Source organism: Triturus cristatus, chromosome 4_1 (assembly GCF_964204655.1).
Source record: "Triturus cristatus chromosome 4_1, aTriCri1.1, whole genome shotgun sequence".
NCBI classification, from domain to species: domain Eukaryota; kingdom Metazoa; phylum Chordata; class Amphibia; order Caudata; family Salamandridae; genus Triturus; species Triturus cristatus.
The window spans coordinates 614,827,069-614,971,247 of NC_140585.1; positions in this window are offsets into that span (position 1 = coordinate 614,827,069).

The window sequence follows — 144,179 nt, forward strand, 5'->3', positions numbered from 1 at the left end:
CACAAAATACGTTTTTAAATCAAGCCTGTGGTCACCAAATAGGATCATGACCGAAGAAAATATAAAAATGGTTTAATTATAAATGTTATTATAACTATTACATGAAAATAGTCGTCTAGCTCTGGTCTATAGCTCTATCTGCTAAAATACAATTTCAATTAAAAGAAGAAAAAGAGGAAATGTATGTCAGAAGGTTTCATATTAATTTTAATGAGGAGAGCTTATAATAGGTGTAAACTGATGACTTTGTGGAAGTAGTGACGGGTCAGGTAAGCTGTGTGGTTGTCTGTCACAAGATATGCAACTTGTATTGTTTATTTGTTCAGGAGTGCTTGCAAGCGATATTTGCTACCACTGATCAAAAAAGGTAAAAGATGTAATCACTATATTGAATAAGGCTGACGCTATCAACAATTGTTTAAGATTATATATATATTTTTTTTACATCAGCAAATGTTTTTCTGACTATGCTCATAGAGAATTATTTTGTACATTGATAAATTATATTTCTGTAATGCATTTTAATTTAAACCTTACTCGAGAAAAATAGTGTATAATAATAAATAAATAAACAAACAAATAAAAATCCAGAGGGCTTTGCCATGATCAAGACCTGGAACCTGCAGACTATACGGGGATCTGTGTAGCAGGACTTCTGCCCGTTGCACTGCCATAGTGATAAATATTGCGCCCATCACCCAGCCCTAATTGCCCAACCTTGTAAGTGGACGTGCTGTGACCTCTGAAAGGCGGAAGAGGGATGTGGATGAGAGAGACATTAGTACCCAGCAGGGCTGATCGGTAGCACCGGGTGGGATCAAACTGGGTGATAAGGCAGAGGAGTCAGGGCTGAGGACAGCCAATCACTCAGCGGTGACAGATAACACACACCGGATCACACCATTCACTAACGCCAGCGAGGTCTTTTGACGTGGATTCAGTGGTGCTGAATTCTACTTAAATGGTCAAAAGTACTGATAATCACATTGAGCAAAGAAGGGATACTAAAGAGATATATACGTACATCGGTATTTAAAGGTTACTGTGTAGGTCTGCTTCTTGAAAACGGTTGTTTGCATTGTTTGCAAATAAAACGTCAAGATGAACTGAGTGCTAAACGTTCCTTGGCTATATATTTGCGAAGGGAATATCTCTTCTTGAAACTTAGAATTGCAATCTTTTGAAGACACGAGGTAGCTGCGCTTGGCCACTGAACATTTACCAGAGTAAGAGTTTAGGCTGTTTTTGAGTCATTTAGCTAGTTATAGAAAATGCCTTGATGTTAAAGCATTGAATGATGCCCTTGTATCTATCTACAGTGGGGTTCATGATGTGAAAGCATTGAATGATGCCCTTGTATCTATCCACAGTGGGGTTCAATGTGTTATTATTATTCTGCTTTTATTTATTTATAGAGCGCACAGTCACTTCAATGCCAATAATGGAGCAACAGACCGAAAACCTTAAGGATTCTGCCCCAATTAATCCCTCTGGTTAGCACTTTTAATAAATTAGTGATCATGATCTGCCTATTACAAACAGGGCAGTGGCATTCCGGAGGTCCAGCATTCCGCCTGGTAGTAGTGTTGCTGGACAACAGGCACATGGCGCTTGTGCGATCTAATCTAGAGACAATAAGTCCATTTCTTACCACTTTGTCATGGAAAGTATTTTATGAACTTTCTAATTATATGCAGTTGACAGAGGCCATTTTTTGCTGACTGCCATCATATGGGACTGTAGTGACAGTGTTTTATGTTGGTAGATGGCCTCTTCACTCCTCAACTACTTTTGCCACTAAAAGCATCACATTTGATCTCTTACTGCCTGCTGAGTTGTCGATAATTGCTTGTCATCCATGATGAAATATTTTGGACCTGTGTCTGGTATGCTGCTAGGAATCACCTGGGTACATGGATTCTGACCTATCATTGAAAGAGTGCTTTTTACACAATGAAAACACTGCATCACATCTTATTATACCATACACACCAATATAAACTGCTGCCATCCTCACACTCATAATCTCCAAGCTTGACTATGCCAACAGCCTAAACCTTGTAGTTAGTATTCATTACATGCTAACTACAACTCTTCCAAAATGCTTCTGCAAGCTTTCTTCTCAGCCTTCACACAAGCGAACACATAACTCCAGTCTGCAATCGCTCCATTGGCTACCTATAGCTAGAAGGACAATGTTCAGGGCACTCTGCATTGTCCACCGAGCCTCCTACGGAAAAGGACCCCTTTTCCTTGCAAGTCAGATTCAAGCAATATGAACCAAACAGAACACTACACTCCAGGCTTGCACCACTTCTCACCATACCACTTTACCATAAGAAATCCGTATGAAGCACTGATTTCTCAGTACAAGCTGCCTAGCTCTGAAACACACTATCAGCCACCATAAGAAGCACCCAGGAGCATATAAACTTTTGAAGACAGTTGAAAACATGACTATTCCCTAGATTATTGCACTACCCAAATCTCAGCAACAGAGCTCAGAAAACAGTCACACCGTCAAGCGCAATCTTCAGCTTACAACCCTCGAATTGCAAACAACTCAACCAGCAAACCACTTTTGATATGCAGGTAAGCTAAGGACTGGCCTACGGTTCGCAGTGGCATTATATAATTATGTACTTTTAGTTATGGCCCACAATAAGTCTAAACCCATAATACACAGCAGTCAACAACAAACTATAACTTATACCTATTAAATTCACATAACATAGATCTGCTATGAGGGTTTTCCATCACCAGCACTGTACAGTCAAACCAGCCATCACGAGATGAACAGGCATGGAATAACTGAATATATCTGTCACACATTGCTGGGCAATTTGAAGGATCTAATATAGTCCACCACTGCGGGGTCCCGAATATCTATACAATCCGACTGCTTCTTTAGATCTCACAAAGACACTTGGATATGGGCTAATAAAAAATGCCCATCCCACAGATCTCTCCATTTCAATTTCCCTCCAGTCATGGACCATAAATACACCCAAAATCTTAGATTGGACAACCTAGTGAAGTAACCATCCAAGCAGACTATACCATATGAAAAATTACAAAGGGACCTTCAAAAAGCTGTTCAGAACTACAAGTGTACTGAAAACCATAAAGCTGTGCATTTGTCTAGCACACATCTTCATTCAAAATATGCGCTGCACTCTATAACATGATACCCGCACCTCGGTGGTCATCAAGCATGACATGGAAACACTTCCCACACAGGATCATTATAAAGACATCCTTCCAACAACATACCCTAAATGGTGTAGCATGCTACTCATGTAAGCAAGTGCTTAAGCTCCCTACTTAGGGGTAGTAAGCTCTATATAAATGCTACAGTACAATGCAACACATTTCAAACAATATCTGGTAGCTGAAATTGACATCTGCAGTGCTTCTCACAGATACCATGAACAGAACTACTGGGTAGCCCCTGCAGTGCAGCCAAAGGGCAAGGCAAGGCGTTTGTCAACATAAGGTTTTGTGATCTGGGGCGGGCCAAATGGAGTTAATCATTCTACATCCCAGTTCTAAGCACAAATGCTAGCCCTTTTGAAGATGAAACCAACAACTACTCAAAAAGTAGAGGTTAAATCAGAGAAAGGAGTACCAGTTCATGCTCATGCAGTGTGAGCTAGATGACTAAGTTAGCCCAAAGTGAGTTCTTTAATTTAATTCTGTGTTTTGCCATAATTGTCTAGTCTTGCTGGATGGGGTAAAGAGGGATGTATGACGTTACAACGCATGCTATTACAACGCATACCTTTACAACGCATTTTTTACAACGCTAGTACTACTACAACGCATTACTTTACAACGAATTCTCTTACAACGCAAAACCTATTAAAATACTGAAAAGTGCTGTTACAACGAAATATATTACAACGCATACCATTACAACGCGATTTTTTTGTTTTTTTAATTAAAAGTACAATAAAATCTGGCACGGGATGCAGGGAAATTAGGGGTTTTAGGGTGGGGCAGTGTATTAAAACGTGGAGAAAAACTGTACGTAAATCAACTGAAATGCATTACCAAATTAATACTCGAGTATTAAAATTAATACTCGAGTATTAAAATTAATACTCAAAATTCCCCATAAAATTCCGTTTTCACACATTTCTAAGTTTTTAAAAAATAACGAAAATATAAATAACAGTAGATACACATTTTTAACATGATTACATCGCAAAGTAAGTAAACCAACTAAAACATAACACACATACACATAGGCGCCATTTTACCCGTCTCACTTGTAAAACTTGTCCTACCACAGTTTCTATGTAAACAATACCAAAAGACATGTTCCAAAATGGATGCCAAAACGGAGCAAATGAATAAAACAATATTTTTTAAAAAGCATTTTTAAATTATCATTTTCCACAGTAAAACAAAGCATTAAAAAAAACACAACGAACGCAGTTTTTTAAAAAATTAATAGTGACACAGAGTCAAACTTATAAATACATGGAAGACACCATTTTGCACTCAGTTGATTATCAACTAGCAGAGAGACCAGACGTGATAAGCTGACCCTCTGTCACCTGCACTGCGACCTCCTCAGAGAGAGCACGGAATTCACTCGTGAAAGCATAACAACAGAACAACTACTAGTAAGTCATTATTATATTTTTAAACGTTGGTTTTGAGGAAAATATATTTTCATAACCCAAAAAAAAATTAAATTAAAATAAATAATAATAACTTTACAAATGTACTGTTTCCAATGTATTATCACTAAAATTAAACACAAACTTAAAACAAGTATTTTATTTTCCAAAAGCAGAAAATCGGAAGATTTTGAGATTCCACAATAGCTGAACCTATTTGGGCATCCCCACCACTTTAACGACTGACAAACACAATTGATAAGGTAAATGTTATTTATGTGTAATGATTTTACTTGTAAAATTTATTTGTAAAAATTACCTACAATCATGTATGGCAGAGGTGTTTTTTTTTTAAAAATCAATCTCACCACATAATAAACGAAAAATTACCATGATGCTGGAGTAACAATTACTAATAAGACTTCAGTTAGGTGCCACATCTGAAAAAGCGTTCATATTACTAGGGCAACTATTTTTATTCTAAGTCCATGAATGTTCAGCATTTTAGTATTTTAGTAATAGTATCGAAATTACCTTTTATGTTTTTTTTGAAAAATGCTTCAAATGTGTAGTATGTTTACTTTCACCAATTGTTACTCATACTCCTTTTTCATATCTCAAATGGATTATATATTGTATTTTTTTTCTAACCAACGTTGGCAAAGGAACAATAATTTTTTATTTTTTTTTTCCTCCAGTGAACATCTGTTCCCCAAAAAAACTTTAACCACCTGCAAGCATTAGCTTAAAGGCACGAAAACAAAAAACAACTGGAAAAGGTATGTTACCTTTTCCGTATTTTTATTACTATACATTATTAATCCTTCCTTTTGCAATTATTCTTCCTCTAACGTACCTAATTAGAAAAGTAATGGATAGTTTAGAGAAACAATATACTATTTCTACTCTAGGAAGGTGCAACATTAGTGATATTGTTGTGTAGTGTAGGGGAACATATCTCTATTTCAACTGCAGTAAGGTGCATTGATTAGGACAGTCTCATGTAGTAATAGTTATATTGTATGTCAGTATTATTTTAAAGATACTCAGATTTAACATTTCAATCCACCGTTAATTTTTTTTATCCTCTTTTTTTTTCAAAAGATAACAATTTTGAATCGCAACTAAAATCTTGAGCCAACAAAGCAAATCATCTTCAGCCACCTCATCCATAAAAGCAAGTTCTACAAAACAAGGTATTTATTTACAGCATGGTTTCTTAACCTTCAATATATTAGACTAACTATCACATTGCTAAAGTTTTCCCAAAAAAACCAATACAATTATGGTTACATTTCCACATTACAGAATTTTTTTTCATGACTAAAGGATGGTGTAGCATTACGGAAAGTGTTATGTGCTGCAACTTATATCAAATGTGCAATTTTTGTAGAAAAATTTCTAAAAACGCATTTCTCAACATCGTTCTGTTTTCTCATTTTTTTCTTTTATCACTTTTCCAGACACTTATTTTTCCATTCGACAACAAATCACCTCTTAAGTGTCTACTGCAGCCTACACACCAATCCCACTGAACAAGAGTCAGCAAGAAAAGCAAATTTGAAAGAAAAAGGTATTTTTAACCAACATTCTAAGGTGCAGCAGTTTTAAAAATGTACCATGCTGTAGGGGTAACAATTTACTATTGTAACTCCAGGAAGGTGCATCAGTAGGGAATGTGTTGGATAGTGTAGGGGTAAACATTTTCTATTCTAACTCCAGGAAGGTGCATAAGTAGGGAAAGTGTTGGATAGTGTTGGGGTAACAATTTACTATTCTAACTCCAGGAAGGTGCATCAGTAGGGAAAGTGTTGGATAGTGTTGGGGTAACAATTTACTATTCTAACTCCAGGAAGGTGCAGCAGTAGGGAAGGTGTTGGATAGTGAAGGGGTAAAAATTTACTATTCTAACTCCAGGAAGGTGCATCAGTAGGGAAAGTGTTGGATAGTGTTGGGGTAACAATTTACTATTCTAACTCCTGGAAGGTGCAGCAGTAGGGAAAGTGTTGCATGGTGAAGGGGTGCAATTTACTATTCTAACTCCAGGAAGGTGCATCAATAGGAAAAGTGTTGGATAGTGTTGGGGTAACAATTTACTATTCTAACTCCAGGAAGGTGCAGCAGTAGGGAATGTGTTGGATAGTGTAGGGGTAACAATTTACTATTCTAACTCCAGGAAGGTGCATCAGTAGGGAAAGTGTTGGATAGTGTAGGGGTAACAATTTACTATTCTAACTCCAGGAAGGTGCATCAGTAGGGAAAGTGTTGGATAATGTAGGGGTAACAATTTACTATTCTAACTCCAGGAAGGTGCATCAGTAGGGAAAGTGTTGGATAATGTAGGGGTAACAATTTACTATTCTAACTCCAGGAAGGTGCAGCAGTAGGGAATGTGTTGGATAGTGTAGGGGTAACAATTTACTATTCTAACTCCAGGAAGGTGCATCAGTAGGGAAAGTGTTGGATAGTGTAGGGGTAACAATTTACTATTCTAACTCCAGGAAGGTGCATCAGTAGGGAAAGTGTTGGATAATGTAGGGGTAACAATTTACTATTCTAACTCCAGGAAGGTGCATCAGTAGGGAAAGTGTTGGATAATGTAGGGGTAACAATTTACTATTCTAACTCCAGGAAGGTGCAGCAGTAGGGAAAGTGTTGGATGGTGAAGGGGTGCAATTTACTATTCTAACACCAGGAAGGTGCAGCAGTAGGGAAAGTGTTGGATGGTGAAGGGGTGCAATTTACTATTCTAACTCCAGGAAGGTGCATCAGTAGGGAAAGTGTTGGATAGTGTAGGGGTATCAATTTACTATTCTAACTCCAGGAAGGTGCAGCAGTAGGGAATGTGTTGGATAGTGTAGGGGTAACAATTTACTATTCTAACTCCAGGAAGGTGCATCAGTAGGGAAAGTGTTGGATAGTGTTGGGGTAACATTTTACTATTCTAACTCCATGAAGGTGCAGCAGTAGGGAAAGTGTTGGATGGTGAAGGGGTGCAATTTACTATTCTAACTCCAGGAAGGTGCAGCAGTAGGGAAAGTGTTGGATGGTGAAGGGGTGCAATTTACTATTCTAACTCCAGGAAGATGCATCAGTAGGGAAAGAGTTGGATAGTGTAGGGGTATGAATTTACTATTGTAACTCCAGGAAGGTGCAGCAGTAGGGAATGTGTTGGATAGTGTAGGGGTAAAAATTTACTATTCTAACTCCTGGAAGGTGCAGCAGTATGGAAATTGTTGGATAGTGTTGGGGTAACAATTTACTATTCTAACTCTAGGAAGGTGCAGCAGTAGGGAAATTAATGGATGGTGTAAATGTTATGTTTTAAGAAAATTTTTAAATTTTGTAAGGCTAATTTTTTTGTCTTTTCTCCTTTTTTCAGATAATGTCTAGCCTGGGAGCTGCCAACTTTATTAAATCCAGGAAGGGCAAAAATTTGTTAAACCATGGTGGATACATATATAGTAAGGAAAGAATAAGTTTAACTAGAAATCATTGGAGGTGCGTGCAATACTACACTACCCATTGCAGTGGCAGAGCGGTTACTGTTGATAATTTGGTTGTGAAAACCACAGAACATAACCACTCTGCCTCTGCAATGGATGTAGAAATCAGAGAGACAATAAATGAGATGAAAGTTATTGCAAGCACCTCCAATGATTCTACAGGATCAATTTTAAGAGAGGTTGCACAGCATGTCCCCAGTCATGTTGCTAGTAACATGCCTATAATACCCAATTTGAGAAGAATTATTCAGAGACAAAAGCAGGCAAGTAACATTCAATTGTCTGCACCACATACTTTCTCTGACATTAGAATTCCTCATGATCTTTCTATTTCTTTTTCTGATGAACCTTTCCTTCTGCATGACAACGAAAACCCTCAGAAACGTATTCTAATTTTTAGTACCCCACGTAACCTTGCTAAGTTAGAAAGTAGTGAAATTTGGATGATGGATGGGACGTTTAAAAGTACACCCCATCCTTTCACTCAAATTTACACTATACATGCTAAAATTAACAATAGTGTAATTCCCTTAGTGTATAGTTTGCTACCTGATAAGACTTCTGCAACATACACTGAACTTTTAACAGTGATTAAAAGTAAAACATCTGCAAGTCCTCGAAAAATAATTATTGATTTCGAATTGAGCATGATCAATGTGATCACTAAAACGTACACGGATACCCAAATTCAGGGATGTTTTTTCCATTTTTCACAGGCATTTTGGCGTAAATTACAGAAAACATCCCTAGTTGCAGAATATTCTCGGGATAGCAAACTACAATTTGAACTTAAAAAATTAACAGCACTTTGTTTTGTTCCTCCCGATAGTGTGGACGAGTACTACACTGCAATTATAGAATCTGTTTATTATACGAGTAACGAAGAAAAATTGGCACCCATTCTAAATTATTTTGAGGACACATGGATTGGACACCTAAGCAGATCGGGTCGCAGGAGGAAGCCACGATTCCATGTGGAGTGGTGGAACTGCTACACGAGTTGTTTAGAGGGAGAAGCCAAAACAAACAATGCCATTGAGGGATGGCATAACTCCTTCAATCATACAATTGGTAAACCACATCCTAACTTCTACTCATTTTTGGAAACTTTGAAGAAGGAGCAAAGTTTCCAAGAAATGAGAATAGCACAAACACTCGCAGGTAGTCTAAACCCACGAGTAACAGTCAAAACAAGGGAAATGTCTGAGAGACTATTGGCAATTCTACAACAATTTTCGTTGTGTGTGGCTATAGACTACCTGGAAAATCTTTCTAACATTCTTTCTTTTTAAAACAATGAATTTACTTACTTTCCTGCTTTGCTTTAAATTTTACTAATTTTAAAAATTCATTTAGCATACCAAGATATTTTCCAAAAAATTTTTCAAACAAACAAGTCGGGTTATTTTTTTTTTAAAACAAATCTTCATTTCCACCAAAAAATACCAATGTTTACAAATTTACTATCCCATAGTATTTGAACAATTTTTCTAAATCAGAACTCCATTAATAAAATTTCCGAAAAATTTCAATTTAATTACCGTCAAAACCAATCACCAAATCTCAAACAGATGTAGAATATACAAATCAAACCATATTCCGAAATGCACTTTGCAGCTGAATCCTCATTTGTATGACAATCTTGAATTTTCAAAATTTGAAAGTACGCACATTTTTTGAACTTTGAAATGAAGATCGACAGTACGTTTTTTACTTCGTAAATAAACAAATCAACTGTCTGAACAGTAACTTTTAATTTTTAAAGAGTTACATACTTTTTATAACTAAATAAATAACTTTTTGCGACCCGACATAGGCATGCATTAATGACATTAATGTGGACATGTTTAACAACATTTAAGACATCAATTAGTTTTCCCGCAACCTCCCCTTATTCTTTCCTGACTATATATGTATCCCTTTTAAAGGTTTAATCTATAATTTCAACTGAAAATATTTCCTACCTGGACGCAGATCAGCTTCCTGCTGCTTCCTCCTCCGATGCTCTGCAAAATGGCGTATTACGTCGACGCTCACGTCCTTACGTCATCGCGTGCATCTCAATTTATAGCGGACTACTTTCTTTAAATAATCTGTAAATAAATGTTTATATATGTAAATAAAATATTTATATTTTGTTATAAAAATGTTACTTACATTGCAAAATTTAAGAAAAATATGCTTATTTTTTTCATGATTTTTCAATAAATTAAAAATGTGAAAACAATAATTGTTTGCTGTCATTATTTTTAAAATAGTTATTTAAACTCCAAAATTGTAATTAAATAAATGTAAATTTACTAAATATGTTCCTTACCTCGACTCTATTTTCTTTTCCCTTCAAAACTTTCTCTTTCTTCACTTTCTGAACCTTCTTTTCTTGTTCCGCGGGTTGTATATTCTGAGGCTGCCAAAATAAATAAAGGACAAAGACGCTCATAGACTTCAATGGAAAAGCGTGGGATTTTTTTTTTAAAAGTAAGTAATTATTGTTTTTTCAATTTTCAAACTATTATTATTTTTAAATTGATTAATTTATTACTCTTTTAATATTTAAATTTTTTTTTTTGATTTAAAAAAAAATTATTTTATCTTATTTTTATAATAATTAAACCAAAAATACTCTTCCATTTCTTTTAAAATAAAGTTCACTTTTTTTGGAACTTATAAATACTCTAGTATTTTCATATGTGATGACTTAAATTTTAGATAAACACTCTTGTAATATTTTATAAAATACTCTAGTATTAAAATGTAGTTACTCACTCATATTTTTTTAAAATAAAATATTAAATACTCTTTAAATTTAGAATACTTCTAAATGATTTATTTATTTAAAAAAATACTCACTAATCACTGTAATATATTTAAAATTAAAGTTAAAGAAACTCATTCAATTTAGAGAAATACTCAAGTATTAAATTTAGTAATTATTAAGTATCAAGTTTAAATATTTAAAAACTCTAATAGTAATTTAACTATCCAACAAAAACATTCCTACTAGACAAAATAGCCAAGTATAAATATTAAAATACTCAAGTATTAATTTAACTGCTATCCTACCAAACATTTCTACTAGACAAAATACTCAAGTATTAATATTTTGATAAACTACTCACTTTTTTCAAATTTCAATTGCTTTATTAAAAATATTTAAACTAGATAAATATTTATTTTAAAGGAAAAACCAAGAAAAAAAAATGCGTTGTAATAGTATATGCGTTGTAAAAGTACTTACCATATAACATCTTGCGTTGTAAATGCATGCATTGTAAATGCATGCGTTGTGAAGGCATTTTCAAATAATGCGTTGTAAAGGTATATGCGTTGTAAAAGTACTTACCATATAATGGCACGCGTTGTAAAAGCATGCGTTGTAAAAGTTTTTGCGTTGTAAAAAATGCGTTGTAATAGCATAGCGTTGTAAAAGTTGCGTTGTAAAGGTAGTTCCCCGGTAAAGAGAGATCATAAGTAAACAATTGGCTACTCTATGATAGATTTTGGTAATGGTTTCATAGTAAAACTTCCGGAAATATGTCACGTTTTATGATCATTTCTTCACTCTTCGGCATATGTCTTTCAATGCATAAAATAAGTATAAACATGCATGTGTTAATCTCTAGATAGATAAGGTTGGGAAAATATAGAGAGTGTAATGCTATATTTTGAAAGAAACACACTCTCTGTTTACTAGATAATTAAGAAGCGATAATAATGATTTCACAGCAGTCATTGCCTAAAGGTGCTTACTTTCTTCCCATTCTATTTGTGAATACTGGAGTTTTTTCCCCTTTAATTAGACCATAGAATTGGAACTGTTTTTCGAATAATCAATATCTGAAAAGAATACGTTTGATCTATTGTATTTGCTTAATTTATTTAAAAACTGAAAGACCCATTGGTAAATTGTCCGGATTAAATGACTCTCTTGATTTTCCTACCTCATTGATCCCACGTCAAAAGTGATGCTATGCAGTGAAAATATGATGGTGCTCATTTAGGGCGCATCACTACACCCTAAGGTAAAATACAACAGAAGAGATGATGTGTCTGCTCAGACTGACTTCCAAATTTAGCACTCTAAATCTAAACATGAGACACAGGGGCTTATTTTGATTTCATTCCTCCTGACATAGACTCGGTCCTGGGACCAACCGACATCCAGTCGGCGGTCCCAACCGACTCATTTCGCATGCTCCCTTTCTGCAATGGGAGCTTGTGTTACTGCCGTAAACCGGCCATAACACAAGCTCCTATTGAGGAAACGGAGGTGCAGTTCATCCCTGCTGGTGCCTGCCACAAGGTGCAGGGATCAAGAGGGGGCACCATAGTGCCCTCTCGGCCTCCAACCGGTGGCTGTGCACCAAAGTGGGCCCTGCTGAGGGCCCTCAAACACACTTTCCAACATGGTTTCCATGTCTGACAGGCCGGCATGGAATCCATGTCGGAAACGAGCATCATAATCTCAAGGGCGGAAAGGCACACCCTTGAGATTACTGGCCAGCTTCTGACTGGCCGACGGGCTCTCCAAGCCTGTTGGAAGCCAGCCGGAATGACAGCTGGTTTCTTTTCCAACTGCCTCCATCATAATGAGGTGGTTGGAAAGGAAACCGCGCCGCCCATTACGATGCGCCCTTCGTCAGAGCCATTACGGGCCGAATCGTAATCGGCTCCATAATGTTTGATAACACTTTATCACACAGTTTTGCTCATTATTAATTCTAGCTACAGCAACTTTAGATGTTGGGGACTCCACATCACAAATTCTTCAAAAAGTTACATCAGAAAGAACAGGGAGAAATTTTGCATCCAATCAGCTCCATTCAGACTTTAGCTTCTATTGTTTGCGCCGTTAGGGCAATGGCATTTTGTGAAGGGGTACATTGTCCCAATTGTGTTCCCATTAGTTTTTGATAATGATCTTCAAGTAGTCCTTCTTAAGTGGAACCTACAACACAGCCCATGCTGTCTGGTTGTAATAGACCTATTGTGTAATTACAAAGAACTTACAGGAGCTTACACCCCGTCCACTGCTTACCATTGGCTGGCTTTATTGTCAATCTTATTTTTCAGTGGCTTTCCTTATCCCAATTTGTTCCTACCCTGCAGCATATCCTCTTTACCATCTCTTTGATTAGTTTGGCTGTGTCCTTCCACTTCTAACTTTTAGTGAACAACTTTTTTGCTTTTTGCTTTAGCAAGCATGAGAGTGCATGCGTTTTCCAGCTCTCTCCTTCTCTCCCCATGCGATTCCCCCAAATGCCTAATGCCCTGCGTTATGTTTCTCTCATGTACTTCTTCCCGCCAGCCTTGCACTTTATGTTGTTCTCACCATAGTGTGCTTCTTCCTCGCTCTCAGTGTTGTTGTCACTTTTGTGTGCTTATCTCTCTCTTGTGTGTTTCCGCTCTCGGTGCTTTTCTCTCCTCCGCCCTTGTGCTCTGTTCTTCCATGTGTGCTTCTCTCGCCACCCCCTGTGTTGCTGTCTCCCTCATGCCGTGATTTTCCTCTTCTGATCTCCACCTGCTCCTTCCATTCGACACTCTATTTTTACCTCACCACTACATTTTTTTTTTAATTTGCACTTTTGCACCAAAAAGTCTTTATTTTTTGCACGATCTGTAAATAGAAAATTAAAACAAATGGTGACTGTGTTATTCTGCTAGTGTGGCCATATGTTCTGATGCAGTTGCACATACGTCATCATTAATGCGCTTACATACATCATCATGCATGTGTGTGCAAGTGAAATGACACAGCCTGCCCACGGTCACATCATCATGCCTTTTTTTATAGATTGGCAAGCCGATAGGTCCCAAAGGAGAGGCTATTGCCTTTGCCAATGTTTGCTTTAAATTTCAGCTATGGCATGACTTGTAGCTTGTGAGGCCAGTTTGTGCTCTTTGATGTGTTTACAATGCTAAAAAATATGAAATCATAACTGCTGATTTATGGCATTGTTGTTTGGATGTCAGAAAGACCCATTTCTTTTCATTAATCACCCATGCACATTTATTTGTTTCACTTTACCATCATGATGAGGGGCGTTATATAGTTTATTGCTCAAGAAGAAAACAAATGCTAGTCCATGTGTTTTCTTAAAGATGCAGCAAAAATGTTGCTGTCAAAGTATTTGCTATCCAATATTTTTCTGTGCGCCCTTTTTAAATCACCCACTTGCAATGCAGAATTGATCCTCTGACGTTTCTATAAGACGCTGTTCTTTGAGGGTAAGTTTCAACTCTGCTAAAGCAGACTGTTCAGCAAAGGATCCTACTTCCAACGTCCATATTGTAGTGCAACATGTTTCTTCATAATTTTCTAACTTGGACAGCTTGGGACTTCAAACGGAAACACTTCCCCAACAAAAGTCATTCCTATGGGCGTTCCTAATTTGTTTGTATCCATGCTTTTTCTACTAGCCTTTTACTGTTGGTAATGGGGCTTGCTTTTACAATCTGTGACTAAAAGTTAACCTGTCATGATTACTTCTGCAATTTTACTCCTAAAGTCCCAATGCAAACAGTAATATCAGTAGACATTTGAGCACCTGTATAAAATCAGTTTTTGCACCGTGATTAATGTATTTCTTGATTTTTCCGATAAACGTATACTTTTTGCAATAGTTAATTCAGACCGTGAGCCCCTTGCTACTCATCACCACATCTTTTCCAACAAACGTATTGTTAGTATGGCGCGTCAGCCATTCCAATCTAGGGCTGTTATTGTCGGATGAATTTGGATAAAGTTGCATGTCTTTGCCCGATTTCGTTTGAGGTAAAGATGCCCTCCTTCACTGCAAGACAATATATCTTGCTGAGGGATGTCCTGTGAGTGGGACATCCTGTGCCAGGAAATACTGTACCTGCTCAACACCATCCAATCTGAGCTCCAGTGTTATGAAGCTAGGGTCATATTTTACATTTCTATTCCTCTCATTAGTGCATGTGAGATGATGGAAAGGAATTTAGATGGGGCAGCTTGGGAGTTCGAGAGGCTTGGGGTGCCCATAAGTGCCCTCAATGGACAATTAAGATGGCAGGCATGGAGGCTCCGAAGAGGCAGGGAAAGTGGCTCACGACTGGTCAGCTTGGGGCCGGAAGCAGGGACAGCTGACATGCTGAGCCAGTCCACTCACTGTCACTTGCACCCCGAGCAGCAGTTCCCAAGACCACAAAGGGGCACTAATGTGGCTAATTTTATTTATCAACACTTTATGAGCTTTGCACTTCCTGGAGCTCATAGTTTATTTACAAAAACATTTGTGAAGCTGCAGCTTCACAACTTCATGCAACTTTATTCCAGCCCAAGCATACTTAGCAAAGGGGAGAAGAGGACACAGTACAGACCCCAACAGAGAGCAAATAAAACATGTCCAGACTTGCCTCAACCCACAATATTTATGTATTTAATGATTTGTGGTTTTGTATAGTGCTTTAAAAGAGTAACATGTTCGCCTTTCTCAGAAAGAAGGGAACACTTATCATAAACATGGATGGGATATATTAAGCTTTTCGAGAAATATGAAAAGCCATGCAGTGTTGAAGAGCAAATTGAAGCCATTTGTGGTAGGATAAATATTGAACACAGTGACGAAATAGTGCGCTCCAGTTATAATATATCAGTGGTTCTTAACCTTTGGTCCGTGGACCCCTGGGGGTCCACACTGCCTACTCAGATGTAACAATTTCATTACTGATGATTTTAAATAACTAGACTTTCTGTTGTAACATTCATATTATCATTATTTGTGAAGGAGACAAGAACAAACCACCACCTTACAAAACACTCACATTACAGGCAGACACAGTGCTACAATGCCACTTAAACATTATTTAACAGCGGCTTTAACAATGAGATGGTTGTAAATCGCCATCTAACTTGGAGGCAGGAAGTGCAAACAAAATAAACGTATTTAACGTTAATATTTATAAAATGAAATAGAAAGATCTCACTTTGAACCAACTATGTCACTGAAGAGAAAGAAGCTATTTTAGGCAAATGTGAAAAAGTGCACATGCTTGTACAGTTAATCAAAGACAAGGAATCCAGTGTGTAAAGTAGGCTGCCCTTTTCCCTATTTTGTATGGTGTGGTGGGTGGAATGAAAGCACGTATGACAATTAAACAGACCAATGGATGAAGTCCACTAACAACAGCCTCTCTTTACGTAATATATATATATATATATTCACTGAAAAAACCATAGGTTTCAGGGGCGTTATAGTTAGCTGGACTTTTCACTTGTACAAAACCATTAAAATTCCCCCGTTATAGTTAGTTCAGCTAACTATAACTCACGCGCCCACAATGCACTGCTGATGACGTCACATATTACATCACTCATGACATGGTCAGTGACATCACTCATGACATCACTGATGACATCTCAAATGACATCACTGATGACATCATCCAGTGAATGTGTGTTTTTCTGAAAATTACCATATGTTTTATATATGTATATCTCAAGGTCGATGGAAGAATAAATGGGTATATAAGTGTCTAAATGGATGATTTGTTTTTGAAAAATTGATTGCATAACTGACTGATTAAGTGTATCTTAGTGAATACATGGCTTAGTGAGTAATGTTTAAATGTGTAAATATCTGTATCAGTCTCTCACTTTGTGTATAAGTGGCTGCATGGGTTGGTGAGTAGCTACATGAGTGTCTATATAGGTTATTAGTTGGTTTTTTGAGTATCAGTATGAGTGTCTGAGTGTCTGTATGGTTCGGTGGGGGGTATTACGTAGTGCATAGGTGCATGAATGAGTGACTCACTCTTTGTATGTGTTGAAGACAGCATGTGTGCAGGACTGTATGGGTGGATGAGTGTGTGCATGGGTGTGTTAGTGAGTGATAGACTGTCTCAATAGTGTCTTTATGAGTAACTACATATGTTTTAAACTAGTATATGTGACTATTGGTGTATATAAGTGAGTATATGTGAGAGTGAGAGATTGAAAGAGTTCCTGTATGAATAAGTATGTGTTTCTATAAGTGATTGTTTAAAAGACTTGGGTGCCGATCACGATCCGGTAAAAACCGCGTACGAACCGTCGGTCGGAGCGAATTCCCCGTCCGACTCGTACCCGGTTGTAAAACTTTACAAACATGGAATTACGATTCGCACGGAAACACCATTTCCGTACGAATCGTAAAAAACACCGACCGACGAAAATATACATACGAATGTGATCCGGGAATGCTGCGACGTGACGTCGGGACGCTTTCAGGCAGCGTTTCACGAACCAGGAATTACGATTCGAACCGACAGCAGTCCGGACGGCAATATTTTCACGGCACCCAAAAAGTGCCGCAAAAGCGAAGTACGGCGTGAATCGACCAGAGTAGGTGGCCCGGTACGCGCCGACCCCCCCCCAGCCCCCGTAGGTACGCGCCGACCCCCCCCCAGCCCCCGTAGGTACGCGCCGACCCCCCCCAGCCCCCGTAGGTACGCGCCGACCCCCCCCAGCCCCCGTAGGTACGCGCCGACCCCCCCCAGCCCCCGTAGGTACGCGCCGACCCCCCCAGCCCCCGTAGGTACGCGCCGACCCCCCCCCCAGCCCCCGTAGGTACACGCCGACCCCCCCCCAGCCCCCGTAGGTACGCGCCGACCCCCCCCCAGCCCCCGTAGGTACGCGCCGACCCCCCCCCAGCCCCCGTAGGTACGCGCCGACCCCCCCCAGCCCCCGTAGGTACGCGCCGACCCCCCCCCAGCCCCCGTAGGTACGCGCCGACCCCCCCCCAGCCCCCGTAGGTACGCGCCGACCCCCCCCCCAGCCCCCGTAGGTACGCGCCGACCCCCCCCAGCCCCCGTAGGTACGCGCCGACCCCCCCCAGCCCCCGTAGGTACGCGCCGACCCCCCCCCAGCCCCCGTAGGTACGCGCCGACCCCCCCCAGCCCCCGTAGGTACGCGCCGACCCCCCCCCAGCCCCCGTAGGTACGTGCCGACCCCCCCTGTGTGTACACCCGTGTACGGTGCGTACCCCCCCGTGTACGCTCGAGTCGAACCCCCCGTGTACGCTCGAGTCGAACCCCCCCGTGTACGCTCGAGTCGGACCCCCCCGTGTACGCTCGAGTCGGACCCCCCCATGTACGTTCGAGTCATACCCCCACCCGTGTATGTACGGTGCGTACCCCCCCGTGTACGCTCGAGTCAAACCCCCCGTGTACGCTCGAGTCGTACCCCCACCCGTGTATGTACGGTGCGTACCCCCCCGTGTACGCTCGAGTCGTACCCCCACCCGTGTATGTACGGTGCGTACCCCCCGTGTACGCTCGAGTCGTACCCCCACCCGTGTATGTACGGTGCGTACCCCCCCGTGTACGCTCGAGTCGAACCCCCCGTGTACGCTCGAGTCGAACCCCCCCGTGTACGCTCGAGTCAAACCCCCCCGTGTACGCTCGAGTCGAACCCCCCCGTGTACGCTCGAGTCGGACCCCCACCCGTGTATGTACGGTGCGTACCCCCCCGTGTACGCTCGAGTCGAACCCCCCCGTGGGGGTATGCACCGTACATACACAGGTGGGGGTATGACTCGAACGTACACGGGGGGTCCGACTCGAGCGTACACGGGGGGGTTCGACTCGAGCGTACACGGGGGAGTTCGACTCGAGCGTACACGGGGGGGTACGCACCGTACACGGGTGTACACACAGGGGGGGTTGGCACGTACCTACGGGGGCTGGGGGGGGTCGGCGCGTACCTACGGGGGCTGGGGGGGGGTCGGCGCGTACCTACGGGGGCTGGGGGGGGGGTCGGCGCGTACCTACGGGGGCTGGGGGGGGGTCGGCACGTACCTACGGGGGCTGGGGGGGGGGTCGGCGCGTACCTACGGGGGCTGGGGGGGGGTACGGCACGTACCGGGCACCTGTTTGGACGTCTCCATGGTTGTTATGGGAGTTCGGTGCGGACGGTCTTTTCACCATACGGTTGTACATTCGGACGCCCGGGATGGATCGTGATTCCCCGGTCGGAGTTCACCTTTCACGTTTGTACGGTGAATCGTACGAGGACGTGTCGGACACATTTTCCGACCCGAGGACGTGTGGGGAAATATTCCCAGTGCGGTTCGTATGGACTTTTTACCATGCGAATCGTGATTGCCAGTTCGTACGGCACTTGTACGATTCGTACGGTAAAAAGACCCGATACGAGTCGTACGGGGACATTTTTTACCGGATCGTGATCGGCACCTAAGTATGTGTAAGTTTCTGTAGAAGTAAGTGTGGTGGTGTGTGTATAACTGTATATGCAAGTAAATGGATGTTTGATTCTTTATTAGCATGAGTGACTATGTGTGTGAGTAACTCTATGGATGAGTGGCGTTGTGTAACAGGATGTATAGGTATGTGAGTACATATGATGAGTGAGTACATGTATGAGTGACTGTATAGGACTGTTGGTGAATGAGTGGATGTGTATGTGGATCTTAGAATTACTGAATAGGTTGTTGTAACTGGTATTGGTATGTCCATTGTTTTGAACATTGTAGTTTCTATTTTTGAATGTGTGTATCAAAGGTTATATTAGGGGAAGAGGAGGTCTGCCACTCTATCACAAGGATGATGTCATCAGTGATGTCATTTGAGATGTCATCAGTGATGTCATGAGTGATGTCACTGACCATGTCATGAGTGATGCAATATGTGACGTCATCAGCAGTGCATTGCGGGCACGCGAGTTATAGTTAGCTGAACTAACTATAACGGGGGAATTTCAATGGTTTTGTACGAGTGAAAAGTCCAGCTAACTATAACGCCCCTGAAACCTATGTTTTTTACAGTGAATTTCTAAGGTTTTTTAAATGCTAATTCCTAACTATAACGTGCCTGAAACCTATGGTTTTTTCAGTGAATTTCAAAGGTTTTTTAAATGCTAATTTCTAACTATGCCTACAGAGATAGGACATGTGAAGAAAGAAGAAAAAACGCACAGAAAGAAAAAAAAAGAAATGCAGAAAGAAGCAACAGAAGTCCTCAAAGACGAAGAAAAGTGCAGGAAGAAGGATAACGTCCAGAAAGAACAAAAAGAAGAGCAGAAAAAAGCCTTGTTGCAAATCATCCTGTACCCTCAACTTTTTCAGACGGATACGGGTGGTAACTGAGTCTGACTAACCAGTCCTAGAGCCAGTGCTATGTTAAAAGACACTCAGAATACAGTGAAAACACCTACATACACTAGGGAACACTATGCGTTGGGGTCCCCCTGTGATCAGCATGAACTCCTCTGTAAGCCCCTAGTATATAATAGGGCAGGGGATTAAAACTACCTCTTAAAACGCGCCACAGGGCGTGTTTGCACACGTCACCTCAGGCCCCGTCCCCTCACTTCCCCACTGTGTAAACACGCCCTGTGGCCGTTTTAAGTTGGGAGATTAAGTCCCCTTGAATCCTGAGGGTCCCTAGGGTCCAACTAGACCACTAGGTATCTCCAGTAAGCGCCACGGAGCTGCGTTGCAGAGAGATGTAAAAAGGGGCACGGCCTAGACCACCTCTCTGCAACGCAGCGCAGTGGTTTGAGTTTGAGTTTAAAAGTATTTGTAGAGCGCACTTTCACCAGCGGTTTCATGGCGCTGTTTACAGACAGGTCTCCAGAGTAAAAAGCAGCAGAGGTAAAAAGGGAACAGAAATATAGCAGGAGGATTTAGAAAGATTTAGAGAATAGATGGGCTTTGAGCTTTTTCCGGAATTGGGGATAGATAGTTAGGGATCTGAGCTCTAAAGGAAGAGAATTCCATAGAGCTGGGGCAAGGGTCGCAAATTTCGATCCTCCCCACTTCTTCCTCCGGAAGCGGGGGACTGTCAGTAGGAATAGCGAGGATGAGCGTAATTCCCTGGTAGGAACATAGGGAACGATTTCAGTTGAAACAAAGGCCGGTGCTGCGCCCAGTCGAGATTGAAAAATGATGGAAGCAAGTTTAAACTGGACGCGTTCACGGACAGGAAGCCAGTGTAAGGATTTAAGTAGGGGCGTTACATGGTGGGATTTAGGAAGGTTGAACACCAACCGTGCCGCCTGGTTCTGGATCAGTTGCAGACGCCTTAAACTATAAGCGGGAATACCTGCATACAGGGCGTTGCCATAATCATTCTGGTGGTGCTTACTGGAAGCACCTGGTGGGCGAGTTGACCCCCAGGGTCCCTCAGTATTGAAGGGGAATTAATTCCCCAACTTAAAACGTGCCACAGGGCTTGTTTGCACACGTTAACTCAGGCCCCGTCCCCTCCCTTCACCACTGTGTAAACGCGCCCTGTGGCCATTCTAAGTTGGGAGATTAAGTTCATTAGAATCCTGAGGGTCCCTGGGGTCAAACTAGCCCACTAGGTACCTCCAGTAAGCGCCACAGAGCGGCGTTGCATAGAGGTGTAAAAAGGGGCGTGGCCTCAGAACACCTGTCTGCAACGCAGCTCCCTGGCGCACACTGGAGATACCTGTTGGGCTAGTTGGCCCTCAGGGACCCTCAGTATTGAAGGGGAATTAATTCCCCAACTTACAACTGGCCAGGGGGCGCGTTTGCAGAGTGCTGCAAGGAGGGGGCGTGGCCTCCAGCGCGATGCCGGTCTTTTATTTATTTTATTTTTTTAAGAAGGAGGGCTGTGTGGCCCCCCTTCTTTTTCTAATTTACTGGCCCTGGGGACCCCATCCCCCAGGGCCTGCACCCTAATTTGTTTTGTTGAAAAAAATTAATTTGGCCCTCCCAAGGCCTTAATCGGCCCCGGGGACCCCAACCCCCGGGTCATGGCCTTTTTTTATTTAAATTCTTTAGGAGGGGGCTGCGTTGCCCCCCTCCTCAGGCCACTTATGGCTCCGGGGACCCCATCCCCCAGGGCCGGCCTTTGTTTTTTTGTTTTTTATTATTTTTAAAATATATATATTTATAGAAACACTTAGGACATGCTGGACAAACCGTATATACCTATCACCATGACGATTTGCGTGATATTCATTAAAAGGCGACTATGCATACAATGAATCCACGTGGAATGTATTTACACCGCTAGTGAAGCTCTGACATGTCCAGACCCTCCCTTCTATCCTCCATGGTCCTTTGTGCATGCCCCTGCACCCTCCTTCTTGCCCATCATAGCCATTGTGCTGCACTAACCCTCCCGCTTGCCATGCATGGTCTTCTGTGCTGCCATGGCCCCTCCCACCTTCCCTGTGTGGTCAGATAGCTGCGCCTGACCCCCTCCCACCTTCCCTCCATGGTCTGTGTGTATGCCATCTTAGTCTCACTGTTGCTCTCCATGGTGTGTCTTGTTTCTAGTGCCCATCCTGCCTGACCTCCATGGTCATCTTGCTGCTCCTGCCCTGCCCCTTTGCCCCCAGCCCTCTCTTTCCATGTGCAGACCCCTATTCCCTCCCTCCTGGCTTGTCTGTTCCATTGTAATGCCCCTGATCCGTCCCTCCTGCCCTTTATGGTCTGTTATGCTGCAGCTTTCTCTCCTGTCTGTCCATTATGGTCAGCTAGCTACCATTGCCTCTTTCCCATCTGTACTCTGTTGTCCATGTGCATGGTCCTGTCCCCTCCCTATTGCTTTCTATGGATTGTTGTGCTCCACTCCCGTCCAGCATGCGCTGTGTGGTGTATTGTGCTGCTGCAAACCCTGATGCCTGCCCTGTAGGGTCAGTTTGGTGCACCTCTCCATGTCCCTCCTGTCCTCTGTTATCCGAGTCCATGTCTCTACCCCAATTCCTCCTGCCTACCATGATCCAATGTACCATACTTGGGAACATTTTGAACTTGGTAAGAGGGAGATTTTGAAAAAAAACTGGGGTATTGATTTTCCCCTTTGTGTTACATTGAAAAAGAGGAGATTGTAGACAGGAGACAGATCAAATAAAGCCCATTTGAGCTTAAAAACATTGGACGTTTCCTGGCTGAAACGGGTCTGTTGGCATGTATGGTTGTACTACCACTGCCTCTTCCTTCTGCCCACAATGGTCTATTATATTGCCACAGCCTGTCTTGCCAGTCCTGCATTGTTGGTTTGTTGCCCCTGCCCCCCTTTCCACTGCCCTCCATAGTCTGCTGTGCTGCCACTGCCCTTCCTGCCTGCCCAGTGTGGTCAAATTGTTGCCTCTGCACTCTCCTACCTGCCTTCAATTTTCAGAGTCCATGCCCCTGGCCTCTGCCTCTCTACAGTATCCCAATGAACAACTAGATTGCTAACATTCTATATTTATTACAAAAGTGTGGAACGCCTGACGTCATCTTGATGTAATCAAAACTTTAATACCTAGAGTATTTCCTTTAGAAATGACATACATGAGAGGGTCTTATTTGCATCAAAATTATGGTTAGTGCTCTAAAAAACTAAAATGAGGACATATTTTCTGAGTTTTCAAATAGCGACAAAGAACTTTTAAATTATTTGTAATCTTTATGTTTTTTTATCCAGTTGACCACTTGATTAAATGTTGCACCTTGGCGAGAGGATGTGGTGTTACTTCCAGAGCTGTAGACTTTGCAACTGGGGAACCAGGTTGGAGTTTCTGCTTCAGCTCAACATTCTGTGATTGTGGTCAAATCACTTAATCTCCCCATGTCTACAACCAAAATGAATTTGATCTTGTGTGATGTGACCAATGCTCATGTAAAGCATTCCAATACCTGGCAAGTCTGCACTATATAAAACTGCAAATACACAAAAAGTAAGTGTTTTCCACACTTCTGTCATTGGGCTACATTTGGGTGATATTTGGGCTACATTTTAGCTCTTTTGTCTCTGGTGGCCATTTTAGGAGATTTATTTGTTATGAAGTTTCCTAATTTACTCATTTACTGCAGTCTCCTCAGTAGGAAATGCTTTCAGTTTTTTACTTTGATTCCATCAAGAAGGTATTCAGATATGTCACACATTTGCCATACATTCTGAATGTTAGCACTCTAGTTGCTCATTAGATCACTGTGGTAAAGCTACTGCTCACCACGGAAGTCTGCTGCTGGTATTAAAAGTGCATGTTTCAGTCTGCATATCAGAATTTTTTAATGAAATAGAAGAGGATTTGAGAAGTCACTCAAAATGTGCCCTAAGTTTTCTTTCTTCAGCACTAATCATAATTTCTATGGCAAAATGAACCCCCTCATTGTGTTCCTTTTTAAATTAAATGTTTTAAGTGTTACCAGTTTATTCCAATCAAGATGGCTTCAGGTGTGCCATACTTTTGTCATAAGTAAGACTGTTAGCGCTCTAGTTGTTCGTTAGAACACTCTGGGACATTCTGTCATTGGGCTATACTTGGGCTACATCTGGGTGATATTTGGGCTACATTTGGGCTCTTTTGTCTCTGGTGGCCATCTTGCGAGATTTATTTGTTATGAAGTTTCCTAATTTCCTCATTTACTGCAGTCTCCTCAGTAGGAAATACTTTCAGTTTTTTACTTGGTTCCATCAAGAAGGCATTCAGATGTGTCACACATTTGCTATAAATTCTGAATGTTAGCACTCTAGTTGCTCATTAGATCACTGTAGTAAAGCTACTGCTCACCAGGGAAGTCTGCTGCTGGTATTCAAAGTGCATGTTTCAGTCTGCATGTCAGAATTTTTTTATGACATAGAAGAGGATTTGAGAAGTCAAAATGTGCCCTAATTTTTCTTTCTGCAGCACTTATCATAATTTCTATGGCAAAATGAATCCCCTCATTGTGTTCCTTTGTAAATTAAATGTTTTAAGTGTTACCACTTTATTCCATTCAAGATGGCTTCAGGTGTGCCATACTTTTGTCATAAGTAAGACTGTTAGCGCTCTAGTTGTTCGTTAGAACACTCTGGGACATTCTGTCATTGGGCTATACTTGGGCTACATCTGGGTGATATTTGGGCTACATTTGGGCTCTTTTGTCTCTGGTGGCCATTTTGGGAGACTTATTTGTTATGATGTTTCCTAATTTCCTCATTTACTACAGTCTCCTCAGTAGGAAATACTTTCAGTTTTTTACTTTGATTCCATCAAGAAGGCATTCAGATGTGTCACAAATTTGCCATACATTCAGAATGTTAGCACTCTAGTTGCTTATTAGATCACTGTAGTAAAGCTACTGCTCACCAGGGAAGTCTGCTGCTGGTATTGAAAGTGCATGTTTCAGTCGGCATGTCAGAATTTTTTAATGAAATAGAAGAGGATTTGAGAAGTCACTCAAAATGTGCCCTAATTTTTCTTTCTGCAGCACTAATCATACTTTCTATGGCAAAATGAACCCCCTCATTTTGTTCCTTTTTAAATTAAATGTTTTAAGAATTACCACTTTATTCCAACCAATATGGCTTCAGGTGTGCCATACGTTTGTCATAAGTAGGACTGTTAGCGCTCTAGTTGTTCTTTAGAACACTCCGGGAAGCTGCAGTAGAACACAAAGGAATCAACTGACAGTCTCTGCCCTTGTTGGATGTACATGTTTTACTGAGAATGTCAGACTTCATTCTCACATGACTGAGAAAGATAATGTGAATTTACAGAAAATATGCTCTCAGTTAGCTTATAGATCACCTTCCAAACCTCTGTGGGAAAAGCATGAGAAAATAGTTTTCTCTCAAACATGATTCATGATATCACAGCAGAAGGCTTTTTCACATGGTAAAATCACCTTAGAACACACCACAATTCCTAAAATGAGTATGGTACCATCAACAAATGATTTATAATGTAACTAAAGTCTTAAAACCTTCTATTAACTGCAATGCTTTTTAATGAGGTGCTATCATGTATATTGGTCCCAAGATGGCTGCCAACACTTCTTGGATGAAGTGCTGACAGCCAATCAGATCTCACGATGAGATGTGTGGTTAGGCTCCGCCCAGATATATATATGTGATTTTACTTTTGATTTTCTCAGGAACTACTGAACGGATTTACACCATTTAAGCAAAAGGCACATGCCTGACCTGAGGACTACCTCTTTGCCAAATTTCAAGTAATTCTGTTCAGCCGTTCGGGCTGTACCTTCGACTAAAGGTCCTATGGGAAAATGCATGGGGAAAACGCGTTTTGGGACCCCCCTTTTTTCTCAGCCCCCGCTTGACGAATCACCCCGAGACTGTCAGGGTAGGAGCTGAGCAGAGCGCCCCATTAGTTTTGAAAATTTCATGAAGATAAGTCAACCGGCGCCAAAGTTATTCAAAATAGAATTTTCAGATTTCCTATGGGAACTCGGTCCCAACTATTACTGTCTACTGGCGACTGCCAGTAGATAATATATATATATATATATTCACTGAAAAAACCATAGGTTTCACACATGTTATAGTTAGCGGAAATTTTACTGATAAAAAACCAATGAAATTCCCCCGTTATAGTTAGTGCAGGCAACTATAACTCACGCGACCGCAATCCTCTGCTGATGCTAATACTGTATTTAGACACTTATTTGCCCATGTCTTCTTCCATACATTTTTAGCTATACATATATTACAAATATTTTTTTTTCATAAAGACACATATGTCATCAGCAGAAGATTGCGGTCGCGTGAGTTATAGTTGCCTGCACTAACTATAACGGGGGAATTTCATTGGTTTTTTATCAGTAAAATTTCCGCTAACTATAACATGTGTGAAACCTATGGTTTTTTCAGTGAATTTGCAAGGTTTTTTAAATGCTAATTCCTAACTATAACGTGTGTGAAACCTATGGTTTTTTCAGTGAATTTGTACGTTTTTTTAAATGCTAAGTTACTTTACGCCATTCGTGGCGTGCGCGCCCACTTAACGCAGTTCGTTCCGTGCGCGCACGGTGCGCTTCGCGCACCGTGCGCGCACAGTGCGCTTCGCGCACCGTGCGCGCACAGTGAGCACGCGGTGCGCTTCGCGCACCGCGCGCCCACTTTACGCAGTTAGTGCCGTGCACGCACGGTGGGCACGCGGTGCGATGACAAAGCAAGAAAGCACGTCAACAAATCTGTTTCTGCTTTCCTCCGTGACTATGGTATGGGTGCCATTTACCACAACAACTTGCGTTATGACATGCAAGACATTTATAGAGGAGATGGTGTGCACTTCAATGATGAAGGGAACAGAGTCTTCCTCTTGAACCTTAGACTCTGCATCGGTACTTACTTGTAGGTACCACTAAAAAATCATTTCATAAACACAACGGCTCTTTTTAGAGCCCCCTAATATCTAAACACTTAAATCTGATTTTCATTTTTTTTTTTTTTTTTTTTCTACCGTACGCTTACCGTAAGCTTACCGTACGCGTACCCCGTGATTTTTTTTAAAATCAATAAATGTTTTCTTTGTACTTTACAGTCCTTCTTTGACCCCCTCACAAATGTAAGGGGGTCTGTAACTCTCCTCATTGCCCCCTTTTCTTGTTTTCACTCTTTTTTTTCTGAGTGAAATACACAAAATGGCGGCCGCCGCTTCCTGGTTTCGGCCGATTCGAATGTTTACTAAGATCTAAGAGCCAATCAGAATCGCGCTCGCGCACGCCACCGTAAGCGTACCGTAAGCGGGCTCAGATATATATATTGATTTAAAGGCTATTTTCTCAGAATCTACTGAACAGATTTACACCAAACCTACAAAAGGCACTTCCTTGACCTGGGGACTACCTCTCTGCCAAATTTCGAGTAATTCTGTTCAGCCGTTCGGGCTGTAGCTCGTTCTAAAGGTCCTATGGAAAAATGCATGGGGAAAACGCGTTTTGGGACTCCCCTTTTATCTCAGCCCCCGCTTGACGGATCCCCCCGAGACTTTCAGGGTAGGAGCGGAGCGTAGCGCCCCACCTATTTTGAGAAATTCGCGAGGATTCATCGACCGGCGCCAAAGTTATTCAAAATAGAATGTTGAGGTTTTCCTATGGAAAAGGGGTCCTAACTATAACTACCTACTGGCGACCGCCAGTAGGTAATATATATATATATATATATATATATATATATATATATATATATATATATATATATATATATATATATATATATATATATATATATATTTCTTACTCCAAACGGGTTTGTTGGGAACCGAGCCCGTAGTCAGGTGGTGCTTGATGCCGGTAAACCAGAAAGCCGGCAAATCTTGATAAATCCAATTAGACCGTTGAAAGCACACTCGGAGTCACGGGTATTACATAAACGGCAGTAGTTTATTCTTCGTGACGCGTTTCGACACACAAAGTGTCTTGTTCACACGAATACACAGACGTTTTTGCATTGGTTTAAATAAAGTTCATTGAGGTGCTTCTTCCAAAACATAGTGTAAACAAAAAAAGGACTTGATCTATAGGTAGTCGCTTAGGATGTTCTAATGCAGCAGACATGTTGGAAAGTGCAAATCAACATTTTTTCAGTGTAAAAATTAATTACATTCTTAAGTACAAGAGAAATCACAGTGTTTATCCCTCGGTGGGATTCAACCTCAAATAATTAGTTTCTTTAAATTTCATTTTTATATAAAGAAACAAAATCATATATGCATCGCCAAACATTGGGCATGATCACTTTTAGTTGCTAAAGTCACTTATTTGTCACTTATTTATATTTGATACATAGTAGTTATAAATATTCGTTATAGCCCATGTTTTGGAAAAACGCACATTGTATTTGTACACGCTCTAGTGGCTTAAGGTATGTACAAAGGGTCTCTTCTTTATTTCTATGTATCGGTCTAGTGCCTGAAGAGAGCCTATATGTTCATACTATATATTGATTAGACATAACTTAATGTTAATTGCGACATCCCTTCTGATTGACACCTATATATACGTTACAGTCCTCACCACACCTGTGATATAATTGAAAGTGCAAAAATCAAAAACAAAAACAAAAAAACATAATATATATTGAGAAAAAGATATAACATATCCTTATAAAATTCTCTTATCGGTGTTATAGAGTAGTCCCGAGCCCGGGGAAGAAAAAAGGTTAAGGAACCCGTGTAGCCATCCTACATATAGTGGGCCCTTTCCTTTCCTCCTGTAAAAAAACACAAATAAGAGATATACAGCCATTAGTATCTCAGAGAGAAGGAAAACAAAGAATCCAAATCCAACAACACATTCATTAGTTATCGCAGAAATACAGTCATTATTCCAGATAATATCTATAGCTATTTATTCATTATGGAGATGTGAAGCTAATTCCTCATCAAGGTTATGCCCGCCCGGGAACCTAGTTTCCAACTCGAGTATCCATTTTGATTCCCGTTGTCGTAATCTAAGGTCTCTATTGCCACCTCTTAAGTTAGAAACTATTTGTTCAATGGCAAAGTACCGTAGCAGGGAATTATTGGATTGGTGAAAATCCAAAAAATGTCTTGCAATGGGGTATTGTGCATTTACATTGGTGATAGCTCTAAGATGTTCCATCACTCTCTTCTTAACCATGCAGATCGTACTCCCTACATATCTACGGTTGCAAGGACACTCAAGTACATACACAATATAGTTACTGCTACATGTTAGGAATTGGTTGATTCTCCACTTTTTGCTCCTTCCTGGAATAGAGAATTCCTTTACAGAGTGGCTAAATTTACAAGCTCGACAATGCCCGCAGGGGAAAAACCCTTTGAGATCGTGAAAATTGTGACTTTTTAGCTCAGTGATGTCTCCTCTCATCAGTATGTCCCTAAGGCTTCTGCCTTTTTTATAGGTGATCAGGGGCCTTTCTCCTATTTCCTTACCTACAATGGCATCAGTCTGGAGAATCTTCCAGTTTTCCGTTAGCATCTTACTTACTTTTTGTGATCTATTGTTGTATGTAGTCACTAGTCTGATGTTACTATCTACATCTTCCTGCTCCTGGGCTTTTTGTTCTAGTGCTTTTGTCCTACTCACATTCTTGATTTTTTCCACTGCATTACTGAGGACCCATTCAGGGTAACCTCTTTGGCGAAACCTTTCCAGCATGTTATGTTGTTCTTCCAAAAATTTGTCATCGGTACTACAATTTCTCCTTGCCCTCAGTAGTTCCCCGTAAGGAATGCTCCATTTCAAGGAGTCTGGATGGCCACTGAGGGCATGGAGCAAACTGTTCCCAGCTGTATCTTTTCTGTACAGACTGGTTGTAAGTGTCCCATCTATGATTTCTATACAGGTATCCAGAAACTCTACCTTACTCTTGCTGATATTAAATGTGAGTTTAATATTGTAGGGGTTGATGTTTAGTTCATTGATGAACTTGACAGCTTCATCTTTAGTGTCCCTCCATACAATAAACAGGTCGTCAATATACCTGAGCCACACCACCACTGACTCAAAGTATTTAGCAAGAGATGGCTTAGAATGTATTTCCTCCTCCCATTTTCCTAAAAAAAGGTTTGCAAATCCAGGTGCGAAGCACGTTCCCATAGCCGTGCCTCGCACCTGTCTGTAGAGTACCCCATCAAACATAAAAATATTGTTTTTAAGACACACCATCATCATATCCGCTAGCATGCGTGTATGTTCAAGATAGGCAATGGGTCTCGTGCCTAAGAAATGCATGCAGGCTTCCACTCCCTGGACGTGATCTATTATAGTATATAATGAGTTCACGTCCAGGGTAATCAGATGGTAATTTTCCTCCCATACAAGACCGTCTAATTTGTTTAGGAAGTCCTTAGTATCTTTGACAAAAGATGGTAGATTCATGACATGCTCTTTTAGGAACTGATCCACGTATTTAGATATATTTTCATTTACACTACCCATGGAAGACACAATGGGTCTCCCTGGTGGAATAGTGGGGTGTTTATGAAGTTTTGGAAGAAGATATAGAATGGGTAGCTTCGGGAAATCACGTTTTAAAAAACAATATTCATTCCAAGAAATGATTCCCAATTCTTGCCACTCTGACAGTTTTCTCCATGTTGTTATTATACTGGCATTATATGCTGGAGTATCACAAATACAATAATATTTGTTATTATTAAGTTGTTCTTTGGCTTCATTGATGTACATTTCTTTACTCCAAAGAACAATGTTCCCCCCTTTGTCTGATGGTCGTACGACCAAACTTTTATCCTTCGATAGTGACAGAATAAACTCGCACTGTTTGTATGACAAGTTTGGCATTCCCTTAGGATTGTTATGTTTATGTTTTTGTTTTATAAGTTCCTTAGTCACCACCTCATGGAATGTATCGATGGCATCATGAGGCAAATTGGGGTAGAAAACTGAGCGGGGTTTAAATTGTGTGCATGCTGCTTTACTCGTTATTACATCTTCTGCATCCGCAGAGTAGGGTGCTCCTAAATCAATTATTGCATCCAATGTATCAGCATCTCCTACTGTCAATCCAGGTTGTGTGGAGATATCGTAAACTTGGGCCATATTGTATTGTCCTTTACTGTTATTTAGTATATGCCATTTTTTTAATTTAACCTTTCTGACAAATTTAAAAATGTCAATGCGGGTATTGGCATAGTTAAAAAGTTCCGTTGGACAAAAAGTTAGCCCTAGACAGAGGGTTGTTTTTTCAAAGTGGGACAGTGTGCGTGCAGAGAGATTAACTATGGTTTTATTTACCATTTGGGCATCCATTATTGTGTTGATTTTGAGCCTTTCTTTCTTGTTCCCATGGGCTCCATTCTTCTTTCTGTGTTTCCTCCTGAGGCGTCTTTGTTTGCTGCGCCCCTGCCTCTGCCTCTTCCTCTTCCTCTGCCTCTTCCTCGTCCCCTCAATGGTGGAGTAGGTGTTCCCGTTGTTCTCACCGATTGGCGGCTTCTCTTCATCACCCTGAACTCGTCTAAAAAAGTCGCCTGGTGTGTAATGACATCAACATCAGACAGGGAACTTGCTGTGTGTGCTGACACATCGGTATCAGAGTCCGTTAAATCCAAACTAGTTTCCACATTCGTTTCCGCAGTCACTTGCTCTTTTGTTGTCGTAGTTTGGTTGTACAAATGGTCGTACTTATGACTATAAGTCAAGATACGTCCTGTTTCATAGTCAACACAGTCTCTGTGTAATTTCCTCTGTTTCCTTAGTTTTATGTCATCTTCGTACTTTGTTAGTCTTCCCTTCAATTCATCCTTAAATTTTTGAATACATGATTGGTCCGCGTGTTTTTTCAGATTTTCTTCAATCTCTGCTATTTCTTTAATGATTTTTTCCCGATCTTCCCAGGCATATTTGATAAGTATTAGCATCATATTCTTTGAACTTTCAGCAGAATTTTTTGACCATTCGTCAAGCATTCGGGGATTTGGGGATTCACGTCCAGGGAGTGGAAGCCTGCATGCATTTCTTAGGCACGAGACCCATTGCCTATCTTGAACATACACGCATGCTAGCGGATATGATGATGGTGTGTCTTAAAAACAATATTTTTATGTTTGATGGGGTACTCTACAGACAGGTGCGAGGCACGGCTATGGGAACGTGCTTCGCACCTGGATTTGCAAACCTTTTTTTAGGAAAATGGGAGGAGGAAATACATTCTAAGCCATCTCTTGCTAAATACTTTGAGTCAGTGGTGGTGTGGCTCAGGTATATTGACGACCTGTTTATTGTATGGAGGGACACTAAAGATGAAGCTGTCAAGTTCATCAATGAACTAAACATCAACCCCTACAATATTAAACTCACATTTAATATCAGCAAGAGTAAGGTAGAGTTTCTGGATACCTGTATAGAAATCATAGATGGGACACTTACAACCAGTCTGTACAGAAAAGATACAGCTGGGAACAGTTTGCTCCATGCCCTCAGTGGCCATCCAGACTCCTTGAAATGGAGCATTCCTTACGGGGAACTACTGAGGGCAAGGAGAAATTGTAGTACCGATGACAAATTTTTGGAAGAACAACATAACATGCTGGAAAGGTTTCGCCAAAGAGGTTACCCTGAATGGGTCCTCAGTAATGCAGTGGAAAAAATCAAGAATGTGAGTAGGACAAAAGCACTAGAACAAAAAGCCCAGGAGCAGGAAGATGTAGATAGTAACATCAGACTAGTGACTACATACAACAATAGATCACAAAAAGTAAGTAAGATGCTAACGGAAAACTGGAAGATTCTCCAGACTGATGCCATTGTAGGTAAGGAAATAGGAGAAAGGCCCCTGATCACCTATAAAAAAGGCAGAAGCCTTAGGGACATACTGATGAGAGGAGACATCACTGAGCTAAAAAGTCACAATTTTCACGATCTCAAAGGGTTTTTCCCCTGCGGGCATTGTCGAGCTTGTAAATTTAGCCACTCTGTAAAGGAATTCTCTATTCCAGGAAGGAGCAAAAAGTGGAGAATCAACCAATTCCTAACATGTAGCAGTAACTATATTGTGTATGTACTTGAGTGTCCTTGCAACCGTAGATATGTAGGGAGTACGATCTGCATGGTTAAGAAGAGAGTGATGGAACATCTTAGAGCTATCACCAATGTAAATGCACAATACCCCATTGCAAGACATTTTTTGGATTTTCACCAATCCAATAATTCCCTGCTACGGTACTTTGCCATTGAACAAATAGTTTCTAACTTAAGAGGTGGCAATAGAGACCTTAGATTACGACAACGGGAATCAAAATGGATACTCGAGTTGGAAACTAGGTTCCCGGGCGGGCATAACCTTGATGAGGAATTAGCTTCACATCTCCATAATGAATAAATAGCTATAGATATTATCTGGAATAATGACTGTATTTCTGCGATAACTAATGAATGTGTTGTTGGATTTGGATTCTTTGTTTTCCTTCTCTCTGAGATACTAATGGCTGTATATCTCTTATTTGTGTTTTTTTACAGGAGGAAAGGAAAGGGCCCACTATATGTAGGATGGCTACACGGGTTCCTTAACCTTTTTTCTTCCCCGGGCTCGGGACTACTCTATAACACCGATAAGAGAATTTTATAAGGATATGTTATATCTTTTTCTCAATATATATTATGTTTTTTTGTTTTTGTTTTTGATTTTTGCACTTTCAATTATATCACAGGTGTGGTGAGGACTGTAACGTATATATAGGTGTCAATCAGAAGGGATGTCGCAATTAACATTAAGTTATGTCTAATCAATATATAGTATGAACATATAGGCTCTCTTCAGGCACTAGACCGATACATAGAAATAAAGAAGAGACCCTTTGTACATACCTTAAGCCACTAGAGCGTGTACAAATACAATGTGCGTTTTTCCAAAACATGGGCTATAACGAATATTTATAACTACTATGTATCAAATATAAATAAGTGACAAATAAGTGACTTTAGCAACTAAAAGTGATCATGCCCAATGTTTGGCGATGCATATATGATTTTGTTTCTTTATATAAAAATGAAATTTAAAGAAACTAATTATTTGAGGTTGAATCCCACCGAGGGATAAACACTGTGATTTCTCTTGTACTTAAGAATGTAATTAATTTTTACACTGAAAAAATGTTGATTTGCACTTTCCAACATGTCTGCTGCATTAGAACATCCTAAGCGACTACCTATAGATCAAGTCCTTTTTTTGTTTACACTATGTTTTGGAAGAAGCACCTCAATGAACTTTATTTAAACCAATGCAAAAACGTCTGTGTATTCGTGTGAACAAGACACTTTGTGTGTCGAAACGCGTCACGAAGAATAAACTACTGCCGTTTATGTAATACCCGTGACTCCGAGTGTGCTTTCAACGGTCTAATTGGATTTATATATATATATATGGATGACTTTTTCCTAATTGTAAATAACTACATGAGAGCAGCGGTAAAGTTTTATTCACCTGACTGTTTGGCAAAATAATTCCACCACAATAGTGCGCTTGTGCGAAGAGATTGATTATACCACCAAGGATGAGTACCGGCGTGATTTTCACCAAGCAGAACAACATCACGCAGAAAGCACTATGGGATTGGTAGTCTTGAAAACAACAGTCACGTGTTGCACCAATTTAAAAGCAGGCTCAAGCGCACCCGGGCGATTGTAATCCAGTCCGTGAACAAGGCAACACGCCGAAACGTTGGACTAATGGAAACAGGCGCTTGTAAATTTCGAATAAAATCATTCCCATCTGTATTGTGCCTCACCTTGTGTGTCTTGCGAAGAGAATGTAATGGGCTGTCCCGTGCCCATCTGTGAGGCCGCCCAGAAGGGCCAGGAGCTCCGGTAACAGGGGAACGCCTTGTGCTTCTTTGGAATATATATATATATATATATATATATATATATATATATATATATATATATATATTTATATTTATTTATTTATTTATTTTTATTTCACATTTTTGCTCGCAATGTGAAAGAAGCAGTGGGCATTCCAGACAATGCAAGTGATTTCACTGTTACTTTATTGTAGCAAGTCCATACTGACGCACTTCGGCTGATCCCAACCTTTCTCAAAGTATACATGATCCATAAGCCAGTACGAGTTTTAACCATCCACATCATAGATATAGACAACATACTGATACAAACTAATTTTTCTCTCTTTTTTCCTTTTCAAAGGATAAAATCTATGATCTATGAAAATCCTATAGATTTTCTGGTGCTAGTTTACCTTATATATTTTTTACATTTTCCCGTTTTTGCTCATTTTCTTTTATATCAAAACTTTTTCTTAAATGTAAACTTTATTCACTGTACATGCTACTTAATCACAGGAGGATGGCAGTTGGCAAAGCAATCTCAGGCCAGTGCCCATATTTCTTCATCAAACTCAGATACTACCATAAATTGTCCACAAAAAGGCCGCAATGATGACTCTCCGTCCGTATCTCATTCTGAACGACTTATCCACAAAAGAAAGTCAAACATACTCATTCTAAAAATGCATTAATATATATATATAAAAAATATACGTTTTTGCTGCTTGATACCTAACAAGTTGCACTAAATATTAGCACTATAATTGCACATTTTGCACATTATTAGACTTGCACATATACAAGGGGAAAAGGGAGGTACATTTCGCACTTAGTCACTTTACTATAGCAATAGCAGGACAAGGGACAAAACTATTAATAGGATGTAAACAAAGGTGATAAATAGTGAATTTTATGTATTTATACATTTATTTTATCACAACAAATATGGATTTTAGCCAAGATGAATTTATAATTGTTTTACCCCAGTATTTAATGTTTTTAGATATTAAGGTGCCGATTCCGATCCTGTAAAACCCGGGTACGAACCGTCGGACGGAGCGTTTTCTCCGTCCGACTCGTACCCGGGAAAAACACCTTACAAACCCGCAAGTATGATTCGTACAGAAACACCATATCCGTACGAATCGTAAAAAACACCGGCCGTCAAAAAATACATACAAATCGGACCCGGGACACCTCGTACGCGACATTCGCACGGAGTCAGGCAGCGTTTTACGGATCAGCAAGTACGATTCGTACCCACAGCACTTCGCACGGCAAAAGTTTTACGGGACCCAAAAAGTGCCGGAAAAGCTAAGTACGCCGCTATGCACGACGAAAAGGGGGCCCGGTACGCACCGTACCCCCATCCCTACACGTCCGCACCGTACCCACAGCCCCACCATGTACGCACCGTACCCCCACCCCACCCCTGTAGGTACGGAGAGTACCCACACCCCCGTAGGTATGGAGCGTACCCCCACCCCACCCCCGTAGGTACGGAGCATACCCACACCCCTGTAGGTACGGAGTGTACCCCCACCCCCGTAGGTACAGAGCGTACCCACACCCCCGTAGGTACGGTGCAGACCCCCAGCGCGTAGGGGGTGTGGGTACGCTCCGTACCTACGGGGGTGGGGTGGGGGTACGGTGCGTACATGGGGGGCTGGGGGTACGGCGCGTACATGGGGGGTGGGCTGGGGGGGTGTTCGGCGCGTGTGCGGGCACATGATTGGATGTCTCCATGGTTGACATGGGAGTTCGCTCCGTACGGTGTTTTTTCCATACGGTTGTGCATTCGGACGGACGGGACGGATCGTACTTGCGCGCTCGGACTTCAGTTTACCGATTCATACGTAAAACTGTCCGGGGACGTGTCGGACACTTTTTCCGACCCGAGGACGTGTCGGGGAATTTTCCCAATGCGATTCGTATGGATTGTTTTACATACGAATCGTACTTGCCAGTTTGTACGGGACTTGTACGATTCGTACGTAAAAAAATCCGGATACGATTCGTACGGGGAATATTTTTTAACGGATCGGAATCGGCACCTAAATCTGTAATAATACGCATTTAAACATTAATAATGAAAACAATGATGTATGTTTTCTATGTCTATTGCTGCTAAATATCTGCACAGGCACTTTAAAAGGGGAGTCTCCCCCCCAAGGCGCTGACATGTGATCAAGGCCGTTGTTCGGCTGAAACGCATCATGGCGACATGGTGATTGCTGAATAACAACTACTGGCACGTAATTTGGGTCTGCTCGTGTCCTTTCAAGCAAAAACAAAACGTCGGGCAAGTTTCCAGAAATATTTTATCGGATTGAACTCCTCCGGATTTGTGGACCCCCTCTCCTCAAGTTGGCTCTGTGGTTGGCGGTCATATCTCCTGGGGATATCAGACAACCGGCGTCGCTATTCCAGGCAGCGTCGACTTTGCTGCTGAACCCGGAAGTGCATGGAAGGTGTTCTGAGTCAGGAATCCACTGCAGCCCCCTGTGTATATGCGAAGAAACAGGAAAACCAGTCGGAAGGTGAAAATACAGTGGATATAGATCTCAGACACGACGGGAAGCTCGGATGAGCCCAGCCACGTTAGAGACCACCACTAGAGTTACCGCACGACACACAAAAAGGTACTCTCAATAGTGTAATTTATATTACTACAGGAGGGCAGGTGCATGCTTAAATCTTTCTCCCTCTTAAAGATTACTATAGAGGGTTGATAGCATAAGCAGCAATACATAATACAGCATCAATCCCCATGTCTGCCGCAGCGCTCAGAGACCGCGAGTCAGCAGTGGAGGAAATGTTCTCGGACAATCCTCCACAAGGAAAGCAGCCTAATAAATCTAGTGTTACTGAAATGGCAACTGGAGTTAAAAGCCTCAAAGAAAATTATCGTATCCTTGAAAAATATATGCGTCAGGAAACAGCCAAGTGGTGGGAGGCCAAATCCCTCCAGAAGTACCTGGACGTTGGTAGGATACCGAGGGGGCTGCGGATCATGCCAGGCCCCAGCTACGACACGCCCAATTCTCGTATGATGGCAGAGTGGGCAGGATGCAACCTTGACTCCTCCCACAGGCTAGTCCAAATCTTGGTGAAGTATGCAGAGGTAGATTGTGTCAAGCTCCAGGCTAAAATAGATACCCTAACCGAGGAAATTGAACTTCAGGGTGACCCACAACAGAGGAAGAAATTCCAGGATGAAATGATGACAAGACTTAATAAAGAAGAAGAAAAAATAAAACAACGGAAGACATATAAATTCAAAAGGGATAAAGACGACTATGCTAACGGACACATTTTTACGTTTGCTCGGAAATTCGACTCTTTCAGGAACATAACAACAAGGGGTACAAGGTTCTCACAAGAATGCAATGAAGAGCAAAGTGGCACAACTTCACCATCAGCGTCTGACCTTAGCTCGGCCCTGGAGAGTGAATCAGAGGCAGATATAACAAGGGGTAGACCAGCATTGGGAATAATAAAACCATAGTTGGGAGAGGAATTGGACTACCTAAGGAAATGTCGAAGAGAAACTCCCAGGCCATGCACTGTAAAAACAGCAAAAAACGAAGGACAGAGAGTAGGCGGCAGCAAGGGCAGGCAGCCAGAAAAAGGAGGCAGCAGTGGCAATCAGAAGCCAATGAGAGGACGAGGACAATGGAGAAGCAAATAGAAACATGCTCCACCTCCCCCTCAATCACAAGTACAGACAATTTCATCATCAATTTAACGGAAATAAATCTAGATGCAGCAGAACAACAGCTGTTAGCACTGGGACTGTCATACTGCCTTGAAACGAACTTCGACTATACAAACACATGTGCTGATATTTATAAGTTTATCAGGAAATTAAAACTCCAAAAATTCTATAAACTTAGGGCCAAACCTCAGGGGCCCACAGAAAATATGGACACTCAAGATTCAATATTGGCCGGTGGAGACGAACATAACCTAGCAGTATCTGATCTGGGTGTTTTAAAAGATCTCTACAATCTGGGAGATGAAGCTTTATTGGGAGACGACCCTAGCATGATCCAGGGAGAACATTCGGAATTAGGTACTCAAGATCTCCTGTCTCCAATATATGCAATGTGTGTAAAACCCCTGACCTCATTTAAAGAAAAATCTAAGTTTATACCTATTATGCCACGTGATTCCCTGGATTTACTCAATGAGCATGTGGTGGCAGAAATTAAACAAGCATTGGCATAGCCAATAGGTCTCGGCTTTGGGACCTTATAAGTGTTTAGCCATGCAACAGTTGCATAACTAAACACTTATAAGGTCCCAAAAGCGAGACCTATTGGCTATGCCAATGCTTGTTTTAACTGCTGCAATCTATTGAAGCCTCACGGAGAACATCAAAGCGGCCGTGTGGCCGCGAAAGAGATCGCGATCGCTATCAAACACCAAAGTGGCCGCGAAAGTGGAAGTAATTGCGGTAAAACGCGACGCGCGCGCCCGCGCTCATGCACTGTAGCTCTAGGCTGGCCTGGTAGCACTTTTTGGAGCCCTCACAAAATGTCTCGCCAGACCAGCGCATGCGCTGGGTCAGGCGAGACCTAAAAACTACATATGGATACTAATAAGATCAAACGCAAAATTATGAACTAAGAGAGACATTACCAACAAATGATGAAAAAATTGAACAAGGAGAAGCAGATTGTTGTGAGAAACGCGGACAAAGCGGGCAAAGTAGTGTTATGGCCCCTAAAAGATTACATGGAAGAGACAGCAAAACAACTAAGCGACCTTTGACCCTGTCTTCAGGCAGGTCGCCCCCCCAGCCGCCACACGGTCCTCCTGTGTCGCCGCCCCGCCTGTGCTGTCGCCTTGCTCCTGCCGCTGATTGCTGTTACGTGGGTCCCCTCTGCCCCTGTTCTTGTCCCTCGTTCACTTGTTGCCTCTCTGCAGTCTGTTTTGCTGATTTTGTACTCCCCTTTGCCTTCTGTGCCCCCTTGTTGCCTTGTTGCATTCTGTTTTGGTGTATTTTGTACTCCCTCTTGCCTTCAGTGCCCCCTTCCCCCCGTATTTCCTCCGTGTCCTTTCCCCGTGTCCCTCTGCTCCTCCTCTCCCGCTGCTGGGTCCCTGCGGCCCTGCCCCCCGCTGTTCCCATTTGCCACCCCGCTCCCGCCTCCCAGCTGCTCCTACCTCCCACAGCCCTTAATATGGAGGCCGCACAGCGGTGAAGGGAGCAACCTTTGACCCTGTCTTCAGGCAGGTCGCCCCCCCACCTGCCACACAGTCCTCCTGTGTCGCCGCCCCCGCCTGTGCTGTCGCCTTGCTCCTGCCGCTGATTGCTGTTACGTGAGTCCCCTCTGCCCCTGTTCTTGTCCCTCGTTCACTTGTTGCCTCTCTGCATTCTGTTTTGCTGATTTTGTACTCCCCTTTGCCTTCAGTGCCCCCTTGTTGCCTTGTTGCATTCTGTTTTGGTGTATTTTGCACTCCCTTTGCCTTCTGTGCCCCCTTCCCCCCGTATTGCCTCAGTGTCCTTTCCCCGTGTCCCTCTGCTCCTCCTCTCCCGCCGCTGCGTCCCTGCGGCCCTGTGGCCCCGCCCCCGCTGTTCCCATTCGCCGCCCCGCTCCCGCCTCCCAGCTGCTCCTCCCTCCCACAGCCCTTCATATGGAGGCCGCTCAGCGGTGAAGGGAGCGACCTTTGACCCTGTCTTCAGGCAGGTCACCCCCCCAGCCGCCACACGGTCCTCCTGTGTCGCCGCCCCCGCCTGTGCTGTCGCCTTGCTCCTGCCGCTGATTGCTGTTACGTGAGTGCCCTCTGCCCCTGTTCTTGTCCCTCGTTCACTTGTTGCCTCTCTGCATTCTGTTCTGCTGATTTTGTACTCCTCTTTGCCTTCTGTGCCCTCTTGTTGCCTTGTTGCATTCTGTTTTGGTTTATTTTGTACTCCCTTTTGCCTTCAGTGCCCCCTTCTCCCCGTATTGCCTCTGTGTCCTTTCCCCGTGTCCCTCTGCTCCTCTTCTCCCGCCGCTGCATCCCTGCGGCCCCGCCCCCCGCTGTTCCCATTCGCCCCCCCGCTCCCGCCTCCCAGCTGCTCCTCCCTCCCACAGCCCTTCATATGGAGACCGCGCAGCGGCCATGCGTGTGCCGCTGGCGCGCCAAAGGGAAGCCCATCTGCGCCCGTCCGAGCCTGGACCGCGCCCAGCACCAGAACCCCTGGCTCCCGCTGGAGCCAGGGAACTCGACTGAGATATGACTCCTCCGTCCGCAACGCACTCAACACCGGACGACAACCCGCCTGCTACAGAGCGACCCCGAAGCAAACCCAGGGACCCTTCACCTGTCAAGCCTGCAAATTCACCTGCCTCCGAACCAGCAGACCACCCACCGGACCTAACATCAACAACAACCACCTCAAGTGCATCCTCCTCAACACACGCTCCATCCACAAGCACGCCGTCGAACTCTGGGACCTCCTCGACACAACAGCACCAGACATCGCCTTCCTCACAGAGACATGGATGAACGCTTCCTCAGCCCCCGACATCGCCATAGCCATCCCGGATGGCTACAAGATCACACGGAAGGACCGCATCAACCAAACTGGAGGAGGAATCGCCATCATCTACAGGGACACCATAACCATCAACATCACGACCAACGCCGAAGACACACTCTCCACTGCTGAACACCTACACTTTTAGATTCACACCGACCCCAAGACCACCCTCAGAGGAACGCTCATCAACAGACCCCCGGGCCCGCGCACACAATTCAGCGAAACCATCGCCGACTTCATCAGCCGACACGCCCTGGCCTCACCAGAATACATCCTCCTAGGGGACCTGAACTTCCACCTGGAGAAAAACAACGACAACAACACCACCACCCTGCCTGACAACCTCGCCAACCTCGGACTCAAACAACTGGTGAACACCCCCACCCACCTCGCTGGCCACACGCTCGACCCCATCTTCTCCGCCAGCAACCATGTCTCCTTCAGCCACTCCACCGGACTACACTGGACCGACCACAGATGCATCCACTTCACCTTCAAAAAGAATACATCACACCACCGCACGCAACAAATTGCCCATAGATGCTGAAGCAAAATCACCACAGACCAGCTTCTCTCATCACTAAGCCAGAACCCGCCAGCCGACACCGCTGACACCAATGACGCAGCCCACAACCTCGCACAGTGGATCACCAACTGCGCCAACGACCTCGCTCCACTGAAGAACCCCCCAGGCAAGACCGGCAACAGGAAAACCTCATGGTTCACAGACACCCTCAAAGACTCAAAGAAATCCTGCCGAACCCTCAAAAAAACCTGGCGCCACGAACGGACAACAGAAAACCTGACAGCCCTCAAGAACGCCACTCGCGAACACCACCAGCTGATCCGCACCACCAAAAGGGCATCGTTCAAAGAGCGGCTAGACAACAACACCCACAACAGCAAGGAACTCTTCAGCATCGTCAAAGAGCTCTCCAACCCCAGCGCCAGCAACAACGACATCACACCATCGCAAGACCTCTGCAACTCCCTCACCACGTTCTTCCACCGCAAGATCGCAGATATACACGACAGCTTCGGACCCCAGACTCCGCCTCCAGCCACCGAAGCAACGACCCCCACCACCACCCTCAGCGCCTGGACCCCCTTCAGCACTGAAGACACCACCCACGTCATGAACACCATCCACTCTGGCTCCCCCTCTGACCCTTGCCCCATCATATCTTCAACAAAGCCGACATCATCATCGCACCCCACCTCCGGAACGTCATAAACAACTCCCTCACGTCAGCCACCTTCCCAGAGAGCTGGAAGCACGCAGAAATCAACGCCCTTCTGAAGAAACCCACAGCGGACCCCAAAGACCTCAAGAACTTCCACCCTATCTCTCTCCTTCCCTTCCCGGCTAAAGTCATCGAGAAGACTGTCAATAAACAGATGACTGCTTTCCTCGGGGCAAACAACTCGCTCGACCCGTCCCAGTCCGGATTTCGAGCCAACCACAGCACCGAGACCGCCCTCATCGCAGGCACCGACAACATCAGGACCCTGATGGGCAACGGAGAAACAACCGCTCTCATCCTCCTAGACCTCTCAGCAGCCTTTGACACCGTATGCCACTGCACCCTAACAACCCGCCTCCTCAACACTGGGATCCAAGGAAAGGCCCTGGACTGGATCACCTCGTTCCTCTTCGACAGAACCCAGAGAGTCCGCCTCCCTCCCTTCCGCTCAGCGGCCACCGAGATCATCTGCGGAGTACCCCAAGGCTTCTCGCTCAGCCTTACCCTCTTCAATATCTACATGAGCCCCCTCGCCGCCATCGCACGCAAACACAACATCAACATCATCTCCTACGCCGACGACACCCAACTGATACTCTCCCTCACCAAAGACCCAGACACCGCCAAAACCAACCTCCAGGAAGGAATGAAAGACGTCGCAGAATGGAGGAAGCTCAGTCGCCTGAAGCTGAACTCAGACAAAACGGAGGTCCTCATCCTCGGACAATCCCCATCTGCCTGGGACGACTCCTGGTGGCCCACAGCACTGGGCTCCGCGCCGACACCCACAGACAACGCACGCAACCTGGGATTCATCCTGGACTCCTCCCTCACGATGACCAAGCAAGTCAACGCCGTCTCGCCATCTTGCTTCAACACCCTGCGCATGGGAACTCGGTCCCAACTATTACTGTCTACTGGCGACTGCCAGTAGATAATATATATATATATATATTCACTGAAAAAACCATAGGTTTCACACATGTTATAGTTAGCGGAAATTTTACTGATAAAAAACCAATGAAATTCCCCCGTTATAGTTAGTGCAGGCAACTATAACTCACGCGACCGCAATCCTCTGCTGATGCTAATACTGTATTTAGACACTTATTTGCCCATGTCTTCTTCCATACATTTTTAGCTATACATATATTACAAATATTTTTTTTTCATAAAGACACATATGTCATCAGCAGAAGATTGCGGTCGCGTGAGTTATAGTTGCCTGCACTAACTATAACGGGGGAATTTCATTGGTTTTTTATCAGTAAAATTTCCGCTAACTATAACATGTGTGAAACCTATGGTTTTTTCAGTGAATTTGCAAGGTTTTTTAAATGCTAATTCCTAACTATAACGTGTGTGAAACCTATGGTTTTTTCAGTGAATTTGTACGTTTTTTTAAATGCTAAGTTACTTTACGCCATTCGTGGCGTGCGCGCCCACTTAACGCAGTTCGTTCCGTGCGCGCACGGTGCGCTTCGCGCACCGTGCGCGCACAGTGAGCACGCGGTGCGCTTCGCGCACCGCGCGCCCACTTTACGCAGTTAGTGCCGTGCACGCACGGTGGGCACGCGGTGCGATGACAAAGCAAGAAAGCACGTCAACAAATCTGTTTCTGCTTTCCTCCGTGACTATGGTATGGGTGCCATTTACCACAACAACTTGCGTTATGACATGCAAGACATTTATAGAGGAGATGGTGTGCACTTCAATGATGAAGGGAACAGAGTCTTCCTCTTGAACCTTAGACTCTGCATCGGTACTTACTTGTAGGTACCACTAAAAAATCATTTCATAAACACAACGGCTCTTTTTAGAGCCCCCTAATATCTAAACACTTAAATCTGATTTTCATTTTTTTTTTTTTTTTTTTCTACCGTACGCTTACCGTAAGCTTACCGTACGCGTACCCCGTGATTTTTTTTAAAATCAATAAATGTTTTCTTTGTACTTTACAGTCCTTCTTTGACCCCCTCACAAATGTAAGGGGGTCTGTAACTCTCCTCATTGCCCCCTTTTCTTGTTTTCACTCTTTTTTTTCTGAGTGAAATACACAAAATGGCGGCCGCCGCTTCCTGGTTTCGGCCGATTCGAATGTTTACTAAGATCTAAGAGCCAATCAGAATCGCGCTCGCGCACGCCACCGTAAGCGTACCGTAAGCGGGCTCAGATATATATATTGATTTAAAGGCTATTTTCTCAGAATCTACTGAACAGATTTACACCAAACCTACAAAAGGCACTTCCTTGACCTGGGGACTACCTCTCTGCCAAATTTCGAGTAATTCTGTTCAGCCGTTCGGGCTGTAGCTCGTTCTAAAGGTCCTATGGAAAAATGCATGGGGAAAACGCGTTTTGGGACTCCCCTTTTATCTCAGCCCCCGCTTGACGGATCCCCCCGAGACTTTCAGGGTAGGAGCGGAGCGTAGCGCCCCACCTATTTTGAGAAATTCGCGAGGATTCATCGACCGGCGCCAAAGTTATTCAAAATAGAATGTTGAGGTTTTCCTATGGAAAAGGGGTCCTAACTATAACTACCTACTGGCGACCGCCAGTAGGTAATATATATATATATATATATATATATATATATATATATATATATATATATATATATATATATATATATATATATATATATATATATATATATATATATATATATTTCTTACTCCAAACGGGTTTGTTGGGAACCGAGCCCGTAGTCAGGTGGTGCTTGATGCCGGTAAACCAGAAAGCCGGCAAATCTTGATAAATCCAATTAGACCGTTGAAAGCACACTCGGAGTCACGGGTATTACATAAACGGCAGTAGTTTATTCTTCGTGACGCGTTTCGACACACAAAGTGTCTTGTTCACACGAATACACAGACGTTTTTGCATTGGTTTAAATAAAGTTCATTGAGGTGCTTCTTCCAAAACATAGTGTAAACAAAAAAAGGACTTGATCTATAGGTAGTCGCTTAGGATGTTCTAATGCAGCAGACATGTTGGAAAGTGCAAATCAACATTTTTTCAGTGTAAAAATTAATTACATTCTTAAGTACAAGAGAAATCACAGTGTTTATCCCTCGGTGGGATTCAACCTCAAATAATTAGTTTCTTTAAATTTCATTTTTATATAAAGAAACAAAATCATATATGCATCGCCAAACATTGGGCATGATCACTTTTAGTTGCTAAAGTCACTTATTTGTCACTTATTTATATTTGATACATAGTAGTTATAAATATTCGTTATAGCCCATGTTTTGGAAAAACGCACATTGTATTTGTACACGCTCTAGTGGCTTAAGGTATGTACAAAGGGTCTCTTCTTTATTTCTATGTATCGGTCTAGTGCCTGAAGAGAGCCTATATGTTCATACTATATATTGATTAGACATAACTTAATGTTAATTGCGACATCCCTTCTGATTGACACCTATATATACGTTACAGTCCTCACCACACCTGTGATATAATTGAAAGTGCAAAAATCAAAAACAAAAACAAAAAAACATAATATATATTGAGAAAAAGATATAACATATCCTTATAAAATTCTCTTATCGGTGTTATAGAGTAGTCCCGAGCCCGGGGAAGAAAAAAGGTTAAGGAACCCGTGTAGCCATCCTACATATAGTGGGCCCTTTCCTTTCCTCCTGTAAAAAAACACAAATAAGAGATATACAGCCATTAGTATCTCAGAGAGAAGGAAAACAAAGAATCCAAATCCAACAACACATTCATTAGTTATCGCAGAAATACAGTCATTATTCCAGATAATATCTATAGCTATTTATTCATTATGGAGATGTGAAGCTAATTCCTCATCAAGGTTATGCCCGCCCGGGAACCTAGTTTCCAACTCGAGTATCCATTTTGATTCCCGTTGTTGTAATCTAAGGTCTCTATTGCCACCTCTTAAGTTAGAAACTATTTGTTCAATGGCAAAGTACCGTAGCAGGGAATTATTGGATTGGTGAAAATCCAAAAAATGTCTTGCAATGGGGTATTGTGCATTTACATTGGTGATAGCTCTAAGATGTTCCATCACTCTCTTCTTAACCATGCAGATCGTACTCCCTACATATCTACGGTTGCAAGGACACTCAAGTACATACACAATATAGTTACTGCTACATGTTAGGAATTGGTTGATTCTCCACTTTTTGCTCCTTCCTGGAATAGAGAATTCCTTTACAGAGTGGCTAAATTTACAAGCTCGACAATGCCCGCAGGGGAAAAACCCTTTGAGATCGTGAAAATTGTGACTTTTTAGCTCAGTGATGTCTCCTCTCATCAGTATGTCCCTAAGGCTTCTGCCTTTTTTATAGGTGATCAGGGGCCTTTCTCCTATTTCCTTACCTACAATGGCATCAGTCTGGAGAATCTTCCAGTTTTCCGTTAGCATCTTACTTACTTTTTGTGATCTATTGTTGTATGTAGTCACTAGTCTGATGTTACTATCTACATCTTCCTGCTCCTGGGCTTTTTGTTCTAGTGCTTTTGTCCTACTCACATTCTTGATTTTTTCCACTGCATTACTGAGGACCCATTCAGGGTAACCTCTTTGGCGAAACCTTTCCAGCATGTTATGTTGTTCTTCCAAAAATTTGTCATCGGTACTACAATTTCTCCTTGCCCTCAGTAGTTCCCCGTAAGGAATGCTCCATTTCAAGGAGTCTGGATGGCCACTGAGGGCATGGAGCAAACTGTTCCCAGCTGTATCTTTTCTGTACAGACTGGTTGTAAGTGTCCCATCTATGATTTCTATACAGGTATCCAGAAACTCTACCTTACTCTTGCTGATATTAAATGTGAGTTTAATATTGTAGGGGTTGATGTTTAGTTCATTGATGAACTTGACAGCTTCATCTTTAGTGTCCCTCCATACAATAAACAGGTCGTCAATATACCTGAGCCACACCACCACTGACTCAAAGTATTTAGCAAGAGATGGCTTAGAATGTATTTCCTCCTCCCATTTTCCTAAAAAAAGGTTTGCAAATCCAGGTGCGAAGCACGTTCCCATAGCCGTGCCTCGCACCTGTCTGTAGAGTACCCCATCAAACATAAAAATATTGTTTTTAAGACACACCATCATCATATCCGCTAGCATGCGTGTATGTTCAAGATAGGCAATGGGTCTCGTGCCTAAGAAATGCATGCAGGCTTCCACTCCCTGGACGTGATCTATTATAGTATATAATGAGTTCACGTCCAGGGTAATCAGATGGTAATTTTCCTCCCATACAAGACCGTCTAATTTGTTTAGGAAGTCCTTAGTATCTTTGACAAAAGATGGTAGATTCATGACATGCTCTTTTAGGAACTGATCCACGTATTTAGATATATTTTCATTTACACTACCCATGGAAGACACAATGGGTCTCCCTGGTGGAATAGTGGGGTGTTTATGAAGTTTTGGAAGAAGATATAGAATGGGTAGCTTCGGGAAATCACGTTTTAAAAAACAATATTCATTCCAAGAAATGATTCCCAATTCTTGCCACTCTGACAGTTTTCTCCATGTTGTTATTATACTGGCATTATATGCTGGAGTATCACAAATACAATAATATTTGTTATTATTAAGTTGTTCTTTGGCTTCATTGATGTACATTTCTTTACTCCAAAGAACAATGTTCCCCCCTTTGTCTGATGGTCGTACGACCAAACTTTTATCCTTCGATAGTGACAGAATAAACTCGCACTGTTTGTATGACAAGTTTGGCATTCCCTTAGGATTGTTATGTTTATGTTTTTGTTTTATAAGTTCCTTAGTCACCACCTCATGGAATGTATCGATGGCATCATGAGGCAAATTGGGGTAGAAAACTGAGCGGGGTTTAAATTGTGTGCATGCTGCTTTACTCGTTATTACATCTTCTGCATCCGCAGAGTAGGGTGCTCCTAAATCAATTATTGCATCCAATGTATCAGCATCTCCTACTGTCAATCCAGGTTGTGTGGAGATATCGTAAACTTGGGCCATATTGTATTGTCCTTTACTGTTATTTAGTATATGCCATTTTTTTAATTTAACCTTTCTGACAAATTTAAAAATGTCAATGCGGGTATTGGCATAGTTAAAAAGTTCCGTTGGACAAAAAGTTAGCCCTAGACAGAGGGTTGTTTTTTCAAAGTGGGACAGTGTGCGTGCAGAGAGATTAACTATGGTTTTATTTACCATTTGGGCATCCATTATTGTGTTGATTTTGAGCCTTTCTTTCTTGTTCCCATGGGCTCCATTCTTCTTTCTGTGTTTCCTCCTGAGGCGTCTTTGTTTGCTGCGCCCCTGCCTCTGCCTCTTCCTCTTCCTCTGCCTCTTCCTCGTCCCCTCAATGGTGGAGTAGGTGTTCCCGTTGTTCTCACCGATTGGCGGCTTCTCTTCATCACCCTGAACTCGTCTAAAAAAGTCGCCTGGTGTGTAATGACATCAACATCAGACAGGGAACTTGCTGTGTGTGCTGACACATCGGTATCAGAGTCCGTTAAATCCAAACTAGTTTCCACATTCGTTTCCGCAGTCACTTGCTCTTTTGTTGTCGTAGTTTGGTTGTACAAATGGTCGTACTTATGACTATAAGTCAAGATACGTCCTGTTTCATAGTCAACACAGTCTCTGTGTAATTTCCTCTGTTTCCTTAGTTTTATGTCATCTTCGTACTTTGTTAGTCTTCCCTTCAATTCATCCTTAAATTTTTGAATACATGATTGGTCCGCGTGTTTTTTCAGATTTTCTTCAATCTCTGCTATTTCTTTAATGATTTTTTCCCGATCTTCCCAGGCATATTTGATAAGTATTAGCATCATATTCTTTGAACTTTCAGCAGAATTTTTTGACCATTCGTCAAGCATTCGGGGATTTGGGGATTCACGTCCAGGGAGTGGAAGCCTGCATGCATTTCTTAGGCACGAGACCCATTGCCTATCTTGAACATACACGCATGCTAGCGGATATGATGATGGTGTGTCTTAAAAACAATATTTTTATGTTTGATGGGGTACTCTACAGACAGGTGCGAGGCACGGCTATGGGAACGTGCTTCGCACCTGGATTTGCAAACCTTTTTTTAGGAAAATGGGAGGAGGAAATACATTCTAAGCCATCTCTTGCTAAATACTTTGAGTCAGTGGTGGTGTGGCTCAGGTATATTGACGACCTGTTTATTGTATGGAGGGACACTAAAGATGAAGCTGTCAAGTTCATCAATGAACTAAACATCAACCCCTACAATATTAAACTCACATTTAATATCAGCAAGAGTAAGGTAGAGTTTCTGGATACCTGTATAGAAATCATAGATGGGACACTTACAACCAGTCTGTACAGAAAAGATACAGCTGGGAACAGTTTGCTCCATGCCCTCAGTGGCCATCCAGACTCCTTGAAATGGAGCATTCCTTACGGGGAACTACTGAGGGCAAGGAGAAATTGTAGTACCGATGACAAATTTTTGGAAGAACAACATAACATGCTGGAAAGGTTTCGCCAAAGAGGTTACCCTGAATGGGTCCTCAGTAATGCAGTGGAAAAAATCAAGAATGTGAGTAGGACAAAAGCACTAGAACAAAAAGCCCAGGAGCAGGAAGATGTAGATAGTAACATCAGACTAGTGACTACATACAACAATAGATCACAAAAAGTAAGTAAGATGCTAACGGAAAACTGGAAGATTCTCCAGACTGATGCCATTGTAGGTAAGGAAATAGGAGAAAGGCCCCTGATCACCTATAAAAAAGGCAGAAGCCTTAGGGACATACTGATGAGAGGAGACATCACTGAGCTAAAAAGTCACAATTTTCACGATCTCAAAGGGTTTTTCCCCTGCGGGCATTGTCGAGCTTGTAAATTTAGCCACTCTGTAAAGGAATTCTCTATTCCAGGAAGGAGCAAAAAGTGGAGAATCAACCAATTCCTAACATGTAGCAGTAACTATATTGTGTATGTACTTGAGTGTCCTTGCAACCGTAGATATGTAGGGAGTACGATCTGCATGGTTAAGAAGAGAGTGATGGAACATCTTAGAGCTATCACCAATGTAAATGCACAATACCCCATTGCAAGACATTTTTTGGATTTTCACCAATCCAATAATTCCCTGCTACGGTACTTTGCCATTGAACAAATAGTTTCTAACTTAAGAGGTGGCAATAGAGACCTTAGATTACGACAACGGGAATCAAAATGGATACTCGAGTTGGAAACTAGGTTCCCGGGCGGGCATAACCTTGATGAGGAATTAGCTTCACATCTCCATAATGAATAAATAGCTATAGATATTATCTGGAATAATGACTGTATTTCTGCGATAACTAATGAATGTGTTGTTGGATTTGGATTCTTTGTTTTCCTTCTCTCTGAGATACTAATGGCTGTATATCTCTTATTTGTGTTTTTTTACAGGAGGAAAGGAAAGGGCCCACTATATGTAGGATGGCTACACGGGTTCCTTAACCTTTTTTCTTCCCCGGGCTCGGGACTACTCTATAACACCGATAAGAGAATTTTATAAGGATATGTTATATCTTTTTCTCAATATATATTATGTTTTTTTGTTTTTGTTTTTGATTTTTGCACTTTCAATTATATCACAGGTGTGGTGAGGACTGTAACGTATATATAGGTGTCAATCAGAAGGGATGTCGCAATTAACATTAAGTTATGTCTAATCAATATATAGTATGAACATATAGGCTCTCTTCAGGCACTAGACCGATACATAGAAATAAAGAAGAGACCCTTTGTACATACCTTAAGCCACTAGAGCGTGTACAAATACAATGTGCGTTTTTCCAAAACATGGGCTATAACGAATATTTATAACTACTATGTATCAAATATAAATAAGTGACAAATAAGTGACTTTAGCAACTAAAAGTGATCATGCCCAATGTTTGGCGATGCATATATGATTTTGTTTCTTTATATAAAAATGAAATTTAAAGAAACTAATTATTTGAGGTTGAATCCCACCGAGGGATAAACACTGTGATTTCTCTTGTACTTAAGAATGTAATTAATTTTTACACTGAAAAAATGTTGATTTGCACTTTCCAACATGTCTGCTGCATTAGAACATCCTAAGCGACTACCTATAGATCAAGTCCTTTTTTTGTTTACACTATGTTTTGGAAGAAGCACCTCAATGAACTTTATTTAAACCAATGCAAAAACGTCTGTGTATTCGTGTGAACAAGACACTTTGTGTGTCGAAACGCGTCACGAAGAATAAACTACTGCCGTTTATGTAATACCCGTGACTCCGAGTGTGCTTTCAACGGTCTAATTGGATTTATATATATATATATGGATGACTTTTTCCTAATTGTAAATAACTACATGAGAGCAGCGGTAAAGTTTTATTCACCTGACTGTTTGGCAAAATAATTCCACCACAATAGTGCGCTTGTGCGAAGAGATTGATTATACCACCAAGGATGAGTACCGGCGTGATTTTCACCAAGCAGAACAACATCACGCAGAAAGCACTATGGGATTGGTAGTCTTGAAAACAACAGTCACGTGTTGCACCAATTTAAAAGCAGGCTCAAGCGCACCCGGGCGATTGTAATCCAGTCCGTGAACAAGGCAACACGCCGAAACGTTGGACTAATGGAAACAGGCGCTTGTAAATTTCGAATAAAATCATTCCCATCTGTATTGTGCCTCACCTTGTGTGTCTTGCGAAGAGAATGTAATGGGCTGTCCCGTGCCCATCTGTGAGGCCGCCCAGAAGGGCCAGGAGCTCCGGTAACAGGGGAACGCCTTGTGCTTCTTTGGAATATATATATATATATATATATATATATATATATATATATATATATATATATATATATTTATATTTATTTATTTATTTATTTTTATTTCACATTTTTGCTCGCAATGTGAAAGAAGCAGTGGGCATTCCAGACAATGCAAGTGATTTCACTGTTACTTTATTGTAGCAAGTCCATACTGACGCACTTCGGCTGATCCCAACCTTTCTCAAAGTATACATGATCCATAAGCCAGTACGAGTTTTAACCATCCACATCATAGATATAGACAACATACTGATACAAACTAATTTTTCTCTCTTTTTTCCTTTTCAAAGGATAAAATCTATGATCTATGAAAATCCTATAGATTTTCTGGTGCTAGTTTACCTTATATATTTTTTACATTTTCCCGTTTTTGCTCATTTTCTTTTATATCAAAACTTTTTCTTAAATGTAAACTTTATTCACTGTACATGCTACTTAATCACAGGAGGATGGCAGTTGGCAAAGCAATCTCAGGCCAGTGCCCATATTTCTTCATCAAACTCAGATACTACCATAAATTGTCCACAAAAAGGCCGCAATGATGACTCTCCGTCCGTATCTCATTCTGAACGACTTATCCACAAAAGAAAGTCAAACATACTCATTCTAAAAATGCATTAATATATATATATAAAAAATATACGTTTTTGCTGCTTGATACCTAACAAGTTGCACTAAATATTAGCACTATAATTGCACATTTTGCACATTATTAGACTTGCACATATACAAGGGGAAAAGGGAGGTACATTTCGCACTTAGTCACTTTACTATAGCAATAGCAGGACAAGGGACAAAACTATTAATAGGATGTAAACAAAGGTGATAAATAGTGAATTTTATGTATTTATACATTTATTTTATCACAACAAATATGGATTTTAGCCAAGATGAATTTATAATTGTTTTACCCCAGTATTTAATGTTTTTAGATATTAAGGTGCCGATTCCGATCCTGTAAAACCCGGGTACGAACCGTCGGACGGAGCGTTTTCTCCGTCCGACTCGTACCCGGGAAAAACACCTTACAAACCCGCAAGTATGATTCGTACAGAAACACCATATCCGTACGAATCGTAAAAAACACCGGCCGTCAAAAAATACATACAAATCGGACCCGGGACACCTCGTACGCGACATTCGCACGGAGTCAGGCAGCGTTTTACGGATCAGCAAGTACGATTCGTACCCACAGCACTTCGCACGGCAAAAGTTTTACGGGACCCAAAAAGTGCCGGAAAAGCTAAGTACGCCGCTATGCACGACGAAAAGGGGGCCCGGTACGCACCGTACCCCCATCCCTACACGTCCGCACCGTACCCACAGCCCCACCATGTACGCACCGTACCCCCACCCCACCCCTGTAGGTACGGAGAGTACCCACACCCCCGTAGGTATGGAGCGTACCCCCACCCCACCCCCGTAGGTACGGAGCATACCCACACCCCTGTAGGTACGGAGTGTACCCCCACCCCCGTAGGTACAGAGCGTACCCACACCCCCGTAGGTACGGTGCAGACCCCCAGCGCGTAGGGGGTGTGGGTACGCTCCGTACCTACGGGGGTGGGGTGGGGGTACGGTGCGTACATGGGGGGCTGGGGGTACGGCGCGTACATGGGGGGTGGGCTGGGGGGGTGTTCGGCGCGTGTGCGGGCACATGATTGGATGTCTCCATGGTTGACATGGGAGTTCGCTCTGTACGGTGTTTTTTCCATACGGTTGTGCATTCGGACGGACGGGACGGATCGTACTTGCGCGCTCGGACTTCAGTTTACCGATTCATACGTAAAACTGTCCGGGGACGTGTCGGACACTTTTTCCGACCCGAGGACGTGTCGGGGAATTTTCCCAATGCGATTCGTATGGATTGTTTTACATACGAATCGTACTTGCCAGTTTGTACGGGACTTGTACGATTCGTACGTAAAAAAATCCGGATACGATTCGTACGGGGAATATTTTTAACGGATCGGAATCGGCACCTAAATCTGTAATAATACGCATTTAAACATTAATAATGAAAACAATGATGTATGTTTTCTATGTCTATTGCTGCTAAATATCTGCACAGGCACTTTAAAAGGGGAGTCTCCCCCCCAAGGCGCTGACATGTGATCAAGGCCGTTGTTCGGCTGAAACGCATCATGGCGACATGGTGATTGCTGAATAACAACTACTGGCACGTAATTTGGGTCTGCTCGTGTCCTTTCAAGCAAAAACAAAACGTCGGGCAAGTTTCCAGAAATATTTTATCGGATTGAACTCCTCCGGATTTGTGGACCCCCTCTCCTCAAGTTGGCTCTGTGGTTGGCGGTCATATCTCCTGGGGATATCAGACAACCGGCGTCGCTATTCCAGGCAGCGTCGACTTTGCTGCTGAACCCGGAAGTGCATGGAAGGTGTTCTGAGTCAGGAATCCACTGCAGCCCCCTGTGTATATGCGAAGAAACAGGAAAACCAGTCGGAAGGTGAAAATACAGTGGATATAGATCTCAGACACGACGGGAAGCTCGGATGAGCCCAGCCACGTTAGAGACCACCACTAGAGTTACCGCACGACACACAAAAAGGTACTCTCAATAGTGTAATTTATATTACTACAGGAGGGCAGGTGCATGCTTAAATCTTTCTCCCTCTTAAAGATTACTATAGAGGGTTGATAGCATAAGCAGCAATACATAATACAGCATCAATCCCCATGTCTGCCGCAGCGCTCAGAGACCGCGAGTCAGCAGTGGAGGAAATGTTCTCGGACAATCCTCCACAAGGAAAGCAGCCTAATAAATCTAGTGTTACTGAAATGGCAACTGGAGTTAAAAGCCTCAAAGAAAATTATCGTATCCTTGAAAAATATATGCGTCAGGAAACAGCCAAGTGGTGGGAGGCCAAATCCCTCCAGAAGTACCTGGACGTTGGTAGGATACCGAGGGGGCTGCGGATCATGCCAGGCCCCAGCTACGACACGCCCAATTCTCGTATGATGGCAGAGTGGGCAGGATGCAACCTTGACTCCTCCCACAGGCTAGTCCAAATCTTGGTGAAGTATGCAGAGGTAGATTGTGTCAAGCTCCAGGCTAAAATAGATACCCTAACCGAGGAAATTGAACTTCAGGGTGACCCACAACAGAGGAAGAAATTCCAGGATGAAATGATGACAAGACTTAATAAAGAAGAAGAAAAAATAAAACAACGGAAGACATATAAATTCAAAAGGGATAAAGACGACTATGCTAACGGACACATTTTTACGTTTGCTCGGAAATTCGACTCTTTCAGGAACATAACAACAAGGGGTACAAGGTTCTCACAAGAATGCAATGAAGAGCAAAGTGGCACAACTTCACCATCAGCGTCTGACCTTAGCTCGGCCCTGGAGAGTGAATCAGAGGCAGATATAACAAGGGGTAGACCAGCATTGGGAATAATAAAACCATAGTTGGGAGAGGAATTGGACTACCTAAGGAAATGTCGAAGAGAAACTCCCAGGCCATGCACTGTAAAAACAGCAAAAAACGAAGGACAGAGAGTAGGCGGCAGCAAGGGCAGGCAGCCAGAAAAAGGAGGCAGCAGTGGCAATCAGAAGCCAATGAGAGGACGAGGACAATGGAGAAGCAAATAGAAACATGCTCCACCTCCCCCTCAATCACAAGTACAGACAATTTCATCATCAATTTAACGGAAATAAATCTAGATGCAGCAGAACAACAGCTGTTAGCACTGGGACTGTCATACTGCCTTGAAACGAACTTCGACTATACAAACACATGTGCTGATATTTATAAGTTTATCAGGAAATTAAAACTCCAAAAATTCTATAAACTTAGGGCCAAACCTCAGGGGCCCACAGAAAATATGGACACTCAAGATTCAATATTGGCCGGTGGAGACGAACATAACCTAGCAGTATCTGATCTGGGTGTTTTAAAAGATCTCTACAATCTGGGAGATGAAGCTTTATTGGGAGACGACCCTAGCATGATCCAGGGAGAACATTCGGAATTAGGTACTCAAGATCTCCTGTCTCCAATATATGCAATGTGTGTAAAACCCCTGACCTCATTTAAAGAAAAATCTAAGTTTATACCTATTATGCCACGTGATTCCCTGGATTTACTCAATGAGCATGTGGTGGCAGAAATTAAACAAGCATTGGCATAGCCAATAGGTCTCGGCTTTGGGACCTTATAAGTGTTTAGCCATGCAACAGTTGCATAACTAAACACTTATAAGGTCCCAAAAGCGAGACCTATTGGCTATGCCAATGCTTGTTTTAACTGCTGCAATCTATTGAAGCCTCACGGAGAACATCAAAGCGGCCGTGTGGCCGCGAAAGAGATCGCGATCGCTATCAAACACCAAAGTGGCCGCGAAAGTGGAAGTAATTGCGGTAAAACGCGACGCGCGCGCCCGCGCTCATGCACTGTAGCTCTAGGCTGGCCTGGTAGCACTTTTTGGAGCCCTCACAAAATGTCTCGCCAGACCAGCGCATGCGCTGGGTCAGGCGAGACCTAAAAACTACATATGGATACTAATAAGATCAAACGCAAAATTATGAACTAAGAGAGACATTACCAACAAATGATGAAAAAATTGAACAAGGAGAAGCAGATTGTTGTGAGAAACGCGGACAAAGCGGGCAAAGTAGTGTTATGGCCCCTAAAAGATTACATGGAAGAGACAGCAAAACAACTAAGCGACCTTTGACCCTGTCTTCAGGCAGGTCGCCCCCCCAGCCGCCACACGGTCCTCCTGTGTCGCCGCCCCGCCTGTGCTGTCGCCTTGCTCCTGCCGCTGATTGCTGTTACGTGGGTCCCCTCTGCCCCTGTTCTTGTCCCTCGTTCACTTGTTGCCTCTCTGCAGTCTGTTTTGCTGATTTTGTACTCCCCTTTGCCTTCTGTGCCCCCTTGTTGCCTTGTTGCATTCTGTTTTGGTGTATTTTGTACTCCCTCTTGCCTTCAGTGCCCCCTTCCCCCCGTATTTCCTCCGTGTCCTTTCCCCGTGTCCCTCTGCTCCTCCTCTCCCGCTGCTGGGTCCCTGCGGCCCTGCCCCCCGCTGTTCCCATTTGCCACCCCGCTCCCGCCTCCCAGCTGCTCCTACCTCCCACAGCCCTTAATATGGAGGCCGCACAGCGGTGAAGGGAGCAACCTTTGACCCTGTCTTCAGGCAGGTCGCCCCCCCACCTGCCACACAGTCCTCCTGTGTCGCCGCCCCCGCCTGTGCTGTCGCCTTGCTCCTGCCGCTGATTGCTGTTACGTGAGTCCCCTCTGCCCCTGTTCTTGTCCCTCGTTCACTTGTTGCCTCTCTGCATTCTGTTTTGCTGATTTTGTACTCCCCTTTGCCTTCAGTGCCCCCTTGTTGCCTTGTTGCATTCTGTTTTGGTGTATTTTGCACTCCCTTTTGCCTTCTGTGCCCCCTTCCCCCCGTATTGCCTCAGTGTCCTTTCCCCGTGTCCCTCTGCTCCTCCTCTCCCGCCGCTGCGTCCCTGCGGCCCTGTGGCCCCGCCCCCGCTGTTCCCATTCGCCGCCCCGCTCCCGCCTCCCAGCTGCTCCTCCCTCCCACAGCCCTTCATATGGAGGCCGCTCAGCGGTGAAGGGAGCGACCTTTGACCCTGTCTTCAGGCAGGTCACCCCCCCAGCCGCCACACGGTCCTCCTGTGTCGCCGCCCCCGCCTGTGCTGTCGCCTTGCTCCTGCCGCTGATTGCTGTTACGTGAGTGCCCTCTGCCCCTGTTCTTGTCCCTCGTTCACTTGTTGCCTCTCTGCATTCTGTTCTGCTGATTTTGTACTCCTCTTTGCCTTCTGTGCCCTCTTGTTGCCTTGTTGCATTCTGTTTTGGTTTATTTTGTACTCCCTTTTGCCTTCAGTGCCCCCTTCTCCCCGTATTGCCTCTGTGTCCTTTCCCCGTGTCCCTCTGCTCCTCTTCTCCCGCCGCTGCATCCCTGCGGCCCCGCCCCCCGCTGTTCCCATTCGCCCCCCCGCTCCCGCCTCCCAGCTGCTCCTCCCTCCCACAGCCCTTCATATGGAGACCGCGCAGCGGCCATGCGTGTGCCGCTGGCGCGCCAAAGGGAAGCCCATCTGCGCCCGTCCGAGCCTGGACCGCGCCCAGCACCAGAACCCCTGGCTCCCGCTGGAGCCAGGGAACTCGACTGAGATATGACTCCTCCGTCCGCAACGCACTCAACACCGGACGACAACCCGCCTGCTACAGAGCGACCCCGAAGCAAACCCAGGGACCCTTCACCTGTCAAGCCTGCAAATTCACCTGCCTCCGAACCAGCAGACCACCCACCGGACCTAACATCAACAACAACCACCTCAAGTGCATCCTCCTCAACACACGCTCCATCCACAAGCACGCCGTCGAACTCTGGGACCTCCTCGACACAACAGCACCAGACATCGCCTTCCTCACAGAGACATGGATGAACGCTTCCTCAGCCCCCGACATCGCCATAGCCATCCCGGATGGCTACAAGATCACACGGAAGGACCGCATCAACCAAACTGGAGGAGGAATCGCCATCATCTACAGGGACACCATAACCATCAACATCACGACCAACGCCGAAGACACACTCTCCACTGCTGAACACCTACACTTTTAGATTCACACCGACCCCAAGACCACCCTCAGAGGAACGCTCATCAACAGACCCCCGGGCCCGCGCACACAATTCAGCGAAACCATCGCCGACTTCATCAGCCGACACGCCCTGGCCTCACCAGAATACATCCTCCTAGGGGACCTGAACTTCCACCTGGAGAAAAACAACGACAACAACACCACCACCCTGCCTGACAACCTCGCCAACCTCGGACTCAAACAACTGGTGAACACCCCCACCCACCTCGCTGGCCACACGCTCGACCCCATCTTCTCCGCCAGCAACCATGTCTCCTTCAGCCACTCCACCGGACTACACTGGACCGACCACAGATGCATCCACTTCACCTTCAAAAAGAATACATCACACCACCGCACGCAACAAATTGCCCATAGATGCTGAAGCAAAATCACCACAGACCAGCTTCTCTCATCACTAAGCCAGAACCCGCCAGCCGACACCGCTGACACCAATGACGCAGCCCACAACCTCGCACAGTGGATCACCAACTGCGCCAACGACCTCGCTCCACTGAAGAACCCCCCAGGCAAGACCGGCAACAGGAAAACCTCATGGTTCACAGACACCCTCAAAGACTCAAAGAAATCCTGCCGAACCCTCAAAAAAACCTGGCGCCACGAACGGACAACAGAAAACCTGACAGCCCTCAAGAACGCCACTCGCGAACACCACCAGCTGATCCGCACCACCAAAAGGGCATCGTTCAAAGAGCGGCTAGACAACAACACCCACAACAGCAAGGAACTCTTCAGCATCGTCAAAGAGCTCTCCAACCCCAGCGCCAGCAACAACGACATCACACCATCGCAAGACCTCTGCAACTCCCTCACCACGTTCTTCCACCGCAAGATCGCAGATATACACGACAGCTTCGGACCCCAGACTCCGCCTCCAGCCACCGAAGCAACGACCCCCACCACCACCCTCAGCGCCTGGACCCCCTTCAGCACTGAAGACACCACCCACGTCATGAACACCATCCACTCTGGCTCCCCCTCTGACCCTTGCCCCCATCATATCTTCAACAAAGCCGACATCATCATCGCACCCCACCTCCGGAACGTCATAAACAACTCCCTCACGTCAGCCACCTTCCCAGAGAGCTGGAAGCACGCAGAAATCAACGCCCTTCTGAAGAAACCCACAGCGGACCCCAAAGACCTCAAGAACTTCCACCCTATCTCTCTCCTTCCCTTCCCGGCTAAAGTCATCGAGAAGACTGTCAATAAACAGATGACTGCTTTCCTCGGGGCAAACAACTCGCTCGACCCGTCCCAGTCCGGATTTCGAGCCAACCACAGCACCGAGACCGCCCTCATCGCAGGCACCGACAACATCAGGACCCTGATGGGCAACGGAGAAACAACCGCTCTCATCCTCCTAGACCTCTCAGCAGCCTTTGACACCGTATGCCACTGCACCCTAACAACCCGCCTCCTCAACACTGGGATCCAAGGAAAGGCCCTGGACTGGATCACCTCGTTCCTCTTCGACAGAACCCAGAGAGTCCGCCTCCCTCCCTTCCGCTCAGCGGCCACCGAGATCATCTGCGGAGTACCCCAAGGCTTCTCGCTCAGCCTTACCCTCTTCAATATCTACATGAGCCCCCTCGCCGCCATCGCACGCAAACACAACATCAACATCATCTCCTACGCCGACGACACCCAACTGATACTCTCCCTCACCAAAGACCCAGACACCGCCAAAACCAACCTCCAGGAAGGAATGAAAGACGTCGCAGAATGGAGGAAGCTCAGTCGCCTGAAGCTGAACTCAGACAAAACGGAGGTCCTCATCCTCGGACAATCCCCATCTGCCTGGGACGACTCCTGGTGGCCCACAGCACTGGGCTCCGCGCCGACACCCACAGACAACGCACGCAACCTGGGATTCATCCTGGACTCCTCCCTCACGATGACCAAGCAAGTCAACGCCGTCTCGCCATCTTGCTTCAACACCCTGCGCATGCTCCGAAAAACCTTCCGATGGATCCCCACTGAAACCAGAAAAACCGTCACCCAGGCCCTCGTCACCAGCTGACTGGACTATGGAAACGCCCTATACGCAGGAAGGTGAGCAGTCTAAATATCGAAAAGTTAATTTCGACCTACAATAATATCGAGTCTAGAATATTGAAGGGAAAGAATATCGATGGCAAGAATATCGATGGACAGAATATCGACCCTAAGGTAAGTAATATCGTTTTTTTTATATCGATGTTAGTAATATCGAAGTTAGTAATATCCATAAGAAATATATCGATGTTACTAATATCCATGTCACTAATATCAATATGTATAATATTGCTATGTATTTTATTATGTATTTAATATGTATGTGTTAATTATTTTTTGTTAAGTGTTCAACTGGTTTAAAATATATGTATATAATTTTTATATGTTAATAATGTTTTTTTTAAGTTAATTTTGTGTTTTAGTACCGTAGCGGGTTGTGGGTTTATAGGGGAATAGGGTGGGAAGTAATTTAATTATATGAATTTAATAATACATTTTTGGGAATTATAAATTAATTTGAAATAATTTTTGCGTTTAAATTCTGTAGCGGGTTGTGGGTTTATAGGGGATTAGGGTGGGAAGTAATTTAATTATGTGAAATTAATTATAAATTTTTAGGAATTATAAATTAATGTTAAATAATTTTTGTGTTTAAATTCTGTAGCGGGTTGTGGGTTTATAGGGGAATAGGGTGGGAAGTAATTTAATTGTAATTGAGTAATATTTATATTTATTTATTGGTATTGATAATTATATTTTTGTTAATTAAGTATTAATTGGTAATTAATTTTTATTAATTGGTAATTAGTTTTTATTAATTGATTAATTGATGATTATGTTAACTGTATTATTTTATTATTTGAGTGTTTCGTGCGTTTATAGGGGAATAGTGTTGGAAGTAATTGAAATTTAATTAAGTAATTATTAAATTTGTTGCTGGGTATTGATAATTAATTAATTGGAGATTAATTATTAATTGGTAAATATTTTAAATTATAATATTTTGGTTATGAAAATTGGGTTATTGTAGATTAATAATCAATTGGTAATTAGATATTTTTAAATATTATTTATTGATATTTCTAATTAATATATTAATAAGTAATTATTAATTGGTAATTAATGTATAATAATTATTATTTTTGGTATAAAAAAGATGCAATTGTTTAATATTTTTTAATTCGTAATTAAAGTTAGATAATTATTTTTTGGTATAAAAATGTAATTGTTCAATATTTTTTAATTGGTAATTAATATTCATTAATTAGTATTTATTGGTATTTATTAATAATTTATTTCTAAATAATTATTTATTGGTAGTTATGTTTTTAATAAATATCTATTGGTATTTGTAAGTAATTTTGAGTTATTTAATAATTACATTATTAATTATTTTAAAGAATTATTATTTAACTTTTAAGCTATCCAACACTTTCCCTACTGTTGCACTCTCTGGAGTTAGAATAGTAATTTTTACCCCTACGCAATCCAACACTTTCCCTACTGTTGCACTCTCTGGAGTTGGAGTAGTAATTTTTACCCCTACGCTATCCAACACTTTCCCTACTGTTGCACTCTCTGGAGTTGGAATAGCAATTTTTACCCCTACGCTATCCAACACTTTCCCTACTGTTGCAATCTCTGGAGTTGGAATAGTAAATTTTACCCCTACGCTATCCAACACTTTCCCTACTATTGCACTCTCTGGAGTTGGAGTAGTAATTTTTACCCCTACGCTATCCAACACTTTCCCTACTGTTGCACTCTCTGGAGTTGGAATAGTAATTTTTACCCCTACGCTATCCAACACTTTCCCTACTGTTGCACTCTCTGGAGTTGGAATAGTAATTTTTACCCTTACGTTATCCAACACTTTCCCTACTGTTGCACTCTCTGGAGTTGGAATAGTAATTTTTAGACCTACGCTATCCAACACTTTCCCTACTGTTGCAGTGTCTGGAGTGGGAATAGTAATTTTTATCCCTGCGCAATCCAACACTTTCTCTACTGTTGCACTCCTTGGAGTTGGAATAGTAATTTTTACCCTTACGTTATCCAACACTTTCCCTACTGTTGCACTGTATGGAGTGGGAATTGTAATTTTTACCCCTACGCCATCCAACATTTTCCCTACGGTTGCACTGTCTGGAGTGGGAATACATTTTTTTACCTCTACACCATCCAACACTTTCCCTACTGTTGCACTCTTTGGAGTTGGAATAGTTATTTTTACCCCTACGCTATCCAACACTTTCCTTACTGTTGCACTCCCTGGAGTCGGAATAATAATTTATACTTCTTCGTTATCCAACACTTTCCCTACTGTTACACTATCTAGAGTGGATATAGTAATTTTTAGCCCTCCGCTATCCAACATTTTCCTTTCTGTTGTTTTTTGGAGCTGGAGTAGTAGTTTTATTGTCTCTGCTATTTAATATTTTTTTTATTATTTTAGCTAATGTAGTATATAATTAATTTTAACAACATTTAAATTAAATGTAATTTTTTTAATTTGTTATATATAATTATTAAATTTTTATTTATGTTATTGTTTTATGTGTGCAATGTTTTTGCAATTTTTAATATTTTTAAATAATTTATAATTTATTAAAATAATTGTAAAAACATTATTAAGTAAGTATATATATTATATATTATACGTATATGTTTAATTATTTTGTTATTCAATTATATTGATTAATTATTAATTTTTAACATTAGGAAATATATTTAATTATGTTTATTTTATTTATAAGTATTATTATGTTTATTTTACATATTTTTAGTAACCAAAAAAAAAAAGATTTTTTTTTAAAACGATATTTTTGACAACGATATTTTAATTTCGATATTTTTGTACTTACCATGTTGTAGATAGGATGTCGATATTCTTGACAACGATATTTTTGTTGCGATATTTTTGTAGGTCGAATTTCTGACCTTCGAAATTTTGTCAGAGATCCACGCAGGAACCACAGCCAAACTTCAGACACGACTTCAACGCATACAGAATGCCTCTGCACGACTCATCCTCGATATCCCTCGCCACAGCCACATAGCCGCCCACCTGAGAAACCTGCACTGGCTCCCCGTCTGCAAGAGGATCACGTTCAGGCTCCTCACCCACGCACACAAAGCGCTACACGACAAGGGCCCCGAATACCTCAACAACCGGCTATCGTTCTACATCCCCACCCGCCAGGTCCGCTCCGCCAGCCTCGCCCTCGCCACCATCCCACGAATACGCAGAACCACCACCGGAGGAAGATCGTTCTCCTACATGGCAGCCAAAACATGGAACTCCCTCCCCGCGCACCTACAACTGACCCAGGACCATTGTGGTTCCGTGAATTCTGAACCCATTCAATGAAGGTTGTCGTATCGTGATGGTTTTGGTATCAGCGAACCGCGACTGACAAATGTGGTATGCGTAAGCGTTTTCGTCATGCTACACCGATGGATTCACTGTGTATTTGACGATCTAGTCTGCACCCTTGGGTTCCATTTTGTGCACAACCGCCATTTTGTGGTTGCTCTCACATAGGCTAATGACTACAGGATGACTGTGGCCAAGCGAGCCTCTAGGGACGCATACACCTTAGCTTGAGTTTGTGTTGACTCCTGTTTGACCTGAGTCAACTGACCCTGTTGCCCGAGGCTAAACTTGTTGAGCCAGTACCTTGTTAAGCAGCTGGTCAGATAGAGATCAAAGAGCAGGACATTATTGATTCTATGGCACACGCACACACCCCTCTATCTTGCTACTCATCTGTTTCTGCTCCTTCCTTTTATGGCCCTATGGCCTAATTATTGATTTGGGTTGAGGACTTTTATGATGGGCCCGTCCGGCCTGTTCGAGCAAGAATGCTGGATTTTTACCTTGTCATTGGCGGTGGGTTGGATAACTGAAAGTGTGTTTGTCGTTATGTGATGCCTCTGTAAATATCATCCTCTGATTGGTCAAATTTGTGAGTAATTGATGCTAGCCAGGAACTTGGTTTTTGGCATAAAAGACGATGCTCCGCTCTATTAGGTTGAGCAGTCTCCTGAGAACACACACCGTGTTGTACTTCTAGGATCTCTGTTACTGGCTGCAGCTAATAAATTTGATCTTTGATGTCAACAGAAGAATCCTGTGTCTCTGTACTCTAAGACAGGTGAACCCGAAGACTTCGGGCGTGTCCCCTGCGCCGCTGGGTTTAAATCCCGGTTCTTCAGTTGGCGCCCAACTCTGGGGCGACTTCAGCGGTACTGGTCCAAGCCTGAAGATCGTGAGGAGCTTCGTGTGAAAATTCTGGAGGGAGGCCTACCACTTCATCGACCCCTGTATGTCGTTGTGGTCCGAAAGTCTTTGCTGTGAAGTTCCCCGCATTCCGACGGCTACGAAGGACTGATGCCCTGACTGTCGCCCTGTCTTGGAGCCCTTTGATGACTTGTAAAGCGAGACGATAGACGGGTCTTCTGGCGACGTCATCGATATTTCAGTTAAGTATGAGTGGAGCGTCTCCCAGTCCTTAGTTTGTTTTGGTATCCTTCGGGATCGCTTTGATTTGGTACCTGCAGGCCCCAAAGCCGAGGGACTCGTGTATTCACGAGGCTTTCGTTTTGATATTCCCTTGAAGTTTGAAGCTAAACTAGTGAGCGAAGATGCCTGGTCTTAGCAGACTTGGAAAGATATTCTGTTATGGTTGTAATAGGGATTCCCGATTGGAGGACTCGTGTCCGGTGCCTCCGATTGGAGCTCCGACCTATGAGCTCTATTTAAAACACGGCGTGGGCCCCATCACGTATAATGATGTATGGATTAGGTATACTAGGACGGATGGTGTCCTAAAATGGCCCCAATATGGTAGTTATGACATGGAGATTTTAGATAATTTAGAAGTTAGACTCTTCAAAAAGAAAGCCCGGCCGGCAATGTTTGACTCTTTCCGCCTTTGGCGAAAAGAAGCCAAACAGAAGGAAGTTAAGTTAGCGAAACGAAATAAGCGTGCACGAGGTATGTCGATGGTGCAGGCTGCTATACAGTTTAAGGATAATGAGGAAGAGCAAGAAAGCGAACAGATGTTTAGGCAACGTCAATTAGCAGTAGACAAATGTTATCCAGCTTTGCCGCCTCAACAGCAAGAAGAAAAGAAAGATCTTGCGAAAGATCCTTTAATGTTGCATCTATTAAGTTCACCACCCCCTTATGCTCAGAGTGCTACCGCACCTCGGCCACTTGTAGTTGCGCAACCCCCGGTTGTTTTACCTCCAGTGGTTCCTCAACAGCCAGCTCTCCCTCTACTGGCTACTACTGCTTCGGCGCAGCCTTCTCAAGGGCCGCCGTCTTTGCTACCTCCTTCGTCTGCTACTCCTATACCTGTGTTGTCTGTTCCTTCTGTTACTGTTCCGACTTCGGTTCCTTCTCATTCTGCTTGGTCCCCTGTTCTTTTGTCACCTTCTCCTTCTGCTCGACGGAGAATGACTGATGCGGTTGCTAGTCTTTTTTCTCCTCTAATGGGTTAATTGGGTATGCCTCCTGTTGTAGAGCGTAAGCAATTGCGTAGTCAATTGCCTGGTCCTGATGAACGGACAGTGTTGGATCACTTGGCGCGTAAATGGGTTACCTTTCCTTCGCACTATGATCTTAAGGGTGTTATGGATGTTTTCCATCAATGGGAAGCCCCGAAACAGAGATACGTATTTGATATGATGTGTTGTTTCCTTCGTGAACAGTGGGAAGATAGTGAGGAAGGGCAGACTCCGCCTGAGTTGTTCCATGTGCGGTCCGAGTTTGCAAAAGGAACTATAGTGGGTCTTGATGTTGAACGAGCAGTCGCGACATTGTTGTCGTTTAGGAGTGAGTTTCCTTCTAAGTCATTATTTGAGCCTGATTCTTCAGTTAGGAGAAAGGCACGTCAATACCCGATGCGTGACGTTCCTCCCGTTTGGAGACCTGGTGATGCGAATGCTAATCCACCTGTTCTGGCACATTTCCAGCACGTTTGGGTACAAGTTCCATGGAAGCGTGCCGAAGTCCTAGCTCTAAAGCAGACTCTGCCTGATCCACGTAAAAATCCTGCGGGGTTTTATAAGGAGCTATCTCAAACTGCGGGTTCATGTATTATGAATTTGGCTGATATAGATATGTTATTTGGGAATGTTGTTCCACAGCCTATATGGAGTAAGATTCGTCATACGGATCATGCGCAGGAATTAGGTGATACATGGAATAACCTTAGAACTGCAGATGAAAGACAAATAGGTGGTGCTAAACCTGAGAATGTGATTGCTGATCTCCCTGGTAGAATTATTGATTATATGAAGACTTTGATGCCTGCTATGCGTGTCAATTGGGACAAGTTGTCTGCATGCAAGCAGAAGAAAGACGAAACTGTGTCCGACTTTTTCACTCGATTTGAAGAGACATTTGCAGACCACAGTTGTCAAGACATGAGTACAGAAGGTGGTCAAAGGTTGTTCGTTGACAAGTTTGTGCATAATTTGCTTCCCGAGTTGTGCAATAGGTTGAAGGATTCTGAAAGTGCCTGGGCTGTTTCTTCGTCAGCACAGATATTGGCTACTGCCCAGTACTATGAGAATAGAAATAAGGATGAGATAGAGAAAGCGGATAAAAAGACTAAAGAATTGAAGACTAAGGTTCTTTTGCAGCAAGCATACCCGCCTCGCAATACCCAGCGTGATTATCAGCAACCCCAACAATATCAGAGAAACTCGCAAAGGTTCGAGTCTTCTCAACAGCGTTTTTCTGTAGGCCCTAATCAGTGTGCGTATTGCAAAGAAGAGGGTCACTTCAAGAATAGTTGCCCGATTTTATTACAGTGCAAGAATGGTGTTTCTGGTATAAGAGGTCGAGGTGTTCAACAAGCTCCGCGAGGTCGAGGACGTGGTATGTCTCAGATTGCGCGTTCCTTGCCTCTGCAGAATTCGATGAATTGTTTTGACCAACAGAATGGTGCGTCTGGTAGGACGGCTCAGTACTATGCGGAAGATTATTACGTTGAAGGTGAGAATATGGAAGGTAATGATTGCTAGGACAGCCACAGACAAAGAGAGGGAGTCGTTTCAGTTCCAGTAGATCAGAGTGGACCTTATGTTGAAGTGATTGCATCAGGTGTGTCAGAGCCTTTTCTGTTGGATACTGGTGCTGCGAAGAGTTCTATCATGCACTCTAAACTCCCTGGCGCACCTTTGTCTGGCTCAACGAATGTTTCAGTAGGTTTTTCTGGCGCCCTGGTTAGAAATCCGATTTCTAGTCCTTTGTCTCTTTCTGTTGGACCGTGTGACTTCGAAGCACCCCTCATTCTGATGACAGGTTGTGGTGAGAACTTGTTGGGATTGGACTTGTTGAAGAGATTGCATGCAACGCTTTATTGTTCTCCTTCAGGAGTGCAGCTTACATTGGGAAAGAGAGTGATCTCTCCGATGTATTTGGCTAAAGACCAACTTCCAGCTGAATTGTCTTCTCTTCCTGATTCTCTTTGGGCTACTGGTCCTAATGATGTGGGTCTCTTGGAGATTCCGCCATATGTTGTGACATTGAAGGCGAATGCTAGATTGCCATGCATTCCACAGTATCGTATCTCAAGTGATGGTGAAAGAGCACTTTTGGCGATCATCTCTGATCTAATTGAGAAAGGTGTTTTTGAGGAAACGAGAGGTAATGTGTGCAATAGTCCGGTGTTGCCTGTTCTGAAAAGAACCGATTCTTCACAACCTCCTGTATATAGGTTTGTGATCGATCTTCGCGAGGTGAATAAGATGGTTGTTCCACAATTCCCTGTTGTGCCTGATATCACCGCTTTACTGACTTTGATTCCGGCTACAGCCACGTAGTTTTCGGTGATTGATTTGAAGAATGCTTTCTTCAGCATCCCAATTGCCTTGGAGAGTAGAGATATCTTTGGCTTCTCTTTAGGAGGCCGAAGTTTCCGGTTTAAACGCGCTCCTCAAGGCTATTGTGAGAGTCCATCGATCTATAGTCAAGCTTTGAAGACGCAACTTGATTTGTTGGTTTTACCTGATGGTGCCGCCCTTATTCAGTATGTTGACGATCTATTAGTCGCCGCTGACAATGACGAGACTTGTAGAGAGGCTACTCTGTCGTTGTTACGTCACTTGTCTGATTTCCATCATAAGGTTTCTCTTTCAAAGTTGCAGTATTGCCGACAAGAAGTTAACTACTTAGGTCACCTCTTATCGAAGGAGGGAAGAAGATTGACCCCAGAAAGAATTCAAGCGATTGCGAAAATGAGTGTGCCTACGACACAGAGAGAAGTGCGTGCATTTCTAGGTATTACATCGTACTGTAGACAGTTGATTGCTAATTTTTCGTTGCTTGCAAAACCTTTGATAGCTCTTACTGTTAAGGATACTCCAAACCCTATTCCTTGGACTGACGAATGTCAGAAGAGTTTTTCAGAATTGCGTGATGCCCTGTGTTCGGCTCCTGTGTTGGGTACCCCCGATTACAGTAAACCTTTCACATTGTATGTCCACGAGAGAGAGGGATGTGCATTGTCAGTTTTGACTCAACAGTTTGGCGATAAGCAACGTCCATGTGCTTATTTTTCGTCGACTTTGGATCCGGTAGCTAGAGCGTTGCCGAGTTGTTTGAGAGCTACAGCGGCAGCGGCTGTTTCAATCCGACAGTCTGCTGGTTTGGTGATGGACAATACACTGACTGTGATGGCTCCACATGCAGTGGATACCTTGATGAACCGTACCAAGACACAGCACTTAACTAGTGCTCGGTTGTCAGGTTACGAATTGACCTTGTTAGCAAGTCATGTACATATAAAAAGATGCAACACGTTGAATCCAGCCACGTTGTTGCCGATCTCAACTGAGACAGATGATACCGAACAGCATGATTGTTTTCTTAGGACTGAGGAAGAAACGAAAGGGAGGATAGACCTTAGGGACACTCCTCTTGCAGAATGTGATGGTACTTTATGGGTTGATGGTTCGTGCTTCAAGCTTCCGAATGGTGATATGACTGCGGCATATGCGGTTACGACTTTACATACGATTGTTAAAGCTGCTCGTATCCCACATAATTCAGCACAAGCGGCAGAGTTGATTGCATTGACAAGTGCGTGTGTGTTGTCGAAAGGGAAAAGAGTGACTGTGTACACTGACAGCCAGTATGCGTTCAGTGTTGCTCTTAGTTTTGGACGATTGTGGAGAGAACGTGGGTTTCTGACTTTGCATGGGACCAAGATCCAACATGGTCAATTGGTGAATGAACTTCTTCAATCTCTTACTCTGCCGTTGCAAGTTGCGATCGTGAAATGCAGTGCGCATAAAAAAGTCACGGATGATGTTGGTCGTGGTAATGCGTTTGCAGATGAAGTTGCGAAAGAGACTGCGAGAGATGTGATGAGTCGAATGTATGTTGCGGGTTCGGCGAGATGGGTTCCAGATAGAAGTATGTGTGAAGATACGATTGAGAGTGTGAAATCCATCCAAGCTGAAGCTACAGAGAAAGAGTTGAATGAATGGAGAGAAAGCAAGGGTAAATTGGACTCGAATGGTTGTTGGGTTGAGTTGTCAGAGCATCAGCGACGGTTGTTGCCTAATGCGTATGTACTTCCAGTGGTTACGATGGCACATGGAATGGCCCATATCAGTGTGAAAGGGATTTGTAAGGTGTTGGCCCCAGTATGGCAAAATGCTGGAATTCCTAAGTGTGCAGAGAATTTGGTCAAGAACTGTATGGTTTGTTTGATGTACAATCCTGGTAAGGGAACTCCAACTCCAGCTGGTCATTTTGCTCCTCCCACGTATCCGTTTGAGGCTTTGCAGCTAGATTTCATCCACATGGAGAGGTGCAACAACCTGAAGTATGTCTTAGTGGTTGTTTGCTCTTTTTCTAGATGGGTGGAAGCCTACCCTTTGAAGGACAATACTGCCTTGTCCACAGCTAAAGCCCTTATTAAGGAATTTTTCCCTAGGTATGGGTTGCCGAGAATGGTCTGGAGTGACAATGGGAGTGAATTTGTGGGTCAAGTGATGAAGAGAGTGTGTGATGGGTTAGGAATCCGTCAGAAGTTCCATGCTGCCATTCATCCCCAGTCAGCTGGTCTAGTTCAGTGCTACATTGGCACGTTAAAATTGAAATTGGCCGAAATTCAAGCGAGCTCTGGTCTACAACGGCCTGATGCTTTGCCGTTAGCCCTTCTGTCCACAAGAATGACTGTGCATTCGCGAATGGGTCTGAGTCCTTATGAGGTTGTGTTTGGTCGCCTGGCAAATATTTGGGGAGTGCCGCGGCCGACAAAATTTAGTGAGATAGAACACCCTGTATTGCTTGACTACTTGTACGAATTGACGGCTAAATTGCGTGTTCTGCATCAACAGGTTCATGATACTTTGCCACAGGTTTCTGAAGATCCAGGGCACATCATTGAACCTGGCGCGTGGGTGCTCGTTAAGAATTTTCAGCGAACGAAGAACGAGCAGCCCCGCTGGACAGGACCTTACCTGGTGTTATTATCTACCCGTTCTGCGGTACGAGTGCACGGTAAAAAGAACTGGATTCACGGTGTACATTGTAAGAGGGCCCCGTTGCCTGTGCCGTACGACCGGTGGGTCCAAAAAGGACTTCCTGATTCCGAGACTGAGACCGTGCCTCGTTTTCTGCCTTTCAGCGATGCCCGTTTGATTGGAACAAACACTGAGCCAGAAAGCGATAATCTTCTTCAAGAAGCTGTGCCTCCATCGAACCGTTTGAACACTGTTAAACCTGAGCTACTTTTCCGAGAACAGACATTGACTGGCAAAGAGCGTTATAATTTGCGACCAAGAGTCGCGGGACAAATAACAAATTAAGTTCCTTCTTTGCTTTTTTTAAGGTTAGCTCCCCTCCGAGAAACTATTTTGTTTTTTGTTTTTCGAACCACCATCCGGGTTCAGCTGTAGGATCGCGATGCCAAGTCCTTGGAGTGCAAGCCGAAGACGTTAGGTCGACGGTTCTGGTTGGTCTAAGGGCGTTCCCTGGACCGACAGGCGCATTCCTTAGCATGGAACACCCATCCGCCGCGAGCAGCACGATTAGAGGATGGAGTTTTTCGGAAATGGAGAGACCTACTAAAAGAATGAGCTTCAAGAACGAAATGTGTATAATAATGAGTAGAAAACGTTTTTTGATATTATGTCTGTTTATACTGTTTAGTTTAATGATGTTTTTAATTGGATATGTGACATTCTCTATTCAAGTAACATTCATGCCCACTGCACAACCCATGCCTCCTCCTACTGTTTCTTCGCATTCTTTTCACCCTCTGCCCGAACAGGAGTCCATTAGGAGAATGGAATTCGCTAATAATTCCTTTGTTCAGCTTCTGCACCAACACCAGCTAGTAGTGAACACAACTAATTGTTGGGTGTGTGGCCTTATGCCCCATACTACCGATAAAGGTATTCCTTACCTGGTCCTGCCATTTAGCTACAATGGTTCTGTGTGGGCATACAGAACAATGTTCATTTATGCCCGTGAAGTTAACCCCCTACGTTCTGTGAAGGATAATCTGAAGAATAGTGCTCTGGTCAAGGGAATAGTCGACATGATAAGAGGAATAGGTTCTTATGAGACTATCCCGAGAGATGAGACGCTAGCGTATATTGGATGGAACGTTACTGGATATGGAGCTAGTCTGAGTGGGAACCAGCGAGCGAAGAGATCCTCTCCGATTTGGATAGTACCCCATCAGGGTCATTACTGTCTGCAAGGTAATGGCAAGAATCCTAGAGCTCAGCTAGGGAAGAGTGTTTGCATTGAGACATATGTTTTTGCATCCCAGACCTCCCCACCGTTTCTAGCAGCTAAGGGTACCTACTTCATTGGCCATGACAGAGCGTATACATGGTTGCCCCCTGATTTCTCGGGCACATGTTTTGTCTCGTTCTTGTTACCTCCTACATTTACAGCTGCGGCAGATGACCACAAGATGAGAGTCGTTAGAGGTGTCTTCAGAAAGGAAGATACCGCAGGACAAGAATTGGGAGATTTCTTGAAGGGTTTTCTGCCGTTTTGGGGACCTATGGTGAACAGCAGGAACATACGGCAATTGACGAGAGTAGTTGAGTCCACCATAGTCGAGGCTGCCGGCGCCCTTAGTAATTTGACTGCTGAGCTCCAGTCGGATCGCCTTATGACTCTTCAGAACAGAGTTGCGTTAGATGTCATACTTGCAGATAGAGGAGGGGTCTGTAAATTGATCCAATCAAGCTGTTGTGTTTTCATTCCAGACAACGCTCCGACAGTTCTCCAAGCCATCTCCAAGCTACATAAGCTCTCCGAGTCCGTACATGTGGACGAAGGAGATTGGTCGTTAATGGGATGGTTCTGGGGATTATTATCAACCTGGGGATGGAAGATTCTGATGGTCATTGGGATGGTATTAGCTATCCTTTTCCTGTTCTGTCTTTGTATACAGTGTGCTCCTGCTATCTGTGGCCTTTTTGTTACCTCGTGTTCGAGGAGACCTGTCCAGAGAGAGTTACTAAGTACCAGGATGATGCTACAGCAACATCTCAATGATCTGATGAATATAGACTTGGATTCAGATTGACGTGAGTTTAGGTTATTGCCTATGTAAGGGCAAAAGGAGGGTCTGTGGTTCCGTGAATTTTGAACCCATTCAATGAAGGTTGTCGTATCGTGATGGTTTTGGTATCAGCGAACCGCGACTGACCAATGCGGTATGCGTAAGCGTTTTCGTCATGCTACACCGATGGATTCACTGTGTATTTGACGATCTAGTCTGCACCCTTGGGTTCCATTTTGTGCATAACCGCCATTTTGTGGTTGCCCTCACATAGGCTAATGACTACAGGATGACTGTGGCCAAGCGAGCCTCTAGGGATGCATACACCTTAGCTTGAGTTCGTGTTGACTCCTGTTTGACCTGAGTCAACTGACCCTGTTGCCCGAGGCTAAACTTGTTGAGCCAGTACCTTGTTAAGCAGCTGGTCAGATAGAGATCAAAGAGCAGGACATTATTGATTCTATGGCACACGCACACACCCCTCTATCTTGCTTCTCATCTGTTTCTGCTCCTTCCTTTTATGGCCCTATGGCCTAATTATTGATTTGGGTTGAGGACTTTTATGATGGGCCCGTCCGGCCTGTTCGAGCAAGAATGCTGGATTTTTACCTTGTCATTGGCGGTGGGTTGGATAACTGAAAGTGGGTTTGTCGTTATGTGATGCCTCTGTAAATATCATCCTCTGATTGGTCAAATTTGTGAGTAATTGATGCTAGCCAGGAACTTGGTTTTTGGCATAAAAGACGATGCTCCGCTCTATTAGGTTGAGCAGTCTCCTGAGAACATACACCGTGTTGTACTTTTAGGATCTCTGTTACTGGCTGCAGCTAATAAATGTGATCTTTGATGTCAACAGAAGAATCCCGTGTCTCTGTACTCTAAGACAGGTGAACCCGAAGACTTTGGGCGTGTCCCCTGCGCCGCTGGGTTTAAATCCCGGTTCTTCACCATCTCACCTTCAGAAAACACCTCAAGACCTGGCATTCGAGCAGTAGCGACAACCCCCCTCCCTTCAGCGCCTTGAGACCCTCACGGATGAGTAGCGCGCTCTATAAATGTATTGATTGATTGATTGATTGACATAAACTGTTACCTCAAAAGTTCCATGCAGAAGTTCAAGAATGCACAAGACAGTTTTTTTAACAAATTACTTGCATGGAAAAGCCTGGGTCTCCTGAATCTACAAGAATACAAATATTTAAAAAAAGAGAACCCCCACGATTCCAGTAATCTAGCCACCAGGGAGGCCCATCATCTTGGCTTGTGATGGGCCACTTGAGAACATGTCCATCTATATTGATTAATTTTTACAGGAACATGTAAAGAACCTCAAGTCATACGTGCAGGACACCAGTGATTTCATAAGAAAAATCGATATGATAAAATGACAGGAGGGTTACCAGCTCATAGCACTTGATATATCTGCCTTATATACCTACATAAGGGACAATGATGGAATTAAAGCAGTGGAGGACTTCCTAGCCAACAGACCAATAAGATTTGCCAATTTTTACAGGAACATGTAAAGAACCTCAAGTCATACGTGCAGGACACCAGTGATTTCATAAGAAAAATCGATATGATAAAATGGCAGGAGGGTTACCAGCTCATAGCACTTGATGTATCTGCCTTATATACCTGCATAAGGGACAATGATGGAATTAAAGCAGTGGAGGACTTCCTAGCCAACAGACCAATAAGATTTGCCAAACACAACCAAATGTTGATTGATTTGCTGATATTTTGCCTTGGGAATAATTTGTTTATGTATAAAAATCAGATGTACCAGCAAATCCAAGGCGTGGCAATGGGGGCCAGCTTCTCCCCCAGTTACGCTTGTTCATGGGATGGTGGGAGGAGCTGGTCCTCATGAAACAATTTGCCCGCATTTTTACTGACAAGGCAATAATTTGGTTAAGGTTTATAGATGACCTTTTTATTTTTAGAATGGCTCAGAGCAAGTGCACATGATTTTATTTCAGATATCAATGACAACAATCTGAATCTTAAATTCACTTATTCTATCAGCTGTGAAAGTATTACATTTTTGGATGTAAAAGTGTACATAGCAAATAACAATCTGGCGACATCTCTTTTTAGGAAGCAAACAGCAGGAAATGCTATATTGCATGCATCAAGTTCTCACCCACCGCACCTCATACACAGCATTCCCTATGGGGAAATGCTGAGAATCAGGAGGATTTGCAGTGAGGACCAGGACACACAACAAAAACAAAGGGAGTGTAAGAATAGATTCCTCCAAAGGGGTTATAAATCGAGAACAATTGATGCAGCAATATCTAAGTCAAGATGTAGAGCCAGGCAAGATCTACTACAATACAAATCAAAATCCAAGGGAGGAATAGAGACCATATCCAATGAACCAACTCAACTCATATTAGCGTACTCCAGACAGGAAGGATAGATCAGCTCCATTATAAGACGTAACTGGCCAATAGTACTAGGAGACCCAGTCATAGGAGTGTATCTTCCCAAAAGGCCAGCAATAACATTTAGGAGAACAACATCGATGGGCAACTCCTTGGTTAAAAATAGTCCGGAAGAGTCAGAATCCAGCACTTGGCGAATAGCTAGAAAGGGATTCTATAGATGCCCCAGTTGTAAGGCCTGTCAATTCTGAATAAATACCAAGACCTACAAAACAGCGTTCAGTGGTCGTATCCACCTTATTAATCAATATCTGTCTTGCAAAACAGAATTTGCAGTATATGTACTTGTCTGTAGCTGGAATTTGTACTACATAGGCAGCACAAAATTGGCTGTACATTAGAGAATAATGCAACATACACGTGCCATTTTAAATAACGACCCTAGCTACCCAGTTGCCAGGCATTTTTATGGATAAGCCTGAAAGCAGTCTTAAACATTTTAGTTATTTTGTTTTAGACTCAGTGCCCCTTAATGAAAGAGGAGGCAACAAAGAGGCCAAACTGAGGCGCTTAGAAACAAGGTATATCCTTGAAATGGATACAAAGCACCCTGGAGGACTTAATACTAGCGAGGACATGCACACTTATCTCTAAACATCCATAATACAATACGAATAAAGAAACTATAATTAAGTATCTGTTTTGCCACATTATCAGAAAACGTAAATCATTATGTTCATGTACTGTAAATAGAAATAATTATTATCGGCATGTTTTCCCTTGAAATATATGTAACTAATTTTAATTTAGTTTATACATACATATTCTAAAGTGAATAACAGAGCAGTCTTGCCACACCATACTTGAACAACAATCTGGAATGTTTTTTATTGACAGGAGTTTTTTAAGAACTATTATAATTGCTTAATCTAAGCCTATTTATCTGATTTTATGGGGCTGAAATGTTTTTCTATAATATTTATATACTATATATCCTCATTTGAGGGAATCAACCATATATTACAGATAGCTATTTAGCAACACAGGCTACTGATAACACAATTTGTTTTAACTCCTCAATCTTACACTGATCATGATAAGGTATTGAATGTCAAACAAGAAAATGGCATTGGCCCATATAAGTTTTTGATGCTTGATACCTAACAATTTGCACTAAATGTTTGCACTATAATTGCACATTTTGCACATTATTAGACTTGCACATACACAAGGGGAAAAGGGAGGTACATTTCGCACTTATTCCCCTTACTATAGAAATAGCAGGACAAGGTACAAAACTATTACTAGGACGTAAACAAAGGTGATAAATAGTGAATTTTATGTTTTTATACATTTATTTTATCACAACAAATATGGATTTTAGCCAAGATGAATTTATAATTGTTTTACCCTAGTATTTAATGCTTTTAGATATTAAATCTGTAATAATACGCATTTAAGCATTAATAATGAAAACAATGATGTATGTTTTCTATTTCTATTGCTGCTAAATATCTGCACAGGCACTTTAAAATGGGGAGTCTCCACCCCAAGGCGCTGACATGTGCTCAAGGCCATTGTTCGGCCGAAACGCGTCATGGCAACATGGTGATTGCTGAATAAAAACTACTGGCACGTAATTTGGGTCTGCTCTTGTCCTTTCAAGCAAAAACGAAACATCGGGCAAGTTTCCAGAAATATATACATATGTGATCAAGGCAGAGGAGCTGCCGAAACGCGTCATGGCAGAGTGTTTCCACTAGCAATAAAACGAGATAAGCACTCATTTGGGTCCACTCTCGTTTTGTTTTTGTTTAAGAATTGAGTTGGAGCGGTTCTGCTTTCATTATGATTTGGAACTATTCCATGAATACGTGATGAAACTACAAGGCACGATGTGAAAACAAGCTTATATTTGAATTGAGAATAATTAATAAATGATTGAAGATATACGAGCAGCAGGAATGGAGCATTATGTGAACTGCGGTCGAGGTGACTGCAAAATTATGAAATTTGAGGCATGAAAGGATGGTGAATTGAAAATACTATATTTATAAAGCATGAACTTATAAACAAAGAATACTTTCCATCAAGGCCTAAGTTAATTCATTTCAAACTCGAAAAATCTACTTACTGCTGCTTTAAATTCTATGTGGGCTATCAGTCCGTTCTCAATGTCTACAGCCTTTTGAATATTTAAAAAGAACGAATGAACTTATCCAATGATTATGAGCATTTGACAAAGGCTCGCATGAGTTGAAACGCGTTATGCCTTCTGTTTGCCTGCAAATAAATGACTTTACGAAGCACTGATGGTGTGGCCTGCATCACGTTACTAAATAGTACGTGTTTTCTGTTGAAATATATATATATATATATAAACGCGTCAGGAAACAAAAGGAATAAATAATTTGTATTTACAGCTTGAAAGTGCGGCTCATTTCCTTCGAAGGAGGGGGTTGGATGAGATTTAAACGGCGTGGTTCAGCCGTAGAGCAACGCACCGCCAGCAAGAGCACCGCCACTGCCCGAACACGAACCACTTTGTTGAACGTGAAAACGCTAAGGGACAGTTGTGCGCTGCCAAAGACTGACTTCGGCATGGTCTCCTTGCACCTTTCAAAACGGAGATGCTACGGAGTCAACAGCGAAAGCAAACCAAAATTACTTTTGGGGAAAACTGAGTAAAATTAAGGCATCGCCCACCGGAGGGTTGATTTACGAACTACAAGTCCCAAGACCCATTGTTAGGACCTACCAGAGGTTATCCACCAGAGGATTAAAACTTCATTGATTGAAGGATGCAAATGATTTTGTGGACTTTAGATGCCAATACTTACCCTTTGACAAAGGTCGACAGATGACCGAAACGCGTCAGGAAACAAAAGGAATAAATAATTTGTATTTACAGCTTGAGAGTGCGGCTCATTTCCTTCGAAGGAGGGGGTTGGATGTGATATATATTTATATATATATATATGCATATATATATATATATATATATATATATATATATACTCAAGGTTGATCCCTTTACGACGCCGGCGCTCTATTCTTAGCGTGGTGCAAGTCCATACGACAGGATCCAGTCGTTAGTTATACAAAAAGTGGGTTTCAGGTCCTCTGGTCTTCGGACTAGAAAGGATTGCACTCACTCGTAGTAATTAGATAGGGAAGGTTTTTATTCTTGCCAGTAAACCCAACGCGTTTCACCTCTTAACGGAGGCTTGATCACGGGATGTGGTTACATTGTATGTCTGTCTTTTATGTTTGACATACTAGCATTTCCTGTTAAATGAACAGTTGCATTGTGGTAAGTGTAGTTTTATATACAGTGAGAAATTATTTGAAGCAGTGCTCAAAAAATAAATTTATAATTTAGTACAACTTGTACTTAAGCGGAATCATGATAAAACGTTGTTTGTTCATGATGCTCAGAGTTTTTAAAGTTTTTTTAGTCAGTTTCCTGCTCCCTGGTGAGCATGGATTTTCTCATCCCTTCAGCTTTCATTATTATTCTGTAATGATGGGAGTGATGATTTATTGCGTTCTATACTCTCCAGTGAGTATTGTTTGCAGTTCAACGAGATTTTCAGAGTGCGGGGTGAAGGTCATGCAGTCGCACTTAATTGTAGTTCTCAACTCAACTGACTATTGCTGTTCTGTTGTCAGACGAGGATTTGTTTGAGATGAGATGTCTTGTTTACAAATGAGTGTATAATTCTTCATTTTGATTAAGGCCTCTCGGGTCTAAAGTTCTGAACATGAGGATGTGTTTTGATTCTTTTTGGCGTAGTTTTTTGACACGGTCGCCTCCTCTTTCAGAAATGGGTATTTGTTCCAGGACCCAAAATCTTATTGTCTCCCAGTCGCTGTTATGCTTTTTTTCCATGTGTTTGGCGACTGTGTTGTTGCGGTCTTTGTGAATTATTGCACGCATGTGTTCCAAAATGCGTTTTTTGGCTTCAAATATGGTACTGCCAATATATCGTTTTTGGCATGGGCATTCGATCATATAGATCACATAGGAGCTTTTGCACGTTAGATGTTGCCTTATCTTCCATGTTTTACCATTTTGAATTTGCACTTCTTTCAGCGGTGTTGCTATTTTGCAAATTTTACATTGTTTGCACGGCCAGAATCCCTCTCTCTGTAGCCATGTTAGTTTCTTGGTGTTTTGGAAGTGGCTGTGGACTAGTTGGTCCCCGATGTTTTTTGATCTCCTGTAGGTGATTTCTGGGTGGTCTCCTACGATCTCTGCTAGTGTGGTATCCATGCGTAAGATGCCCCAGTGTTTCCTGATGATCTTAGTCAGAGTTTTGTTTTCTGCACTGTATGTTGTTATTAGTCAGATTTTTTCGTCAGTCTTCTTTGCTTTTGTTTGATGAAGTATCATTTTCCTGTCTAGATTCAAAACTCTATCTAGACATTTTGTTACCACTTTATTGGGGTATTGGCGTGCCACAAAGCGACTGCTGGTAATCTTGCTGTTTTTAGTGAAGTCTTGTGTTTTGGAACAATTCCGTCTCAGTCTCAAAAATTCCCCATATGGGATACTCCATTTGAGATTAGTGTCATGAAAGCTTTGCCCGTGTAGTATGGCATTTGTCGCTGTACTTGAAACCACCCTGCACAGAAAAAGTACAGCGACAAATGCCATACTACACGGGCAAAGCTTTCATGACACTAATCTCAAATGGAGCGAAATGCTGAAATGACATGACCAAGTTGTACTAAATTATAAATTTATTTTTTGAGCACTGCTTCAAATAATTTCTCACTGTATATAAAACTACACTTACCACAATGCAACTGTTCATTTAACAGGAAATGCTAGTATGTCAAACATAAAAGACAGACATACAATGTAACCACATCCCGTGATCAAGCCTCCGTTAAGAGGTGAAACGCGTTGGGTTTACTGGCAAGAATAAAAACCTTCCCTATCTAATTACTACGAGTGAGTGCAATCCTTTCTAGTCCGAAGACCAGAGGACCTGAAACCCACTTTTTGTATATATATATATATATATATATATATATATATATATATATATATATATATATATATATATGTATATATTTCTGCTCCGTGTACTGCCTTCGTTTCTGCACTCGTGAGCGGGTGCCCGGTCCAGCGGTGGCAAGCCGCTAACGTATCCAGCTCCTCACAAACGTAAATTAGGGCCAGCACTCTCGTTAGGTTAAATCCACTTTAGGATTTATTGCGAATAATAAATCAACAACAAACGCGTTTCGGCATCAGCCTTCGTCAATGTCGACGGGCGCCGTTACCGTGGCAACTTTATAACACATGTCAATTTCATTACAACGGACAAAGGACTGTTACATTACTACAAGCGCCATCTTTAAACATGTTTCAGTCCGCATTTCGATCTATTTACATTTAATAGACAGTCCATTTAGCTCTGTAGATCCTTAAGGTTAATGCACCTTATAAATCTATATGTTGAAAACGTAAATTACATTTTGGGCAAACACTGAGTCATTCCTTAAAGCGAGTCAAATAGAGATCTGCTTTTCTTCGCTGATAATTATCGCGCATATTGGTCATTCCCACAAATGTTACACTCTATATGAGTTTAATCACTGCAATATCTAACCTTCAATAGGTGATCTAACAAATGTCGATCCTCGATAATTATCCTGCGCGTTCTGTTTATGCTTGATACTCATGATCGCAGATCCCCTATCTATATTGCCCTGAATGGGCACAAGCTTTACAAATATTTCTTTATAACGTCAAGAAACATCGGAACAAATATCAGGAACAGGAGGGGCAAGAACACCAAACGGTGAAAGACAGCCTCACAATAGTGAACCTGACAAGAAAAAGACTGAGAGCAACAGAGGAATCAGTTTTAAGGATGGGCTTGACATTCTGCCCAACGGAAGACTTTGAGTACACACGCCCTGTGGCGCATTTTAAGTTGGGGAATTAATTCCTCTTCAATCCTGAGGGTCTCTGTTGGCGTTAGAAAGCAAATCTATGGAGGCACTAACAGACCTATTCACAACCCTGCACAGGTACTCACAGGCCTATGCAGCTACTCACACACCCACTCACAGACCCATACAGCCACTCACATACCCACTCACTGACCCACAAAACCACTCACACACCCTTAAAACTATTAACACGCCATTTATACACCCATACAGATACTCACAGACCCATATAGCCACTCACACACCTAGGGCCCGATTCACAGAATTAACTTAAGACAAAATCCTAAACTTACTACTTTTGGTATTCACAGAATGCACTTACTACTTTTGGTATTCACAGAATGCACTTACTACTTTTGGTATTCACAGAATGGATTTACGACTACTAACTTTACGTCTGCACTCGGGCTGGAGATTCCGGCCCAGAGGCGGAGCTTCCGGCCGGGAGGCGAAGCTTCCGGCTGGGAGGCGGAGTTTCCGGCCCAGAGGCGGAGCTTCTTGCCAGGAGTTGGGGATTCCAGCCGGTGGCGGAAATTTAGCCATGGCCGAAATCTCCACCTCCGGGCTGGAAGCTCCGCCTCTGGGCCGGAAGCTCCGCCTCTGGGCCGGAAGTTCTGCCTCTGGGCCGGAAGCTCCGCCTCCAGGCTGGAAGCTCCGCCTCCGGGCCGGAATTTTTGTCCCGTGTGCTGACGTAAAGTTAGTAGTCGTAAATCCAGCCTGTGAATACCAAAAGTAGTAAGTGTATTCTGTGAATACCAAAAGTAGTAAGTGCATTCTGTGAATACCAAAAGTAGGAAGTTTAGGATTTTGTCTTAAGTTAATTCTGTGAATCGGGCCCCTAGTCACTGACCCATACAGCTACTCACGAACCCACTCAAAGACCCATACAGCCACTCACATACCCACTCACAGACCCATACATCCACTCAGACACCCACTCACAAACCTGTGCAGCCTCTCACACACCCACTCTCAAAGATTACAGGTTGCAGTTAGGAAATACAATTTAAGAAACTTTCAAAATTCACTAAAAAGTCAAAGGTTACAGGGACATTAAGGTTAGGAAATAGATTTTAAAAAACTTAGAAATTCACTGAAATAAGCAAAAGTTACAAGGATGTTATAATTAGGAAATATATTTTAAAAAATGTAGAAATTTACACACAAAAACAAAGGTTACAGGGACATTGTAAGAAGGGCTCAGATTATACATGCACAAAACCATAGAAATTCAGCAGTTATAGTTACCTGATCTAACCACAACTTACGCCTCCACAATTCACTGCTTATGATCTCCCATATTACTTCACTCGTGACATGGTCAATGACTTCACTGATGACATCATTGATGATATCTCAAATGATATCACTATTGATATGATCCATAGAACCACTCACACATCCACTCACATACCCACACAACCACTCATTTGTGCACTCACACATAAATACAACTATTCACATACCCACTCACTCATCCATAGAGCCAATTACACCTACTAGCTCACTCATACAGCCACTCACTTACCCATACACCTACTCACACAGCAACTCACTCACCCATGCAGTTACTCACATGCCCTCCAAACCACTCACACACCCACTTACAGACCCATACAGCCACTCACTCACACACCCATACAACCACTCACATACCCATTCACACACCTACACAGTCAATCATACAACCACTCTTTCACCCATACAGCCACTCACAATAACATTCAATCCCCCATACAGCTACTAACAGAGCTACTCACTCACCCATACAGTCACCAACGTATCTATTCACTCATCCACAAACCACTTACATAGCCATTCACATATCAATACAATTACTCATGCGCCCGCTCAGTCATCTATACAGCTACTCACACAAATACTTACTGTGCAAAAACAGCCCCTCACGCACCCACTTGCTTACCAACATGTCCAGTCAAACAGCCACTCACTTACCGATGCATCCACTTACACACCGTCACTCACCCTTAGAGCCATTCACACAGCCACTCAATAACCCATTAAGCCACTTACACTCACACTCATCGACCCATAGAGCCACTCACACAGTCACCAATACAGCCAATCACACACTCTCACCCACCCATACAGCAACTCACTCAGTCACTCACTCCCCCACACAGCTACTCACACACCCACATATTCACCCATACAGCCACTCACACACCCATACAGACAGTCAGAGTGCCACTAAGATGACATATATTAGAAACAGTATCACTCATTAGTAGTACAAAAAGATTAGTAATTAACTTATGCAGTAATTTAGTATATATCTTTAACTCTCAGGAACTTTTACAAAACTCTACCACTCCCTGGATGATGTTATCAGTGATATCATTTGAGATGTCATCAATGATGTCATCAGTGATGTCACTGACCATGTCATGAGTGATGTAATATGAGAGGTCATAAGCAGTGCATTGCAGGGGTGTCCTTTATAGTTAGTTCAGGTAACTATAACTGCTGAATTCTACTGGTTTTGTATTTGTTTAGTGGGATTATGCTGAATGTTGTTCCTGTTGTTGAATTATGGGTAGTAAACAGAAATGTGAAGTGGTGTGACCAGCCCAGTGATAGGCAGGTATGCTGTATTCAATTTGGTTTGAAAGAGGCCTGTGATAGCCTGGAAAGTCAAAGTCACAGAGGAAGATATTAGTCATGTGGTTAACACAGGGTCAATGAAGCCATCAATTAATATTTTAGGTCTGGCCTTTGAGGCACCTTTAGTACTCACCAGACTATTGTTTTTTCTCCCCCCCAAACATATATAGAAATATATACAACATTCAGCATAATCCCACCAAACAAATCTTGTGATCATTCAAAAGTGTCCACCAGTAAGGCTTGGATGAGAGTGTCCCCTCCATGGTGTACAGTCATGTTCCCCTGCTCCAAGTACTTGACTGCAAGTATTTATTTCTGATATCCTGGTACTTTATTTTATCCTCAGCATATAGTCTGTGTGCAAAGGCCAAGACATATCCCCAGACATGAGTGAGGTTCTGGATCTCTCCTTTGACCTAGATAGTCCCCCAAGTGTGACCCCATTTGAGTGACAGTGGACTACTGTCCTTGTAACAGGTTTGGCATCATACCATATTTTTTAAAGCAGTAGTTGTGACCAGACCCTTTTACCAGTGTCACTTAAGTGGGGGCATACTGGCCCACTAATATAAAGTTCCGCATCTTTGTGCTAACCCAGATCCTAGCACTAACACCACCATTGCAAGTTACGCGTCTGCATACGTGTGGCACACTCATTGTGTGCATGTGTAAACTCAAGTAATGGAGGCCTGCGGGTTTCACTTTGGAAGAGGTTGGATTACTCAAATTTACAAGAAGGAGGTGAGATTTTTTTCCCGGACAGTGGAAGTGTATGTTAACATTCCTGAAGCTAGAGGAATGAGACCTAGCAATGACAGTGGGGTGAGAGGAAACAGAGTTGCTTTAGAAATTCTATTTGGTCCTTTTGCTGAGAGGGACTGTTGATTAGTCTTCCTGAGGACTGCTGTGAATTTGTGGTATTAGTTGAGGAGGAGGAATACCCACCTGAAATAATAAGCCCAATCCTTGTCAGGGTGAACCACTAAAGACACTAAATTAACCAGAGCTCAACCCCCTGTAGCTATGGCACAGACCAGACAGGCTTAACATAGAGGAAATGTGAAAAGTACTTATGCATTAATCGATCTGTAATAAAGTCGAAACAGAACACAAGAAAAATCCCAAACCAGTTTTGAAAAATAGAATAGATTGTAATAAATAAAATGACACTACAATGACAAGCATCCAATAAGTAGAACCTGAGTTATGAATTTTATTATTTTACAGTTTTAAATAGCACCAAAAGTGTTAAATGCCAATTTCGCTCCTCAGCTTGCGCTTGACCGAGACAATGGTAAGGTAATAGTCTGAACATAATGGAGTGAAGGTTGGATACAGGGACCAGGGTTTGTGCTGGTGAAAAGTTTTGCTTTTAACTTAGGTTTCTAGAATGGAAGTCAAAATCATCAGCGAGACAAGACAGCAAGCTGTGGATAGCCAAAGGATGAGATTTAGGTGAAGCAGTTGACTTTTGGCTGCAAATGTAAGAGTGAGAAGAATTTCACATCTAGAGAAGGTCTCTCGCCAGGCGGATTCTTTTTGTGGCTTCACCCGGTGAATATTTCTAGTCGACTTAGTGACTTTTTTGGAGCTCGGATTCCCTGACTGTGGCTAGGCTGCAGGCTGTAGCCTATGAGAGCTCAACGAGCCAGGTACCTACTCAGTGAAGTCCCACTGAATTGGATTTGCTGCTTTGTAGAAGGATGTAGCAGAAGCAGTCTGAATCTTTGGCCCATCTGTGATGTAACTTCATTGGATCGACTTGGTAGAGTGGTTCTGATCCCACATCAACTCTCAGAGAAAAAAATGGCAAAAAGCTTCTAAGTTTAAGGTTTCAGGATTTGTTAAAAGGCATACACTTTGACACCAGCCAAAGGCCAGGATCTCAGGAGAGCACTTGGGAGTCAAGACTCACTCCAGAAGAGCCCAGCAGCAGGATTCAGGGCAGGTCCAGTTTTGATTGGGCAGCTGGGAATGCAGGAAAAGGATTCTTGAAGCTTGTTGTGTTCCTGTAGCCGAACCAGGAGCTCAGCCTTATGAACCTTGTAGTCCACTTCTTTTTCTTGGGTGCAAGAGGGAGAGCAAGTCCAGTCTTCAAACCTCTTTTCAGGTCACAGACAGCAGGTCCATTCTTCTTCTGTTCTTCTACAGGTCCAGATGTGATCTGTGGAGGGTAGTTTGTGTCCCTTATTTATGCCCCGTTCCAGCCTGTGGGTGGGTTAAACTCAGGGCCACTCCCTACCCACTGGGGTAAAAATTCCCACTGGTGACCCTGCCCACATTTGCAGCACTCCTGTGTGTTTTGCTGCAAACAATCCCACAGTGCCCTTCTCTGCCCAAAACTAGCATGGAACAACCTTTATACCCCTGTATAAAGCTCATGTGCCCTTTCTAGAGGTCTTGGCAGGGAAATGAGCAACCCAATATCTGTGATCACTCAAAACGGGTTGTGGGGACAGCTCATCTCCCACTGGTCCTAGCTCCTGACTGGCTATGTGGACAAAGGGAGCGGCGGGTCTAGATATTAGCTACATTTTTCTGTGACAGAATAGGCCATCCCTTTCAAGTTAAATAAGTTTCTGGGCACAGCCCAGATAGTCCACCTGCCAGAGAAACAGAGCACCTCCCCACATCCAAAGCTTTTGTCTCATCTTTGGAATTACGTTCACACCTCTTGTGGGGAGCTGTTTATCTACTGGGTGGCAGATGGTACTTGATGGAAATGAGTTTCTAGAGGATTTGGGCAGGCAACAGGTAACTTTTTTGAAAGCGCCTGTTCTAAAACATTTATTACAAATCTGACTTTACCAATGAATTCGGCTGTTCTAAAACATTTTTTAGAAATCTGACTTTACCAAATAATTCGGCTTGCAATAAATATTTTACAAAGTCCAGATATGAACTGTGTAGCTGTTTTCTAAGCGGAGGTTAGCAAATATCGAATTTCATATTGTATTCCAATGCTTTCATATTAAACAGCCAATCGTGCTTACATTGAAAATAGCTTTAATGGTTTTCTTACTGTAAGGACATGTTTAATGTTAAACATGTCCTTTGCATGCCCTACTTACAATGCACCTTGACATACGGGCACCATGCCAACCTATGGGTGACTTGATATTTTAAAGGAGGGTTTAGGCCTGTCAAAAGGGGTTATTTTGACAAGTCTTGACAAGTCTCATCTGCAGTTTAGTCCTCCACCACCAGGCTACTGGTGGCAGGACTGCGGTCATATTTACACTGCCACTATAATGGATAGCACAATAAGTGCCGCAGTCCACTTGTGACATTTAACGTACAGGCCCTGTGGTACCATATAGTAGGTTAAATATGCCAATCAAGGTTCTGCTAATTCATTATGTAGAAAGGGGAAGCACAAGCACTTTACAACTTGATGTGCAGGTATAAAGTGAACAGAGTCTTACAGCTAGCAAAAACAGACAAGGTCAAAATCAGGAATGGTACTATGCAAAAGAGTGCCATTTCCAACAATTTCCGTTAGGTAGATGGTGATGGTGAAACATGAGACAGTAGTCTTTGCTGTGAAGGATGAGAAGGGTCCTCTTGGTGAGGCAAGCCTTTCGTCTCAGTGTCACCGTTGATAAGTTAGGTGTAGAAAGCTCACCCCTCTTTTTGCCTCTGTTGTAGGTACTACAGGAAGGAGACTATCCAGCTGTTAGGAGCATTCCTCTGCACAAAGGTTGTGTCTGGATAACAGCCTGGGAGAACAGAGGAAAGAACCTGTTCTGTAAATGAAGACAGAGAATACACATCTATTGTCTGTTTTGATTGTATAAAAGTAGAAGCCACAGTCCCATTGTTCTTCTAGCTCCCAGTTCTGTTCAACCAAGGATGGGAGTGCTCAGCAAAATACTCAGAGGACTGCTACACAATGCTGTGATGCTGGTAAAGGGTTGTTTGGATAGACACAATGCTCAGCTTAGCCCACCTCTAGGCAGCACCAACTCTCTCAATTTTTTGTTCAGGCACAGAAAGTTAGAGTCCAAGTGAGGGGAAGGGTCTGGGGCCAAGGTCTTCAAAGTGTGGGGCACGACACATGGTGTATGTGACTTGATCCCCAGGGGCATCATTACTTGGCACAGACACATCCAAGGACCATTGCACTGTAATGACTTGGGGGAAGGGCAGTGCACTAAAACCTCTTGGGAGCGTGACTTTCTTTTGCACATTTCTAAGTTCTCTTTGTTTATAAAAAAGACACAGGAGAGAACTGGGGAAAGGTTCTGGGGGAGAACCCCCAATCAGTGATGAAATTAAGCATATATACAGAGTCAGCCAGTACCCTGGTTCCAGGGGGTGTCTGAGTAGGATGTGGCATTACTGCTACAAATGCCAATTTTGGGATTAGGGAACCAGAGGTGTCAGCTCAACATAATGGGATTTGGGGCACATCACTTAATCTCCTGTTCCTAAAACATTAATGCAACCTTGTGTAATGTAACAAGGGCTCATGTAAAGTGATCCACGACCTTCAGGTCTAGCTTCAAACAGAAAGTGAAGTACAGGGACGATTTCTTTACTTAAAGTCTCAGAAAAGACAGATAGCTGGCTGAAGGCCTTTCTGCTATGGCCCACAGGTGGGAGATGAGATTAAGGGCTCATATCTTTTTTACACTAGAAGCCCAGAAGGGGCAGGCTGCTGAAGCAGCACTCATCCTCCCAGGTCCATGCGTGAGTGACTCATCCAGAACTGTATGTTTTTCTTTGTTTAGGAAAGTAGGATCTGCTTCTATGGTTACTCCCACTTTTTGTCTGGTGCTAAGCTGTTACTGACTAGTCTGACTGGGATCCTGCTAATCAGGACCCCAGTCTATCTGCTTTCTCCCTAAATTGTTATGTTCAGTACTTAGGTACATCCCAGATTTGATACTGGGGTACCCTTAAAAGTCCTGAGTATATGGTGCTAAGGTACCCAGGGCATAGGAACCCCAGAGGTCTCCCATGGGCTGAAGCATGCATTATGCCACCCATGAGAGACCATTCAAAATGGAACTACAGGCCTGCCATTGCAGCCTATGTAAGTTGGTGCTAGCACCACTTACCAAAGATATAGGTTTCTTATATCTCGGGTCACTGCACTTAAAACCTATAAGTCAACCCTATAGCAGAACTTTGCAATCCTGAGGGCAGAGTGCTGGGTTCTAAGTGAGAGGGTGCCCCTGCATGAGCAGGACACCTCTACAGCCTACAGAGTCCATTCTCCCGGGTTGTCAGTGAAGCCGCCACATTTTATAGGGGGGCACCGCGTTATTACCCGATGACCATCTCGAAACTGGCTGCAACAAATCCTATCATGTTTGGTACCAAACATGTTGGAATCATACCCCCACACTGTAAACGGTGTGGAAGGTATTATTCCTAGCACTGGAAGAGCCCTCCGTTATGCTCTCCATGTCTCTGGTACCAGTCTTCCAGGCCCAGACAGCTCAAAATGGTTGCTGCCATCCAGACACGATTCTGCCCTCCTGCTGCTGAGTTAAGCTCAAGCAGGGGAAGGCTGAGCAATAGGCATTCTGTCACAGGGAGGTGTGACCACCCCCCAGACAGGATCTGGTGTAAGGGGCATTAAGCTTTAAAAATCCAACCGCGACTTACATGTAAACTTGTACGGAGCACGCAGTCGTGTACTCACACTGCACACGCTCTCCGTGGGGTTCTTAGTCACTCACCTCGGGTGGTTCCTTAGGTCCCCAACACTTCTACATCCTCTCGACATTGTCTTGACTCCAGTCTTGGTTCTTGTACAACTTTCTTAGTATATGGTTTGGTCCCCCGTGGGGCCCACTGTATATTTCGTGCTATTTACTGTGATTTCCTTGCAAGTATTGTGTGTATTGTGCATATATCCGGGTAGGAAATATTTGTATGTGTTAGAGAGTATTATATAATTAGGGCTCCCGGTTTTATGGTATTTATTTTTTTCACATTTCCATCTGTATTTATCCACATTTATTTTTTGGTCATTTTATCTGAATTTATCCACATTTATTTTTGACGCAAGAAAAGAAACCCTAAAGCTGGTATTTTTCCACATTTATTTAAGTTGGCATGCACACTTGCACTAGGTTGTTATAGCTGTTTTTTTTAATTGGAGCCTATGCTAATTGCACTTTACATATTGGGAGCAAATTTCTTCCCTGTCCTCTAAGAAAAGCTGCGCGAATTAGTGATTTTGAGTAGGTCTCATTTGCGCAGCTGTCTTGCAAAATGTCAATGCATTACTACCTCTTTTACTCACATTTAATCAGCCATCACAGAGAGTGTCTGCTCGAAGAATATCAGATCATTCTTAGTGTGCATTAGAAGACGACCTACCCCACAAGGCATTGTAAATCGCCAAAATATCTAAAGAATCCTGCATCTTCATCTGCACAGAATAGGGCTTTGATATGGACACTATGGAGAAAATGTAGAGCATAGGTGGTGCAACAGTAATTTCTGTTCTTGTTTTTATTTTTATTTAAGTAGCACTTAAATAAACATTAAATGGAAAAATGAAGTCATACTAACTGACTTTCTTACCTCTCACTCAGCCTCACTGCCCAACAGCGTGCATAGTCACTGAGAGATGCAGCTAATAGTTGTTGGAGGCATTTCTGCCCCTGTGCACTGCCACATCAACCTCCTTCACCCTCCCATACAACAACAAGCATTTACAATGCAATAGGTCTCGCAATTACATTATTTTGAGCTATTGGCATTGTAAATGCCATTGTGTTTTTATTCCCTTCGTGAAGCATTAATCAAATGGTGTAATGCAAAATGCCAATATCTCACTTTGTTGTATTTGTGAAATCTATTGCATTTGTACTAGTGTGAGTTTTGTATTGTAAATGGTACTGTCTTTTATTAATGTTTTTTACACCACCAACACCCCCATACATCACATGCTCCACTGTGGCTAATAGCCAGACACAAGGGAGCATTCACAGTGGAAGTAAAGACACCTCCACTTTTGATGCCACTACTGTAAAACAGTATTCACTGAGCGGTTACCAAAGGGAGCCCAATGTGTTATTTACAGGGGTATGCTCAGTGCTTTAAATGGGCCGGTACTGTCCGGTACTGAATACCAGAACTTTTTTTTATTTTGAGGGAGAGTAACCGCACTTCTAAAAAAGATTTTTTTTAAAGTCATACTTATAATTGGAGAGTACCAGCACTTCTCAGAAACAAGCAGGTACTCTGTTGCAGAGTACCTGCACTTCTATTTTTCCATTTCAAACACTAGGTATGCTCCACTCCGTGCAGATGTCTTTTTCAAAGCATATTCTACCTGTTACAACTCTCTTTTGCAGTTCCAATTTTATATCAGGCAATTCTCTCCCTCTGTGTACATAATACAACAAAACTGTCTCCCAAAATACATTACCACTGCACCTGTCACAAGGCACATCAGCCATGCACCTCTCTTAAGGATCACCAGCCATTCAGCTATCTTTCCAGGCACAGATCTGCTTCACAACTTTTTCTAAGGGCATCACTCAGTTTCTGCAGCCGTCTCTCTTAAGGCACATCCCACTACTTTTGGGTATCTATCTAGGGTATGTCACAGCCTACAGATGTGTTTCTCCACTAAGGATGCATCAAAACTTTCTTAGAGAGCGCCATCCCCTGCAGCTCTCACTCCCAGGTCACACCTTGGCTCCTGCGTCTTTCGTTTCTAGAGCACACACAGCTCGCACCATTCAGATCTCGCTCCCAGGTTGTCTCACCCCTGGAGCTCTCATGCAAAGCACATCAACCTTGCAGAATTGTATCTCATGGATGCGTCCACATCTCTTCTGGGCCTCTCTCTGTCTCCAGGGCACCGCACTTCCTCTGCAGCTATTTCACTTTTGGAACAACACTCCTTGAAGCTTTCTCTCCCATTGCACTTCACCCACTCCACCTCTCTCTCCCAAAACACATCATTGCTTGCAACAAACATAAGTAAGGCTCGTCATGTCCCCGGTACCAGTCTTCCAGACCCGGACAGCACAAAATGGTTGCTGCCGACCAGAGACATAATTCTGCCCCCCTGCTGCTGAGACAAGCTCAAGCAGGGGAAGGCAGAACAATAGGCATCCTATCACTGGGAGTTGTGACCACCTCTCAGACAGGATTTAGGGTATTGGGGCAGGGTCAGTGCACTTGCCATCACACTCAGTCTGCATGTGGGGCACATTTGGTGTCCCCATGCATAGTCCAGTTCAAACCAGTCCTGGGAGCCATTGGCTCCTGCACTGGCACAAAACTGGACAAAGGGAATTGGAATAACCTCCCCTCTGTCCAGGCCCTCGCCTGGGAGGGTCCCCTGAATCATCCCAACCCTATCCCTAGGGTACTTAAGGGCTTACCTGGGTGTAGGTCCCTGGATTCATTATGTGATAAGATTCAGATTAGAGACCACTTCTACTTCTACCGTCTGAGCGCTCTGGACTTTGCTGCAGTTCATTTGGGCTCAACTTTGTCTCCCTTCCAGTCTGCTGCATCGTCTGTGCCTGTGCACCATACAGGAACCTTCCAAGGCCTGTGGGCATCAAAGACACCTGAAGGAATCTCACCTAGAGTGAAGGAGTCACTCCTCTGCATTCGCAGGCACCGCAACTAAGTCGACTGGTCTGCTGATCCTGAGCTCCACCGGACTCCAAATGGCTCTGCAACACAGGTGGTGGTTTTCCACAGCTCCTGAGGCCTGCCATGCCCTCTCTCCAAGTTTGAGGCCAGTATTCCTCATGCGGGTTGCAATAACCGGACCCCTGTGCACTGCGTCAACTTGCAGTTGCAAAGGCTTGTTGACTTATCTCCAAGAAGATCCCTGGGCTCCAGGTAGCCCCAACCTTTAGCATCTCCTGGGACCAGAATCTTCAGCCACACCACATCATGTACATCGTGGCCTGCATCTTTTGGTGAGCTGCTTGAGGTCCTCTCACGACTCCAGTGCGTCCGGCCTGTGGGTCTATTTGAGGGTCACCTTTGTTTCTCCTGGGCTCCCCTGATTGTTTGAGGCCTGCCCTGACTCCCCTGCTTTTGGTGAGTCTCCTAGACTTTGCTGGTCTCGACGTTGCTCCTTCTTCAGCTCCTGCATTGGTTGCTTTTGCCAAGGCTTGTTGGTGCTCCCGTCCGGCACTGACCCCTCAGCACTCGACATCCTTCGTGGGACAGATCGCACCCAGCTCCTGGTGTTCCTCAGTATCACCTGGTCCTCACAGCTGCAGAGTCAAGGTCCTTGTCAGCTCATCTGCAACACCCGACATCGGAGTGCAGTGGTCTTCCAAGTCTCCTGGTCCCTCCTGAGTGACATAGACGCTGTCCCCTCTGCTTGCAGATACTTCTTGTCTAGAATCAACCTTCGGATTCCACCGGACACTTTCTCCTCTTCCAGCAGCGGCACTTTCCTTAAGCCCTCCATTAGAAATGACTGTGGTTTCCGACACCACTTCACACGTATGCACCTGACTTCCCTGGTGTAGGTAACGTGGGCACTAGGGTATCCAACCTTCTGTCTACCACAGGGTTTTTTCGGGGTCCATTGGGAAGGGTCCTTAATCTTTAAAAATTCAACAGCAACTTAAACGTAGACTTGTACGGAGCACGAGGTGGTGTACTCGCTGCACTGTACTCACATTGCACACGCTCTCCTTGGGGATCCTAGTCACTTACCTCGGGTAGTTCCTTGGGTCCCCAGCACTTCTACGTCATCTTGACATTGTCTTGACTCCAGTCGTAGTTCTTATACCACTTTCTTAGTATATGGTTTGGTCCCCCCGGGGCTCACTGTGTATTTCGTACTATTTACTTTGATTTCCTTGCAAGTATTGTGTGCATTGTGCAGATCTCTGGGTAGAAGATATTTGTATGTGTTAAAGAGTATTATATAAAAAATAAATACATATTTGTATAAATATCTTGTGTGGGTATTTTTCACTTAATCTATACTAAGATTGCATTCTGGTAAAACAAGCTGTTTTACACTCCTGGACTAAGCCTGAAGGCTGCTCTCCACACCTTTCTATGGTTGTCTAAGACCTCCTAAATCACCATAAGTGTTGTCTGGACTGTTGCAAGGTATCCACTTACATAAGTGTGCATCATATACCAGGCCAGCTTCTCACACTCTGCATTTAGTTTAGTCTTGTTTATTACATTACTAAGTCAGGACTACAAGTCCCAGACTATAAAGAAAAAATACCTGTACTAGATAAGCTGCCAAGTATGTGCCTAGGACACTTGGGAGCTCTCTTCGGGGCTCAGAACTATAGCCCATGGAAGGGAGTCGAGGTGCAGTGCTATTTCTTTAAAAGTCCATGGGGACAGACTTCCGGGGGCTGCTACGCAGTAGCCCAGGGGAGGAGGGGAGGTGCAGGGTTGTTTTTTCTACCTAAAGCCCTGGAAGCCCAGGTTTTTTTTCTTTCATTCTGGAACTTGAAGACTTGTATGCTACATTATTAAATCAGGACTACGAGTCCCAGAATGCAAAAGAGCAAAAAAACTGGACTTGGAACATGTACCTGAGAAACTGGATACACGAACCTAGGGGCATATCAACAAGCGGCAGTGATAATTATTTCTGGCCGCCCTTAGCATGAGGAATTTTATCGCCGGCTATCGCAGATAATTATTGCCATGCTAGCGCTGTATTACCAACGCATAGCGCAATGGCGATAATTATTCCTGTGATAGCGATGTTTTCCATGGAACATCGCTGGTTTTCCAGCGATGTTCCATGGAAGACGGCAATATCCTTGTTGATAGGGCTGGGTGGTCTCAGCCCTATAATCCACCACCCATTGACTAACATTGTTTAGTCAAAGGAAAAGCAGGCGTAAGGAAAGTAGCGATAACCAAGGTTAGCGCTTCTTTTCTTATCGCTATACTTGTTAGCGTGCCCATTGATAATTGGAGAAATGACGGTTAGCGACATTTTGCCAGTTATTTTGGGACGGAACGCCCACTTTGCATCTGATTAGAGATGCAAAGGTGGGCATTATGGGAAAGGGCGCTAAGGCAAGGATTCACGCGATAGCATGACCTTGCTGATAAAGCGATAAAATTATCGCCGCTTTTCGTCCGAAAACGAACGCAAAAGTGGCGATAATTTTTTATCGCCGCCTTGTTGATATGCCCCCTAGAAAGTTGAAAGCTTTTTAGGTGTCCCAGAAGCTGTCCTAAGCCAGGGGAGCATACCGAGATGCAGACTGTGGGGCACCACTTTCAATTTCCCTAGGTCCTTTAAAGGTCCAGTTTTTTCCTTGCATTCTTGAATTTTTTGTTCTTTTGCAATGTTGCCAAATCAGAACTAAAAGTTCCAGAATGAAAAGTAAAGAAAGGCGAGGAGTAGATGAGCTGCTCATGCATGTACCTGGGAAAGCACTTTTGGTAGCCTCTTATCCATAGCACAGGGGAGTATTTTAACAAAAAAACATCTGACTTATTAAATCCTGTACCTCCTGCCACTCACGCACTCCCTCTTCTGGCCCTTAAAGTTTAAGAGGGGGAAAGGTACGGGAGGGGGGTTCCGAATTGAAATAATTTTACTCAGGGGCTTCCGCACACAAAAGTGTGAAGTCCTCTGCAGGGGCGTAACACAGGCCCCCGCATCCCCCGCGGTGCGGGGGGTCACAGAGCTTCAGGGGGCCCCCCTCAGCACAGTAGTCGGGCCTGAGAGCTCTGAACTCATTCCGGAGTGGGGCCTCTCCATGTACTTTGCAGGGGGGGCCTCAACTTCCGTTACGCCAGTGGTCCTCTGGTCTAAGGGAAAAATACAGCTGCGACGGGGACTTTAGTACAGGTTGTCTACTTAATAGTCCTCCGTTGTCTTATATTGAGAAATCTAATAAATGTGAAATACTTGTTTACTCAAGATCAGTCTGTGATACCACTTGGGACTTTGGTTCTTTCGACTGCTTCGGGGCAAAAAATACAGAACATAACAGAAAATTAGCATGTGACTATGACCCAGGTTAACGCATTATGCATACATTGTTTTCTTCTTGTGTTCCCATCTTGTTCCATTGACATTATTAATACACCCCACAAAACCACGTCTAAGGGTGGCCTCCGCCTACCACACATTGAAATATACTTTCTGGCACTCTATATATGATACAGATGCACAGGTCCAAGCCTGCGTGAGTCCAGTTTGTAGGACGTCTTCTAAATGTGCATGCACATGTATTGTCCTACTACACATCATACCCGGCCCGAAAGGACACTTCTAACTAAGACGCCTCCGGGTATTCGTGTGCTTTACGAGATATTTCATTCATTCATTCCTATTTGCTTCAGCCTCAGCTTGGACCAGGGCCCACAAATTACCATTCATGAATGACCATTCACACTTAAAGGCCCCTATATAGTGCAACACTGTTATCAACACTGAGGAGATTGAGATTAGTTGTCTCAAAGGAAAATATATAATACATACCATATAGAAAACATATTGACCCAGAATACTAGGAAAATGTTTGATGACCTTGCCAGAGACTATGAACTCCCTGCCACTGAAGAATGACACTACTGGCAGTTGATGCATGCCCTTCAGGCCCACCTGCAACAACAACAAGTTAATGGATGGAATAATTGAATTAATCTCAGCCTCTAAAAATCGCTTGGACTGCATCCCAATCCATAATTATTTGCCCACCTTGCCACCTCAGTTTGGACCCAGCCATATCCAAATCAGTCTTGATCCTGCTCCAATAGGAAAAGTCCAGCCCAAACTGCCAGGACAGGTCCTCCCTGAACCAGAGCACAAACAACCCAGGACAGGTTGCAACCTGATTAGGGCTCATCAGCCAGATATAGCTTGGTTCCAGTGACAACATTATATTACATTATATAAATCCAAGAGACTCAAGACTGAGCTCTAAGGTTCTTTCTCCTTTGATGGAAGAAACAATTTTGAATGCTAATGGAGTCCTACCTGTTCCGGCAATTTTTTCCTCTTTGACATCTGCAGTAGAAGAAGACTCAGACCAGTTTCTCTGGCGTTTTCGCCGAAAGCCGCTCAACGTGGGACCCAGATTTCAGGACTGGGGGCCAGCCTCTCTCACATCGGCTCTCCACTTCCATCAACTGTAACCAATGAAAATAGGTGCACCAGGAAAGCAAGTTGAAAGGCTACTGCTTTTGACTAGGAAACCTCCCTCCTACTAAGCATGTGAGTGGGGTCATTGTCCTGTTTTATAAAGGGGGCCGCCATTGATGGCCACCGCTCAAGCCTTCTGGGAGTTGTATTTTGCACTTATTACAGTTTAATTCAGATGCACAGTCAGAATTATGATGAAGGTAACGCAAATAATCAGGAGCCAAGAACCACAAGCCCCTCTTCGGATACAAGGAAAGAACTCTTCCGATATGAACAGCTCTAGCAATGTTTGTTCCTGCATTGTTCCTGACACACAGCCAGAGCTGGTGTCTGTAGGACATCCAGATTCCTAGAGGTGGCAAGACATCACAGTGAGTCTGGCTTTCTCTGAAGAAACTGAATCTCTAACCTTGGGCACCCTGAAACCAACCCTCTGCTTAGAGGGAGAAGTTGTGCAGAGGTGGAGTGCACCACTGTCAAGATTTTGCCCCGCGGCAGAGTGTGCCATCATTCCCAAGATTGTGCTCTGGTAGGTCGTGCTGTCACCTTTCAAACAGCTCTACCCAATGTGCTGTGCTATTCCACCTGTGACCCCCGCACAGCTGCCTTATCATTGCTTTGAGCTCTGACCTTGGTGACTTGTCAACCACAATTCATCATTCACCTGGAATACAGTCCTTCACTTTCACACAGACATTTGTTGGGAAGCTTACATCCATGCTAACCACACTGTACCTGGTTAGTGTTTTTAGTGTTGCTGGTGAAGACAGTTCCACTACTTAAACATCAACACAATTGGCTTGGTCAGTTCTTATTTGAAATGGTACAGTGAGAATTGCATGCATTTTAGTATAACCGTAACAGTAACACCAACCAGAAATGGAAGAATTACATATGTAAGTGATCTAGGCCCACAATACCCATTTTCTAATTGCAATTCTCGCTAAAACACAATTAGGAAATTGGTATTCCTAATGCATGAATCTCATTGAGTTTCATTTTGGGATTCCTTGTGGGTTGAAAATCGACCTACCTCATTAATATTAATGAGGCGGGTTGAGGTTTACGACCCATTGGGAATCACATCCACCAAAGTGATGGTGGCATGCTGAGGTCAGCAACCACCATGTCTGTGATTGCTTTTCAATAATACCATCTTTTTTTTTATGCAGACCATTTTCCTTAAAGGAAACCGGAATGTGTTTGAAAACTAAAAAATGAAACCTTGAAATTTTTTAAGAGTATACAGTGGTCCATGGGACCATTGGCTGCTTTAAAATAATCATTTGCATTTTCAAAAGGGAAAGGGTCTCCTGGAAACCCCTTTGCGATTGGGTTACCACCAATTTTAAACTGGTGGTAAAGTATTATTGTTTTGCATTAGGAATTCTGTTGCAAAGCAACAATGCATGCAATTCTGATGCAGTATTTAGAAGGAATGCCCTAAACTCGCCCCATCCAAATACCGAATTACAGATGCAATATACTATTCAGTTTCAAGTTTCCGAATCACGTTTTGCTTTTTTTACATTTGAAAAAGCATTTATCTGGTCCTAAACAGCCTGATTCAGTGAATCAGGCCATTTGCAACGGGAAAAATGGTTTGCACATCTGACCCTAGGTTCCATATTTGGGCATGACTTGAAAACGTGACTGTCTGCAGAACATATTGTTCCCAATAATTTGAAGTATACACATAACGTGCCTTGGCTCCATCCAGAGTGTACTGTTCTCTCACTTTATACTATTGGCTATTTGGTGTATCATTCCGCCCTCCAGGAACTGTTTTCATTGGAATGTATAAGGAACTATTTTTCGTCCGAAGACTATATCTAGTCATCAAGTTGTGTGTACATTCAGTTCTGTATCTCCTATATGCATTCTATATAGAAAGCAAACATCTTTTGCTACTTTTCCCAGCATTGGAACGCCCAATAGGACAGGCTTTAATATAAACTGTATTTGTGCATGCAGCACTTGTAACCAGAATTTGTAAATGGCTTTGTTTACGTGTGTTAGCACATTAAATCCATACCTTTTGGATTTACCAACATTTCTTTTATCACTCATTCAGTAATTTTCAACATTTCAGATAACATAAGATTTTGCTTGATTTTTGCCCATCCAAAACTGATTCTAGTAATGTTTTCTTCCTATAACAGGGATTTTCCAGTTTCCAGACAATGTTTTGCAAGAAAATTGAACATAGAAAACACTCAAGTATAATTTTCACACAATCTATCATCCAGAGATATTTTGCATAACATGCGCAATTCTGAATAATTCAGGGGGAAATTATGCATGGTACGCAAAATACAATTTTGCGGATTTTGTACACCCCTGGAGCAGGGGATAGGAGAATTGAACCAGGATAGGTGGGCCAGGAAAGAGAGAAGAAGTGAGTGATAGGCCATGAGATATATGTAAGTGGTGTGGATATATGGGTCAATGCAGAGCACCCGTCAGTCAGAGAGGAGGAAAAAACATGCCTGATAACTGGGTAAGTAAGCCAAGTTATGATCTAACAAAAATAGTTGGGCCAGGAGATGTAAGAAACAGGAGAGGAGCGGTTAGTAGTGACAAAGTGAAATAGGTTCTACGTGAGGTTACGTTAACATGAGGAAAGAGGAATGGAGGTGAGTAAAGGAAGAGAAGTATGCAGGGAAGCAGTAAAGAGGACTTGGTCAAAGGAACACTAGACTGAGAGAGAAGAGCAAGAGTATTGCCTGTCTATGGCAAAAGGTATAGGGTGAAATGTGTGCCTCTAGGAGCTAGAAGGCTTGACATAGGAATGAAAAATCTCCAGCAAAATCAGTTCTTGAATTTAGAAACTCTGATCCTCAACCTTTAATGTTCTTTAACGTAATGTTATTGTTTTTATGACTTTGAAAGGCTCCGTCAATTTTAGACCTCCAGCCCCCTCATGTAGATCTAGTAGGGTACTCACTAAGGGTCTCATTACGAGTGCGCCAGCGTAGTACCTGGAAACTCTGTCCTTTTGGAGCTAGTGATACCAGGGGCTGATGCCAGGCTATGGTCTGGGAAGCGGAGGTACCAGATATACAAGTGGGACCACAAGTGTCCCCTAAGAAATGGGAAATTACCTTGGAAATTGGTCATTCTTATCCCAATTCCCCACGTGACTCCTTATTTCATAACCAGTATTCCACCTAGAGAGTTTGTCTGCTTACAGGACGAAGTAATTCTGTTGAGGCATTAACTTCTGTTACCTACTCAAATGGAATTAAAATGGCACTCGATATGGGGACCTAAATTAAGAAGATGCATTTTAATTGTGTACCTTCGGAGTCTGGAGCCAGGAGACCTGGGCTGAAATCCTGGCTTTGGCACATGATCCAAATAATCATGTGATTTTTAGACTAATCAGTTTATCTTCCTATGCTTAAAATTGTAAATATTTATAATGTAATATAAAATAATGTCTTGTTCACTGTCCCAAGTAAAAGTTTTCATCTGCCCGCCCTGACTACTCGGTTCAGCAATCATGTCAGCTCAGAATCGGTCACCTTATTTATGGCATCTCCTAGTTGGAGTACTTTTGCTGCGATAATGGTGTTCCCTGTAAAGCAGTCGGCAGCTTCTCGATGCTCGTTTCAGGCAATACCAAATTCCTAAAATGAAATCAAATAAAGTTTGTGATGCATCATGCTACCCTGGCATCAAAGCCCAAGACGCTGCGGTGAATCACCACCACGATTGCGCTAGATGAAAAGTATTACTTCTTGCATGTATAGTAGATATGTGCATTTACGGATACAGCTTTATATCTATATGTACGGCCCCTCAAGCCCACTCTTAAAGTTTTCCACCGGTGGCTTCCAGTAGATGTCAGAAGTGAAGTCAAGGCCTCGTGTACCAGCTAGATAGCTCACTTGGACAAATGTTCTGCATACCTGCAGAACGTGACGCCTCACCACATGCATACCAGGTAGCTATGCCCAACGTTTGCATATCGGATCAATCCATGATCCTTCAAGAGGACGAATCACAGTGGCAGATCTATGGGACTCTGGAATGCCCTTGACCACCACAGCTGAACAGGAGGTTAAAAAATCTCCAGAAACCTCAATTTTTAGTCGGGTGTCAACTGCGAATGTCTAGAAACAAGGTCTATGCAGAAGGATACCAGAGACAGTTAATCGCCACATCCGATTGGATGCTAACTTCTCCTTCGGGCTGGTCTTCTGCAGTTACCTTTAGGGAACACAGAGTGCTATATCTGTATCCATATTTATATATAAATATATAATGATATAACTGTACAGCGCCCTCATCGCCTCTGGTGTCACTGCTACCTTCCTCACCCTGACAGCACCTTCATGGCATTTTCCCAAGCCACTTGGTAGGCACTAGCAACATGAAAAGAAATATTAGCATTGCAAAAACTCTAAAGCTAATTATCTGTAAAGATTTTCTCAATGAAAAGGTGTATTTTGTTTGAGAAGTTAAGCAGTACATGAGATTTAGGAGCAAAGCCATCAGAATTGAATTTTGGAAGATCACATTGCTGAAAGCCCTGTCCGCCTTCGCCCAGTGCAAGCAGATCGCGTTCATGTGATTATTTTCAGCCCGATGGCGTTTCACCGAACACCACCTGGAGCGGCCGGATCAAGCCGCGGTGCCGTTTATCTGCGCCGTGTTATTGCCTTTGACTGTGCGCCTCTGTAGTGCGTGTTTGCTTTGGATTTCCATTTAGGTAAAGATTATCCTTATTAATATCAAGCGAAAGCAGTTCCTTTGCGGCAGACCCAGTCCATTCGCCCAGAAGCCTGACACGTCGCCCCCTTCGTGAAGGTCGCTCGGATCCTGTTGGGGAAATATTTGCTTTATTTAACGGGAAACCTTCCTAGGCCCAAGCCGATTCCGAACAGCGTCTCGTGTTACCGTACAGGAGACGACAGGACTTTGCTTCCACAAATATATCAATAACGCTGGTACATATGAAAAAGGATTTGATAAGTGATATGTTACATCGTGTTTTAGCGTGTGGGGCCCGGGTTGGGGCGGAGCGTCGCATTCTGTTTCAGAAGTGCCCCCGTACACAGTACAGCACTTAACCCACAAGACACCCGGGCACACCATCGTTTCACGACCCTAAATACGCACGCCAGCGTTGTTAAAACATAAATAAAAGGAGACATCTTATTTACTTACAGGAGCTGGATAATCTCACTGTTTACTGCTTCTGGCATGCCAAAGACATGCGCTGCCGGTTATGTCCGTCGCTCACGGTTTGAATAGGACAGCACAGGGCGGCTCCTCTGCCGAGGCGGAGGAGCCTCGCCCTACTGCTTTCTTTATGAGCAGCGCCGAGGAAAAATGCAATGATAATAACAAAGTCTTATTATTTTTAGGTCTCGCCTGACCCAGCGCATGCGCTGGTCTGGCGAGACTTATTGAGAGGGCTCCAAAATGTGCTCCCAGGCCAGCCTCGAGCTACAGTGCAGAGCGGTAGAGCTGTACACTTGGGGACTGATTTACAAGAGGCCTGCGCCACTTTTTTTGGTGCTCCGGTTGCACAGGCCTCTCAATCATATCTATGAGGCGACGCAAAGCCACCCTGCATGGCCACATAGATATGGAGTAAGGAAAGGCAGCGCAAAGTGCTGGTTGCCTTACTCTGCGTCAAGGAGGCATTTCATGGGTGTCACAGTGGGTTTTCCCATGCAACACCCATGTGTTTTGACGGTGCCCCAGATTTACAAAATAGTACAAAAAACGTAAACCTGGGGCAGTGCCAGAAACGTATGCCTCCCCAGAGCAGGCGTGACGAGGAGAAATGTTTTAATTTCTCCTTGTTTTTTCCTCTTCCCATGTGTGCTGCATTCGGCAGCACATATAGAACAAGAAAACGACTTCATGGATTGTTTTTGTGCCGCAAGATGCCCCTTCCTGTGCAAAGACAATCCTGTCAACAATGCAGGTGCAAGGGTTCCTGCATTGGCGCCAGGCACCAAATTGTGCGCCGGTGCAGGCAGAAAGGACAGAAATGCACCATATCTCATAAATGTGGTGCATTCCTGCCCTTTCAAATTGGCATACGGCAGTGCAGTAAAAAGACTTGTGGAGCTGTCCGATGCTATTTTTTTGTACATGAGGCCTTGGTATCTTTCTCCACTAGTTTCCCTTTGTAAAGTTCAGATCAAATGTGCTTAATTTCCAAGAATAATTTCTTTTCTACTACATACTTACCAAAATAAACTTGGTACTTGTAAATTTTGTTTTAGTTCCCCCCAAAATTTAGGCACAGATTTACTAATGTTTCATGCAATGCTACAGAGCAAGGGAACTGGCTGTGCTGTGTTGTATGAAACGGAGGGAGCAGAAATGTGCCATATCTACTAAGATATAGCGCACTTCTGCTCGCTCCTTGTGCTGACTCACTGTGTGCTGCCCAGCGCCAATGCAGAATCCCTGGCACCATGGTGCAAGGGTGTCTGCATTACAGGCAGGTTTGTCTTTGAGCAGAAAGGCATGCCTTCCTGCTCAAAAACAATCCTAAAAGTAAATTTCCTCTTTCAGTGTGTGATGTGGAATGCATCATGCATAGATATAGGAAGTAACGAGCGGAAATACAAATATTTCTCCTTGTTACAGCATCCTCCGGTGCGGAGTAGAGTAGAGTACAGTGACATAGAGTGCAGTGGTGTAGAGTAGAGTGGCATAGAGCGCAGTGGTGCAGCATAGAGTGCAGTAGCATATAATGCAGTGGTGTAGAGTGGAACGGTGCAGAGTAGAGTACAGTGGCTAAGAGTAGAGTGGTGCAAAATACAGTAGAGTGACATATAGTTCATTGGTTCACAGTGTTGCAGAGTAGACTGCAGTGGTGTAGCATGCAGTGGCATAGAGTGGTGCAGAGTAGAGTGATATAGAGTGCAGTGGAGTAGAGTGGATTGCAGTGGCGTAGAATGGAATGGCACAGAGCAATGCAGAAAAGAGTGCAGTGGCATAAAGTGTAGGCATAGAGTGTTGTGACACAGAGTGCAGGGGAATAGAGTGCAGTGGCATAGAGTAGAGTCGTGTAGAGTGAAGTAGCATAGAGTGCAGTGGCTTAGAGTGGTGCAGAGTAGAGTGATGTAGCATGCAGTGGCCCAGAGTAGAGTGCAGTGGCATGGAGTGCAGTGGGATAGAGCTACGCAGAGTGGAGTGAAGTAGTGTTGAGTGCTGTGGCTAGAGTGCAGTGCTATAGAGTACAGGGTGGGGGTATGGAGGGATAAAAACCAACATGAAAGAGTGACAGGTGGGAGGGAATAGAAGCTACATAGACAGGGACTTGAGAGGTGGACTAAAAACACAAACACTCATATGAAGTGCTTGAACACACAGAAACAAGTAGCTCCAAATATGTGAGCCATGGATGGTCACAAGTAGATGGTCCAAGCTCCATAGGAGGGCCAAACACAAAAAGAGAACATGGCCCTCAAATGCCATGACAAATGGGAACAAAGCAAATGAGATCGATGCTGAAGCTAACAAATGGTAAATTGTGAGCAGGCTGTGAGCCCACTGTTTGTAAACAACATGCAAAATGCGAAATACGATGCAGCGCGCGCTACGAAATTCGTTTTATTTATTTAATTGTTTACTTACCTCCAATTATCCATATTCCGGTTTTTAGTACCTCCCCACCCTGCCCCTCCCCCGCCCCGCCTTTCCACCCCACGGAACTCCCTCCACGGGCCGTGGCTGCCTTACGGTTGTGACGCGCTTCTCCGGTGATGCGACAGCAGATAGCTGCGACGAAGGCACGGTTCTGGGAGATGCGGCGGCAGCACTCTTCTCCGGCGATGCGATGACTACAGCTGCGGCGGCGAGACGCTTCTTCTCGTTGCGTCGCGCTTCCAGCTCCGAGTGACACGCAGGTTTCTGCAGATAGAATTCCCAGCAAGGAAATTCAGAGGGGAACTGGTGGTGAAGTCTGTTGTCCCTGAGACTTCAGCAGGAGGCAAGCAGAAGTTCAAGCCCTTGGAGAAATATTCTGCAAGATGATGAAAGTTCTGTAAAAGTTCCTTCTCCTCTCCTTGGCAATGAAGACACCACTGCAGGCCAACCCAACAACACAGCACACTAGCAGGGGGGCAGTCCAACTCCTACAGCTTCCTTTAGTTCTTCTCCTTGGCAGAGGTTTCTTCTTGTTGTTCCAGAAGTGATCTAAGGTCTTGGGGTCTGGGTCCCAATATTTATACTACTTTTCTCTTTGTTCTCTGAAGGCAGAGAGACCTTTGCCTAGTCCAAACCAGTTCTGGTCAGCCCTGGAGCACTTTGTTTACCTGACTCCTTTTTTCCTTTCAGAGTGCAGGGCAGAGGCATCAGACACACCACAGGAGGTGGAGCCAGCATTGTGGAGGGAAGGCACAGTCCTATTCAGGTCCCAGGTGCAACTCCTCCCACCCATCTACATGCAGATCTTCCTATTCAGCCCTGTGCTGACTCACCCTCTCCCCTAGAATCCACCAGCCCCTGTCACTCACAGAACCAGACACACAATACACAACCTAGCAGAGGCAGGCTTGGACAGTTAAGCAAGAAAATACCTACTTTCTAAAAGTGGTATTTTCAAACACAGAATGTTAAAACCAACTTTACTAAAAGATGTATTTTATCATTCTGAGTTCATACTAAACTCATATTTCTACGATGTTCCCTGAGTCAGTTAGGGTTATAAGATGTAAAATCAAACTGTCCATTCTGGCCTATGGAGAACAGGTAGCCTTGCAATAGTGAAACACGAAAATGGCTGTAATTCACTATTAGGACATGCCACACACACCTGGGCATGTCCTACCTTATACTTACAATGCACCCTACCATAGGGGTGTCTGATATGAAGATAAGGGAAGGTTTAGGGACTGGCAAGTGGGTGCACTTGGTCAGTCGGCAGGGCAGTTCCAGACTGCACATAGGCTCTACAATGGCAGACCTGAGACACACTTTGCAAGCTGCTTCTGTGGGTGGCACAACCAGTGCTGCAAGCCCACCAGCAGCATTTGATGTACAAGCCCTGGGCACACATGGGGCACTCTACTAGGGTCTCACAGGTAAATCAAATAACCCAATCTTGGAGTCACTAATCAATACATCAATTTAACATAGGGAGCACTTGAACTGTGCACTGAATATCAGTGGCACAGTGCCCAAAGCATCTAAACCAGCAAAACATATGAAAAACAGAGGAGGCAATCAGAAAAAATGGAAGGGAGACTCACGCTGATGGTACCAGGTCTAACAATGACTCACACTTGTTTCACAGAAACCTGATCTAGGACATGATGGAGGGTGGGGGTGGCGGGGGGGTAGGTAGGAGGAAAAGAAGAGACACAGGACACTACATATGGAACTCAAGGACGCCTAGTTTAGCTCATTCATTCATCACTTTATTCATCATTCATGTATACTCAAATGACCCATGAACAAAATGAAGGATACGTTTCCAGCATATAGTCTTTAAGAAAATCTAGAAGTGTATGATTACAAAATACAATAAAAAAAAGAGTAAAGGCAACAATCAAATGAATAAGCTGGTGATCTTAAAGGGTAATAAGTATACAGAGCCAGTGGGTTTCCTCACGCTGTGGTACACGGTGAGATGGAATCATACGTCAGAGATGCATGCAGAAAATAAAATGTAAGGCCCTTGCCTATCGACTGATGGAAACCCTACATACATGGAGGATTGGACAGGTTTGGCGAACTGCTCTTGCTGGTTACTTTGATCAGCCCCAAGACAATTCCTAAAACAATCAGTACTTGAACAAAACGAATCTTAATGTTAAGAGTCAGTGACCCAGTGAGTTAGCCAGTGAGTGATTTAGCGATCGGGTCAGTCAGTCCCTGAGAGATTGAAATATTGATACCATTTGTACAGTTCACAGCTGTGGATTTCACCCTCCTGTTGCTGATCACTGCTTGAGTTTGACCGCAGGTAAAAAAACATTAGTACTTAAATACCAGTCTTCAAGCCTTCTGTGTTGTTGCTTAGGATTGCAACTATATATATTTGTAGATAATAAAGATTGCATTTTTATTGAAACCAGAAAGGTTGAATCACTTTCTACTGTAATGCACAGTAACGACTCTGAAATCATAGTGAGGCGCTACACCTAAGGAAGGGGCTGTATGTGCAGTTTTAAATGTACAAGGGCAAGTTGGGCCATATCACACACCAAGGCGGTGACAAGATGTGCCGAATATTCAGTCAAAACTCGAACAGGTGCTGTTCATTTGGGAGCTCAGTACTGCCATGACTGTGGACCCTTTCCCACCAATTAGTGGTTCCAGGAGTGCACACATCCAACAGTGGCACCAGCAATGCACTCCTGTGACACCAGTGGTTATACTGGGAGTCCAAATTTACAAGACCAGCGATGGCACCAGGAGTGCACACATATGAGACCAACAATAGCGCAGGAGTGCACAGTTCTGAGATCTACAATGGCACTGGTGATGAACTCCTATGAGACCAGCAATGACACCAGGAGTGCACAGGTATGAGACCAACAATGGCACAACAGTGTACTCCTGTGAGACCAGCAACGGCACCAAGAGTGCATATGTATGAGACCAGCAATGGCACTAGGAGTTCACATGTAGGACACCAGGAGTGCATAGATATGAGCCCAGCAGTGGCACCAAGAGTGCACATGTATGAGACCAGCAATGGCACCAGGAGTGCACACATATGAGCCCAGCAATGGCACCAGGAGTGCACACATATGAGCCCAGCAATGATACCAGGAGTGCACACATATGAGACCAACAATAGCGCAGGAGTGCACACTTCTGAGATCTACAATGGCATTGGTGATGAACTCCTATGAGACCAGCAATGACACCAAGAGTGAACACTTATGAGACCAGCAATGGCACCAGGAGTGCACAGGTATGAGACCAACAATGGCACAACAGTGTACTCCTGTGAGACCAGCAACGGCACCAAGAGTGCATATGTATGAGACCAGCAATGGCACTGGGAGTGCACACATATGAGACCAGCAATGGCACCAGGAGTGCACACATATGAGCCCAGCAATGATGCCAGGAGTGCACACATATGAGACCAACAATGGCACAGTGAGCGCACACGTATGAGACCAGCAATAAATAAACCACTGGATTTTCCTCTGACCTTATGTTCCAGAGAATCACTCTACTCGCTTGTAAAGCACTTCAACATTTCGTCGGTGTGGTAAGCACTATTTAAATGCAATCACAACGCTATTCAGACAGAATATCGAGTTTGAAATGTCGACGTACACAAATATCGAGTTGGAAATATTGTGACACTGAAATATCAACAGCAAGAATATCGTGGTCAAGAATATCAAATTTAAGGTAAGAAATATCGTTTTCAAAAATATAGAAGTCATTAATATCGTTTTCAAAAATATAGTTGTTAAAAAAATCGATTTTTTAATTAGTGTTATGCATTTTAGTTTATATTTTAAGTGTATGTGATGTATGTTTTTTTGAATAACTACTGTTAATGTTTTTTAATATGTGTTACATTTTTAGTAGTTATCAATTTTATTTTAAGTAATTTTTGCGTTTTTGGTTCCGTAGCAGGTTGTGGGTTTATAGGGGAATAGGGTGGGAAGTAATTTAATTATAATAAATTAATGATAATTTTTATTTATTAATATTTATTTATTTGAGATTTTATAGTGTTAATTGTGGGAAGTAATTTATTCACCAGTAATTATTAATTGGTCGTTAATTAAAATAAAAAAACAATTGGTAATTAAGGTGCAGGTTGTGGAGTTTATAGGAGTAAAGGGCTGGAAGTAATTCATTTGTAATTAATTATTAATTAGTTGTTAATTAATGTTAATCAATTGGTAATTAATCATGGAAATTGTGTAATTAATTAATAAATCATTGATAATTTATATTAATTAATGTATTGTAAATTAATTGTGTAATTAATTTTTTATGCTTGGTGTAGGGTTTATAGGGGTAAACAGTGGGAAGTAATTTATGTTTAAATAATCAATAATTAGTTGTTAATTAATATTAATTGATTAATTGAAAATTAAACATGAAAATTGGGTAATTTATTTTAGGTGTGGGTAGTGGGGTTTATAGTGGGTAATGGGTGGGAAGTAATTTATGTTTAATTAAAAAATAATTAGTTAATCTTTAATATTAATTAATTAATTCATATTTAGTTAGGGTATTTGTTTATATTGTGTTGTGTGTGGATTTTACTGTTATAGGGGTACAGTGTGGGGAGTAAATTAATTTTACTGAGTTTATAATTAGTTGCTAGACACTATTAGTTTTTAAACTGAAAATAAGTTTTAATTGTGTAATTATTTTTTTAAAGTTTAATTTTAGCTGTGGGGATTATAGGGGAACAATGTGGAAGTCAATTTACTTTTAGGAGTTTTAATTTGTTTTTTGATTAATAATATTTCTTTAATTGGTAATTAGTTATGTTATTTAAGGAAGTACATTTTTTTAAATGTAGATGTGGGTTCTGAATTGTGTGGTGTTATTGGGTAGGAAATAAAAAATTCATAATTCATGGTTTTGTTTCTAAATAATTTTACATTAAAAATATTTATTTGTTTGGAAATTATTTTTTCTTTTATTTAATATAATATTTGTAGGTATTTTTCATATGTATTTAACATCATAATATTTTTTACATGTAATGTTAAATATATTTGTATTTTATTTTTTAACATATGTATATCTTTTTTATGATATTTTATATTAATATTTTGTTTGTTGTTTAAATTTGAACTGACTGGAGTGAGAATATTGATTGTTACTCCTCTGCAATCCAACACTTTCCCTACTGTTGCACTCACTGAAGTGGGAATAGTCATTTTTACCCCTCCACTATCCAACACTTTCCCATCTGTTGCACTCACTGGAGCGGGAATAGTAATGTTTACCCCTCCACTATCCAACACTTTCCCTACTGTTACACTCACTGGAGTGGGAATAGTAATGTTTACCCCTCCACTATCCAACACTTTCCCTACTGTTGCACTCACTGGAGTGGGAATAGTAATTTCTACCCCTCCACTATACAACACTTTCCCATCTGTTGCACTCACTGGAGCGGGAATAGTAATGTTTACCCCTCCACTATCCAACACTTTCCCTACTGTTACACTCACTGGAGTGGGAATAGTAATGTTTACCCCTCCACTATCCAACACTTTCCCTACTGTTGCACTCACTGGAGTGGGAATAGTAATTTCTACCCCTCCACTATACAACATTTTTCCTACTGTTGCACTCATTGGAGCGGGTATAGTAATGTTTACCCCTCCACTATACCACACTTTTCCTACTGCTGCACTCACTGGAGTGAGAATAGTAATTTTTACCCCTCCGCTTTCCAACACTTTCCCTACTGTTGCACTGACTGGAGTGGGAAATTTAAGTTTGAAGATTTTTAAATAGTTCAATGATTTAATTTACAATAGAACTTTATTTTAATTAGATTTTATTTTATTGGTACATATATGTATAAATATATTTATATTTTTATATTTTTATATAATTTTAAAATTATAAAATAAATTAATATCAATAGTTTATTAATTGTTTTAAATACATTTATATTAATTAGTATGTATGTTTAATTTTTTTAATTACGTTTATTTGTTATATATTTTTTAATTTATAATAAATCTACTTTATTTGTAATCTTAATTTTATTATTTAATATATTTAATATGTTATTTTATAGATATATATATAAATTGATATTTTGTGCAGCTATATTTTTTATATTGATTTTCTTTCTCAATATTGTTTTACTTACCTGTTTAAGTATAGGGAGTTGATTTTTTTGCATTCTATAGTTTTTTCATCTATATTTTTTACTTCTATATTTTTTACCTCGATAACACCATACAACGGGAATGGGAACGTACACCTCTGAGACCAGGAGTGCCACGGAGAGAGCACATTTATTAGACCAGCAATGGCACCAGAAGTGCACACTTATGAGACCAGCAATGAATGACAAGCCAAAAGGCATATTATGCCTCCCCCAGTAAGACAAACCCACAGGCTGTACACGTTTTAGACTGTATTACGTGTACTCCTTCCTTCATTGCGATCTATCCTCCATTTTACGAAAATTGTGTGATCCTGAGCAAATCACTGTATCCCCTCATGTGCTCCGGTTGTCTTATCTGTAAAATTTGAGGTCGCTTAGAAATTGGATAATCCCTGTGCTAAATAAACAGGTGGACGTTTAAGTTTCTGTGACGACAGAATTGACCACAGACACACAGCGGGCCTCAGTCCGCACGTGCTGTGGTGGCGAGGCGGCAGCTCGGCCGTCAATGGATGAGCTTGTTCGCCTTACACGCAGCCCTCGTGCAGCTGCTGCTCAGAGAATGACCCTGGGGACTTCTTCTGAGGAGGCACCACGGGGCTGGCGTCCTCCTAGAGGGCCCGGCCGCACTTGTCGCTGTTCCTGCGTGCACGAGCCGGCCGCCACCGACAGGGAACTGTTTTCAATACGCCACGGCTGTGACGCGACTACCCTGGCTGGCACCTTGCGCCATGTAGGTGCAGTCCCTTAAAGTACCAACGTTTGACATACGTCTACATTTACCAGAGAGCGTAGTGCATGCAGTCGAGGCCATGTTTGTCTGTTTTCTATCACGGTGCTGCAGGGGTGTGCAACTTCACATGATTTTCTTGCGAAGTTTTGCAAGTTCCTGATTTGACCGTTGCGAAGCTTGAAGTTCCCCAGCTGAGCTTCGCTTTCTCCATGCGAATATTTTCCTTGTATTCCAAGATAATGTTCACAATATAGCGAGGCTATTTTCACACGAATCAAACCAAGCCAAGTTGCAAAATATATGCAAATGTTTTTCTCTGCAGGAGAAAAACACAGACTCTGCACTTGGTACCTTCCATCCTCACTGTACATGTTGTAGTAGAGTTCACTTAATTATATCGTTTGATGAAGTTCTCGTGTTGCACTATTTCCGTTCGTGTTCCCGCTGGCACATTTGTAAGAGTTTGGGTGGCACTGATTTGACATTGATAACATCACTTTTTGTAGCACTTAAAGTCTGGTCCGCACCTGTGGTTCGGGGTCTCTGATTGGCCTTTGCAGTTGCTGGATGCTGTGTTTTAGCCAATCGTTTCTTTATTCCATCTCTTCAGTGAGCGCCTTTGGCCTGAGGTTGAGTATTCTGCCCCTGCAGTCCTGTGGTTGGCACCTCTTGTCCATGTAGACAGTGCTTGATTACACTGGAATAGGGGGCTTGGTTCACTGGATGTCATGGGGAGGGGGAGGGGAAAAGGAGGGCTGTTGTCTGATCTTTAGTGGGTTTTCCGAGGTTGTCAGAAGAGGTCTTCAATAGGTCGAAGCAGAGGTTTTGGATCTTCTCCTAGCAGCGACCTGAAAGTGTTTCAGAGTTTCAGGACTTTGACTCACACTGATCTTCCCCAGTTCATCTGCCATCTAAATTTCAGTTTCAAGACATAAGTCATGTCAAGTTATGCTGTCTTCTATCATGCCATGTCATGTTAAGTCATACTACGTGTTGTGTCGTATCGTAGCATGCTATGTCTTGTCATGTTATGCTGTGTTATATCATGTCATGTTTAACCATGGACGTAGTTCGCGAAGTGCACTTCGCACTACGTGAGCTACGCGTAGCGCTCCGCGAACTGCGTAGTACCCTGTTCGCACTGTGCAAGATGCCGTTTTCAATGATTGCACAGTGCGGACAAGCATCAGGCACTGTGCAATCATTGAAAACGGCATCTTGCACAGTGCGAGCTGTAGTTTTCTGCCGCTCGAGTACATTTTTACTCGAGCGGCAGCTTTCTCAACGCGCACGGGTAGTTTCTCATCGCGAGCGGTTGCGAGCATAAGCGACCACTCGCAATGAGAAACCTGACCTCCCCGCGTTGAGAATCTCGCCGGGAGGTTTCTTTTTCACGCTTGTGATCAGCAACTTGATGTTGCTGATCGCGAACGAGGAAAAAGTCTCTCCGGGATGTCATTTTGCTTGCTCGCGGTCACCAACTTGATGTTGAGGACCGCGAGCAAGCAAAAAATGACCGCTGCACTACGCTACGCGTGTTTGCACTGTGCTACGTGCAATTCGCATAGTGCGAAGTAGCGCGAACTTCGCAAACTACGCGAGCGTAGCATAGTGCTTTGCCCAGGCTTAGTCATGTTATGTCATACAATGTGTTGTGTTCTATTTAAGTCATGTTATACTATGTTATATCATGTCATGTTATGTCATACGTGTTGTGTTGTATTGTGTCATGTCACATCATGTTATGTTACATTATATTATGTTTTGTGTTTCTTTAAAAGGACGCCTGAACCCCAGCCAGAGTTTGCTGAATGCGATAGCGTGTTTGGTTTGTAATGGGGTGTCCCTCTCTGAAGGTAGTCAATGCCTTTGCTGTAACAGGCCGTGTGCACAATAATCTTTTTGATTTTAATTTCGTTCTGGACTCCACTGATAGCAAAGGTCATTTCCCAACAGAAGGCTGTTTCTAACTGGTTCATGTAGGGTTTGTCAGTATGTTGTGACCGACTCTGTCTTGGACTGCTGTCTCGGAGTATGAACGCTGTCCGGTTGTCCTCCAGAGCAGTGACCCTGGCTTCCATTTAGTTGTTCCAAGGAGATGTGTTTGTTTCATCAGTCGTAGACCTACTGATCATGCTGCAGTCTATGATGCTCTATGAACCCTTGCAGCCTTGTCGCCCCGCGTTCCAGGTTGTACTCAGGTGCAGGAGCTTGGGGATTGGTCTGAAATTAGCAGGAATCTTTGCTCTCTTTTAGCTTTTTCCAAGAGTAGGTGACATTGCTCTTTGTAATGTAAGTATTCACTGCCTCTTGACGTTGGGGTGAGTTGGAAGGGGCTCCGTGATGCACGTAGGAGGACATAGCTGGACAAGTCCTTTGATGCTTTAATCTGAGAACTGGTCTGGTGAACTCTGATTCCTCAAGGGGAGCTAGTGATTTTAGCGATGTCGGCTGGTTTGGTGGTGGTTGGGTGATTCATGGGGCTGTTTGATGTTTGTTATGGCTTCCCTTATTTTGGTAACTATGGGGCATATTATCAAGGACGGGGTTAAAAATTATCGCTGGTTTAGCGGCAGAAAACTGCCGCTAAAGCTGCGATAATGGGCTTGATAATATGCCCTTAAGAATTCCAATAGAAGTCCATGTTCTGGTGTGAACATGGGCTTCTATTGGAATTCTCCCCCATCCTTGATAATGTGCCCCTAAGAAGGTAAAAGTATCTGTGAGTCCTCCCAGTGCTGTTGGGTTGAACCGGGAATGTTGGTTAGAATCTTCGAAATAGTAATTTCACGGAAGATGTTGAAGATTTCTCTAGGCTGATGATTCTCTTGATGACGCATTTTTTTCTCCCTAGAGAGTTGTATGGTGCCCAGTTCTGCGTTTTAGCACCTCATCGTGCCTTCCTTGCTCTTTTATCATTGCAAGTGGTCTATAGGTTTCGAGGTCTTTCTTATGTGTGCAATGTTTTGGTTCTTGGATTATTCATTTCAACCAAATTCATTTCACGGAGGGCATCTTACTCTTGCATATATACTAAGTTTGTATAATATGTCTAAATGAGTTGTTTCATAGCTAGTTTTTTCTGTCTTAAAATGAACATATTTTACATCTTGTGTTTCCTTTATTAAACTGTCAGACTATTTCGAGCCCCGATTGTTATTTTATTTTCCTAAGTGTATGGTTTATTTCATGTACATTAAGTTGAAAGAGAGCATTCGATTCTCTGATCAAAGTAAAGGTTGTTGCAATAAGTTTGGTATTTTGCATTATACGTAAACACGAGGTTTGTTCTAGGTAAATAGGAGGTGCATATTATTAAAATAATATATCCTGTATGTCTGCACTGGAACCAAATGCAGCCCTGGCAAAAATGTTTATATAAGCTCCCTCCCTTCACACTTCTCACTCTCGCTTTATATCCATCCATCCATCCGCCTGCCCACCCACCCATCCACTCACTCTCCTCTCTCTCTTATCAGATGTTTCTCCATTTTATCTCGCTCTTCCTTGTACTCTTCTTCCAATCACCTATCTCTCTCTTTCCTTCCATTTTCTCTCCCTCGTTTTCTCTCTCCCACACTGGACCTGCAAAAACCTGCCTTCAGTTGTTACTGCACAACAGTAGTAGTAGTAAAATACTTTATTTCGATTGAATTTACAATCATAAAAAGTTCATTTGAAGCATTACAACATTATAAAAATAAAAATCAGTTTGCCCACTGACTGCTTAAAAAGGGAGGCAATTTACATAAAAACACTGACACTCTAAGAACAACAATAATAGCGCAAATAATCAGTAAAAATTCAGTTTGGTAATGGCTGTTGAGGGAAGCAGACATTTAGGAGTAAACACTAACACTCTATATACAGGAATAATAACCGAATAAGCGGTAAAATCCTAAGAAACATTTGCCGATAGTTGAAAATGAATTTTCAAGCAGGCTTTAAGAAAGCAGGCTACAGTTTTGGCTACATACGGGGTATCTAGATTTTGAAGTGCCAGAAGAGCCGGTCTGCATCTTCTCAGCCCTATATGTCGAAGCAGAGGAACCAGCCAACGTTTCCGCGGGGACTTATAGAAACCGCAGAAAAAGGTTACATGCAAAGTTGACTGGCGAGTAAGACCGTCACAGGGACAGTTTGGTAGTTCCCGTGACCAGTCTAAGGGCACAGGCAATGAAACAAGACGATAAAATAGATCAAACCGAAATCTGGTTAAAACATATCTCTCATAATTTGACAGAAAAAATGACAGATAAAATTGAATGCCATGAGGAAATTGGACCATCGTTAAATGAACGTTTGATTTTTTCACAAGTTCAGAACACAAACGAAGATCACTCAAGTGGTCAGCACATAGCTTTTTCAAAGATTTTCTAGATATGTCCACTAAGGATTCGGGATCAGTAAAATATGCAGAGTGATTCAAATCTGACAAAAATCTCGATACATATAGCAGCCAGGGAATCTTTTTCCAGTAGGACAAAGTGAGACAGTCAGATATTAGTGACCTAGTTAGATGACATTGCTCCTGGGTCCATATACGGTGCCAAAGTAGAATCGGTTGGTAGCTAATGATATCAGTCAGATACTCCCGACCGAGTTCCACATGGGTGCCGAAGGTAGGAGCACTACGAGGGAGGGCTAGTATATATTTCAGAAAGGAGTTTTCTGTAATTTGTAGGTCGTCAGCAGGCACATAGCCCCAGACTCCTGCACCGTATGTTGCCACACTCATACACTTGGCTTGGTAAATCTGCAAGAGCACAGTAGGAGCGGGCTTACCCAATTTCCTGGAAAACGAGGTCAGTGCAGATGTTGTACGTTGAAACTGCAGTTTTTTACTAGATATAGCAGGTTTCCAGGACAGGTGATTGTCAATAAGGATACCTAGATAAGGATAGGTGGTGGCAGTTTCTAATCTGGTCTTCTCGATAAAGAGAGATTTACATTTTTGGGCTCTTTTCCCGATGTTCATAACAAAAGTCTTAGATTTATTGACTTTAAGACCAAGAGAAGACATAAATTCACAGTATTTATCTAGTTGGATCTGGAGTTGATTAGGTGTCCTAGCTAAGATGACTGAATCATCTGCATACAATAATGCAGGAATAGGGCGGGAGCTTATGCAGGGTAGATCTTTGCTGTCAACCAACATCGCTTGCTCCAGTCCGTTAGTATAGATGTTAAATAGGAATGGAGCAAGGACGCATCCCTGCCTTACACCTTTTTCAATATTGAAGGATTCCGTAAGCTCCCCTTTAATACCATATCTCACGCATGCTTTTGCATCCGAGTATAGCTCTCGGAGAAAATTCAGCAGTGCAGGATCTATGCCCAGATTTTTCAAAATCGCCCAAAGCTTGGAGTGGATTACGCAATCGAATGTGGAACTCAAATCCACGTAGACTAGATGAAGTTTACCACCTTTGGCCCCTACATATTTACCTATAAGCAAGGTCAGATTTAAGGCCTGTTCCACAGTGCCCAGGCCCTCCTGGAACCCAAACTGTAGATCAGTTAAGATCTTATTCTCTGTGGCCCAGTCCCTTAAACGCTCCAGAATTAATCTGCCAGCTACCTTGCCTAGGGAATCCAAAAGGGAGATGGGCCTGTAACAGGCTGGATTGTCCCGATCTCCCTTTTTGAAAATGGGCAGAAGCACAGAGGTGGACCAAGAGTCAAAAAGGCCGATCTGGGTAACTGCAGACATGACCTGTGTGACAATTGGAGACCAAAGATCTATGTTGCTCACAAATATGTCTAAGGGGACCCCGTCTGGACCGGGCGCCTTACCGGTCTTTGAGGCGGTCAGTGCTGTGATTATCTCCTCTAGATCGAAATAGAGATCGATGGGAAAGATGTTATTACTAGTAGGAGCTTCCGCCTCTGGTCTGGGGGCCTCAGTTATCACGGGGTTATCCGCGAAGATCTGCGAGTAGTGAGCTACCCATTTGTCAGCAGGTACTGCCACGTCTAGATGCTCTATCGCAGTTTCATCAACTAGGAAAGGGGCCTTGACTGTTCTCCAAAACATGATAGAGTCCTTGGTTAAAGTACTCTGATGTAATTGGGCCCAGAGGTTATTTTTTATTTCCTGTTTGCGTGATTGCTGTGCCATCTTATAATTTTTCCTCAAAGAGGCAATTTGGGGCTTGACCCTAATCTTTTTTTGTAGAGCGTTTTTCAATGCACGCTGCGCTTTGCGGCAGCGGGAATCAAACCACCCTCTTGAATCCTTATCATTGGCAAGAGTCTTATAGGAACAAGTGAGCTCTTGTCTGATGGCTTCTAATATTTTGGTGAAGCTAGAAAGGATCAGCTTGGGGGAGGAAGACGGCTCCAAACACTGATAGATCAGAGGAAGGGTTTTTTGAATAATCTTGCTAGTGATCTCTGTGGGATTGATCGTCGACCACTTGACAGTATAACCATTGATTTTGTTCATCTCCAGAGAATGCTGCGCTAGGAGACTTGTTTTTGGGCAGGCTGAAGGTGGTATATTTAATGCTAAGGTTATGCTATTTGGATAGTGGTCACTTGAAGGATCAGTGCCAGTTGAAAATTGCTTCAATCGGTTTTTTAAGGATTGAGAGCATAAGATAAAATCAATGGTAGTGGAGGCACCTTTACCATGAAAAGTCGGCTTAAACTCTACAGCGGGACATGCTAGGATGTTGGCGAATTCAAGTTCTAATGCAAAAATACAGGTATTTAATGCTTGACCCACAGCGTTATGGGTGAAGTGGGCCAAGGGGGCATCGTGCTCGTCTGAAAGCCCACAGATACCTTTGTCATATTTGTTACACAGATACACATTGAAGTCCCCACCCCACACAAGATGACAATTTAACTCTTGACTCATAGCTTTTTGATCTTGTAAATACAAAGCAATTTCCGACAAAGATTTTACACAGTCGCTAGGTGAGGAGTTATTATACATATTGATGAGATAATAACTAGAGTTATTGTCTGGAACTATTTTAAGGATTTGGAAAATTGGCGAGACTAACTGAACTTCCATGATAGTAAAAGGAATTAAATTCGAAACATAGATGGCTAAGCCGCCCTTAGGTCTACCATGAGTGGACGGTAAGGGAGGAAGGTGAAATGTTTTAAAACCCTGTATGTGGATAGGGTCAATTGCCCAAGTTTCTTCGAGGCAGATTAACTTAAATTTATTAGTTACTTCCACCCAAGACTGAAGATGGATTTTCGATCTTAAGCCAGCTACGTTCCAGAATATAATTGGAAGATCCTGGGTTGATGTAAAAGTACAATTTGGAAGCTGAAGTTCAGCGGAGGAATGTGAGAGTTGAGATAGGGACTGGGTGGTTATAACTGAAGGAGGAGGATTGAGTTTAGGCTCCCTGGGTTGGGGAGTAATAAATTGTGAATTTGGGAGCAAGTCTGCAGGGGTAGCTGGCATGGTATAACACGCGTTCTGGTGAGGGGAAGATGACTGCTGTTGGACCAGGGTATACTGGGGAGGGAAAGACTCGGACTGGGGACCATACGAAGATGGCGGGAAGGAGCCGGCCCCCCGAGTGATCTTACAGGGGACTTTGAAGTTAGGAGAGACGCTGATGTAACTGCTGTCTATCATAGGTAGAGATGATAGTCAATCCACCATGTCCAGGCATTCATATCTGTTGGATAGTGGTGGACCTCTCCAATTGCTGAAGTAGCCTGGTGGTGGGTTGCTAAGGCCGTGCCCCGACCACTGATTACGGTCTCTAATTCCGCCCCAGTTCCCTACCCTCGTCCAGGACCATGGAGGACCTGCATTACGCCGTGTATTAGGGGGATAGAAGTACGACAAATTATGGGTTGCAATCCCTTCGGTAGAAGATTGGTCACCCCAAGAGCAAACATACTCGACTGTGTTGGGATTTTCAAAGTTTACTATTATACAGTCGCCCTGTATGTTTTTTGGTTGGTTACCTAGCCAAGGCACTCTACGCACTGTAGTAACTCTGTTGTCCATAAAAGTTGGAAGCGGTCTGTTATTGGACAACCAAAAGATTACTTTATTTTTTTAGGGACCAAACCGGTTCATCCTGGTTTGGGGGGAGTTCCGGAACCCCAGTCATTATTGCTACATAAGGAGAGGCCTCGAGTGGAAGATGGATAGGGGGAATCTTCTTATTACGGTTGTTAGGAATGGTGTTGAAGCCGGTAGCAATGTTGGATTGAACAGGAGCGGGAATAGGGACTATAGAAGAGGGAAGGGAAGGAGGAAGATTTGGTAGAGGAGGTGCTGTTGGGTTAGAATTGGTTACAGAGCGAGGTAGTAACGGGTTAGAAGATTTAGGAGGTGGTTGTGGCTTGATTACAGGTGCGAGGGAATGATGTTGAATAGGCTTCTCAGGGACTTTTTGTTTATTGGTTTTAGAGTTCTGGACGGAGGTTCCTGTTTTTGACGCTTTGGCGTTTGGAGTGTTTAAGGTGATAGGCCTGCCTTTCGCCAAGTTGGAATCCATCTTGTTACCTGTACTTTGGGATAGTACGAGGGACAGTTGAGTAAGTTGAGACTGAACCATGTGTAGGGCCTTTTCTATGGGTTCCAGGTGAGATTTAAACAGATCACCAATTCTAGTAAGCAATAAGCTGTCGTTGGTGCATGCATTACTTGTAAGATTACCATTCATCGTATCTTCACAGCTGTAGTTGCTGCTTGAGCTGGTGGTATTTGTGTTCAAATTAGCGGGAATGGAATCCACTATTTGAACATTTGTCAGTGAAGGAGAATGATAGGGGGATGGAAGGTTAGGATTTTCCGGGGGAAAATTTAAAACAGAAGAGGTTACAGAGATAGTTGTGGCAGATGGAATGGTAGAATGGGAAGGCTTAACAGTTGACTTCCTTTTTGTTTTCTTAGGGATAGCTCCTTCTCGTGTACCCCTAGCCTTTGGGGAAAAGGAGGTGTTATCTGGTTGAGTAGCAAAAATGACAGGAGATTTTTCCAAGGATAAATGGGAATCAGACAGAACCAGAGATGCAGAGAGGTCCACTGTGCAGGGGACAGTGTGCATTTCTGCGTGCACTATCGATGGAGGAGGTAGATCAACAGGACGTGAGGGGGTTTTTGCAGTGCCCAGCAGGCCCATCGAAGAGCGCCTGGCTATCGTCAAGTCCTGTGAGATCCTTCGATCCAGTAAGATAATGCCCTGCTCAATAGCATCGTTAGCTTTAGTTATGAATTGATCAATTGGGCCAATGATCTCGCCGGCTAATTGAGCCTGCTTTTTAACAGTATTCCTAGTGGTTCTCGGGGACATTATGCCGTGTAAATTATAAACATATTAGTCAGCAATAAATGTTCACGGGCCAATTTGAATGATGTCAATATAAAATGACAGTACCAGAAATTTAAAATACAAACTGTAAATAGGGTGGCCCAGTCCAGTCCTGCCCGGTCTTGAACGGGCTTAAACGGGCCCGCCCTTGGCCCGGGCTTCGCGCGCGTCCCGCGTTACGTTTGGGGCTAGTCAATTTATAATGGGAGGGACAGGGGGCGTGACCTCCGGGTGAAGAGGCACCAGCTGTTAGATGTAGGGGCTGCTGGTCCTCGCAATCCCCCGGTGAAGTCGGCAGGTAGCCCTGGAGTCTAGTGCACGCTGGGAGCGTGCAGACTGTCCGCCGAGTGCGGAATAGCTCCCACCAGCGACACGACCCTTCGTGAGCAGAAGTCCAGCACCAACAAAGTGCCCTCCTTTACAGTGTTCCGTGGACCCTCCAAACAGCAAAACCCAACAGATGAGCTTCAGAAGAACTTCGTATTCCGCAGGGTTGAACAATAAGCGGAGTAGATCAATCCAGAGCTGTTCACTCCCAATAGGAAGCAGTGGCAGGGCAGTGTGTACTGGCAGAGTCAATAAAGTTTTGTTGAGAACACAAAACTTGCAGAGTCAATAGTTTAGTTGCAAAAAATAAATAAACAGAAAAACGTACACTCCACAATGATCTCTGCCGTCTGTGACAGGGTTTTAAGAAATCTCTCTATCCCAATATGTCCGCAAATACAGGTCATGAACAGAGTCAGGGCAGCGAGCAACTCCTTACAACTGCACGCGCGCCGCGCGTAAGAATGTCAGAAACGCCAGCTTACCGAAGCGACGGCATGCCTTCCTGAGGCTGGAGCTGGCTTCTCAATCAGCTGGAGTTCAGCGACGGATGAGAAATCCTCACAACCCCTAGGTAGAACGGGGAAGAGGAAGGAAACGGGCAATGTTCCCAGCTGGTGTGAAACAGGAAAAATGAAACTGACGATGTCCCAGCAGGCGTCACAACAGAGAAGTGCCCCGTGAGACAAATGACCAGTAGGCCCTTGTTCCACATGCATTAAAGTCAGTAATTTGTTGCAAATATGTAATTTCCATGAATAATGGAAATTAGTTCACAGGTATGACATCAATACTTTCTACTATATGTTTCAAAACCACTGATTTGTGTGCCATATAGACATGGTTTCAGGATCCTACACGTATAGGTGCTGATGGCTTATCTGTGAAATATTTTCCATAATTCAAGAAATTGGCATTGATTAATAGCACACACACATTGCACAGTCTTCTGTTAATTAATAACAGGTTTATTTATAGCGACATATCTCAGTTGTACTCCTTTTGTGGGACTGAAACCCGTGATTTGCTGGTGGGAGATAGAAACTGTCACAAAGAGTCCACCCCAATGTACATGTTGAGGACTGGGGGGGGAGAGGTGGCCTGGCGACCACAGCTGTCGACTTTGGAACTGGGGAACCAGGTCGAGTCCCGGGCTGAGCTCAACAACCTATGATCTTCGGCAAATCTCTTAGTCTCTCGGTGTTCACAAAAGATAAAAAAAATACAGTTATGTAATCTGGAATTTATGTAAAGCGCTCTGAAAACAAATGATAACATTTTTTTTTTCATTTTGGGAATATTAATGAGAGAGTCTCAGTAGGAAATGGCCATATTACCTTATTTTGGGTGCTTGAGCCTAATCCATAGAGCCTCCAGCGGCAATGAAGCTGGTAGAAATGGCACTCACTCCCACTGAGGGAATATTTTCACGGTACATAAATGAATGCACAAGAGTTGTGTTATGGAGTGGTTGCCAGTCACTGACTTACTTCTATCTGTCCAGGGAGTCGTTCAATGCAATATGCCCAGGCCGTGAGTTGCAGCATTGCCATAAAGCACATGCTCCTGTGTGCAGTAGGCACAGCCATGTCCTCTCCTGGCCCTGGGATTCAACACTTCAGCCTGCAGAGCACCAGTGGTTGATGCAAAGTGACATTTTGCAGTTGCGTCACACACAGAGTTTTGCACGGTGCTCATAGGCTTTATAATGGTAAGTTAGTTGATGCAATGCTTTATATGGCTTTATGTGCCCACACAAGCTTTGGTAAACAGTTCCCAAAGAATGCAATGCAATTGGAAAATACCCACATGCATTTTCAAACCAATCAAGTGCTTTTATTCACAATACGGATTTTGTTTGGACAGGAAGGCACAGATTTACAAAGATGTCACACAACACAGCGCAGCATCTAAAGTTACTTCTCTGCATAGCATGAGAGGGAGAGAGCAGGAAAGTGCTATATGGATTAAGATATGGCACTATCCTGCTCTCTCCCTTGTGCGGGTGCACAATCCGGCTCCCTAACGGCATGTACACACCTTTGTACCATAGTGCAAATGTGTCTGTGTCAAGACTGGCATATGTATTGTACTGGAATGGTCCCTTTCTGGTACAAAATACTATGCTAAGGCTAACTTTAAAACGTTTCGCACTTCGGGTGTGTCTGTACAGTGCAGCACACATGCAAAGCTGGAAAAGTTAGGAGAAAGAAAAACATTCTCCTTTTTACACCTGCTTGAAAGTGTGGTTATTCTGTGGTTGCGTGAGAACGCCCACATACCACCTTTGGAAAACCCCTTTGACGCAGAGTAGCACAAAGCCACTCAAGTGCTGCTCTGCGTAACTTTGAGGCAACTTTCCAGCACTAAACAAGCTTGGCGCTGGGAAATACATAAACTTAACATTTTGCGCAGGTTTGTGTCACCCAACGCAAAATGTTTGTAAACCTGGGCCGAAAGGTGAATTCACTGAAGCCTAAGCAATCATAACAAAACAATTGTTATTCCTCTCTGTAGCAACCCTACAGTTACAGTGAGATCAAAGATTACACGATGCAAGAAAACACTGATGTAGCATTGGAAATGTACAGACAGAAATAAGACCCCCTGAGCCCACGGACTGACAGCAAATCCCTTGCTTCAGCACTTTCAGGCACAAGTGAGAGTTTAGCGATTTGTCCGGCTGTTCCCACCGCCCTTCATTCAACCTAGAGGGGGAGGGGCACCCTCCTACACCACGTACATGTCCGGGCATCTCTCGAACGGGCCTGGAATCACCAGGAATCATTATTCTGGGGATTTGAACGGGCCTGACGTATGATCAGCGCTGATCACGGATTGGTCTCCTTTTGCTGGCCCCCATTGCCTAGGAATCTACCAAAGCAGTTCTGGATCCCCTTTAGTGTTTTTCTTCCGGTGTGCCCCATCCAGGAACCAAAACCTCCAGCGGCAATGAGCCTGATAGGAATGGAAGTCCAGTAGCTACAGATGTGTTTTCACCGAAGCTTCTTGATATATAGTTTTAGGGCGTGCTCACATGTGAACAGCAGGAGAAATGAAGACCTTCTCGTCGATACATAGGAATTCCAACCGAAACTCCTAGAAACCGAGAGCCACAAAACAACAGATGACTAAAGAAAGCAGGTCTCAGATTTATTAACTCTTTTGGCCGAGTGTGCATATTTTTGTAACGTGAACCTGGTGCAAAGTGTTATTTATTTTCCAATGCAAATCAGGGTTTGCGGTGGAAACTTGAACAAACTAATACAAAGTAGAGCATAGCGCTACTTTACTTAAGTTTGCATCCGCGGGACGTTCCATGGGCGAACCCATGCAACCACTCTTGGGTTTTGATGGAAAGCCCTATCTACTAACACTAGAAAAGAGGGATTTGCTCCAAATTATAGCAGCCTAAAGGCAGGTGTAATTGTTGAGAAAGTTTTACAAGTCTTTACATTTTTTCCACCTTTGCATGTGCGCTGCAGTGTAGTTACTTTACCTTCTTATGCCTACTACCCGTCCTGGGGTATAGGTCATCAATCAGGACTCTCAAGCCATCTCTGCCCTGGGCTTTTCTTTCAGTCTGACTACAGACGTAATCCTTCTCCTTGCAGTTGGCCATGGCACCAGGTATTTCTTGGCCTTCCTCTTTACTTTTTCCCTTGAGGGTTCCTGGTCAGGGCTTGCCTGGTGGTGTTTGATGCGGGCTTGCATAGGGTGTGAGCTATCCAGCCTTAGAGTCTTATCATGATTTCTTCATGAGCTGAGAGTTGGAAAGACTGCTGACATAGGCTGCTGTTGTTGATGGTGTTTAGCCAGCAGATTTGGACGATTTTCCTCAGACAGGTGTTGACGAAGGTATGGACTTTGTCGGTGATGGTCACTATTGTCCTCCAAGTTTCTGCTCCATATAGATGGGACGATTTTATGTCTGTGTTGAAAAGCCTGATCTTAGTTTGCAGCTTTAGGTCCTTGGAGCTACAGATTTTCTTTGGCTGAATAACGGCAGCCCTTTTTATGCCAATTCTTGCCGTGATGTCGGTGTCTGTGCTGCTCTGCTTGTCTATGACACTGCACAGGTAGGTGAAGGCCTCAACCTCTTCAAGTGCATCACCTCCAAGAAGGACTGCAGTTGTACTGGCCATGTCAGTGTTCAGAATCTTAGTTTTTCTCCTGTGGATGTTGAGGCAAAGTTGTGCTGCTGTGGCTGCCACATTGTCAGTCATCTCTTGCATCTGCAGATGGGAGAGTAGGGCCAGGTCTTCTGATAAGTCCAGGTCATCAAGCCTCATCGTCGATCTTCTTTTGCATCTTCAGATGAGTATGGGAGAGTAGGGCCAGGTGGTCTCCATAGTCCAGGTCATTGAGCAGCGTCCAAAGTGTCCACTGGATCCCATTTCTTCTCTTTGCTGTAGATGTCTTCATGACACCATCTATATCCAGCAGGAAGACAAAAGGCAAAAGCAAACCACCCTGGCTGGCTCCGATCCTCCCGTGGAAGACTTTAGTGAGTTGTTTCCTGGGCTTCTGTGGCAAGACCATCAATGACTCTTCGCTTGTCTTCTCTTAAGCTTCTCTTTGCTTCCTTGTTAGTTTTGGTGTACTCGCCTTGAGTTTTTGCTTTTTCTGCTCTTGTTCGGCTGGGGTTGACTGCAGCTTTCTTTGTCTTTCTTTCTTGGATTTTGTGGAGAGTCTTGGTGAAGATCCAATCTTTATGATGGTATTTATTGGGACCCAGTAACTCCTGGCATTTAATGTCACTGTTTCTTTGATCTTCCCCCACAGACTTCCTACTGAGTCTCTGTCAGCCTCAGGACTTTAAACCTTTTACTCGTGATGACTGAGTAGTCACTCTGCTTCTGTATATCTTGAAGGAGGGTGGTGTTATATCGCTGGCATTGCTTTGTCAGTTCAGTCCAAGCTCCCTTCAGCTTTAGCTTTAGCCTGGGCTTGACAAGGTGATGGTCTGACACCACGTCCAATCCTTTCATCACCCTTACAACCTGCAGGGACCTCTGTAACATCGCAATGCAGACATGGTCAATCTGATTCTCTGTTGAATGGTCTGGTGACATCCACATGCCTTGTGTATTCTTTTGTATGGTAAGACACTACCACCTGTCACCAGACTGTTCAGGGCACAGAGATCTGCGTGCCTCTAACCATTCTTGTTCATGTCATCACGGCCATGGTTCTTCGTACCCAATGTTGTCCCTTAGCATTGACGTCCCCCATCAGTATGGTGATTTCTCTCCCAAGGACTTTCTCCAGGATGGACTGGGGTCTGTTGTAAAACTGTTCTTTTTCCTCTTCTCTTCTTTGCAGTCATATGTAGGTGCATAGCACTGGATAACATTCCTGTTGATCCTTTTGTTCTTTGTGCGGAACGTCACTGCTGTGATTCTGGGATCATGGGCTTGCCATCCAATCAGAGCTTTGTTGGCTGCTAGCTTTAGCATCAGTACTATTCCCTGAGTGTATGGGGTGTTATCTTTCTTGAGTCCAGAATACAGCAGCATTTCACCTGGAGACAGTCTTTTTTGTCCGGATTGTGCACATCTAGCCTCGTTGATGCCAAGCGGGCAAGGTTGTATTTTTCCATCTCTGCTGCCACCTGGGCTGTCTTGCCTGTCTCATACTTGATGCTCATGTTCCATGTACCGATGTTTTTAGTCTTGGTCGAAACAGGTTGATCAGCTTTGTGGCTTCCAGGGTTCTCTGGCTTTCAGCACATGCCATCATAGCTCTTTGTGAAGGACATTCATCTCTCCCCAAGGCTGCGATATCTTTTGGTTGATGTTTCTGTAGATAGGATTATTTTATATGGTGAGGCAGCTAGCCCCTCGCATAACCCTCCTCCTTTCACAGCTGGGCTTGGGACTGGCCACAGCGAAGTTGTGCTGCACTGTGCAACACACAAAGTGGGACAATTTTTGTACTGGAAATGTCCCCTTCTAGTACAACTCATATGCATGATAGAACATACATACCCTTGCATTGAAGTGCAAGTGTGTGATTAGGTGCTTGGCAGCCTAAAGTGCTCCAGTGCAGGGAAAGAGTAAAACAGAGCCTTATTTTTCTAGATATGGTGCTGTTCGGCTCTCTTCTTTTCCTGCAGCACAGCACAGGAACATAGGCTGCTAGAAAACTTTAATCAGTCGGTTAAATAACTTACCTCCAGGGCCATAAAAGTTCAAATGCAGAACTATTAACGCATTTTGTGTTCAACTACTCCGGTCATACTTGGGACACCCAATCTAAAAGGGAGAAGGTTTGTGGAGCTAAAAAGAGTATTTGGACAGCAATCTGGCCACCAAAGTGTTCTCCAGTCCAGTTACAAACTTTATAACATGACCGCCATAGACTTTAATGGAGTGGTCCTGATGCTGCGGAAGCAGGAGAGGGAAGATGTTCAAGGATGCTCTGGGTGTAGTGCAGTCGGCGGGGGCACCTTTGTGGTTAATATTCAGTCCACGGATCAGGTGGGGTGACTTTGGCCACAGAGGTTGAGGTCCCTCGAAGTCCAGTTTGAAGCAGTAGATGGCCAGCTGCACCTGGGCCACTGGTCTCCATCAACGATGGTCCTTTGGTGTAGGCTTGTTTTCCTCTTGGACGACCAATAAGGACTCAGATGACACTCCCAGCAGACTCAGGTTCCACATGTGGCCATTGAGGATCGGTCTCTTGGGGTGCCCAGCGGCAGTCAGTGGTGATTCACTCTTCCGAAGTGGCTACTGGCTTGCTGAATTGGGCTACTTCATCTTTGATGGCCCTGGTGCTGGTTCCAGGGGGTCAGCCGATTGATTCATAGAGACACTTCTTTGGTATGGGGTTTGGGAGCAACGTTTTACCAAGCTAGGAGCAACAGTCACAGTCCTCTCTTTGCTAGCCCAAGGTGCAGCAGGTGCAGTTCGTCAGACGGTGCAGCCTTTCTTTGCCAATTCCAGTAGTCAGCATGGCAGTACTTAGTTGGCCCTATCTCCAGTTCCGGCATGATTTGATGTTCAGGGTGCCAGGGGTGCCAAATGTATGTGAAGAAAGTGCCACTGGGGGGACGATGTGTTCACTAGCCAATGGGCTACCAAGTCCCCTCCTACATTGTGATGACTTTCCAGCTATGTGTGGCATTTAGCAGAGTGCACTATTCTGCCTACTTTTAAGATGTCTGAACCATTCCTTGGATGTTAGGAGCTTGTTAGCCCACCCTAGAGGTGTGGCAATCTATGGGCTACACTCCCATGGGAAAATCAGTTTGGGCACTGGTCTCCCTTCTCTGTTTCCAACACCAGCTTGTCTAGCTGAACAAAGAGCAGCCCCTTAAGAATATGAATGCTATTTGTCTCCCAAAGATGGCTCCCCCTTTGAAGATCGCCTTTTGGGCTAGTGCCTTGAGTGCCTTCCTTCAGGTAACACCTCACCCTGTAGCAGACTGCTATTGTTCCTACGCCTGAGAGTCATTCACATGACTCCCCAGGCGGGACAGACAGCTGTCTGGTGGCCAGTGACTGTGTGACACCACTTGACAAACTCAATCACAGAGTGACAACTTCTTAAATGTTGCATATCTATAATAGTGACATTAAATTCGACTTGGGCATCAAGTCAGGTTTAATACCACGATTAATTTGATACCTTACAGTACGCATCTCTGTAGTCCATTCAGAAGTTTAGTCAGGCTGAGTGGTCAGCTGGTAAATCTGTCTTAGTCAAGGGGCTACTAATTTCCCACAGCCAAACAACAATTTGCAAGCATGACTGTTAGGACATATATATAAAATACACATCCTACTTAATAACATACAGCTCCCTGCCTTAGGGCTTGCTAGGCTTCCTTAGGTGATACATATATTCTTAAGGGAAGTAGGGGCTTTGACATTGGTTTTAATGACAAAGTCAAACTAGCAGTTTAAACACTACCCTTCCAGTCTGCAGTGCCAGGTTAGGAGTAGTTTTGTACTGTGTCACAACCAGTGCTGTATGCCCCGAGTGGACACTTTGACTTACATGCTCTGGGTACCCTGTGTACCATACACCAAGGACTTATAAGTAAGTCAGTCTCTGCCAATTGGGGTAGCCAACTTGAAATATGCTTTGTAAGAGGTTGGAACACTGGCACTGGGGTCAGATTAGCAGGCCTGAGTTCACTCTCAGAGTTGAAAAAACGGCAGCATCAATCCAATAATGTGATACTGCACATGCAAAAAGAGGCATTTCCTTACAGTTGTGATCCAGCGGTGCAGGACAAACTTCAGCTACTATTCATCTAATCTCCGATGACCTCTACAGGGCTGGTCAGTAAATAGCCATGTCCTCACAACAAAGTCCAGGTACTGGGGTAGCATCAGGATTAGCTCCTTTTTCAGTAAGGCCTGAGCATATGGATTCCAGGCACACTATAGCAGTTTTACTGGGCCCTTCTCTGCACTCCTCTTTTGGTGTGGCTCTCAGCTAGAAATCATTTCTGGTGAATTATATGTGCTGCAGTCACAGTAGCAGGATAGGAAGCAAGCCTCTGGATGAACGCAAGAGTGTTGCAATAATCAGCAGTGCACAATGAAGCCGTTCTCGCTCAGCCCATGGTACACCATCTTCTCGGTCATCATGCAGGCCAGCCGTTCGAAGCCAGGAATCATCGCCATTGCACACCTTGGTATAGTTATAGAGAAAACAACTCTGTTTTTTTCCTGGGAAGAGCTTGTGGGATCAATTACCCTTTTTTAGGTGAAAGAAGCTCATCCCAGTGCTGGTAAGTCTGGCATTGTCTCATGTAGGTCCGGTAGGGGACCTCTCATTGTTGATCTGCATTTCTAGGTCTCTCTGTATAAATAAATACCACTGTTCTCTGGATAAGAACTGGTTCTGAGGCTGAACAAAGGAATGGTTAGGAAACTTCAAGCTACCTTTATTTTGTTTCACGCTACACTACAGAAAAGGTTCATTTTTAAAAATGAAATAAATCCCCTTTGGAAAACAATCTTTTCAGATGTTTCAAAAGCAATATTTAAAAAGCCGGGCTGCAAATGTGTGAAAACTGTAGAAGTGTATCCTAATACATTGGTTGTCATCTTTCAGTTAGTTGTAGTTGATGGGCAGTAAAATTTATAGTTCGTTCATCTGAATTGTTACCTCCCATTTGGTAGCCACAATGATTATGCATTGATAGCTATGTTAGATTTCACTTTGGATAAAAATAATATATAAAGAACACGTAGTCTGTAATTCCCTCTGGAGTTTTAACACCAGGATTTCTCTGAATAAAAATAAACCTTAAAAACCTGAAAGGAGGATGGAACAATATGTATTAATATCCCCAATATGTTCTTGCAAACACTGACTTGTAGAAGGCTCATACTACTCAAACTCCATGAAAGATATGGCCTTCAACATTCAAATGATCAGCACTCAGGAGATCAACCTGTTGAACTTCCATGGGTAAATGGGGATCAATGCTCACGGGCCAACTGTACCCTAGAGTCAAGGGGGTTCTTTTCACTTTTCACCACTTTACTATAGGTCTTCAACCCAAACAGCTAGCACAATGCGATGATCTTTTAGAAGTTTAACCAGTTACAGAGGTAAGCACCATAACATCTTACTCAGTCTGTGAGTACAAGTGATTACTTGCTCTTATTCATAAGGCATGCCGATGGAAATTGAAGTAAGCGTCAAGACGCAGAAGCCACACACATTTCATGGTATGATATGACATAATAAGGTTAGACTAACAATGTTGCAAACACATAAACCAATCAATATTTTGGTAAACAAGATAATTCTAGAGACAAGTACTTCCTAATGCATTTCTTTGTTTAGATTATGCAAAACTAATTAATTAAACAAATTGACATTTCATGTAACACAGCAATACAATGGTTTGTTCAGCTAATGAATGACATACACAGGACATTGGCAGGTAACCTTGGAAAGGTACAAAATAAAGAAACATCGCTATGCATTGCTCCCTAGAGAGAACACAAATATTGCATTTCATGTTTGTACTGACGCCACGAGCAGAAGGGCTCAACCACATAAAATAAACAAACACTATTATTCTGCAAATATGAATAGCTTCCAATGCAAGCTGGCTACAGCCTAGTCATGGTCACAGAAACTAACAAGTTAAATTAGGCATTGTAGGAAAAATCCCCCTTTTGTGTGGTCATACCCATTTGTTGATATGATTTTGGACTCTGCACATTGGGAAATTATTGTCCACTGCCTAGTGCATGTAATTTGACCCCTTAAAACATGTCACATTGATATACTCTTAATTTAAATAATTAGCTTATCTATAAGATCCTAGTATATGGTTCAAAGTGTAACCCAGGCCTGTAAGTTTAATGTAACTAGTCAACTGCAGCACACATTGTGCCAACACTAAAATGACAATGCAAAACATGACCGCAGTCCTGCCACCAGTAAACTGGCTGTGCGAATCTAAAGTGCAAATTCAGCTTATCAAAAGAATCTTAATTTTAAATATGAATGGCAACCCAAAATAGGCTTTAAATGCAAGTCGGTCAAAATTCAGGTCAGTAACTCCAACCAAAAGGTATGCCTGTGACAGGATTTGTACATACTAGAGTTGTATTTCTAAAATGCTCTTTATGGTGTTACTAGAAACAAATGGTGCTCAGGCTCTTGAACGTGACATCATTTCGGTTTTTATCTGTGGGGTTAGGTGAAAAGGAATGTAAAATACAAGGAGGGGCAGAGATGCGGGGGAAGGGGAATCATTCTGCGATGAGGAGCTTACAAAGATTTGATTGCTTCCATTCAAACACTCCATGGCAAAACTAAGTTGAGGCAGCTGTAACTTCATGTAGCTCACTTATCTCGGTGGGCTGAAATTTCTGTATGCCTGTAGATTGAGTTCACAAATTGCAGCATCAGATCTCATTGAACTGAGGAAGCCAACAGAGGGCAGCACAAATGGCCGTGCTTGGTGATACCTGTAAAGAACTTGGTGAATGGTAATTGACCGGAGTAGTACTTTCCCAAGCCTAAAAATTGATATTTAAATGGTTTTATTGATGATGCCATGATGGAGACGCAACTTGTGGTCCTCAGTTATCTAATCCACATACCTCTACCACCCACTGACAAGAGAGTGAGAAGCCAGCAAACATTCACTAGCAAAAGTTAAACAGAGCCGCAAACCCTTACATTTTGAAGATAGATGTGTAGAAGAAGCATCAAAACCTAGCCAAAAAGACAGGAATACATATATCCCAGGTAGGTTAAAGGAGCAGCATTCATAAGCATTAGCTGCCAAGTTGAACAAACCAGTAATAAGCAAATGTAACCTTAGATTTGGAAGCAACTTGAAACATAAGCCTTTAGCAAAGTGGGATTTTTTTCAGTAGACTACACAGAAACTTCTGTAAAAGTTACTCCGGAGAACTTTTCCACTGTTGGTGAGGATGGGGCCCTGAGTCACCCCCACCAACAAGCTAGTGCAAGGCATAAGTGTGCACCCCTGGGTACGTTTTTCAAAACACTACTGGATCATTAGAAGACAGAAGAAGGATTGCACCTACTGTTGAGACCTGTGAGGAGAACGCTGAGGTCTAGACCTGCCCCTCACTTGTATCCATGACAAAGAAGTGAACAACAAGGTTCAGTTGACTGACTTGCTGTTAAGCTACAGTGACACAAATGCAGCAAGGAGCCCACATTCCTGATGGAGCCCAAATGACCAGTTTCAACTGAACCTGCACTGGACCCTGCTGGGGGCTTCTGTGAAGTGAGTCCTGACAGCAAGTGCTGTTCCTGAAGTCCTGGAACCCTTAGGTGGTGTCAGAGTGTACTCCTCTTTCCTAACCTTAAATTAATGTATTTTTGCCTAGAGAACCTACAGAAGACTGGGACCAACCTGCCAAGTCCATCCACTGAGGTGCACCACTGGTGGACCTGACTTTGCTGCAGCTCCAGTTACGTTCTTTTGTGCACCAGCAAACCTGATTCATCTGACCTGACACTGACTGACATACAACGTTGGTGAACGCTCTCTGGCTGCCCCCTTCAGTATTGACTCACTGAAAGAATCTGACTTTCAGAAAAGAGTAATCTTGATTGGATCCCCACACCGAGCAGCATCCAATGAACATCAATGGCTCCCTGGATGCAAACTCTGGACTTTTCCTGCTCTGAGCTTTCCAAACATTCATCATCAACTTCACTGAGGCCTCTTCAATTGTTATGTTGTCGTTTATAACCCAGTCTTAGGATCCAACATGCAGCCTTGACCCACTGAGTAATCTACCTTCACAGAAAATTTCCAAGTAACTTTTAGATCGATACCAACTTGGTCCTTGGATCCGACCCGCACTCCATCATGGTCAACCTTAAAACGTACCTTAATCCTGTGACCAGTTGTCTGTTGTTGGTGCTTTGTACTTTTTGGTGCTATTTATAATAAAAACGTTACAAATTTATATCTGTTTCCCGTTAATGAATTGTTGTAATGTTAGTATCATCTCAATCATTAAAATATTTTCTATTTTTATAAATTGGAGTGGAATTTTGATTGTGTTGTATTATCAACTTTTTAACTGTTTTGGCGCTGCTAAATTCTTTACATATTTTGTTAAATTAAGTCTGTCTGCACTGTGCCATAGCTACAAGGGGTTGTACTTAGGTTTAAATGACTGCATCCTTTTCTGGACCTAACAAGAATAGTAACATTATTACTTGCCATCATTATTACCATCTACCTCAACTTATAATCCATTTTGTTATGGGCATTTTCTAACATTTACAAATGTGCCTACAATTTGTGTGTACCAATACATTTTTATAACCAATTATGGATGTTGTTTAAGGGTGGGCGTAGTTCGCGAAGTAGCACTTCGCGAAGCTACGCAAAGTGCAGTTCGCACTACGCGAGCTTCGCGTAGCACTTCGCGAACTGCGTAGTAACATGTTCGCACTGTGCAAGATGTTGTTTTCAATGATTGCACAGTGCGGACAAGCAACCGGCACTGTGCAATCATTGAAAATGGCATCTTGCACAGTGCGAACTGTAGTTTTCTGCTGCTCAAGGAGATTTTTACTCGAGCGGCAGCTTTCTCAACGCGAACTGGTAGTTTCTCATCGCGAGCGGTCGCGAGCATACGCGACCCCTCGCAATGAGAAACCTGACCTCCTCGCGTTGGGAATCTCGCCGGGAGGTTTATTTTCCTTGTTCGCGATCGCCAACTTGATGTTGCTGATCGCGAACAAGGAAAAAGTCTCGCCGGGATGTCATTTTGCTTGCTCGCAGTCGCCAACTTGACGTTGAGGACCGCGAGCAAGCAAAAAATTACCGCAGCACTACGCTACGCGTGTTCGCACTGTGCTACGTGCAATTCGCGTAGTCCGAAGTAGCGCGAACTTCGCAAACTTCGCGAGCGTAGCGTAGTGCTTTGCCCAGGCCTAATGTTGTTTCTTATTCCTCTGAAGTGTCATTTAGCCTTAATTATGCTGGTTAAGTTTCATGACTCCTGTAGACCCAAAATACACTTTTTTTTAAAGGCAGTACATTTGTACATTTCTGTAAAGTGTAACCTCATTTCAATATTGGAAACAGGATTTTGGGAGAATAATAAGTTCAGTATTGAATTCATGAATGCATCTGCTCCTCAAAGATTACTCACGCTTCTTCAAGTAGAAGGACCTGCCACCTGCTCAATAGATCAGTTTTTGCTGAAAGTAGCATGTTTTCTGTAATGTGATTTGGATCCTTAGACTTGTATTGAGATAAAACATATATAAACTGTCCTAAATGTCATGTATTTTAGCATTGAACTCCAACAGACCTTTCTCTATGTGGACTTTGGTCTGTGGAAATGACAAATGTCTTGTGAATATTTGCTATCCTGCTTGCTATTTTTAATTTAAACACAGTATAGACTTGAGGGCTTCCTGACATGATGTTCTTTTTTAGGTCGAGCCTGTAACTGCGTGCATGCGCTGTTCTGGCAAAGACTTCATGTAGGGGATTTATAAAACTAACCTAAGAATCACACACGCTCGTGCGTGTGCTTTTTGTTTTGGCCCACGCTAATGGCCTTTGCGTGCGTCTTTTAACAAAGACAGCACGCAATTGGCCAAAGGTGGGCGCATTGCTCCGCCCATGGCCTATTGGTGTCGGTTACCCGCCTAGCCGGCATGTGGTTTCAATTATCGTGCCCAGACACGGGCACGATAATTGAAACCAGATGTCTTGCTGTGGCGTGCGAGCACGCACCACTCGTTTATGGCTGTAAAGGTGTTTGCAAAGCGGGTGATTTTATTAAAGTTAATCGGAAGCATGTTTGGATGGAGAAATAGATGCTAAGCCACAGCCTATGTTCTCCCCAAATATCTTGTCTTTAAGTAGTCTGCTTCCGCTCTTAGTTAATCTCCCTTCACCACTCCTGGTTTCACACACCCTCGCTTTACATGTACCATTTCTAGTTGTTCTCGGCAAATGCACCGACACCAGTATTTCCACCATCCTTTTAGCACAGCAGTATCAATCCCTGTTTTTCATTATGAGTCGCCTCTCTCTGCGGTATGAGACGCAGCGCTGAACCCCACAGAACAGCAATATGGACGTGACTACTTGCGGCCGTGGACTCTCTTCTTGGTAGTGCTCGAATCCTTTAAATGTAAAGATAATGATGTGGTGACGACTGTCACGTCAACCCCTTAAACTGTGATTGCTTCATGTTGTTGCCTTTGTTATGCAGGGGCACCGGGGCACTACCGGCCAGGGCTCGGAATAGTGGCGTTTTGAAGGATTGTATTAAAGTGCGCCGTGAGAAGGTTTGCACAGAGGCTCCGATAATACTTCGGCATTCTAGCTGCTACTCCATCAGCCCTGGGGACTCCAGGCTACTTTGGGCCACTGATCTGGGGTTCCTTTAAAACAACTGTGAATGACCCATTTACCACTGAGGTCAGATTTATGGAGACACATGATCTATTTACTAAGGATCGATAACTCCATATCAGAAATACGCTTTAACTACTTTCTGCTTTCGCAATAATCCTTCGATATTTGCCGCGCCTACCAAATCTAAATGCTGAACACGGTTTACAACACTCCTCCTCATAAAACGTACCTTCAGCATGTTATGTGCACTGCAGCCATCCTCAGTTCCGACTCAAGGCTGAAACTAAGAAGTTCTATGGTCACCCTTACCGATAAGCCATTTATTGAATCCCTGGATTTTTTCTACTGTTGTCCTTACCTCATGGCTGCACCGAAAACTCAATGAAATGTCGATTAATGAAACGGAGATGGTGGGCTGTGCCTCCTTTATTACCAAATTCATCCCTAAACAAGCATTTGCAATGCAATAGGTCTCGCATTTACGCAAGTTTGAGCTATTGACATTGCAAATAACAAAGCCTTTTATTTTTGTTTTCAAAATATAAATAAATGGCATTGTCATTTACAATGCCAATAGTTTAAACTCGCGTAAATGCGAGACCTATTGCATTGCAAATGCTTGTTTTAAAAATAGTCAGTGCTATTGAGCCAGGCTATAGCAGCCAGAACCTCCATGAGGGTGGTCTCACTGCTTGCAGGAGCACATGAAACATGGCTTCTGCAACATGCACACTCCGAGACAGGTAGGGAGCAGGGGATATATAGTTTAGGGACAAGAGATTCCAACATGACCGGCAGTCACACGTGCTGCCTGTCGCACATGGCACACACATCGGGTTACCATGAGGGAATGGTCTTCAAAACATTAGCACTACGAAGAGTCAGACACGTCATGATTGTAGAAGTAGCAATGGTAGTAGCAGAAGCAGCTCTGTTACTAGGTCAGTGGAGAAGTCTTCAGTGGCCCACCTTAACCGGCGGTTTGTGGAATAAAGGGTGCAATTATTTGTATTTCAATTTTGCATCATTAGAAACAAAAAAATTGTTATCATAAGGAACTATTCAAAAGAAATATCCATAAAATGATGCGGGCTGATCCAAAACGTGATAGAAAGCCCCCAAACAAGCCAAAGGCTGAAGTGGGAGTGACCCAAAGCTCTTTTCTGTATGTATATTCTGCATATGTATATGTCTGTATGTTTTTGTTTTGTAATGTGTGGATTGTGTAGTGGTGACAGAAAGTCTTCAAGATAGCTAAAGCTGTCTTTGCTAGATCTTAGAAGGACTTTACTCTAGGCACAGCGAAATGTTATACATAAAATGGAGCACACAAAAAAAGATCAAAACGCTTCCAAAGTAGAGCCAACACAAACAATGATAGCACCAGCCTACTAGCTTTGACACTGGGTCTTTGGTATGCATCTGAATAACTGAGACCCTACCAGTTCTTCTCATTACTGCAGAAAGCTTTTTGTATGGTTAAATTCATAGCTGACCTTGTCCATATGAGGCACGTATTCCACTTCAGGCATGGTAAGTTAATTGAGAAGGAAGGGTGACTGCATGTCCATTAACCCAAGTCTCACCGTCAGCAAATAATTTCTACCTCAGCCTTTTTCTGGTTGATCTCTTCCTGTCTTCTCAGCAGCAGCCTCGGTGCTGCTGAGGACAGTGGTCCCTTCTATAGTTATACGGGCCTGTCAGCAACTCAGCAGTTCTCCCAGTACTCTTTGTGGATTCTAGTATACAGAACAGACACAGAGAACAGAAGCGACCACCTGGAGCAGGTGAAACAGTACTGGTGGTGACCTCCTCACATTCTGAGGGCATCCATGGGTCTCTGCAGGCCTTTTACCCATTATCAAATGGGCCCGAGCACCCACCTCTCAGAGACCAAGGGAACGGTGGTGCTGCCGCAGGAGCAAGGAGTGAGTTCAGAGGGAAGAAGGATCTGATGACAGGAGTCGGGTGCAGGGCTGTAAGCATGGTTTGTGAGAAAAAAAGAGGATTTGAAAGAGGGAAGTTTATGTGTGTCCCTATCACAGCATGGTCAGTGAAGGTATTTGTATATCAGGTGTAGCAAAGTTCCAGCCTGTGAGATCTATAGTTTTTGACAAAGGGATGTGTGAATGACAGCAGTAGGACCTACAGGATGCGACAAGAACAAGGCTTTCAGGATGTGAAAGGAACATCACTGACAGTACCATGATTAAAAGCAGAAGGCATGAAAGAGAGGGACAGCAGTGTGCTGACGCTGGAAATAATCTCAGTGGGAGTGGTATCACCACTCATATATTACCCACATACTCACTAACTCAGTAGAATAAGTACCTACTCCAGAGATCTCTCTATAATCTATATGTCACTCATGCCGTAACCGTACCTGTTCTGTGAGCGGTTAAAGTTTGCACTATTCTGCTTGCTAAATCTATTCTGCAGGGAAAGGCGGCTTGCACTGCTGCTACCTTCGGGGAGGGAGGGAAGCTTCTGTTGCTACTTCCACGCGGCACCTCTTCTCTTGGGCAGAAACGCGTGCACTGCTGTCGCACGACATGCACCTCTTCTGTGAGAATCAAAGCTAGCACTGGGAATGCCCACGCTGTACCTGTCCTATCATCCTATGAGGAAGGGAAGCTTCCTTTGCGACTTCCACGCGGCACCTCTTCTCATGGGCAGAAACGCGTGCACTGCTGTCGCACGACATGCACCTCTTCTGTGAGAATCAAAGCTAGCACTGGGAATGCCCACGCTGTACCTGTCCTATCATCCTATGAGGAAGGGAAGCTTCCTTTGCTACTGCCAAAGATGTGCCTGTTCTATATAGTGGCAGCATTTCCACTGATAAACACAAGGGCTGTATTGAATGTCCTCACATAACACGTCCTAGAAACCAGCGAGGGTCCAGTGACTGTTTCACAATATTTGATGTGTGGTAGTAAGACGCATACTCCCAGGGAAAGCAATGAATCGCAAGGCCAATATGGGACCACTGTAACACGTCCACTGCATAGACAAGCAGGGTTCTTTGCTCTGCCCTCATGTTTTAATCTTGTGGTAGGAAGGCACAAGTAAAAAATATTTTGAGTACACCCACACACAATTCTAATAAAGGTTTGATGGTTTAATACAAAAACAACATGCACATTGACGTAAGGGACGGAACCGCAACTCAACTAAGGAGGGCATAATTCAGAGTCTGCAGTGCACAACCAGATAACGGAAGCGCTCTCAGCACTTCCCAGTGCTAGATGGGTAACCCAGTGATGAAGCACAACACACCAGATTGATGAGAGTTCATCATCCCATGTGAGGGCAGGAATGTATTTTAATTGCACACAATAATTCTAAGGCACTGATTTAAGTCCACAGTCTGGCAGAGGGTTTTCCAGGAGTGTTGTACTTGTGTTTGTATCTGTCTGGGGGAGGTCCTACAACCGTCCTTGAGCTCCTCTCACTCCTCTGTAAGTCTGACAGCTAAACCTGCTGTACTAGCTCTGCCAGGGAGAACCCTGTGCTAGGTCCAGGCTGCTGCCCACCTGCATTTGTGTTACAGAAGGTTGCCATGCTGCTGCACAATTAATTGTACCTGTGTTGTGTTAGTGAAGATTGGTATAAAATATTTTCACTAAACAGAAGCCATAATGATTGGCGTTTTCAAAACCTGTTTTAATGCATGATAGAAATGGTGACGTGAATTCTCACAAAAAAATGTGAGGAGAGTTTACTTTTTCCTTTGCTGGTCAAACAATCTCAATGTTTTCATGAAGTTTTGAAACACAGGTGCTAGGTGTCAGCATGTCTCATGTAACACCGCTGGTCAATTCCGACTTTTTAACCAATGTAACTTGCCTGCCGGGTTAGGGAACCCATACTAGGGGTTAAGAATAAAGCTACAAATCCCAAATGGCAACATGCTGTTGACTGAAAAGCCAGAATGACAAATGTCATCACATTTCCTACAGGCGCGTGGCAGCGCTGTGAAAAGCAACATATAATTCAGTTTGTGACGGTCCACCTTTTTTCCAGTGTTAAACAGCCGAGTGACCAAGAGGGTGGACATGGCCTTTCGCGTGCAGATGAGACAGAGCGCCATTCCTACCAAACAACTCCACCGAAGGGTCTTCAAGGATGCCACTGAGTAATGAAGGAAGCAGTCTCTGCACTTCAACGGTATGTGTCGCCCTGCGCACCCCAGCCACAGGGGCCCAGCTCGCTTCCAGGAGGAGGCCTGGGGAGGTTGCATCGCCTTCTCCTAAGCAACAAAGAACCTACGCAGGATCACTTAAATCGTCCATTTTGTCAGCCATCATAGATGAATTCCCATATGCAGTGAAACAGCTCACACATACGCGTACTCTCTGCTCTCTGCATGCAGCTCCACATTCACTCCGCATCCATGTCCCACATGGATGGCACTAGAGGTCGCTGAGGGAGACTCTGTAAACCTTTTATCAGGGGAAGCAGAGGGCGTCTCTCCCATGCAGATGACAGGGAAAAGGTGCCTGTGCTTTTCACTATGATTACTGCTGCTGCTACTTCCGGGTTCAGCCTTTCGCGAGGACAGTAGCCAATATCCAAAGGAGGGGTGCACTCTCGGTGAGGGGCCCTCAGTGCACATGCGTGATTATCGTGTTCACTTAGGAAAGAGTAAAAAAAAACTGCATGGACATACCATAATATACCTTAATTTACGAGCAGTCTATCAAAAGTAAGAGGTGCACACCGTCCAGACCATGCATGGGGCATTTCCATCTCACACCCACAAAGTTTCAGAAATTCAGTTAAGATCTGCTTTGGTGACACTGGCAACGTTTTGGGATTTGCCAACTTCACCAAACATTGTCTACACAACTGTGCAATTTTCCAGCCACAATATGTCAGTAAAGGGTGGAACATCCTAGGACTGGAACACAGCTATGGACCGACACAGGTATATGGGGAGAGAGGTACAGGGCGGGCATGGGCCTAGGATGGGCTGGTCGTGAAAGGTTATTTAGGGGCATGCCAACATGGGAACTGCGGGAGTAACAGAGGTAATGGTCAGTATGGATATACCCCTGGTGGGGGTGGGAGTGCGATGGGTGACTACCACAAACTGATGGCAGTCCACTCACAGCTCCTCGCAACCACTGATGATCAGTTAGCCAAGGCCTTGGACTCTGATGTTCCCTTCCTCACACAAGCCCTTCTCACCACGGAACATGTGTGCAACCGGCAGACCCCCTAACCCCTTGTCTAATCTCAGGCTTACCAAGGACATGCATCTCTTAGGGGCATCAGCCTGGCGGTGTCTGTCCTTGTCTTCTCGGGCAGAGTATTGGAAACGCTGGCAGTGGTGCCGGACTACTCTGGTGCAGAGGGCACGGGGTCAGAAGTTCTAACAGTGTGAAGCTAGTTGGGAAAGGCCAGACCTTGAAGCAGGTTCGTCCTCACAGCAATCAGTGGAGTCCAGAGAAACAAGTCACTGGCAGTGCAGAGCTGCCTGAGATGGAGCCCAACAACAAGAGGCTACCTGTGTGAACAGAGAATGTGAGGGTGCAAAAGGTGTCAAGTGAAACAAATCTATTCTGTGCCTCTGTGCCTTAGCAGTGTGTATACAACTGTAAATACAGCTTATTGACCTGTTACTGGTTCAGGGTGGACACGTGTTGTAGTCGAGCTGGCATTATCATGGAGGTATAGAAGGCGCAGTGTGCTGAGGGTGTAAACTGGCAGCTACAGTTAGCTGTGGTTGGGGGGAGGGCTTCCTGCCGTCTCATTCATTGTCTAGAGGATAAACAAAACATCTCGATTTTCGCCCAATGTAACTTTTTCCTTTGACTCGATGTGGCGGCCATGATCCCCGTGGACAAGAAGTGACTTTGACAGGGCACAGAAGATGGCAACTTCTCTTCCCAAAAGGTGCCACTGGGCTGATCTACAAGCTGGTGCTGTCGAGTCCCCAGCGCCCAGGGCCTTCTCTGTAAAGTGACACCAGAGGCCCAGTCTGTCAATACAAAGCGTGTACAGACATTTTACAAACGCTAGCACGCATTTGCTTGTCGATTAATGCTAGCCACAGATTCGAGACCTTTGCTTTTTTGGCGAATATCTGCCGATCCGATGTACCCGAGCTGGGCCCTTTGCTTTGATGTTTGTTTGAGCACGGTCAGAGGAGACGTGTATTTTTAGAGGTCTGTCTTGGAATCTTCCCGGCCCTGAAGCGGAGCCGAGGGATTGTGTGTCCTAAACACGGTAATACCCGCTTGTGTTTGATGAGGCTCTGGGGCCCGCGGTGGCATTTCTGGCAGCACGCGCTTCTGCTGCCGGACGGATCCTCGCGAGGTTCAGTGTCAGCACGGGAGGCCTGCTATCAAATCCAACTGGAAACGGACTTTTCGTGTTTGCGATCCGGCGGTGGGTGTGAGGGGTGTGGAAGATGTTAGGAATGTTAAATGTGTAACACACGAATGTTGTGTGTTTCAGCAAACACAAGTGTTTCAATTGTTGCTGTGACGCCAGTAGCGCCCATACGTTTTACAATGGAAATAAATGAAATCATATACGGTACAACTTGTAGTACGTTCTGGGATTTACTATTTTTGACAGATAAAGGTTTAGAAAGGAAGTGTAAAAGAACGATTGTCTTATTACTTCGATTTTAATCGGCCATCCATTATAATAAACAGCTTATTTTTTAAATATGTTAGGGTTGGTCGATAATGCTGTGCTTTTCCAACTGAACAGTGATAAGCCACACTAGTAAAAGGTGAGTGAGTGTGTTTCTATTTGTGTGCGTCTGTGAAAAGGGGGGACGGAGCGCGCACCCACGAGAGTAGACGGGTGCAAAACAAGTCTAAAAAAATGAATCCACATAATAACCGTTTCTATATAGCGTTTCTCATTGCCGTTGGGAGTATCAGTGCGCTATAAATTACGACTACTGTCAACCCTAACTATACTCAATTGTTCGAGCTTAAGTGAATAAAAGGCCGAGTAACACTTGTGATTTGCAACTTGTGACCTGCACCTTGCACTATTTTGCCATTCCAGTTTAAATAAAGAATTAAGGAATATTCGGATGGGTAGTTGAATATTTTCGTTTTGATAAACTAAAACATCAACATATTATGAGGGGAATCGATAATCATTGGGATTTCATTTAGTTGAGTATTT